At 43.7% G+C, this 144179-nt stretch overlaps 1 protein-coding gene across 2 annotated transcripts; it reads left to right on the top strand.

The window, feature by feature from the left end:
- Positions 1 to 32619: 32619 nt before the first annotated feature.
- MTX3 (metaxin 3) lies at positions 32620 to 104583 on the top strand. 2 transcript variants are annotated; one of them, XM_077462605.1, is made up of 9 exons: positions 32620 to 32865; positions 52228 to 52297; positions 60023 to 60099; positions 78158 to 78250; positions 80595 to 80777; positions 85917 to 85993; positions 91135 to 91292; positions 94277 to 94365; positions 103979 to 104583. In XM_077462605.1, exons 1-9 carry the CDS (start codon positions 32797 to 32799, stop codon positions 104078 to 104080), a joined length of 918 nt encoding a protein of 305 aa, XP_077318731.1. In that variant the 5' UTR covers positions 32620 to 32796; the 3' UTR covers positions 104081 to 104583. The 2 variants fall into 2 exon arrangements, with proteins under 2 accessions (XP_077318731.1, XP_077318732.1); XM_077462606.1 differs by lacking the exon at positions 94277 to 94365 and having other exon boundaries at positions 32623 to 32865.
- The last annotated feature ends 39596 nt before the right edge of the window (positions 104584 to 144179 follow it).

Raw genomic sequence — 144179 nt, 5'->3', positions numbered from 1 at the left:
CACGTCACGTGTCACACGTTGCGGATTGTCACTTGCCACATGTTGCAAATTGTCTTTTGCCACATCACCTGCCACGTGTTGTGGATTGTCCACTTGCCACGTCACCTGCCAAACATTGCGGATTGTCCCTTGCCACGTCACCTGCCACACGTTGCGGATTGTCCACCTGCCACGTCACCTGCCACACGTTGCGGATTGTCCACCTGCCACGTCACCTGCTACATGTTGCGGATTGTCCACCTGCCACATGTTGTGAATTGTCACTTCCAACGTCACCTGCCACGCGTTGCGGATTGTCCCTTGCCACATCACCTGCCACACGTTGCGGATTGTCCACCTGCCACGTCATCTGCCACATGTTGTGAATTGTCACTTGCCACGTCACCTGCCACACTTTGCAGATTGTCACTTGCCACAAGCTGGGGGCGGAGAAGGAAGAATACTGGCGCTCAGCCACTTACAGTGGACGCTGGACATTTTAACAGTCTGTCTAAACTGTAAACTGCAGCAACAACTGTTCCCATATTTGAGGCTTCAGCTCCTGTCACATCGGCTCTGAGACTTGAGTCCGACGTGACTCACTGACGTCACTCGTCTGAGACTCAAGTCTCAGTGTAACTGCGAGTGCGACTGTTCTCTCCCTGGCCGCTGTTACAGTGAGTCGCGTCGGCTCAGAGTGAGACTGGAGTCCGACGTGACTCACTGACGTCACTCGTTGCTAGACGCCAGGCGGCCTAGGCGTTAGCAACGAGTGCAGGGAAGAGGCTCCACCCACCTGTTCCTCCTGCTCCTGGTATTAGTCGAGTCTCTCTCTCTGCACCGCTGATCGTCTGATGTGAGAGAGACTCGGCAGAGGCAGCGACAGAGAATGGGAGACATGTAATATCAGTGCAGACAGTGCTACTATCTCGGGGGGGGCAATTGTCCCGTTGCCCCCCCCCTGGATCCGCCCCTGGGACGCACACAGATGCACTCTGGCACACTGGCGCATGGCCATGCAAACTCCCGGCCTGGACTGGCTCCAAAAGGCTTTTATAAGTGAGCCAGTCACTCTCTGTGATTGCTGGTTGATCTTTGGCTCTCCAGTGCGTTTGTTCCTGTGAAAACTCTTGCATCTGTGCCCCTGAACCTGTCTTCTGCCTGCCTCCTGATCTGACCTTGGCTTGTTTAACGGACTGTCTTACTCTGGTCTCCTGTGCATGACCCTGGCTATTCTACTGACTACGCTTGCTCTTGTCCACACCTGGTACCTGACATCAGCTTTGAGCTGGCTCTTCCCCTGACTTCTTCTCAGCCTGAGTCCTGCTACTTTCCATGGGCATCACCTGTCTGCAGACACTATCCTGGTGTCTCATCTGAATACCTGGATGTTACATCTAACAACACTCCAGTCAGAACATCTCTGCAAATAGTTCCAGCAGGTGACCCATGCTTCTTTGAGCCTGACTTCTCCTGTTCTGCCTTCAGGGGAGTCTGGAGCCTAGCCTCAAGGAAAACCCTCTCACCACTGGCCTCCAGCACCCTGTGACATCTTCCCTAAAAGCACAGAGGCTGCCCGTCCACGCAAGCACCACTCCATTCACGCTGGCTCCAATAACACAGTCTAGGTGATGTGCCCTGTTGTGCCACCCAATACTGACTGGGATTGCAGACAATAAAATTGAGATATTTAAGTGTATGAAGGGGCAAAAAAAGAAAAACACATGCAGTATATCTTTGCATTGCATGCACATTTCCACATATTTCAACCCTGCAAGTAAAGAAAATTACCTTTTTTTTTTGCCAGAAACGTCTTATTTTGAGCTGAACACATGTTTCTGGAGCATTGCTAGCTCTGCCCGGTTTTCATTTCTTAACCACTTCAGCCCCGAAAGATTTTCCCCTTTAATGACCAGGCCATTTTTAGTGATACAGCAATGCTTCGATTTAACTGACAATTGCGCGATCGTGCGACACTGTACTCAAGCAAAATTGGCATCCTTTTTTTCCCACAAATAGAGCTTTCTTTTTGTGGTATTTGATCACCTCTGCGGTTTTTATTTTTTGCGCTATAAGCAAAAATAAAAGACAGACAATTAAAATAAACACAATATGTTTTACTTTTTTCTATAATAAATATCCCCAAAAAAATGTATTCATCAGTTCAGGCTAATATGTATTCTTCTATATATTTTTGGTAAAAAAAAATCGCAATAAGCGTATATTGATTGGTTTGAGCAAAAGGTATAGCGTCTACAAAATAGGGGATAGATTTATGGCATTTTTATTATTTTTCTTTTTACTAGTAATGGCAGTGGTTTTAAGCGGGATTGCGGCGGACAGATTGGACACTTTGACACTTTTTTTTACTGTATAAATGGCACTGGCAGGTAAGGGGTTAAATGTGTTCCCTGGGAGGTGTTTCTAATTGGGGGGGGGGGGGGACTGACTGGGAGTACAGAGAGATCCCTGTTTCTAATCACTAGCATGGCGATACCTCCGCAGGAGCAGCTTAAGTTAGTTCAGTTCGTTACTCTGCCTCTCAACCCTAATACAGGCAGTCCCCGAGTTACGAACAGGTTATGGACTGCCTGTTTGTTCTGAAGTTGGATTTGTTCGTAATCCAGACGCGTATGCGCAGAATGGCGTTTCCGATGTTTTCCAGCGTAATTTTCAGATGTTTTCCGATGTTGTTTTCCAATGTATCTACGCCACTTCTGGTGCCTTCTCTGTCCCCCCTCGCTGTCTTCTGGGAGACACACAGGTCCCAGAAGACAGCAGGGACCAGTGAGATTGCGCAGCTTAAGTCAGGCATGCGCAATAGGGAACCAGGAAGTGAAACCACAAGGCTTCACTTCCTTATTACCTTACCGAAGATGACGGCGCCTCCACCCGAGAGCCAAGGGACGGGTTGGCTTCGGGTGCCGACATCGCAGGTGCCCTGGACAGGTAAGTGTCCTTATTTTAAAAGTCAGCAGCTGCAGTATTTGTTAGGCGGAACTCCGCTTTAAGAGCAATATAGTGCTCAATCCTATATTCAAGCTGCTTTCAGGGGATTCTAAACCTGAGAATGTCCCCAAGAGCAGAGACACGCTTTAATGGTAAATAAAGCACAATGTGGCACTTCAAATTCAATTGGTTACCTTTACTCAGATTGGCTCTATGAGTCCAGACAGGAGAAGAGCAAAGGAATGACTCCCTTTGTGTCATGGCCTCTCTCTACTGTCCCCTGACACCACAGGCCCAACTTTACACACCTATTCAAGTCAGCAAGGCTTAACTTGATAGATAAACTGTGCCACACACCCAATACATATGCAGAGCCCTTAATATGTGTGTGCGGATCCGTATGGCCCTAAGCTTCAGTCCTTATTTGAAGCAAAGATAAGCTTTGGTGTCTTCATCTAGCCACTTTCGTTGGTGCAATTTAACTCCTGGGTAGCAGGGCAAACAATATAACTGGCCCAAATTATCAAGTGAAACAGACAGGATTTTCTTCTATTCTATTTTTTTGCCCTGACAAAAACTTTTACACACAAAGGAACTAAATATTTTTGTCACAGGTGAGTGGCAGGCATGGGTTTTAGCAGGTATGGGGGCACTGGTGAGATCTTCCACCCCATAGGGGCTGACAGAGGAATTGCAAGGCACTTTTATTTACATTAACCACTTCAGCTCCAGAAGGTTTTACTCCCTTCAAGGCCAGGCCATTTTTTGCGATACGGTACTGCATTACTTTAACTGACAATTTTGCGGTCGTGCGAAGCTATACCCAAATAAAAATGTATTTCCTTTTTCCCCACAAATAGAGCTTTCTATTGGTGGTAATTGATTGGTTTTAATTTTTTGTGCTATAAACAAAAAAAGAGCGACAATTTTGAAAAAAATATATATATTTTTTTACTTTCTGCTATAAAACACATCCAATAAAAAAAAAATGTAAAAATCAAATTCTTTCATCAGTTTAGGCCAATATGTATTCTGCTACATATTTTTGGTAAAAAAATCCCAATAAGAGTATATTGATTGGTTTTTAGCAAACGTTATCACGTCTACAAACTATGGAACATTTTTCTGCCATTTTTATTTAATTATTTTTACTACTAATGGTGGCGATCAGCAATTTTTAGGGGGACTGCGACATTGCGACTGACAAATCAGACACTAATGCCGCGACCCACATGACCGGACTTTCCGGCAGACTAGGTCAGACGGACTTTTCAACCGAGTTCCGACGGACTTCTGAATGAATGGACTTGGCCACACAGGAATGGACTAAGTCCGTTTGAAAGTCCGTTTGTTTTGAACGTGATGGTGTACGGCGGGACTAAAAAAGGAAGTTCAATAGCCAGTAGACAATAGTTTCCCTTATGTCGTATTCCCGAAAGGAATTGAGTCCGTCAGACAGATTTGAAACACGTTCTAGTTCTAGGTCCGTCGGATTTTTAAAATGAAAAAAAAATTGGATTAGCCCACACACGATCGGATTGTCCGACGGACTGATTCCATCGGACCTAGTCTGCTGGAAAGTGACACTTTTGACACTTTTTTGGGAACCAGTGACCAGTGCTAAAAATAGGCACTGTTACTGTACTGTAGAGGTGATCAAAGGGTTAAATGTGTCCCTAGGGGGTGCTTACTAACTGTGTGGGGGATGGTCCGACTGGATGAAGACAGAGATCTGTGTTCCTGTTTAGTAGGAACACAAGACCTCCATCTTCTTTCCTGTCAGAACGCCGATCTGCCTTGCCCCGACAGACAATGGGTTCGCCGGACCCTCTGATTGGCTGCCTCCCCCTCTGGTCAATCATCATGTGCATGCCCTCAGTGTCTATTGCACGAAACAACATACAGGTACATAATTTCACGTAATAGAGCCGACCGGCTGCAGTATATCTGTGGTAGGTGGCCGGCAAGTGGTTAAGGCAGCACTCTCCTTCAGTAAATTCAGACCAGTCAAAGACTCTTCTTCAACCTAATACTTTTACTGGAGAATTCCATACATAGTCCTTCCATCACAGAAACATAATTTTAGCAACGTAGAATTATTAATGATATAGGTTGGTGGTAAAGTCCCTGGTGTCCTGACCTATGGCCCGGTCCATACTTTAATATTAAATGTCTATCGAAAGATCAATTGTTCATATCACAGAATCTGTTTACATCTCAAGACAGGTCCTTCTGACGCTTTCCATCTCAGGACCACGAACAGCCACAAAGCCTGTCTGACATAAGCAAATAACCCATTCCCAACCACAGTGCACCAACCACCACACATTAATGTAGAACACTAAACAAAATATATTACAAGAAATAAAGAACAGTGCACATATGAGGTGATACCTAGTAAGGCCGCTGTTAGCCCTTGTACACACGGTCGGACATTCTGCCAACCAAATCCGTTGGATTTTGTCTGACGGATTGTGTCCGAAACTGTTGCATACACACGGTCCGACCAAGTTGTCGGATTTTGCAGTTGCCAAGAATGCGGTGACGTAAGCCGTGTATGGCGGGACTAGAAAAGGGAAGTTCAGCACCACGTCCGGCACCCTTTGGTGCTCCTTCTGCTGATCTCGTGTTAGTAGAAGTTTGGGGAGAGACGATTCGCGGTTTTCACATTAGTGATTCAGATCGCTACTGCTCTTCGGTTTCTGCTTGTCTTTGCATATCTGATAATCAGTGCGTGCAGTCATTAAGTATTTGTTTCTCATTGTGGACTATATCTTGGTATAGTACGCTTTGAAAGGCATTTTTTATTGTCTGCTTGCTTCTGCTATTCAGGTCGTTCTTTCAGGCCTTGCTGTTTATCGGTGCTTTCTGGTGTCCGTTCTGACGAGCCGACCGTTTTCAAACCATGTTTCATCTACGTACTCGTCGTAAAGTTTGTGCTGTGCAGGGGCTTCGTGTTGGGGTTGTTACTTTGACACAAGCCCGGTCCATGAACAGGGAGGGGAGGCGTTTGTGGACCAAGAATTGGTTGCGCCAGCGTGACCAGTTCTCGCACATGCCTTTGCTCCATGAGATCCGCGAGAATAATCCTGATCATTTCAGGAATTATCTCCGGATGACGGACCCCGTTTTTCACCATCTGCTGGCTTTGCTGACCCCTGGCTTTGCTGGCTTTGCTGACCCCTTATATCACCAGGCAGAATACCTGCATGCGGCAAGCCATCACTCCGGAGCAGAGGCTCATCACCACGTTGCGCTACTTGGCGACAGGGAGAAGCCTTCAGGACCTCAAGTTCTCTATAGGCATCTCCCCCCAGGCTCTGGGGATCATTATTCCAGAGACCTGTTCTGCCATCATTCAGGTCCTGCAGAAGGCATATATGAAGCTAAGTTTTATCCTTAAACATCACATTCTATGTATTTCATGATTGCTAACGTCTTGCATTTCTTTCCTCATTCCCTAGTTACCATCATTGTAATATGCTCTAATTCATATACTCTGCCCCTTTGTCCTCATGCATATTTGCCTCACTAACTTCCCCACCATGCTCTTCTTGGCCCCTAAAATTATAGTCTAGTCACTTAACAATGTCTTTTGGCAGCTCCATAGTATTTCTTTCCCCTAAACACCCCCTAAAATGTCTACAAATGTGATGTGTGTGCTTCAATTCATGCAAAGTGACCTTTTTTAATTTTTGGGGTTGTGCCAAACTCATTAGTAACCCCCCTCCCCCCAACTGCTAGCTCAGCTGATAGCAATCCTCTATCTGATGACTTGACCAAACCCAATACACACTATACCTACCTTTTTGATGCTCACATTTATGGACAAGTTCACCTAAGCATGTAGTGCAAAGGACTGCCTCAATACTTTCAAATTCTATTTTTTTTTTTAACAGATTTATTTTCTTGATATGTAATAGCAGAATGTCAAAATGTGCTTCCATTTTGTTTTCTTTTTGTTATTATGACACTTCTTACCTGTCCAGTGGGCTGCCAATAGTGTAAGTAAGGAGGGGCTTCCCAAAGTATCACACATTATTTAGGCATTCAGCTCTCAATCAAGTGGAGAGGGTTACCTGTCCAAAACATCCCCCCTCATTTTTTAGCAAGGGCCCATCATATGGAGGGGGGATGGGGGGGGGGGGGGGTGACTCGCATAAGGGGACCTTATACTTTAGGCTTTAAATACTCAGTTCCCAAAATGTTATACTAATTTTGACCAAAAATGTGGGTGTCTAATCTGCTTGCAATGTTGATTTGTCAAATTACTAATTTTTGTTCTTGTTTCACTACACAGTGTCCTTCAACGCCACAGGAATGGCAGACTGTGGCCTCACACTTTGCCATTTTTTTTGAAGTTGTGCCTTTTTCACCAACAGTGCAAACCCAAGTTCAGAGCGAGATGAGGGGACAGTCTCTTCTTCAGATAATCTTATTATGTTGTGGGTCTGCTACACACTCACCTTCTTTTTGTAACTAATGTATGTAGTGCATTACTGACCAAAATCGTGCTCATTTTCAGCACCATGGCAGGAAAATGGCATGATTGTCCAAATTTACACCTCACTGTGGGTGCTTTTTACATCCACTATGCACTACAAGTGCACTGCAAAAGTACACCTGAAACTGCACTTGGAGTGAAAAGTGGAGTTTCCTTTAGTAAATCACACTCCTTCTCAGCACAAACTAAAATTTGACTACAAATACATTTTATGCGCAATGAAAAAGGAAGCCACACATTGTTGATAATTAAACTTTTTAATACAAGCACATTCACATGTGCGTTTCGAAAAGGTTTTTACAACAAACCAAGAAATTGTGTGTATCCAAAACAGAGTTTAATCAGAATTTTGTTTACTTGTTGTTTTTGTGTAAACAGGCATGTATCAAACCGTAAAATACAGAACACAGGAACTTACAAAGTTCAACTTTGAAAAGTGAAGACAATATCAGACATGAGTATGTACAAACTGGGCTGATATTGCCTTCATCACATGGGGTGTCACCCCTGAAAAAAACAAATTTGGAAGATGCACATAGTGTGTCAACATGTGCTAACTCCCATCATGGGGGATCAATGTACATGCTTTGGGGCTGCAACCCCTTCATCTAAGACACTTTACACAAAACACGTACATTGATCCCCCATGATGGGAGATAGCGCATGTTTACACACTCTGTGCATCTTCCAAATTTGTAATTTCAATAAATACAACATTTTGTTTTTAAAATAGCAAAAATAAAACCCTATCTAGTTTTTGGTGTTTCACACTCTCCCCAAAACATCAATGATGTTCTTCTTTTTATTTTTAACATCATTGATGTTTTGCTGGATATTTTCCAAATCCCGATTGCACCCCATTATCTCCCCGATCAAGATCTGGACACTTTCACTGGTAAAACGGGAATCTTCTTCCACATCACCTACAAAACAAAGCAAAAAAACACACCATGTAATAAAAATATGGTGACATACATTGATGAGCTTACCGGAAGCTGTGTTCTCCAACACTCACCTGTTGTGGTGACAATTTGTCCAACCTCCACGATCTCTCCTTCCTCCTCCTGCTCCTGCTCCTCTGTTTGTGCTTTTTGAATTTGGCCTTCTTTGGGAGGGGTGTGGTCCCTGGTGTCCTCATACTTGCCGAGTCTTCTCTCCCCTATGAGAATTTAAACAAAGAATAATTAGCACGCAGAGGGCAGAAATAGGAATCTGAAACATTGCTTGGAAGTGTTGTCCAATTGTGTTTTTTGGCCGAGTTCCAAGGTGAGAACATTATTGGGGACACTTTGTTAAGCTGGAATACTTACCTGCAGAACGATGTTTCTTACAAACGAATGAAACCATGAACTTCAAAGTGGCCATTTTAAAATGCACAACATGAAATCAAAGCACATGGAGCAGTATGCAAGCAAGAATAATCATATGAACACACGACAACTACTTACTTTTTTTAAGAACACGATTGATCCTTAGGTACTGCTCGTGCTCCCTCAGTTTCAGGTCTGACCAGCGTTTTCTCAGTTGATCCTTGGATCGGCGTACCCCAAAATTCTTATGAAGACTCTTCACAACTTTAGACATGATCTTGGCCTTTCTGATATTTGGGTTTGGGTAAGGTCCATACTTCCCATCATAGTCGGTCCTGTTCAATATGTCGACCATCTCCAACATCTCTCCAAAAGACATATTTGAGGCCTTAAATCTTGGCTTCCTGGATCGGGACGTTTCAGGCTTCGGGCTTTCCTCACCCTCCTCCTCGTTAGTGGAACTATTATTAGTGCGCACCTGCATTCTCTCCGCCATGTGCTCTCCCCACTGCGCCAGAAGCGAAGGGGCAGGGAATAGTCTAGAAAGAACGTCAGGGGCGGGCGTAGTTTCACGCATGCGCACTGTATATAAAACGCAACACGCGTGTATCGTCCGTATGATCTGAGAAGAGAGTGAGGCGCGGACGTGACGAACGTGCAAACGAAGGTAACATTTTTAACTTGGTGCTTCACTAGACTAGACTGCTTCTATATAGGCCGATGTTGGGACAAGATTAGGAGGGTTTTTAATGGCATTATTAGTATTTGAGGGTTTGTCTTGTGTTGTGTCTTGCAGACAACATGGATCCATTCCAAAATCAAAATTTTATGGGCCTATTCCTAGAACTCTACAAGGAGATGCCCTGCCTGTGGCAGTTCCACGAGTTTTATGCCGACATAACAAAGATGAAAGCAGTGCTGGAGAAACTGCTTTCTTTGGTGCGGATCATGGTCCCCATGGCAGACATGGCCTATCTGAATAGGAAAATTGGGGCCATGAGGATTACATATTTCAGGGAGAGAAAGAAGCACCTGGAGTCCTTGAGAGCAGGAGATCCAGATGCCGTTTATTACCCCAGGATGGTTCACTTTGACAGGCTGCATTTTCTGGTAGACCAGGGGGTACCCAGGCCACCACTCAGGCCACCACTCTCCAGTCTTCATTCAAGGCATCCTTCACCCCCAGCAGAGGCTTCCAACGTCCAACCTGGGCCTTCCAGGCAGCAACATGTGGTGGGGCCCAGCTTGAGACAGGTATTGCATTGTTGGACATATTTCTTGTGTTACATTTAATGATGTTAATTAGATGTTCTTATTGATCAGTAAGTTGTGATTTATAAAAGTGGTTTACATCTCAAGAGACAGTAGTGACCAGAAATGATTGGGGCGGGAAAGAAAAATGCTGGGCTCAGAATGATAGTCTGTTCTATTTGGTAACATTCAATTAACAAAAGCCAGGAGCACAAAATGGTGTGATTGATGATCAAAAAACTAAAACTATGTCCCCTTTTCATACACAGGAAGACCTCAGTCGGGGGGAGGCTGTGGCAAGTGGCAGCCAGGAGGTCGACCAATGCCCTCCTCCTCCTGCCCCTACTACAGGAGCCCAGCCACAGCCTCGAAGGATGCCTGGTGGGAAGTGCCCAAGGAAGACGGGGGAGAGTGATGGCCTGGGTTCAGTCTGGTCTGCCAGAAGATGCAGCCTCTTGAAGAACCACATCCTGGGGAAATAAATGGCATCTGAATTTCCTGTTCTCTAGGACTTCGGGACCAGACTTCTCTCCATGAGATATGTACTCCTCAGGCCACCAATTTTTTATATTCTAATTTGTTCATGTCTGCCCTGGGGGCCAAAGGCTGCACCAAAGTAACAAGTTTCTCCAGCACTGCGTTCCTCTTTTTAGTTTATTGCGACCAAAATAAAGTTTTTTTTGATTGATGAAATACTTGCGTATGTGTTTTCCTTCCAAAAGGCTAGTTTATTTGTGAGCATGCAGGTACATTTCACAAAAAATAACTGAAATGAATAACAAGGGGTACCAACACTAAACAACCTCCTGTAGATTAAAAAATAAAAACAAAATCTCAAAAATACAATAATGTTGTGGTAAGTTTACACACACAAAACACCCCAAAAAAAGGAGAAATTAGCAAACTGTCTTTAAAGGAGATTTTTAGGGAATCCAAAAAAAAAAGCATCCAAAAAAGAATAAACAAAATCTAAAATTGTGTAGATGTGACGCAAACTAAAATTGTATTGCTGAAATGGTTAAAAAAAGAGTAATGAAATACGTTCAGGAGAAGTGTGTGTGACTATGAGCATCAAAAGAAGTTCGTTCTTGCAGCATTGTTAAGAACAAGAGAATGCTCTTGATGAAAGAATTTTTAACATTGCAGCATGACGAATGTGCTATATCGCTTACGAGCAGTAGTTTTACCTGAACGAGCGCTTCCGTGTCGGAATTTGAGCATGCGTGGCACCTTGTCCGTCGGAGTAGGCTACACATGATCGGAGTATGTCCGATCGGACCAGTTTGTCGTAAAATATTTCCAGCAAGTTGTAAAACTTGGTCCGACGGATATTCAGTCCGATGCATGCCACACACAGTCGGATTATCCAACAACACGGTCCGATAGGACACATTCCGACGGATTCTCCGACCGTGTGTACAAGAGATTAGAAATCATGGGTCCCCATACAGCTTTATCCACCTACTCCCAGAAAATGAACAAAAAAAATCACTCCTCTGCCCCCACCTTCTGGGCCCCTCCGTTGACCCGATGAGGTCCAGGTAAAGGTAATTTAAGCCCTGGTAAGAAAGTAGGTGTGATCTAGTAAAATACATTTATTTATCGAGGCAGAAATTAACAATAATGCTGCCCTGGGCCCCCCTGTTTAGCTGATGGGGCCTGGGCCCAGTAACCCAGGAGCGGTTGTACTGCCTTATCAGCAGCCCTGGTACGTGGTATGCACCCGCCTACTTGGGGTTTCCTGCAACATTGATGTTAAAGGACGTTTGGCTTTTTTCAGGACTTCTTTTAAATAGATATTTCTTCTACTGAGTGATGCATCTCTTCATTTATGAAAACTGACATTCTGTTCACTTATTTTCTTTTCTATTCTATGCACTTTGCCCAATCAGAACTGCTCAACATTTCGGTAGTGTAGGAGCACTGGAGCCTGTTTTTTGTTGAAGGGACAGAGGAACCTTTACCTTCTTTCATTCCTTATTGTCTTGCTTACTTGTTTCTAAACAGTGACCCACTTAAGCTGGTTATACATGGCAAGACTTTCTGTAAGCTGAATGAGATTTTAGCACTTGATTCCACTTTATATCCACGCTAAACAGCTTGGGTGGATGGATCTGCAGTGCCAGCTATTGTATTCTGACAGCCAACACCCACAGCTAGCGGTGTATTTTGCTTTGTGGTACCCTAGGCAAGACTAAAATTGGGCATCCCCCATCTAAATTTGTCTCATCCCAGCTCCTTTAACATTGTGCACGCCCGTGCAACAGCGACAAACAACGTAAATTTGACTATCCATAGGCAACGCTTTAAAAGCCTTTACAGGTTACCACTACAGATTTATACAGGAGGTCTGGTGCTAGAATTACTGCCCACAATCTCACGTTCGCTGTGATACCTCAAATGTGTGAGACGATCACTGTTTGCATTGGTGCGGGACCGACAGGCGCTTTCAACTTTGCGTGCGAGCACAGAACGGGGGCACTTTGATTTTTTTTTATTATTATTACTAATTCATTTTTTATTTTTACACTGTTGCTTTATTTATTTTTATCACTATTATTGCTGTCACAACTGGAATGTAAACATCCTTGTGACCGCAATAGGCACGTGAAAGGTACTCTTTATGGAGAGATCTGGGGTCTAAAAGACCCCAAATCCCTGCTCTGCACTAAAAGCATTCAAAACACCAACATCTAGGTTTTGAATGCTTTAAATTTTTAAAAACTGGTGCCAATGGTTTCTGAGTAAACTGAAAGTAAGGTCATGTCATTACTTCCGGTTTACTGTTATGAACAGCCGATCAAAATGATCAAAACCGATCCCGATTTGCTTGGCCAGCTGGTCGCTCGGGTCTCCTGGTGGGATGGGAGAGCCTGAGAGAGCCGCTGAAGGCGGCGGGAGGGGGGGACGTCCCCTCCTGCTGCTTGTAATAGCAATCGAGCGGCTAGTAAGCTGCTCCGGTTGCTATTACAAGAGAACCGACCACCAGCTCTTAAAAACGATACTGGGGTGAGCTGCAGGCATCGCCCCCTTGAAAAATGCCATCCAAGGCAGATACCTTGTTTGCCTTGCGGTAGATATACGCCCCTGCCCACAGCTGTCAGAATACCTGAACAGTGTTTTCATCTGATTGCAGGCAAACTGTCATGAAAGGGTCCACCCGTTGGTGGCGCTGTTGATCTTTTGGATTGCAGTACCAGTGTCCACCAGCGGGTGTCTTCTAACACCCAGGGCCTGTAACAAGAGGACCTACCTCTTGGTGGCACTATTGGATCCCTGGACTGTAGTATCGGCGCTCACCAGCGGGTGTACTCCGGCAGTGTGGAGCAGACAGCATCTGCTCCGATCAGCTGTTACGTGAGGGTAATCATCAGTAGTCTTATATATACCCGGCAAGCTCTAACATGCTTTGCCTTGGTATCGCTCTCTGTATGTGCCCTGACTGCTGAACCTGAACCTGAACCTGAACCTGAATCTTGAACCCTGTATCTACCTGACCTGTCCCTTTCCTATCCTGTGCCCATCTATCCATTCCTTACCCATCTACTGATTCCCCGGTGTATGACCTCGGCCTGGCTTTCATTGACGTCTCCGGTAGTTCCCATTTATTGTATATATATATATATATATATATATTTCCTGCTGTTGTGGTTGGTAGTGTACTGTATGTTTTCACTTTCCTTTTATTTATAATAAACACTTGTTATTTCACTCACACGCATTCTGGGTTTCCTCTGTGCAGTCCACACAGTCTGTTCTAATAATTCCCTGACAGTATACCAAGGCCATCCCTGACCAGACGTGGCTGCATTGAGGAACCATCCTCACCTGTTAGTCGGCCAATATGGATTTCAATGAAATCTCGTATTATTCTCTGCTGGCAGAAGAGGATGGTGAATATTGTCGCCAGCTTCTAAAAGGGTGGACTAGTGACCAGCTGATGGAAACCATCCGATCAGCTCATTCCCTGGTGGATCAGGGCTACATGTCATTTGAGGATGTTCAGCCCTTAATCAAATTATGTGCAAATCCAGCCCTCTCATGTTATCCCGAAGGAAGTGATGATTTTTCTCCCCCCTTCAATTTGGGCCAAGTTGAATCTCTGGTATGGTTGTTAGAGGATGATCCAGCCTATTTCATGGAATGTTATTCCTCTTGTCCACAGCAGGTGTTGTCTGATTGCATCCATTCAGTGCAATCTCTGGTTAGTCAGGCTGTGTGTGAATCAGTGTTTGTTCAACCTGTACTACAAGCATGGTCAGATCTCCTGCGTTTAGCCAAGCCACAACCTTCCAGCCCTGTCATTAATCACCTGCCTTCCCAAGTATCTATCTCCCCATTGCCTATGGCAACCTCAGCTATAGCCCAGTCTACTCCACTTCCTACCAAATACTATTATCCTGTCACCAAGTGTTGCACCCATCCTGCCTTCAATCCACCTGCCTCTTTTCCACCTGCAACAGTCCCACAAAACCCTCCTCTTGCCACTGTTCCTTGGTCTTCCTTTTGCCCAGATACTTTCTTTTCTTACAGCCCTGCACCTACCTACAAAGCTGCAGTGGCTAAGTCAAAAAATAAACGAAAGTTCTTTCCGACCCGCACAATCCTGCCAGTAACCCAACCAGCTACCCAGCCTGACGTCCCAGTTTCTGCTACCCAGCCTGACGTCCCAGTTTCTGCTACCCAGCCTGACGTCCCAGTTTCTGCTACCCAGCCTGACGTCCCAGTTTCTGCTACCCAGCCTGACGTCCCAGTTTCTGCTTCCCAGCCTGACGTCCCAGTTTCTGCTACCCAGCCTGACTTCCCAGTTTCTGCTACCCAGCCTGACGTCCCAGCTACCCAGCCTGATGTCCTGCTGCCTACCTTCCAGTCCAACGCGACAGCCTTCCAGTCTGATGTCGTGCCGCCAGCCTTCCAGTCTGATGTCGTGCCGCCAGCCTTCCAGTCTGATGTCGTGCCGCCAGCCTTCCAGTCTGATGTCGTGCCGCCAGCCTTCCAGTCTGATGTCGTGCCGCCAGCCGTCCAGCCTGATGTCCTACTGTCTGCCTTCCAGTCCGACGTGCCAGCCCTCCAGTCTGATGTCCTGCTGCCAGCTTCCCAGTCTGAAGTGCCAGCTTCCCAGTCTGAAGTGCCAGCTTCCCAGTCTGATGTTCCAGCTTCCCAGTCTGATGTTCCAGCTTCCCAGTCTGATGTTCCAGCTTCCCAGTCTGATGTGCCGGCTTCCCAGTCTGATGTGCCGGCTTCCCAGTCTGATGTGCCGGCTTCCCAGTCTGATGCCCCTGCTTTCCAGTCTGATGCCCCTGCTTTCCAGTCTGATGCCCCTGCTTTCCAGTCTGATGCCCCTGCTTTCCAGCCTGATGTTACAGCTTTCCAGCCTGATGTTCCAGCTTTCCAGCCTGATGTTCCAGCTTTCCAGCCTGATGTTCCAGCTCTCCGGCCTGATGTTCCAGCTCTCCGGTCTGATGTTCCAGCTCTCCAGTCTGATGTTCCAGCTCTCCAGTCTGATGTTCCAGCTCTCCAGTCTGATGTTCCAGCTTTCCAGTCTGATGTTCCAGCTTCCCAGACTGATGTCTCTGCCTGCCAGCTTGATGCCCCTGCTTGTCAGCCTGGTGCCCCTGCTTGTCAGCCTGATGTTCCAGCTTTCCAGCCTGATGTCTTTGCTTGCCAGCCTGATGTTCCAGCGTGCCAGCCTGATGTTCCAGCATGCCAGCCTGATGTTCCAGCATGCCAGCCTGATGCTCCAGCTTGCCAGCCTGACGCTCCTGCTTGCCAGCCTGACGCTCCTGCTTGCCAGCCTGACGCTCCTGCTTGCCAGCCTGATGTCTCTGCCTGCCAGCCTGATGTTCCGGCTTGCCAGTCTGATGTGCCGTATTTCCAGCCTGATGTTCCAGCTTCCCAGCCTGATGCTTGGATACTGGTGTTCCAGTCTGAAGTGCTCATGTCTCAGCCAGAAGTTTTGGTGTCCGCTACCCAGTCTGCAGAGTCGGTGCCCGCTGTCTGCCCGGATGTGCCCGCTGTCTGCCCGGATGTGCCCGCTGTCCGATTTGAAGTGCCCGGTACCCAGCTTGACGTGCCCTCATCCATGGTGCGGTTTGAGACCTTTAACCTGGGACAATTACACCTAGTTGGAGCATCCGGAGGCCGCTCCTTTGAGGGGGGGTACTGTCATGAAAGGGTCCACCTGTTGGTGGCGCTGTTGATCTTTTGGATTGCAGTACCAGTGTCCACCAGCGGGTGTCTTCTAACACCCAGGGCCTGTAACAAGAGGACCTACCTCTTGGTGGCACTATTGGATCCCTGGACTGTAGTATCGGCGCTCACCAGCGGGTGTACTCCGGCAGTGTGGAGCAGACAGCATCTGCTCCGATCAGCTGTTACGTGAGGGTAATCATCAGTAGTCTTATATATACCCGGCAAGCTCTAACATGCTTTGCCTTGGTATCGCTCTCTGTATGTGCCCTGACTGCTGAACCTGAACCCTGAACTCTGAACCCTGTATCTACCTGACCTGTCCCTTTCCTATCCTGTGCCCATCCATCCGTCCTTACCCATCTACTGATTCCCCGGTGTATGACCTCGGCCTGGCTTTCATTGACGTCTCCGGTAGTTCCCATTTATTGTATATATATATATATATATAATTTCCTGCTGTTGTGGTTGGTAGTGTACTGTATGTTTTCACTTTCCTTTTATTTATAATAAACACTTGTTATTTCACTCACACGCATTCTGGGTTTCCTCTGTGCAGTCCACACAGTCTGGTCTAATAATTCCCTGACACAAACACAGCTGAGAATGTTCCTGGTTCTTTTGACAAAGGTCAATTGAAAAATCATTTTAAAAGCCAGGTGGGGATGACAGGGCCACCCATGGAACAAATTTGTTCTGTGTATGGCCATCTTAAATATGATCCCTTGCAGCTGGGGCTGTGCCAGCACTGCAAGGGTTAATTGCTCATTTAAGTCTAGGGGACACAGAAAATAATATTTAGTTACTTGACCCTCCATTTCAGTCCCTACAGCCTCTTTTCCCTTGCATTCCAGTGGTCTAAAGTTCTGGCGTCATCAAGACCAATGTAGGGTCCTTGGCCATGCATTGGACATGGGGAAGCACCATCTGTCGGGGGAGTGGAGAATCGGGTAAGTAAAAGCGCTTCTACACTCCCCTAGACAAAACAAACAGATAACCCTCACAATGTAGGCAGAGAAATAATGCAAGGGAGAACTGTAACATTTCCTGGAATTGGGCTTTAAAGCATGTTCCACCTGGGGAAAAATATTGTAGCTACTGACTTTTAATATATGGACACTTACCTGTCCAGAGAGCCTGCAATGTCGGCACCCCAGCCGATTTTCAGATCGATTGTCGCGTGGTGCCGCTGCCATTCATCGTAAGGTAAAGCAGCAGTGAAACCCTTTGGCTTCACAGCCAGTTACCTACTGCGCATGCGCAAAGAGCACTGCACTTTCTAATTGGCCCAGCGGCGGGGGAAGGGGGGGCAAACATCCAAGAAGTGGGGAAGGATACCTGTCAAAAATTGACAGGTACCCATTCCCCCCTCTCCCCTGAAAGGTGGCAAATGTGTGACCGGAGGGGAGGAGGAAGAAGATAAGCAGAAGTTCTTTTGGGTGGAACTCAGCTTTAAGCTGTGCAGAGAGGACCAACCCAAAGCTTGCTCCTTTGGAAATCAGCATAGGCAGCTCCACATTTCTATTCTGATAGCCTAATATAACTCTACATTTGAAATCATTGTAAAATTGTATGGGTTGTGGGATGCATGACACTCGTGATGTTTTTTCTAGACGCTATGTGACACCACCAAATGTCTCCATAAAGAAATGAAACAACATTGATGTAAGTGGTTGCAGACTTTAGGAAACGCACTTGAAAAGAAAACACTCCACTAAGTATACAAATTATAAATTGATGGTTCAATGAAGAGCATTCCCAGATGAGAAGCACATAACAAAGGCTTTAGAAATAGTGACATGATTTGAGTTATTTTTTATAAACAAATCATTAGAAACTTGGAGAACTTCCTTAAAGTGATTGTAAATGATCACCTTGTAAAACAACTCATTCAGTTTAAAATATAAATGAAAGGTAAAACATTTTTCTATAGATATTAAAAAAATATATAAATAACTTTTTCCCCTAATGATCACATTCCCTCTGTTCTCATCTGCATAAGAGATTGGGGAGGAGAAACAGCAGCACACTGGTTTTCCCAGTGCCAGGACAAATCTGATCATTGGAAAAGAGCACACTGAGCTCCCAGCATAGCTAGAGAACGGACCACTGTGTGCTCTCCTGCTAATTGCCCGTACACACAATCCGAAAAATACCGGATGAAAAATACCGCTTTCAACGCGATCGTACGATAATCGGATCGTTAGTACAGAGCTTTCGAGAGCCGATCACAAAAGTTCATCCAATATTATTTGATCGGACAAGCACGAAAATCTTCCTTGTACGATACCAGATCGTATGATTTTCGTTTAGTCAGTATAGTTGTCATCCCAAAGTACAATACAAATAAAAACAGTGAAAAATAGAAAAAATACTGCGCTATTACAGTGAACCCTAACAGCAGCAGCTCAAAAATGTGAGATATGCACAAAAAAACAGACGTAAACAAAGAAAAAAGCTGCGCAAAAAATGATATATATGTGTATATAAATATATATCACCAAATACCAACACATAAAAAACGTGTAACATATGTGACAAAAAACAGTGAAAATTAGATGGTCCAATAAAGTCTAAGAAAATGAATGGAATGAATGGAAATCCTGAATGCACAGACACCACCAACACGTGATCCACCACTACACAAATACCACGCTTACCAGAAGGCAAGCTTCATAAAGCCTGTATGATGAATGAACATCCAGGTCTCAACCCAGCAGCGTCATCTCTCCATAGCCAAATGCCAATGGTAAGCCAGGAAACACGACAGGTATAAGGAGCACACATCAATAACAGGGTCATAAAGATGGAACAAAGCCAACCATAGTGTGAATCCATATAAGTAAATTTATTAGATAATTAAAATTGCACTTAAATGCAATAGGTAGAAACAAGCATCCATAAAAAAAAAATTGGCGGCCGGCTAGCATACACCCATTCACAAAAGAGTCACGATGACGTCAGCGAATCAACCTCTCGACTCACGCTTCGTCTATAATTGACGACGCCACAAGTAGAAATTCAATTTCTACTTGTGACTAGTAAGCAAAAATATACGGAAGATCTGTCGTCCGATTTTCGGATATTGTGCACGGGGCATTTATGTGGTCAGTTTTTGATAGGAAACCATAGGGAATGGCAGGAACATCAGGGATTTCACACAAAAGAAGCAATACAAAGAGAACAGGATACTTTCTCAAACAAGTATATGGTACAGCAGGCACATATCAGGAATATGAAAATTTGAGGTAACAAACACCGTAAGAAAAAAACAAGATGAGAATATGACAAAGGTTACATTAATAAGTTACAGTGACTTGAAGTATTCATACCACATGAGATTTTCCACATTTTGTTATTTTACAACCAAAAACATATTTTATTGGGATTTTATGTGATAGACCAACACAAAGTGGCACATAATTGTGAAGTGGAACTAAAATGTAATGGAACCAACTGCCTTCAGAAGTCATCTAATTAGTAAATAGAGTTCACCTATGTGTAATTGAATCTCAGTATAAATACAGCTGTTCTGTGAAGCCCTCTAAGGTTTGTTAGAGAACCTTCGTGAACAAACAGGCTAAGGAACACACCCGAAAGGTCAGAGATAGTTGTGGGGCAAGTTTAAAGCAGGGTTAGGTTATAACAAAATATCCCAAGCTTTAAACATCTCACGGAGCACTGATCAATCCATCATCCAAAAATTAAAAAATTGAGTATGGCACAACTTAAAACCTACCAAGCAGGGGCGGACTGACCCATTGGGCACTCGGCCACGGACCAAGGGCCCGTGCCGTTAGGGGGCCAGTGAGAGCCTCTGCATCCGCAAGGAGAAGGGATTCAGCCAGGACACATCTGTGATACCTCTCACAGCATGCCGCTCGTTGCTGGCTCCTCCTTCCCTCCCGTCCACCTAAGGTGCTTGTATATGACATCACCTGGGACGGACTAGAAGAGAGGAGGGGCCGGCAACGAGCGGCGCGCTGTGAGAGGTATTCAGGCTGCAGGCATCGGGTGACCGTGAGGCAGACAGTACAGGTCAGGTGTAGAGGGTACGAGCCCCAACAGGACCACAGGAGGCCCCAGGATATTCTCCCTGTCCTCCTGTGTCTCCCCCCCCCCCACAGTGTCCTCCTGTCCACCCACCCCCCATAGGGTCCCCCTGTGTCCTTCGGGCCATCCACTCCCACAGTGTCCCCCTGTGTCTTCCAGTCCACCCACCCTCCACAGTGTCCCCCTGTGTCCTCTGGTCCACCCACCCCCCACAGTGTCTGCCTGTGTCCATCCGGTCCACCCACCCCCCACAGTGTCCCCCTGTGTCCTCCATCCCCCCTCCCACAGTGTCCCCCCTGTGTCCTCCACTCAGTGTCCCCCTGTGATCTCCACCCCCCACAGTGTCCCCCTGTGTCCTCCACCCCCCTCACAGTGTCCCTGTGTCCTCCACTCACCCACAGTGTTCCCCTGTGTCCTCCACTCACCCACAGTGTTCCCCTGTGTCCTCCACTCACCCACAGTGTCCCCCTGTGTCCTCCACCCTCCCCCACAGTGTCCCCCTGTGTCCTCCACCCTCCCCCACAGTGTCCCCCTGTGTCCTCCACCCCCACCCACAGTGTACCCCTGTGTCCTCCACTCAGTGTCCCCCTGTGTCCTCCACCCCCCCCCCCCACAGTGTCCCCCTGTGTCCTCCACTCACCCACAGTGTCCCCCTGTGATCTCCACCCCCACAGTGTCCCCTTGTGTCCTCCACTCACCCACAGTGTCCCCCTGTGTCCTCCACCCCCCCCCCCACTTTTCCTCCACTCACCCACAGGGAGGCAAATCGGCGCGCTGTGAGAGGTATCACAGATGTGTCCTGGCTGAATCCCCTCTCCTTGCAGATGCAGAGGCTCTCACCGGCCCCCTAGTGACACGGGCCCTCGGTCAGTGGCCGAGTGCCCGATGGGTCAGTCCACCCCTGCTCACTACTTTACATTGTAGCAAAGTGTAATTTCCCCAGTGTTACATGAAAAGGTATAATAAATTATTTACAAAAATGTGAGGGGTGTACTCCCTTTTGTGAAATACTATATATATATATATATATATATATATATATATATATATATATATATATATATATATATATATACAGTGCCTTGCGAAAGTATTCGGCCCCCTTGAACTTTTCAACCTTTTGCCACCTTTCAGGCTACAAACATAAAGATATAAAATTTTTATTTTTTGTGAAGAATCACCAAGTGGGACACAATTGTGAAGTGGAACAAAATCTATTGGATTTTTTTAACTTTTTTAACTAATAAAAAAATGAAAAGTGGGGCGTGCAAAATTATTTGGCCCCCTTGCGTTAATACTTTGTAGAGCCACCTTTTGCTGCGATTACAGCTGCAAGTCACTTGGGGTATGTCTTTATCAGTTTTGCACATCGAGAGACTGAAATTCTTGCCCATTCTTCCTTGCAAAACAGCTCGAGCTCAGTGAGGTTGGATGGAGAGCATTTGTGAACAGCAGTTTTCAGCTCTTTCCACAGATTCTCGATTGGATTCAGGTCTGGACTTTGACTTGGCCATTCTAACACCTGGATACGTTTATTTGTGAACCATTCCTTTGTAGATTTTGCTGTATGTTTGGGATCATTGTCTTGTTGGAAGATAAATCTCCGTCCCAGTTTCAGGTCTTTTGCAGACTCCAACAGGTTTTCATCCAGAATGGTCCTGTATTTGGCTGCATCCATCTTCCCCTCAATTTTAACCATCTTCCCTGTCCCTGCTGAAGAAAAGCAGGCCCAAACCATGATGCTGCCACCACCATGTTTGACAGTGGAGATGGTGTGTTGAGGGTGATGAGCTGTGTTGCTTTTACGCCAAACATATCGTTTTGCATTGTGGGCAAAAAGTTCGATTTTGGTTTCATCTGACCAGAGCACCTTCTTCCACATGTTTGGTGTGTCTCCCAGGTGGTTTGTGGCAAACTTTAGACAAGACATTTTATGGATATCTTTGAGAAATGTCTTTCTCCTTGCCACTCTTCCATAAAGACCAGATTTGTACAGTGTACGACTGATTGGTGTCCTATGGACAGACTCTCCCACCTCAGCTGTAGTTCTCTGCAGTTCATCCAGAGTGATCATGGGCCTCTTGGCTGCATCTCTGATCAGTCTTCTCTTTGTCTGAGCTGAAAGTTTAGAGGGACGGCCAGGTCTTGGTAGGTTTGCAGTGGTCTGATACTCCTTCCATTTCAAAATGATCGCTTGCACAGTGCTCCTTGGGATGTTTAAAGCTTGGAAAATCTTTTTGTATCCAAATCCGGCTTTAAACTTCTCCACAACAGTATTACGAACCTGCCTGGTGTGTTCCTTGGTCTTCATGATGCTCTCTGCGCTTTCAACAGAACCCTGAGACTATCACAGAGCAGGTGCATTTATACAGAGACTTGATTACACACAGGTGGATTCTATTTATCACCATCAGTCATTTAGGACAACATTGGATCATTCAGAGATCCTCGCTGAACTTCTGGAGTGAGTTTGCTGCACTGAAAGTAAAGGGGCCGAATAATTTTGCACGCACCACTTTTCAGTTTTTTATTTGCTAAAAAAGTTTAAAATATCCAATAGATTTCGTTCCACTTCACAATTGTGTTCCACTTGTTGGGGATTCTTCACAAAAAATTAAAATTTTATATCTTTATGTTTCAAGCCTGAAATGTGGCAAAAGGTTGAAAAGTTCAAGGGGGCCGAATACTTTCGCAAGGCACTGTATATATATATATATATATATATATATATATATATATATATATATATATATATTTTTTTTTTTTTTGCACAAACATATGCACAGGGCTCAAAATTCCAAGTTCTGTGCTACTAGCCAGGCCTTAAGGGTTACTTGCCACCAATTGCCCCACCCAACCCCTACCCACCCCTAATTCCCCCCCTAAACACGTCCTCATGAATTATCTCATGAAATTACACTTAAATGTTTTATGCAGAATTAAGTTACAAAAATAAACATTAACAACTTTATCAGTGCCTATCGGTACAGCCTCATCTGTGCCCCTCAATGCAGCCTCACCTGTGCCCATCAATGCAGCCTCAACTGTGCCCATCATTAAAGCGTAACCAGTGCCCACCAATGCCGCCTCACCTGTGCCCATCATTGCAATGTGACCTGTGCCCCCCCCGCTTCCAGGCAGCCCACGCTCACCAGCCATCATTTTCCACTCGCAAAATGCGAGTAGGAGAGTGGAAAATTTGAGGGCTGACACTCACTGCACTATATACTCTCCACTGTATTATATATACTTCAGGAACTGCACTATATGCTCTGAACTGTATTATATATACTACACAGACTTCACTATATACTCTGCACTGTATTATATATACTACACGGACTGCACTATATACTCTTAACTTCATAATATATACTACACTGACTGCACTAAACACTAACTACCTGCCTAAAATCCATACATGCCTTTGGCCAGTCATGGCTCTCACAGAATATCGTGCTGCGACTGGCAGTGGGTGTCCCATATGTTCGTTTGTACAATAAACAGCTGATGTTCGAGTTGAACTTACGTTCATCGAACATCGAGCCCATCCCTAGTGCTGAGCTTCCTCATCCAGTATATGCCTGTGTTAGCATATGTTTGTGTTGGTGTGTGCTCACTCAGCACTGCCAGTGCAGTGATGGGGCTTTCACTGACAGTTCCTGGTCATTCTTTACACTCAGGGGAAGACTCCCGATCATGTGATCACTGTGACAGTCAATCACAATGAAGGCATAACAGGAAAGCCCAAGTGACATCTCCAACTGACTCCTGCCAGCTGAAAAGGGTTATAGATTCATTCAAGGTATTGGCTTGTTATACATAGTTATTGGTACCCCTAACCTAATATTTTGTAGCACATAATTTGGACAGGAATCAGATCGCATTGGGTGTGAATAGCTATGCGTTACGTTTCCAGTGCGGACCAAAAAAAGTGTCCTGCACCATTTTGGTCCAAATGTGATGCAAATTCAGCCATACAAACTGTATGACTGAATTTGCATCACACAGACATCGCATGAGATCTGCACAGCAGTGCAGTGCCAATCACATGCAATGTCTGACATCGCTATAGTGTGAACCGAGCCTGACTTTTATACTGGAAATTTGTCCCTCTCTTCTGCACAAAATGCTCTGAATGTTCTAGGTTTGATGGGTTCCATGCCCCAGCTTATGTCCTAATTTCATAATGCCTGGCACGGATTCAAACTGCCTGGTGCCAGAGACAGGAAAGCAGCTCCATAACACTGTGAAGCCTACACCATGTTTCACAGTAGAGATAATCTTTTTTTTAAGAAGATCTCCAGTATTATTGTAAATTTTGTTAAATTGTTGTCCCTATGGCACAAAGTACATGTAATACAGTAAAACCTTGGATTGAGAGTAACTTGGTCTGAGAGAGTTTTTCAAAACAAGCAATTTATTTTTATTTTTATAAATTTTGACTTGATAAACAAGCGCTGTCTTGATATAAAAGTAGTGTCATGTCACAACTGAGTATAAAAGAGAAGAGAGGTGCCGGTTCACGCAGGGACAGCTTCAAAGTCGCCCGACTCTGAAGCCGCCCCGTACAGCGTGACTTCAGCGTGGCTTGCAAAACGACTTCTGTATAGAAGTCAATGCAAGCCGACCCAAAGTCGCCCCTAAGTAGTATAGGGACTTTTTTCTAAGTCAGAGCGACTTGAATCGCTTCCATTAGAACGGTTGACAGGCTGACAAGTCGCCTGATAGGTTGCCCCTGTGTGAACCGGCACTAAGTGTAGCAATATTGTGACATTTAATGTAGGTACAACATTTAGCAACTCACATGATTTGATGATTAAAACAGGCACATCTAAGTATGCAGGCATCCGGGGTAAAGCTGTTCACATAGACCTTCCTCTGCACCGCCATCAACGTCATCCCTTCCAGGCTGCACTCCACGAGTTCTTCAAGCCTCGCTTTTAGATTGCCCTACTGCAGGGTAGTCTTCCCGGTCATGGTTGCAGACTGACAGCAGTGAAAGCCGGTGTCACGTAATATTTGGCTACCCATCACATTTTGCTACCCGATGGAGTGCACATGCGCGCCGCCACCATATGCGTTCCAACACAGGGCCCCGTGCGAGCTCGCTTCACTCGCCACGCTTCGGGCACGGCCTTGCATCACTCAGCATTATTATAATCTAACCCTATGTCCACTTGGATGGTGGGGCTTGAACCTGGAGTCAGAGGTGGAAAGAATATGGTGGTGTCGTGCATGCGCAGTCCAGTGGGTATCCAAATGTGATGGTTCACCATATGTGACGAAAGAGCGGCTGTAGGGAGGAAGGTCTATGTGGACAGCTTTACCCGATGCCTGCATACTTAGATGTGCCTTTTTTAATCATCAACCATGTGAGTTGCTAAATGTTGTACCTTCATTAAATGTAACCAATTTGCTAAACTTAGAGGCCCCTCTCTTCTCTTTTATACTCTGTAGCTCACGATGGGTTTTGCCTCTAATCCCCTTGTGGAGGCCACCATTTGTGGATGGACATTTTATGGTTACACAACCTATCATATTGCTATAATTTTTTTTTAGATGGACTATAATCTGAAGGAGTTAAGAATAAACGGTTGTGGAATGAATCGTCCTAGTTTCCATTATTACTTATGGGGAAATTTGCTTTGATGTACGAGTGCTTTGGATTACAAGCATTTTTTTAATTTTATTTTTTCAAGCAATTATGCTCCCAATCCATGGTCCCAGATAGCAAGCAACGGGGCTGCAAGTTTGAAAATGACTTGCTAAGCTATTGCTAGACTTGTCATGCTTCACAAGTTTTTTGCACAATTGCAGCAAGTCCACATTGTATGACACCAGAGCAACTTTCTTTGCAAACATTTTGCAAGTCTGCTGCAAGTTCTGCTTCAGTTATGTTGTACAGTAATCCTCCCACCACAAGGGGCACTGTGGCTGAATTTTAATGCTGTAGACTTTCAGAGCTCTTGCTGAAGACTCACCACTGTAACTTTGCTCTTGCTAGAGACTTGCCACACACATTTTCTACAAATCGGAAAAGTGGCAAACAAAACTGTTGCTTCAAATGCTCTGCAAGGGTACAACTTGTCAGTGAAAATGTGCAGCAAGTTAACAGACTTACAATTCAACACTGCACAAATTTGTGGCACTTTATCCTTGCTATCTGGGGTTTTACTATACTTCGTGCCATGCTGCTAAGTGCTTTCTAACCCTAGTTATGAGTGTAGCAAAGCCCCGGGGCACCTGAGGCCTAATGGTGACCTCCAGAGTCAGGGACAGCTGATATCCTTCTGTGTAGAATGGGTTGCAAGGCATGGTGGGTGTAATGCAAGATGAAATGGTGGGCACCAGACACTTTTAGAATGCAAAGAGATTTATTGTCTCTTGAACAGAACTGGGGAGAGAGGGTTAGGGCCAGGACAAGTAGATGCAATGACAATTAGCAGATGCCGAGATTTCTATAGAAAGACAGCCATACAGGTGAAGGCCTCAAGCTGGATACCACTTCTATATAGGTAGGACCACTGTCTCCTATGGCAACAATCTTGTAGTAGTTACGGCAATTGTATTCAACTATCTGCAACACGAAGAGTTTTTGGCTTTTCCACAATCACTCACTGTGGGTCTTCACTCAATGAACTCCCAGTCTTTCACTAGACTTTGGATCCAATAGCCACTGGACCCCCTGAGCTCTTTCGCTGTTAGTTCTCAGTATCTTCCTCAAGCGTCATCCCCACTTCCCTGCTGCGTCCCTGGCTTGGCACTGAGATACTCTTTAAGCATCACCCATGCCGACATGCTAAGTCCCTGGCTTGACACTCTCTGAAGCTCCACAAGTGTCACCTCTGGTGCCCCGCTGGGTCCCTGACTTGGCACATGCTGAGATTTTACCACTTCTTCACCGTCCCTGATGAGAAGTCTGCTGAGTGGATGGTCCCTTAGCATGCTCGGGTGTGAATGGGGCAGAAATGTAACCAAAATGACAATGAAAGATCTTTGGGAGCTAGAGCTGATACCTTCTTAACCCCCCCCCCCTCCCCAAATAAAAGTTACCAAAAAGTGAGGGGGTCATAAAGCAGAAGTTCACTTTTTAGGTGAAGTCCTTAAAGTGGAGTTCCACTCAAAAGTGAAACTTCCGCTTATCCGTCTCCTCCCCACCTCCATTGCCACATTTGGCACCTTTCAGGGGGGGGGGGGGGGAGCTGATACCTTTTTGAAGGCTACCATTTCCCACTTCTGGGACACAGGCTTCACTTCCGGTTTCCCTTATGACAAATGGCGAAAGGCAGCACTCAACAGCCAATCTAAAGTGTAAGTCTCCATATATTAAAAGGCAGCAGCTACAGCAGGGCTGGTAAGGGGGGGGGGGGGGGGGGGGGTTGCGGGAGGGGCACTTTCCCTGGGTGGAGTCTTTTGTGGTTTGGGGGGGCACCAGATTTCCAACTGCACTTACATGCACTCTCTACCGTATCAGTTCGCTGTCACAGTATTCAGTGCCCTGCTTCTGCTAATGGAGGAAATAATGGCTTTTGGGTGGGTGTTCCCCGGATCCTGCACAGTGGGTGTGCTCCCACCCAAGATACTAAATAGTGTCCCTGCTGCTGTGACTATACTGAGCGCAGCGATCAGAGGTGACAGGGAGCATCCACTCTCCGCCAACTTCCGCCACTCATTGCCTGTCAGTACTAGTGGTTGGTTGCTTAGACCACAGTCATCCAAGCAACCAATCACGTGCTCACCCCGCCCCCAGGCTCTGACATTTAAAGGAGGAGAAGAGAGTTTCCTACTGCAGACCTGCCGGCTCCCATCGCCCCGGCTTTCATCTGTCTGTCCTGTAGCTGCCTGCTGCAGTGATGGAAGTGAGATCTCTGGGGTCCATGATATAAAGGGAGGGGGAGTTTTGGGACTCTGATGTGAGGTGGGGAATCTGGGAACCCTGGTGAAAGGAGGGGGACAATGAGGATTCTGACGTAAGGGGGGACTTTGGGGACCCTGATGTAAGGAAGGGGGATGCTGGGGAAACCTGATTTAGAGGGACTCTGGAGGCCCTGATGTAAGAAGGGAAGGGGAACTTTGGGGACTCTGATGTAAAGAGAGAACTCTGGGCACCCTAAAAAAAGGGAGGACCCTGATGTGATGACACCGATGTTAGGGGGCGAAGCCCTTATGTAAGACAGAAGGGGGCTCTGGTGTAAGGGGAGGAGACTCTGTGGACCCTGATGTAGGCGGTGAAACTGGTTACCCTGATGTAAGGGGAGACTTTGGGGACCCTTATTCAAGAAGGGGACTCTGAGGTAAGGGGGGGACTCTGGGGACCCTGATGTAAGGGAGAGGGAACTTTAGGGATCCTAATGAAAGAGGGGACCCTGATGTAAGGTGGTGAATCTGGGAACAATTTAAGGGGGGGGCTCCTGGGACCCTGATTTAAGGAGGGGGGGCTCTTGGAGCCCTAATGTAAGGGATGGGGACACTAGGGACCCTTATGTAAGAAGGGGGTCTCTGGGGTTCCTGATTTAAGGGGGGAGGGCTCTAGGGACCCTGATGTAAGGGGGGGATTTAGGGACCCTATTGAAAAGGGGGGGCTCTGCTGTAACTGGGGAACTCTGGTGACCCTGATGTAAAGGAGGGGGGGCTCTGAAGGTCCTAATGAAAGGGGACACTGATGCAAGGGAGAGGGAACTTTAGGGATCCTAATGAAAGAGGGGACCCTGATGTAAGGGGGTGAATCTGGGAACAATTTAAGGGGGGGCTCCTGGGACCCTGATTTAAGGAGGGGGGGCTCTGGGAGCCCTAATGTAAGGGATGGGGACACTAGGGACCCTTATGTAAGAAGGGGGGCTCTGGGGTTCCTGATTTAAGGGGGGAGGGCTCTAGGGACCCTGATGTAAGGGGGGGATTTAGGGACACTATTGAAAAGGGGGGGGCTCTGCTGTAACTGGGGAACTCTGGTGACCCTGATTTAAAGGAGGGGGGGCTCTGAAGGTCCTAATGAAAGGGGACACTGATGCAAGGGGGAGGAACTCTAAGAACCCTGATGCAAGTGGAGGGGGGGCACTTGAGACCCTTATCTAAGAATGAAGGGGGGCTATAGACTCACACCATTGATGCTGGAACATTTTTCCTACTAATGTCATAACAGACACATTTTTCCTTCCAGTGACACCACCTATAGGAGCTTCTTTTTCTTACATTGATAGATACAGGGTCATTTCATGTGTGGTAGAATGTGTACAGCTGTTAAATTTATATGTTACATGTTGTATGCCCAGAGCATTTTAGAGGTTGATGTTTGTATGACATATCATGGACTATATAAAATAAATATTTATTATAGTCACTTGACTTATCCTCTTAGGGCCGGTTCACACTGCAGGCGAGGCGAGGCGACTCCGACTTGCCTCGCCGCGACCTGCCGCGACCTCAGCGGCAACTTGCAGATGACTTCTGTATAGAAGTCAATGCAAGTCGCCCCGAGGTCGCCCAAAAGTAGTACAGGAACCTTTTTTCTGAGTCGGAGCGACTCGAGTCGCTCCTCTCAGAACGGTTCCATTGTTCAGAACGGGGGCGACTTGCGAGAGCGAGGCGAGGCGAGTCGTGTCGCCTCGCATCGCCCGCTGTGTGAACCGGCTCTAACTGATGTGTGCTTCATTTAAAGTCCCAATTCTGTTCTCTCCTCTCATATAATATTGATAGGGATGGAGGCAGGCATTCCTTTAGTGCTAGCCTCATTCAAAGTCCCGAAAATCCATTTTTTTTTTTTTCCTTCGATGATTATCAAACACCCGGGATGGAAGCACACATCAGTAGTCCGCATTTTATTTTTATTAGCATGTATGGGCTGTTGTTATAAATGGTCCTATAGTTACTACTTATTCAATTGTATCTGGGTTAATGCGTCCCGCTTGGACTGCATCTGCGGGCCCTAGACGGTGATTCGGGTCTCGCTGATCTGTCCGCCACTGCCGGCCTCCATGTGCGGAGGTATGGTGTGTGGGTTTCCTCCCTTCTCCCTGCCTGTTATGTGGAGGGGGCGGATACTTGGTCTCTTTTCACGGACGTCATGCTATATGTGCCGGGCACTAGGCGTCCTCGTGGCGCACTGGTGCTGTCGGATTGCCACTCTTCTGCGAACACACTGGGGAGATGGACCGGCGCTAATCGCCAGAAGCTGTCCTACTCTCCGGTAATGTGTTCGCCTGCTTGACGCCCGTGTTTGGAACCAGGATGGTTCTCCATTGTGGGCACTTCACAGGTTGGGCTATACACATCTCCCTCTCCCTCCCTGCACAATCACATACAATTTTGACATTATATTCACTCACTTAAAGTGGAGTTGCCCCCCAAAAAATAAAACTACTTAAAATTCTTAAAAAAAATCAAAAAAAAATAATTGGCAAAAAAAAATTTTTTTACTCACCTCTAAATACCGGTTGCTAGGGGGTCCCTCGTAGTCTGCCTTCTTCATTGCCCGGGCTGGTGACATCACTTCCCCTCGCGCCGCACATTCACCTGGGACCTGTCACGTGTCCCAGGTGACTGTACGGCGTATCACGGCGCCCTGCGCCGCTCGCGCATGCGCAGTGGGTGCCCGGCTGTAAAGCCACAGCCGGGTGCCCACAGTATGCATGACGGCGCCGCGAGCGGAGCGGGGAGCGAGGGGGGGGCTTCGTTCCCCCGCATCGCTGGAACCCGGGACAGGTAAGTGTCCGATTATTAAAAGCCAGCAGCTGCAGTATTTGTAGCTGCTGACTTTTAATTTTTTTTTTTTAGGGGGTACCCCACTTTAATCACTTTAGGTTTCTTCATTGTTCATACCCCCCTTTCCCTTTTCCTATTTTTTTCTTGTTTTGGCGGTCATTGTCCTTTGCTAGTTTGATAGTTTAATCATGTTTTTCTTTTTGTCCCCGTCACCTCACCATATTAATTTCCAATACATATATTTTATACACAACACATACACAGATCCATATGTGGTCTGTTTCACATACATCCCTCACATAGATATTTCCATTTATTTCACAGGCCTTGCATCTACCCACCCTGGGAGTGCCTATGTTGGTGGCTACCTTCCCCGCAGGCTGCCCCGTTGCTTGGTGGCTATGCACTGCGGCTCTTTCTGCAAACCCTGATGCTCTTTCTGCAAACCCTGATGCTGTTTTATTGGCCCGCTGATGCAGACGTGAGTTGGACGCCTAGCCTTCAAATCAATTATAACAATCAAATTATTTTGTCAATTTTTACTTAATTTATATATAAAAAAAAAAATATCTTTTTATACAATTTGTAGAATTATCTCATGATGTATGCTCCTGATGAGCGGTTGGAATACCGCGAAACGCGTAGAGCCTTTAGCCATTATCTTCTATCTCAATCATGGAAAATCAAGATTCATATGATCCTCTCTGATTCATAATTCAGTATTTAGGCATTTTTAATCGATTTTTTATTTATTATTTAGTTACCATGGTTATCTTGGCCATTTTGGGTTCAATCACAGCAAGAAACGTATATACATGCATATTGTTCTTTGTGTCTTATGTGAATGTTTTTTGAAATGTAAATTATTATGAAACATTAGTCCATGATTTATTGTGTGGAGGATGTATGCCCAGAGCATTTTAGAGGTTGATGCCCAAAATGTTTGTATGACATATCATGGACTATATAAAATAAATATTTATTATAGTCACTTGACTTATCCTCTTACTGATGTATGTTTCATTTAAAGTCCCAATTCTGTTCTCTCCTCTCATATACTATTGATAGGGATGGAGGCAGGCATTCCTTTAGTGTTAGCCTCATTCAAAGTCCCGAAAATCCTTATTCTTTTTTCCTTCAATGATTATATGTTACATGTTTTGGTGAGGCGCGCTGTGTTATTGACCCCACCCCTACAGCCGCTCCACCTTGGGGGGAGGGGGGGGGCTGTTTGGCATCTTCACCCTGGGCACTGGATGGGCTTGTCCCGGAACTATATTTGTAGCTGCTGATTTTTAATATTTCGTGGTGGGGAGTCCTATTTAAGGTAGGCTCAGATCAGATAGAATATTAGTAGTATTGGGGGACAGTTGTCACCTCATGACAGGAAGTAGAAGAACACAAGATCACCATGTATTTTTAATGCAAACTAAAACTTTATAAAGATTGAAAAGTAACATTGATTTGTTACAGAGATGATTCCAGTGATTGGCATTAGATGTAGTTTATTGGTGGTCTAGGAGGGGGTGGCAATGACAGGTCTCCTATGTATCCCATCCACTGTGCAGGCACACGGCTTCCTCACGTATGACAACGTGATATCATTATATGGAGCCTATAGTTGAGCACTGGGCGGTCCCGGTGTGCTGGCTGTCACTCCTCGGGGCGTGGCTTCTATCTGTGTGACGTTCATCCCGACGGCTTCCCCGTAGTGGGCGGGACTAACCTGTCACTCACGGCTCCGTGTTGGACTCATTGGGTTCCGCCCACCAGGGATGGCCGTGTTGTGAGTCTCCGTAGGAAATTCCGGGCTGACGCTCCGCTGCTGCAGCCGGTTTGCCGGGAGGGGAGATTCGTGACATGGAGCTGAGGTTCTGGGGCGGAGACTGGGGCCTGCCCTCCGTGCACCCGGAGAGCCTGGTGGTCCTGGTAAGAGATGTGCACGGATGTGTGATCGGGGTCCCGGTTCATGGTGTGCACACTACCAGCCGACACCCGGGACACCCCGAGAGCACAAAGTGATCCCACCAAGGGCATAGATAGTGAGAGCGGTGCAGGGCAACACCATCATCCCGGGACTGATCTGTGTGATAGGTTTTATATAGTCTCCCTTTACCTATATATAGTATTCCTGTGTGTGTGTGTGTGTGTGTGTGTGTGTGTGTGTGTGTGTGTGTGTGTGTGTGTGTATATATATATATGTGTGTGTGTATCTCTAACCCCCAAGGAGCTGCTGATTTTATTTGTGGTTACCATTACCTCACCTGCTCGCCTCTCCGTCTCAGGGGTCCCATTGGAAAGTAGCCCAAATGATGATGAATCCGACACTTAGTCCTTCTTTTTTTTTAACATTTTATGCAGGATAAACACAACAGTCCTTCAATAGAGGGTGAAGGGGAGTCCAGGCACCCGGTAATTGCAGGTTAGAGGTATCAGTCAGATCCAGAGAACAAACCGCTCCACAGACTGGATCCGGCAATTACCGGATCGGCCTCTCTCACTTGACCTAGCAGCAGATGAGATGCTCAACAAAGTCTCTGCCACAGACTTGTCAATTAAACTAAGAAATCTTGAGAGTTTTGATGAACTACCATACGGTGCCAGATTCTTTCAGCCGACCCGGCGATACTGTATGGGTATTGATCCAGGTTGCGTCCTCCAGCTGGGTTTCCAGGCTCCTCCAGAGACACCAGCCTTGCACTCAGTCCTCTCCTAGAAAAGTCCCCCCCCCTGGATCCTCCAGTCGCTTGGCTTCTCCCCTCAGGCAAGACAGCACAGGACCACCCCTGGATCAGTAGGCCCCAAGACAGTTGGGCCTGCTCTCTGTTACAAAGCCATGGGCCAGCCGACCCCGAGGCACAGGATCATGCAACGCCCACCGCAGGCCATGAGGTCAGGATAGAGAACCCTGGAAAAGAGACCCCACAAAATGGCGTTGGTACCTTTTTTAAATAACCTCTCCCAGAATGCACAGCAAGGAAACCACACCCACTGGGCTATTTCCAAGCGAAAGGTGGTATTCAATGCATCCAGCTTGTTGCATTTGTACACCTACCGATGGTGACAGTAACACCTACAGTCAAGTGGAAATTAGTACAACCCAGCTGGACAGGTACAGAAACCAGAACTTTTTGCCTGAGCCCAACTGCAGCTTCAGGCAGCTTTAAATTTGAAAAACAATAGCGTCTGCTCATTAGGTAGGGTGTGTGTGTGTGTTTGTGTGTGTGTGTGTGTGTGTGTGTGTGTGCGCGTGCGTGCGTGCGCGCGCACACACTAAAATAAGTATTGAACACGTCACAATTTTCTAGCTTAATATTTCCAAAAAGGTGCTAGTGACATGAAAATTTTCGCCCCATGTCGGTAACAGTCCATGTAATCCATACATACAAAGAAACCAAAAGAAATACTGTATTTATTGGCGTATACCACACACTTTTTCACCATGAAAATCAGTTGCAAATAGCGTGTGCGTGTTATACGCCATTACTTCAATTTTAGCTGCCTCGGAGGGGACAGGGAGGGGGGTGGGACGAACAGATTACATACAGTGAGAATCTCTTGTTTACTTGGCGGTCTCTGTAATAGGAAGTCCCGTCTCCTGGGCTGCCATTGGACCACTGTTCTGTCTATCATAGGAGATTCTCACTGTATGTAATTTGTCGGAGCTCGTCCCGCCCCCCTCCCTGTCCCCTCTAGGCTGCAGATGGATATCGATCAGGCTTCACTGATTGCAATGGTGAGGCTGCATTGATGGCATTGGTAAGGCTGAAGATGGGCACTGACCCAAATTTCCTTAGTTCAAATTTAAGTTTTTTTCCTGAAACTTGCCTCTTAAAATTAATATGCGTGTTATACGCCGATTAAATACGGGTAAGTTCAGAAATTACGTTATGTGTAATAAAATTAAATGACACAGGGAAAAAGTATTAAACACACTAACTTAAAGCGTAGTTCCACTGAAAAAAAAAAAAGTTTAAAGTCAGCAGCTACAAATACTGCAGCTGCTGACTTTTACTTTATGGACACTTACCTGTGCAGGGCGCTCGCGATGTCCTCACCCGAAGCCGATCTATCCCTCGGCTCCCGGGTGGAGGCACCGACTTCTTCAGTAAGGGAATCGGGAAGTGAAGCCTTGGGGCTTCTCAGCTTGGTTCCCTACTTCAACGCGCGCGAGTCCTCGCTGGTCCCTGCTGTCTTCTCGGAACGGGGGGTCTCCCAGAAGACACCAGAGGGGGGGGGGGGCAGAGGAGGGGCCGAACATATCTTAGATCGCTGCGCAATCTGCGGTGAATTATTGCTGGAAGTGGGAGCAAATACCTGTATTAGACGGTCAAATGTGACAAATGTGGGGGGGGGGGGGGAACCGGAAAAGCAGAAGTTCCATTTTTGGGTGGAACTTCGCTTCACTTTTTTATTTTTTTATTTTTTTTATGGTACAAAATCCTTTGTTGGTAATGACAGCTTCAAGATGCCTTCTGTATGGAGGAATTAGTCGCATGCATTGCTCTGGTGTGATTTTGGCCCATTCTTCCACACAGTCTTCAAATCTTGAAGGCTCTATGGACCTCTTCTATGAACTCTGATCTTTCGTTCTTTCCATTTTTCTATTGGATTCAATTGTCTGGGCCATTCTAGCAGCTTTATTTTATTTCTTTGAAACCAGTTGAGAGTTTCCTTGGCTTTGTGTTTAGGATCATTGCCTTGATGAAATATCCACCCTTGTTTCATCTTCATCTTCTTGGTAGATGGCGGCAGATTATGATCACAGATGTCTGTACATTTTTCCATTCATATTCATCCTTCCTTCAATGACATGAAGTTTGCCAGTACCGAATGCTGAAAAACAGCCCCATATAATGATGTTCCCACCTCCAAACTTCACTGTTGGTATGGAGGTGTTTTTGGGGTGATGTGCCATGCCATTTGAGCTCCAAGCATGGTATGCATTATGGCATCCAGAGAATTCAATTTTGATCTCATCTGACCAGACTATATTCTCCCAGTATTTCACAGGCTTGTCTAAATGTTGTGCAGCAAACTTTAACCAAGCTTCAACAATAGAGTCTTGTGTGGTGAGCCTGCATACAGGACATGGTGGTTGAATGCATTACTTATTGTTCCCCAATTCGGAGCTCCCCTTGCTACCAGGGACATCCAGGGGTTTAGGCACTGCACTCCTGACCCCAGTCCATCCTGCACCTTGTGACAAGTTACACTGGCCCATTCATTTTCAAAGCAAATCGCAGATCTGCAATAATTTCAATCTGGGTTCATGCAATTAAAGCCCGTGCCGTCTTTTACATATCTGTACCAGTTGTTTCAGGGCTCACCTCAAGTCGGCCTGTACACTAAGACAGAACAAATCCATGTGATTAAGCCGCATCAATGTGCCTTTTTTACAGGCTTTTAGCTTCCCATCCATCACCATGGTTGAGCAAATTTTTGGTGGAAGGTTTCACAGAGGGATTCCACACTGGGTTTGTTTCCTTGCCAACAGCGACTTTTGAGTGTTGGAATCTGAGGTCATCTCCCGCAGATGTAGAGGCGGTGGATGGATGTGTTACTATAGTCTGAACTCGGTTTTTTCATTGGTCCTTTTCAAACATCCCCTTTCCAGGTTTGGGGGGTCAACCTCCCGGGCCTTGTCAAAGGGAAATTTTCTAATAAATTAAGGTCAATTTACGATTTGTCAGCCCCTCATTGTGCCTAGCCTTGACTCTTTAATACCATCAGAGGAGTTTTCACTTAAAGTGGTGTTGCCACCAAAAAATTAAAACTACTTAAAATTCGTTAAAAAAATCAAAAAAAAATAATTGGCAAAAAAAAAATTTTTTACTCACCTCTAAATAACGGTTGCTAGGGGGTCCCTCGTAATCTGCCTTCTTCATTGCCCGGGCTGGTGACATCACTTCCCCTCGCGCCGCACATTCATCTGGGACCTGTCATGTGTCCCAGGTGACTGTACGGCGTATCACGGCGCCCTGCGCCGCTCGCGCATGCGCAGTGGGTGCCCGGCTGTGAAGCCACAGCCGGGTGCCCACAGTATGCATGACGGCGCCGCGAGCGGAGCGGGGAGCGAGGGGGGGGGCTTCGTTCCCCCGCATCGCTGGACCCTGGGGCAGGTAAGTGTCCGATTATTAAAAGCCAGCAGCTGCAGTATTTGTAGCTGCTGACTTTTAATTTTTTTTTTTTTAGGGGGTACCCCACTTTAAATGTGAATCAATCCATTCAATGTATAATTGGGGTAGGTGAGGGCGCTTGGCTGTCCAAAGCTGACATCGCAGATGCCTTTATACTTCTTCCAATTCTGCTGTCGCTCTGGCAGTGGCATGGCATTAAGTGGAGGGGGTTGTATTATTTTTCCACCAAGCTTACCTTTGGCTCCAAGAGTAGTCCCAGGCTGTTTGCGTCGCACAAGCACTCAGTTGAATCCTCACACACAGAGAGAGTTGTCAGGACGTTATCCACTGTTTGGACGATTTTCTCCTCATTGAGAATGGTGAACAGGCCCCCGCCGACCTTCAAAAACTGACATCAGTTTTTGCGGCTTTAGACATCCCACTGGCAGTTAAGAAAATAGAAGGCCCAGTTACTAAACTCACTTTGCTATGGATCGTGCTTGATGCTCAGTCTATGCAGCCCAGTCTTCCCACAGACAAACTGGTAAGGATCAGAGAATGCACACATGCATTCACGATCTCCCATGTTTGTACCAGGATTGAATTACAGTCTCTGCTAGGTATGCTGAATTTCGCGATGAGGATTATTCCCCAGGGGAGGTCTTTCATTTCTAGGTTATTGACTTTGTTACCGTCAGCTCCTGACTCTGATTCTCGTGTCAAATTTAGATCCTTCCACTCTGTCGAATTTACACATGTGGGATGAGTTCCTGCAACATTGGAATGGTGTTACTATGTTTTATCCCTGCAGTGTCAGCCCTTGTACACACGGTCGGAGATTCCGACGGAATGTTTCCTTTCGGACCATTTTGTCGGATATTCCGACTGTGTGTGGTCTCCATCGGACTGTTTCCGTCGGACCAACTTTTCCAACTTGCCGGTAAAATTTTCCGATAAAATGCTCCGATCGGACATACTCCGATCATGTGTAGCTACTCCGACGGACATGGTGCCACGCATGCTCACAATCAAATTCCTAGACTAAAGCTATTGGCTACTAGCCTGAACGTAGTCCTGTCCTAACGAAATAACGTCATCACGTTATGTACAATCAGATTTTCCGACAACTTTGTCCGACCGTGTGTATGCAATAGTTTCGAACAAAATCCAACGGATTTGGTTGTCAGAATGTCCGACTGTGTGTACGAGGGCTCAGGGTTTTCCTATCAGGTTTCTACAGATGCAGCGGCCACAAAGGGCTATGCGGCTATTTGTGGCTCACACTGGCTGTCGGGGCCTTGGCCAGATGAGGCTTTCTCTATTCCGGGGCTCACAGAGGCATCAGCCTTGTTCAAAATCGACCCCATTGTTGCCGCAGCACAGGTGTGGGGTCATTTGTGGATAGGTCAGACTGTTTTTTTTTTTTTTTCCCACGGATAATCAAGCCACGTCAGAAATTGTCAACAAGGGCAGATCTAGGTCTTATGTCTTTTGTGCGTTGGCTCATTTGGCTCTCCCTCCGATTTAACTTCCACATACACCACAGATTCATCAATGGTGTAGTGAATGTAGTGGCAGATGCTCTGTCCCTGTTTAATCACCCACTGTTTTTCCAGCAGGTTCCAGACGCCGATGCTGGCACCATTCCTGCCCCATATTTTCTTCAACTAATGATGGACTAGATACCCACTGGGCCGTTGTGGCAGCTTTAATCGGCAAATGATTGTCGGTGAACACCAGGAAGTCATATGTCACAGCATGGAATGTTTTCCAGGCCTTCCAGTCACGGTATCCTGGGGTTGATGGCTACAGCATTCAGTGTTTACTAGCTTTCACCCCCTTTTGCCACTCTCAGCTTAAACTGGCCCATGGCACCATTAGGACATATCTAGCGGGCATTCAGCACTTTTTGTCTTTATGGGATCCCAACGGGCCATCCATTTTTTTTTTTTCATCACTCCCCATTAAAGCTATCCTCAAAGGGATTCAGAAGAGTAGCCCCCCTGCTGTAGTTAGCAGGCTGCCCATCACGGGGCAGATATTCTGGGGCATGTCCGATTTATTTGCACAGTTTTTTTTAACTAGATTAAGGAAAGATGGTCAATGTAAAGCTCTTATGAGCAAAGTAAAATCGGTTGCATATTTGGTATTCTGAATAAAAAATTTCCATTACCACATGGGTAAAATAGAAATGTAATTACATTGGACCCTAGCCATGTAAAGTGTTATAGACCTGTTTAGTAATGTCATGCATAGGATACATGCAGGGTTTTTATGTGCTGATGTAATTGGTAGTATGGTTTGGGGAAATGACCTGGCAAACATGTTTACCTTTTGCTGTGGTTACTAGCATTTGCCTATGTAAGTGAAGGGTGACACACGTTTTTTACTGCCCATACGTAGAGAGCTGAGTGGGTGCATGATGTACATCAGAACATCAGTGACTTCTCAGGAAAGCTTACATCCTTTTTAAAGTGTACCTGTCACCATGCAAAGTAGAAGTAGCAACACTTTGCATCAAATTAATAGCTGTGAACGACTGCGGCATAAAATTCCTTATGATAAAATCAGATGCTAATATTTCCTTCTAAATACAGGTCCAACCAGCAACTGCAGTACATGCATGACAGATATTCATTTAACCACATGCCGACCAGCCGCTGCCATTTGTACTGCGGCAGAATGTCTTGGCTGGGCAAAACGACATTATGTAACATATTACATATGTTATGTAATCGCTTTGCCCTGTGACCACCCACGCCTATGCGAGTGCCTGGCGGTCTCTATCACTGCCAGGCTCCTGTGATCGCTCGGGGCACACAGAGAACCCAGAACTGTGTGTGTAAACGCAGTTTCCGGTTCTCTGAGGGAAGAACTGACAAATCGTCTGTTCATACAGAGTATGAACAGCGATCTGTTATCTTCCCTGCACAGTCCCCTCCCCCCTTCAGTTAGAACACAAACTAGGACACACCTAACTCCTTCACTATTCCCTAGTGTTAACCCCTTCACTGCCAGTGACATTGATCTCTGTATTGATGCCAGTGGTCCCACAAATGTGTCAAAATTGTCCGATGTGTCCCCCATATTGTCACAGTCACGATAAAAATCGCTGATCACCGCCATTACTAGTGGAAAAAAAAATGTATTAATAAAAATGCCATAAAACTATCCCCTATTTTGTAGACACTGGTTTGTGCAAAAGTTATAATCTACGCTTGTGCCACTGATTTATTCCCTCCCCCAATCACCATTGATCTCATCACTATCGGTAAGCAGTGGTGGTTGGGAGGATGGGATCAGTGGCACTAGTAATTGCTCGCTCAGTGTTAGTTGATTCCTTCCTTCACGTGCCCCAAAGGTGCCTCTGCTAACTTGGGGTCTCCTCGAAGAGTGAAAAGCTCCTCCCCCTGCACTATATTGGATGTTGGCTAATTAGCTAATTTTCTCCTTTTAGTTTCCTCCTCCCGACATGGCTTCTCCCTCTGAAGATAGGCGGGTGGTCCCGAGTGACAGTGCTCAGCTGAAGCCTCCCCTTTAGCTGCAGTGAGTGTACTTCAATCTCTTTCTGGCTCTAAGTAGAATAGGTGGAGAGCGGGCCACATCCTTCAGTTGCGGAACTCCAGGGCCTGGTCGCAAGTACCACTCCTGCGACCCTGGTAGATGAGATGAGATGCCACTGATGAGATGAATATGTAGGCCTAGTACTCCATAATCCCATCACACATGTTCCTGGAGAAAACTCTATAGTTTTGGTTGCTGCAGCAACCACCAGCTGGAGACTGGATCAGAAAGCCACAATATTTGCCAGCTTACACCACAGATGATCGGGTAGAGTCCAAATGTTTTTTTTTATTGAAGCATGATCACATCACAAAAAGCTAGTGCAATGTAAAGATCAGATGACTGAAAAAGGGGTCTTGTGTGACCCCGAAACGTTGCACTAACTTTTGGTGACGTGAGCATGCTTCAATAAAATATGTAGGCCTGCTTCTCCTGAAAATAGTAGTTGCTCAGCTTTCATGTTGTGTTAATGGCTTCTATTAGGGCTGAAACAACTAATCAGCACAATCGATTATGAAAATAGTCAATTATTTTCATAATCGATTAGTTGGTCAGCCGATAATTTGGCCTGCATACAGAATGCATGTTTTATTTACAGCACAGTACACTGTTCATACATGTCAGTAAGTGCCTAAGAACTTATGAATATGAATGTGTAAGGAGCAATGCATCATGGGACATGTAGTCCTAGGAAGGGGAAGGAAATTAGTGGTTCTAAAGGCTGAAGATTTTTTACCTTGCTATAGGAGCACTCTATACTATACTATTCAGCTTGCTATACGGGCACTCTGAAAGCAGAAGAAGCCAGAAGCACAGACTGGGGGTCTTTAGAAGAGAAGAATCAGGGCTGCTCTGTGCAAAATCATTACACAGAGCAGGTATGACAAAGTTGTTGTATAAAAGAAAAAAAATCCAACATTTACAATAAATTTAAGGGCTCTGCGCAGGGAAGATCAGCATCTGAACTAGGGCTGAAACAACTAATCGATTATGAAATGAATCGATTACTATTTTCATAATCGACTAATCGGCCAGTGTTAGGTTGCTCGTCTTCTGTAAGTAACCCCTGGTAGCCTAGGCTAGGATTGAAGGGCGGAGGTCCCTTTCACCGGTGGACAAAACATTACACATACACACGATTGTACGTGAATAATGAATGTGCATATTGAAGCACACACAACAGTTTTATTTAGTTTGAGCTAAAGGACAGCCCTGTGGTTTAGCCAATCAGGGACTGCCACATAAAATATGCAAGATAGTATATTTTACTACGTCATCATGGTTTTTTTTGTACAAGCAATTTCTGCCTAGTAACAAAAAGCTAAATATATACATTTTTATACAGTTTAAAATGTTTCTTAGGTCTGGTGCAAGACAGGCCTGTGGTTTTAACGCCATGGAGTTACTTCTGCTCTCAAAAAGGGAAGTAGCTTAACCGCATCCATCTGTTCTGAACAGATATCTAACCTTGTGACAATTCTAAATGCCTTGTACAAGCAAAAACACATATGACCTTAAGCAATAGATTTCTATGTCATGCTAACAGTAATTTTCCAATACCCAAAATGGATGTCTTCTAACAAGATGGTTCCCTCATTACCTTTATAATCCTCCCTTTGATCATTCTGTGATTTACATAATGATCATTCCTTTTCTAATTTAATAGCACAGGCTTCATACTCCGAACCCTTGTGCTCTTGGTTTCTATACCATACCGTTGGATCCTTAACAATGGAAGTGAGTTTCAGATCCTTCGGAGCGACCGTGTTTCCCTTTTTACATAAACATTTGATTATCTTATAACAGGCATATAAAAATAGAATGAAGAGAATCACAGTGACAATTGTCATGGCAGCATTTCGGAGCCAAGATATTAATCCCCCAAAACTAAAACTGCTCGAGAAGGGATCCCAGTTTTTTCCTATGTTCCTTGCCTCTTTCTGTAGTTTATTTACCTCTTCCCTGTGTTGGGCAATAACGTCATAGTAGTCTGGGACTTCGATGCTGGTATTATGAATCCAGGTACAGCACTCATAATCCTCAGTAGTCTCACAGAGGCCAGTAAGGGCTGCACTCATACTTTCTATAGCCAACTCATGTAGTTCTAGTTGCTTCCTAATTGCCCTAGTTTCTAGATTTAGTTTGGTTATGTCATCAGAATTTTCCTCCAGAATCTCATCAATTATGCCAGTGTAATTATTTAATCTTTTCATTAGGTCAATTCCCCACCCTGTCCAGGAAGGGAACCATGCCCAGGCCATATCTTTTTCTAAAAACAATTCTCGTTTATTACGGTGTCTAAGGGGATATCTAGGATGCATGCTGGCTTCAAGGAGGTGACTTCCCTTGTTATCCCCTAATACCCCCATGATAGGAACCAGGGCTGCAAGGTAACACCACCCCTGGGGTTTGGTTGGGATCCAGGGGTGACAGAGTTTGCCGCAGCATATATATATGGTATTTCCTAGAGCTAGGGGTCGTTTATGGAACACGTTCCTAAGAGTATCAGAAAGGCCAGAGAGCACCAGAATTGACATTAATTGGTGTATTGTAGTCTTGGTACTGGAGCTAAGAAAGTCTAAAAAGGTGGCATTTAGGGTGGGATCTTCCAGGGAAATTTGTTCTATGCCTCTCTGAACTTCTTGTAGATCTTGTTCTTGGGAGTTGCTGCTCTCTGTCACTGCCAGGGGCTCTGGAGTCGAGGGAAGCTGGGGACACTTTTTAAGACGGCTGGCGTGGATCCAGGTGTTTCCTAGGTCTGTTAACACTGCGGTCCTGGATACCTTTTCCACCTTCCATGGTCCTGAGAAAGCCGGTCCGATACTCTTTCTTTGTGCTAATTGTTTGATCAGCACTTTATCCCCAGGGATGAAGGGATGCGTTGATTCTGTGGGAAGAGGGAAAAAAGGTGACAGAAACTTGTTCGTTCATTTCATGGAGCATACTTACCAGATTTTTCACGTACATTTCCTGTTGGGAATAAATGTCAATATCAGTGTCTTGGTCTAATGGGGGTAATTCTATGTTTGCGGGGATTCCCATGAGGACCTCAAAGGGTGATAGTTTTGTTCTTGCATGTGGATCTTCCCCTCTTTTGACCAAAGACCTTCAGGGTCTTTGGTCAATCCTTCCTTTGTCCAAAAATGGACATCATCTTCTGTGGCCATTGATTGCATCTGTGCTATGACAGTTTTAAAGTTAGGTGCTGCGAAGTGTTCCTTGAAAAACATTGTTGTGGGGGCAGGGGGGTTAGGGGAAAAGGCAGCAGCTCTTTTAGCTTCTCTGTCAGCAAGAGCATTCCCTTTTGAAACACGACTGCTGTCAGAGGAGTGTGCCTTTACTTTAATTATGGCTACCTTTTTTGGAAGAAGAATGGCTTGGAGGAGAGCACTAATCTGTGTGGAGTTGGCAATTATTTTGTTGTCTGCTGTTTTAAAACCTCTATTGGCCCATATCACACCAAAATCATGCACCACACCAAAAGCATATCTACTGTCTGTGTAGACGTTCACCTCTTTACCGGTGAATAGAATGCAGGCCCTAGTGAGGGCTTCTAACTCTGCTACTTGGGCTGAAGAGGGAGGTAATGATTTTGCCTCCAGTACGATGTCTGGTAGTTGAACAACTGCATATGGTTTGGCTTCTAATACCTTGTTTGGCAACTGGACTATTGCATATCCTGTTTGGAAGGTGGAATCAGAGGGACGGGAGCAACTACCGTCCACAAAAACATCCTCTGCACCTGAGATAGGGGTGTCAGTGAGATCCGGTCTGGGACTGGTAATAGCAGCAACCTTTTCCGAACAGTCATGTATAATGTCTGGGTCATGTGGTAAACGCAACATGGAATGCAAAAGGCGCACAGCGGGGTTGCTGGCAGGCACATATTTGAGTGTGAGGTTATCAGTGTTCATCAGTGTTATCTCATAACCACTAAGTCTTTGCGAGGTCATATGTTGGGTATTCATGTTCTGAATAAGATGCGTGACTGAATGAGTGGTATAGAGAGTCAATGGGTGACCTAGCACTAATTTGTTTGCATCTTGTACAGCCATTGCACAGGCAGCAAGATTTTGGAGACAGGATGGCATTCCCTGTACTTGGATGGGGAGTTTTTTTTAGATAGGTAGGAGACAGGGCGGTAGCCTGTTCCATGCTGTTGTGTCAAAACCGCGGCAAAAGAGGTCCCCGAGACTACACAGTATAGTTGAAAAGCTTTACCATAGTCTACCAACCCTAGGGCGGGAGCATTTGACAGACTGTTTAATAGAGCTTGAAAAGCTTGTAGTCTGTCTTCAGTCCAATCTATTAATTTAGGGGCTGTCGAGCCAGTAGCCTCTCTTAGGATACTATCATAATGAGAACAGTCAGGGATCCATTGGCGGCAATATACAATTGCACCCAAAAATGAGAGTAGGGCGGCCTTGTCTTTTGGGGGACTGAGAGCTCGAAGGGCTGCGGCACGTTTGGGGGACACTAGCCTTGTCCCTTCCTTTAGAATGCACCCTAGGTATTCTACCTGTGGCTGGCACCATTGTATTTTCTTCCTTGAGGCTAGATGCCCGGCGTGAGCTAGGTGTTGTAACAGTGATGTTGAATCGACCGCACAATCTTCAGCAGTTCGACTGCACAGGAGCAGGTCATCCACATACTGTATTAGTACCGACCCACGCTCAGAAGTCCAAGACTTGACAGTCTCGTTGAGTACCATAGAGAAGGCGGCTGGACTGTCTACATACCCTTGCCAGGTTAGTTGGCCCCCGGCCCAGGAGAAAGCAAACATAGGTTGGGCTTCCTCTGCAATGGGAATGCTAAAGAAAGCATTCGCTAAATCAATTACTGTGTAGCATAGAGAGTCTGCCGGTATGCATGAGAAAATAAAAGTGATGTCTGAGACTAGGGGTGGGAGGGGAATCACTTGTTTGTTTACTGCTCTGAGGTCTTGGACGAGTCTCCACTCGCCACTGGCCTTCTTTACAGGGTAAATGGGTGTGTTCCAGGGACTGATGATTGGTCTCAGGATACCTTTTGATATGTAGTCATCGATCTGGGGGGCAATGCCTTGGGTCTTTTCGGGGGGCAGGGGGTATTGTTTGTGATATTGTGCTTCTGCGTCAGGGCGCATCTGAGGCGAGTAAGGCGTACAGTTAATGAAACCTACGCTACCTTTGTTTTCCGCCCAGATAGCATGTGTTTCGAGAGAGGCGGGGAGTAGCATAAAGAAGCCTCTGTGTGCATGTCGCTTAGGGCCATGTAAGTCACATAATGGTGAACTAGCGGTAAGGGAACCTTCTCTATTAAACTTAATGGTAATACACAGTTGTGCCAAGAGGTCCCGTCCCATAAGGGGCACAGGGCATGAGGACAAGACGGCAAAAGTTTGGGTACATAATTTCTGTCCTTCTGGAGTGGCTACAGTCAGTGGTGGAGTGATGGGATGGGTGACAGGTGTCCCATTAATACCAACAGAGTTTCCCTCGGTGCATTATTTGTGGCTGTGTAGGATATTGGGGTAGTGGTTGACGAGGGTTCTGGTATGGCAGATAACGGGGATACTGTGGGCGGGTCTGGGGGTTAAATCCCCTGCCTCTGCCTCTTGCTCTAATCTGTCCAGTCCTATAAGGGCACTGGGATTTCCAATGTCCTTGCTGTCCACAATTGCCTATATTTTCCAAGGCATTTGTTCCATGCACAGAAACAATCCTTCATGTATTGTGGGTCAGCCCCTTTGCAGGGAGGATAAGAATGCTTATGTACCTGACAAATTTTACTGACTTCTTGCCAGTCTTCCTCTGAACAAGGACCTTGGGGTCCTGGGTCATGGATTCCCAATTGGTGACACCTTTCTCGGACTTGTGTCCAAAATGGTTCTACCTGGGGGCCAGGGATCATATTACTGACAAATTCATAGGGTGATGGGGTGGCCATGGCTTGGGTTGCTGCAGAATTCCCCATCTAGTAGTCTGGGCAGTGTGTGTCTAGTGGCAGGACACAGGTGATAACACCCGGTTTGTCCAACAATCCGGTCTCTGGTCTGGGAGTAGGATCCCTGATCTTTTTTGGGGCAGATGGACTTATATAAAACTATGAAGATTTACCCTTAATATACGATGAAGGGTAAATCTTTCCTGGTGGCGGGATATACCCCTCTTACACCAAGTCTGCAAGAGAACCCCCCTGGTCTGGTGGTCAGTAAAATCCACTTGTCATCTATTCTTAGGAAGAGTAGACCTAACGTGCAATGGGGGCAGGTGGATGCTATGTCACTACAAGAGGGCTCCTCATATTCTGCACTTATTTAAACAACAACAATTATTTTCCTTATACTCTATATTAAAACTTATACTCTATATACTTACACGTGTACCTAGAGAGAAACAGACATATTCTTAATATACTTTAAGACATGAAATAACCGTATTGCAATACATTTATCAATTTATAGTGCACTTTTTTTTAAAAAATTTCAAATGGGCGTCCACTCCACCAATCCCTTTGTCACGGGCGTAATCTACTACTTCCCGTGTTAAAAATACTATCACCAATAGTTTTAAGTCAGACCAACCTAGTCGGACTCCCCTAAACCTATAAATTCCTTGCGAGCCCTTTTAACCTCCCGAGGGACCAGCCTAGTCCACCGCGAAGGCACAGTTACTTCTTTTAATTTTAAACTAAGTTCGTAGCGGCCGCCCGGACAGAGTAAGTGTTTACACCATTCACCAATCAGGTAAAAAAGAGTAAAGTGACTTACCTGTCGCAAGACGAGACGAACCCCACTTTGCTGGTACCAAAACTGTTAGGTTGCTCGTCTTCTGTAAGTAACCCCTGGTAGCCTAGGCTAGGATTGAAGGGCGGAGGTCCCTTTCACCGGTGGACAAAACATTACACATACACACGATTGTACGTGAATAATGAATGTGCATATTGAAGCACACACAACAGTTTTATTTAGTTTGAGCTAAAGGACAGCCCTGTGGTTTAGCCAATCAGGGACTGCCACATAAAATATGCAAGATAGTATATTTTACTACGTCATCATGGTTTTTTTTGTACAAGCAATTTCTGCCTAGTAACAAAAAGCTAAATATATACATTTTTATACAGTTTAAAATGTTTCTTAGGTCTGGTGCAAGACAGGCCTGTGGTTTTAACGCCATGGAGTTACTTCTGCTCTCAAAAAGGGAAGTAGCTTAACCGCATCCATCTGTTCTGAACAGATATCTAACCTTGTGACAATTCTAAATGCCTTGTACAAGCAAAAACACATATGACCTTAAGCAATAGATTTCTATGTCATGCTAACAGTAATTTTCCAATACCCAAAATGGATGTCTTCTAACAAGATGGTTCCCTCATTACCTTATAGCCAGTAACATAATGGGGTTAAAAAAAAACTAAAATGAGCCCTTTATAGTACAAAAAGAGCAAATAATTGCTACTGTAAATATTACTTTCACTGTTCTACAATAAAAAAAAAAGAACCCCTTACAGTAGTGATTATCTGCTTTTTATTTCTACTATAAAGGGCTAATTTTAGGTTTTTTAACCCCATTATGTTACTAAACGTCTTAGATCTGGTTCACATCTATGTGTTTATTGGTGCTTTTTGCAGAAATGCACTACAGTTCATTTACATGCTTTCTTATGGGACACGTTCACTTTTAAAAGGGTCAGGGACTTTTAACGCAAAATGGTGCTTTATTGGCTCAATATATTTCAGTGGAGAAGCAGCAGAAAAGCATGTAATGCATCTTTTGCAGCAATTTGTGTTTTTTAATCTGCCCAAATTTTTTTTAAAATTGCAGTAAAATCACGTGCGCAGAAATCAAAACGCACTGCAGAAACAGATCAAAAGCAAACTGCATAGGTGTGCACCGAGCCTTATGCTGACCACACAGATCAATTTTCAGATGAGAATATTCAGACAAAATATCTTTGTACATTCGCTTAATGAAATAATTTCGTTTGAAATTTTCACTTTTTTTAACATTAGGTTTTTAAAATGAATGTTATTTCTGAACGAAAACCACATACTGTCTGAAAATTCCTTTGACTAAGACATTTCTATTTCCAAATTTTCCCGTCATGGTGGTTGAAAATGAACGTCAATTTGACCCACTTTTTTTTTTTTTTTTTTTAAGGTTATTAACCGATTAATCGAAACAATAATCAGCCAACTAATCGATTATGAAAATAAACGTTAGTTGCAGCCCTAATCTGAACCCAGAGAAGCTGAAGGCTGATAGACTGGAGGTAACATAAGGCACTACAATTAAATTTCAAGTAAAAGTTTACCAGTATTGTGCATTATGTTTAACCACTTGACCACTGGGCACTTAAACACCCTTAATAACCAGACCAATTTTCAGCTTTCGGTGCGTTCACGTTTTGAATGACAATTACTCAGTCATGCAACACTGTACCCATATAAAATGTTTGTCCTTTTTTTCACACAAATAGAGCTTTCTTTTGGTGGTATTTAATCACCGCTGGTTTTTTTATTTTTTGTGCTATAAAAGAAAAAAGACAGAAAATTCTGTTAAAAAAAAAATGAATTTTTCTTTGTTTCTGTTATAAAGTTTAGCAGATTAGTAATTTTTCTTCATAAATTTTGGCCAAAATTTACACCACTACATATCTTTGGTAAAAATAAGTACAAATTGGTGGATATTATTTGGTCTTTGTGAAAGTTATAGAGTCCACAAGCTGTGGTGCCAATATCTGAAAATTGATCACGCCTGAAGTACTGACGGTCTATTTCAATTCTTGAGACCCTAACACAAGTACAAATACCCCCCAAATGACCCCTTTTTGGAAAGAAGACATTCCAAGGTATTTAGTAAGAGGCATGATGAGTTTTTTGAAGTTGTCATTTTTTTTCCCCACAATTCTTTGCAAAATCAAGATTTTTTTTTTTTTACTTTATTTTTTCACAAAATTGTCATATCAGTTTATTTCTCACACACAGCATATGCATACCACAAATTACACCCAAAACACATTCTGCTATTACTCCCGAGTATGGCAATACCACATGTGCGAGACTTTTAAACAGTGTGGCCACATACAGAGGCATAACATGCAGGGAGCGCCATCAGGCGTTCTGGAGCACCCAGGACAATTCTGACATTTCTCTCCTACATGTAAAAATCATAATTTATTTGCTAGAAACTTACATAGAACCCCAAAACAATATATATATTTTTTAGCAAGCACCCTGGAGAATACAATGGTGGTCGTTGCAACTTTTTATCTTGCACGGTATTTGCGCAGCAATTTTTCGAATGCGTTTTTTTGGGGGAAAAAAAAATGTTTTGTCGTAAAAAAAAAAAAAAAAGTAAAGTTAGCCCAATTTTTGCATAATGTGAAAGATGAAGTTACGCCGAGTAAATGGATACCTAACATGTCACTCTTCAAAATTGCACACGCTCACGGAATGGCGCCAAACGTCGCTACTTAAAAATCTCCATAGGCGACGCTTTACATTTTTTTACTGGTTACATGTTTTGAGTTACAGAGGAGGTCTAGGGCTAGAATTATTGCTCTCGCTCTAACGTTCGCAGCGATACCTCACATGTGTAGTTTGAACACCGTTTTCATATGTGGGCGGGACTTACGTATGCATTCGCTTCTGCATGCGAGCACATGGGGACAGGGGCGCTTTAAATTTATTTTATTTTTTTTATTGTTCATTTTACTGTTATTTTAGTTTGACATTTTTTTTTTTCCCCAAAAATAAATGTTTTGATCACTTTTATTCCTATTACAAGGAATGTAAACATCCCTTCTAATAGGAATATGGGATGACAGGTCCTCTTTACAGTGAGATATGGGGTCAATAAGACCCCGCATCTCACCTCTAGGCTGGGAAGCCTGAAATAATAAAAAAAAATATTGGCGAGTCGGTAGAAGCACCGGAGGGCAGCGGGGGGAACATGTCTATGGCAGAGTATCTCCGGGTATGGCAATTTATGGCAGAGTATTGGCAGGGTATTGTACTGCAGAGTATTGGCGGGGAATTGAGGGGTTAAATTCTGTGTGCAGCGATGAGGGCACTGCAGATGCAGCCCACAGCGCTGCTGTCACCGATCTCTTCCCCCTCCGCTGTACCGATTGGTACAGAGAGGGGAGGGAGGAACCGGTGTCATTTGACAGAGCGGTCACGTGGTAAACGGCCGCGATGAGCGCCCGTTTTTTTTTATTTAAGGGGAAAAAAGAAAATCTCCTGTGTCTGATGATATGTACCATATCTCTTCAGTTATTCTCAGTGAATTAAATATTTTGTTTATTAACCATATAACTGGTTATTTATATTTCCCACTGTATATAGATATCGGGAATTATTATTTTTTTAAACTTTACATTAAAGTGGTTGTGAAAGTAAAAAAAATAAATAAATAACAAACATCATACTTGCCTCCTCTGTGCAGCTCGTTTTGCACAGAGTGGCCCCGAACCAGCTCTTCTGGGGTCCCTCAACAGCTTTCGCAGCTCCTCCCCACATCTAATAACCCCCTTGGAGAAGCGCTTCCCTGAGGGGGGTTGCCTTGTGGGCGTGCTCCCTAGTCCAGCATTCGGCGTCTATAGAGGTTGAATGCAGGACTCGGCATAGGATAGCATAGGATGCATTAAGGTGAAAAAACGCAAACCTTTACAACCCCCTTTAAGTTATACAGTAAACTTTTTTTTTTTTTTTTTTTTTGAGGTTTTTATCCAATTAATTGAAACAATCGGCCAATTAAATTGTTTTATGAAAATAATAGTTACAGCCCTAGCTTCAATGCCCTCTGAATCCCTGACCTGGAACCGGTTTAGAGCACATAAGCCATAGACAACAAGGTAACTAGCATTCTCAGAGGTCAGTAACAGCAATGGAAAAAAACTTTGTTGCATCTGCCTTCAATGTCTAGCTAGGTAATTACAAATATGCTTCCCTCAATCCATCGAAAACAAGTTATTTTGGCGCTTTCCCAAATTTTCGTTTTTTTTTTTTGTGCTGTTCCATGTCATATGCAACTGCTCTCTGTCTGAATTTGTTTACTTAAATAGGAGGTTAAAGATTTCTAGAAGATATCAGTGGTTCCTTGGGGGTGGAGGTCCATGATAGGTGTCTTGCCATTGGAAGGAAAGAAAATTAAAGATGGGGAGCAAGAGCAAAGCAGAGGGTTTGTTTTGGGCAGAGCTAGCTGTTGGCAGTCACAGCTGGTCGTTAGGGGTTTGAGCCAAAAAGCACCCCCCACCCCATGCTAATAGATTGACTGACTACGTTGGAAAAACCTCTATGAAGTGGTTAATCACAGATATCCCTGTTCTGTATATTCAAAAAGTGTGAGACGGCTCCCAATGGCCAGGGGTATGTTATTTAGCTGAGAAATGCAATAATCTAATTTTCAGAGCAGCATATTCGTTCTTTAAAAGTACAAAGTGTGCCCATGTTCTTTGTCTCTTTACCTGATTAATGAAACCATTTGGTTCCAGCCTACAGTAATGGTAATAACGTGTGTGTTGCTGCCCCCAGTTCTTGATGGTTGTTGTTGGCTTGTGAGCACAGAATTTGTTTTTGTACTCTTAGATTTCTATTACATTATTATCTCTCTGTACTTTCCAGGCTTATGCAAGATTTGTTGGTGCTCCCCTGAAGCTAAACCCTATGGATTACACCTGGGCAAGTCTTCAAGGTAATCTGTTCACTTGTAATTGTACATATCGTTCGTTTGAAGTCACACACCGATTAAGAGTGTTTTGTTGGCATCCCTTTGTGGTCCTGCTTTGGCAAGTGCTTGATTCAAACAACTCTTACAATAGCCAGGCATGGTTAAAGAATAATGCTAGGCACACGGACATAGATTTCATGCTGGCTATTGTATTCAGATAACCACAGTGCCCATCACTGTCTTAATACCCAAGCAGTGATTGCATCTGATAGTAGGTAGTCACTTTTCAGCTAATCGTTTTCCACCCGGCTTCTTTGTTTTTTTGTTTTTTTTATCGAAGTTTGTCCATCTAGGTGATGCCAACAAGGCCTCTCACAGCTCAAAGTTTTTCTGTTTCAACATGGATTAGCCAACATGCAAGAAGTGTATGGCCAGCTTAAGCAGATGTGCAGGAGTTCCTAAAAAAAAAAAAATAAAAAAAAAAAATAAAGTGTCCAATGAGTGCCAATTTGAATCACAAAGCCAGAAATTCAATGTATGTATGGCCCCAAAACCCAATATAAACTGAACAACCCTACTAGCCTTAAGTAGACTCTAGAGCCTTTAAAGTGATTGTAAAGGTTTTTTTTAAATAACAAACCTGGTATACTTGCGTGCTGTGTGCAGTGGCTTTTCGCAGAGCTGCCCTGGTCGTCCTCGCAGAGCTGCCCTGGTCCTCCTCTTCTGGAATCCCTTGCCAGCACGTCAGGCTCCTCCACTGGGACAAGTTTATGTAGATCTAGGATGAAAATGCTTTAGTTCAGTGGTTCTCAACCCTGTCCTCGAGGCCATGCTTGCAGATTTTCCTTTTATCGTGACATGAGTCAATGGCTTGGTATTTTGGACAGCTATTTTATCTAAGAGAAATTCACAAAACATGGCCTGTTGGGGGTACTTGAGGACAGGGTTGAGAACCACTGCTTTAGATCATAAGCATTGAGATAGGAAGAGATGTTAAAAAAATAAAATAAAAAATAAAATAAAAGTGTGTGGGGTTTTTTTTTTTTTTTTTTTTTAACCAGTTGCCGACCGCCGCACGCCGATGTACGTCGGTAGAATGGCACGGGCAGGCATAAGGACATACATGTACGTCCCTTGCCTCCCGCGGGTCGGGGGCCCGATCGGGCCCCCGCCCGGTGCCTGTGGCGGTCGGTTTTCGTCCGGGAGCGATCCAGGATGAGGGGGCGGCCATTCATTCATGGCCACCCCCTCGCGATCGCTCCCGACGAATAGAAATCCCCGGTGACATCACTTCCTCTCCTGTAATGTAAACACAGGAGAGGAAGTGATGTATTCTCTCCTCCGTGTCGGTATTTTTCGTTCCGACACGGAGGAGAGCGGATTGGTGAGTTGCACCAACACTCTACACACACAGTAGAACATGCCAGGCACACTCACACCCCCCCTTTACCCCCCGATCACCCCCCCAATTACCCCTGCCCCCCAGTCACAGTGACACCAATGTCATTTTTTTTTTTTTTTTGCATTGGTGTCATTTGTGACTGTAATAACTGTTAGGGCAGTTAGTTAGCCCCCTTTAGTTCTAATGTACCCCCCTAACCCCCCCAATAAAGGTTTAACCCCGTGATCACCCCCCGTCGCCAGTGTCACTAAGGCTGGGTTCACATTGCAGCGGTTTATGAGAACGAATGTGATTCGCACCGCACTGCAGTGCAAATCACATCCGATCTCTGTGCGATTCGAGTTCAGCCATTCGCCGCACCCGCCGCAAATTCGCACGGGACCCTTTTTTTGGCCCGCAGCAGAATCGGATCGCATGGGTGTTCACACCATGCGATCCGAGTTTGCAGATCGCACTGCGATATGCGAACTGATCTGGGGGTGTCAGTAACATTTCACTGACACTCCCAGCAGTTCGCATAGGGCAGTGTGAACTGCCGCCGGGAGGCATGCGATGCGGGAACCCGCCGCGGATTTGCGGCGTTTCCGCATCGCTCCAGTGTGAACCCAGCCTAATAAGCAATCATTTTTCTGATCGCCGTATTAGTGTCACAGGTGACGCTAGTTAGGCAGGTAGGTATTTAGGTTCGCCGCAGCTTTTTATAGCGCCAGGGACCCCCATATACTACCGCATAAAGCCCCCTGATTGCCCCCTAGTTAACCCTTTCACCAGTGATCACCATATAACTGTTACAGGTGACGCTGGTTGGTTAGTTATTTTTTTATAGTTTCAGGGCACCCGCCATTTATTACCTAGTCTCACTAGTGTACCCCTAAATTTAGGGGTGTCTACTTTCCAAAATGGGGTCATTTGGGGGGGGTTTGTGCCATCTTGGCATTTTATGGCCTTCAAAACTGTAACGCCCTTAGAAAGCCTGAAGGCGGTGCTTGGTTTTCGGGGCCCCGTACGCGGCTAGGCTCCCAAAAAGTCCCACATATGTGGTATCCCCGTACTCAGGGGAAGCAGCAGAATTTATTTTGGGGTGTCATTTCACATATGCCCATGGCATGCGTGAGCAATATATCATTTAGTGACAACTTTGTGAAAAAAAAAAAAAAAAGTTTGTAATTTTCCCGCAACTTGTGGCAAAATATAAAATATTCCATGAACTCAACATGCCTCTCAGCAAATAGCTTGGGGTGTCTACTTTCTAAAATGGGGTCATTTGTGGGGGTTTTGTGCCATCTTGGCATTTTATGGCCTTCAAAACTGTAATAGGTAGTGAGAAGTGAACTCAAAAATTTACGCCCTTAGAAAGCCTGAAGGCGGTGCTTGGTTTTCGGGGCCCCGTACGCGACTAGGCTCCCAAAAAGTCCCACATATGTGGTATCCCCATACTCAGGAGAAGCAGCAGAATTTATTTTGGGGTGTCATTTCACATACGCCCATAGCATGTGTGAGCAATATATCATTTAGTGACAACTTTGTGTAAAAAAAAAAAAAAAAAATTTTTTTTTTTGTCATTATTCAATCGCTTGAGGCAAAAAAATAAAATATTCAATGGGCTCAACATGCCTCTTATCAATTTCCTTAGGGGGTCTACTTTCCAAAATGGGGTCATTTGGGGGGGTTTTGTACTGCCCTGCCATTTTAGCACCTCAAGAAATGAGATAGGCAGTCGTAAACTAAAATTCCAGAAAACGTACCTTAGTTTGTAGATGTGACAACTTTTGCGCAAACCAATAAATATACAATTATTGACTTTTTTTTTTACCAAAGACATGTGGCTGAATACATTTTGGCCTAAGTGTATGACTAAAATTGAGTTTATTGGATTTTTCTAATAACAAAAAGTAGAAAATATCATTTTTTTTCAAAATTTGCGGTCTTTTTACATTTATATCGCAAAAAATAAAAATCGCAGAGGCAATCAAATACCATCAAAAGAAAGCTCTATTTGTGGGAAGAAAAGGACGCAAATTTTGTTTGGGTACAACATTGCATGACCGCGCAATTACCAGTTAAAGCAGCGCAGTGCCAAAGTGTAAAAAGACCTCTGGTCATTTACCAGCAAAATGGTCCGGTCTGAAAGTGGTTAAGGAAAAAACATTGCACTTGTGTATGATACATAATGCTTTAACAAACTACATGTCATCCAGTTGGGGGTTTACATTCATATTAAGATATATTGGAAGTGGTGATGTCTTAGCCCTTCAGCTCAGCTCCAACCTACAGCATTGGTTTTGGGTGGACTGTCATTCCAAACCAGGGGTCTTCAAACTTTATAAACAACGGGCCAGATTACTGTCCTTCAGACTGCAGGGGGCCAGAATGTGGCCATTGACAGTAGGAAATACTCTGGTGTACAGGCTTGGTTGTCAATGGGAGTACAAATATTACATAGTACCCTGTGGTCAGTGGGAGGAGGAATAGTGCCTCATCATTGGTATTGGTGGATGGAATATTTTTTTCACAAATTCTTTATCAAGAAGGTGGCATCCAATACTTCTAGATAACAATATAGAAATACATTACTGGACAGAGAGCAACCATAGACAACCAATAAATAGGCTTACAGTACAACATAGCAGTATGAAATCCATGAGATGTTCGGAGGGAGAGAATGGACAGCACCTTCAACTGGTGAAGTCCACTGGTGGGAGGAATATTGCCCCATCATGGGGTCAGTGGGAGGAATAGTGCCTCATTGTGGGTGTCAGTGGCAGGAATGGTGCCCCAAGGGCTGGGTAAGGGCAAGCAAGGGGCTGTATCTGGCTCGCTGGCTTCAATTTGGAGGCCACTGTTTTAAATCAACTGGCTGCTTTTTACCATGCATGAGAGCTTGGGTTGCTGTAAGCTCTGATTGCTGGAGCAGATTTTTGACCACAATAGCTAATGAGCCTTCATGTTTCCTGGGACATATGTTGAAGATTTATGTCCTGAAGTCCATCAGCACTGAGCAATCCCTAAGCAGTGTTTCCTGACTGGCTACTTCTGATAATGTGACAAAGAAACAGTTTATATACAGTAATGAAAAACACATGGAACAGTGTGAACCCTGGTATTTTGTTCTGGGGAAGTGACTTATTGGAGAAACATGTCCCATGCTTATTGATGTTCTGGTTAACATTAGAGTGATTATACAGTGAGATAATACCAAATCCCTATGCATAGTCCCATAGACATTACTTGTTCAGGAAAGAACGCTCAGCAGTGGTTTTCTTAGGTGATAGGGGCTTTGGGAGGATTGTGTAAACTCTTTGAGATACGAGGGGGTCTGGTGCTCAAACAAAGAACATCCAGTTTTGGATTTTGAAGCAAATGACATTTACATTATCTAGACTGTGTACCATATGCACTGATTAAACCACTTGAGTATTTTAGTGCACTTTCACTTAACTATCTTTTCTTTGTTTGCATTTCTCTGATATCTCTTGCATAAAGAGTTATTTTATTCGGCCAGTTGTATGAGTATGTACCAGTAAAGTGGTTTTCTGATCTCGAATGGGGCCTACAAGGTTGGGCTACTCTTGGGAGTCAAGTAGAAATTACCAAAACAAAGTACAGTTGGCTCCTATTTTGTTGTGGTCTATTTTACTCCAGATGCTTACCCTGCTAATAAAATACACAGACGGCATTAATTGGGATTCAGATTTGTGTGGGAAAAAGTCAGAGAATGAAAGCTTTGACTCTGATTTGTTTCTGAAATATTCGCTAAATTAGGCCCAGGAGTTGATTTACTAAAACTGGAGCACTTGGAATATGGTGAAGCTGTGCATGAGAGCCAATCGGCTTCAAACTGCAGCTTCTTCAATTAAACTTTGGCAATAAAACCTAGAAGCTGATTGGCTGTCATGAACAGCTACACCAGATTTTACGCTCTCCAGGTTTAGTAAATCTCCCTCCAGTGTTATAAAGTGTGTAGGCTTTTAAACCTAGGTAACTTTAAAAAATAAAAAATATATGCCATTTATCTCTGCAATACATCCCCTTAGAGACCATGCAAGTTCAGAGAAATGCCCATTGATTTGGCAGAAATCCAATCCGCTATAAATTTTCTCCTGTAAAATGACACTGCATAATTTGCAAGACTTTGTGTCATCCCTGCCAAGTTGTCTGTTATGAAACTACTAAATCCTGGCCGTTCTAATCATCTCCATAGGAAAGTAGGAAATGTTCTGTAGTGCAAAATAAGAGCTGGGAGAATGCCTTGAGATAAAACAGTAAAGTTTGCATAGGACAGCTTTAAATTTGTGACACGATGAATAGGAGTTTAGACAGATATACCAATATACAGTGCATCTGGCTTCACTTTTTCCACGTTTTTATATTACAGCCTTATTCAAAAATGGATTCAATTCAATATTTTCTTAAAAATTCTAACAAACAATACCCCATAATGACAACATGAAAGAAGTTTATTTAAAAATCTTTGCAAATTTTTTTAAAATAAAAAATCACACGTACATAAGTATTCACAGCACCGTTGGCACCAATTACAGCCTCAAGTCTTTTTGAGTATGATGCTACAAACTTGACACACCTATTTTTGGGCAGTTTCTCCCATTCTTCCTTGCAGGGCCTCTCAAGCTCCATCATACTAGAAGGGTAGCATCAGTGCACAGCCATTTTTAGATCTTTTCAGAGCTGTTCTATCAGGCTTAAGTCTGGTCTCTGGCTGGGCCACTCAGGGGCATTCACAGAGTTGTCCCATAGCCACTCTTTTGTTATCTTGGCTCTGTGCTTAGGGTCGTTGTCCTGTTAGAAGATGAACCTTCGCCTCAGTCTGAGGTTTACAGTGCTCTGTAGCAGGTTTTCATTAAGGATGTCTCTGTACATTGCTGTATTTCTTTCCCTCGATCTTGGCTAGTCTCCCAGTTCTTGCCACTGAAAAACTTCCCCACAGCATAATGCTGCCACCACCATGCTTCACTGTAAGAATGGCATTGGCCAGGTGATGAGCGGTGCCTGGTTTCCTCCAAGAGTTCAATCTTTGTTTGATCGGACCAGAGAATTTTGTTTCTCCATGGTCTGAGAGTCTTTCAGGTGCCTTTTGGCAAACTCAAGGCAGGCTGTCATGTGCTTTTTTACTGAGGAGTGGCTTCCTTGTGACCACTGTACCATAGAGGCCTGATTGGTGGAGTGCTGCAGTGATGGTGGTTCTTCTGGAAGGTTCTCCTCTCTCCACAGAGAAAACCTGGTGCTCTGTCAGAGTTACCATCTGGTTCTTGGTCACTTGCCTGACTAAGGCTCTTCTTCCCCGATTGCTCAGTTTGACCCACTCCAGGAAGAGTCCTAGTGGTTCCAAACCTCTTCCATTTATGGATGATGGAGGATTTTTTTTTAGTGAAGTGTTCCAGAAAAAAAGATCCCACTGATAACCAGTGCTAAGCTCAAGAAGATAGCTACCATTTTTTTTATTTAAAAGTTTTCCTCAATCTCTAGTCCAGTGTTTCTCAACCTTTTTCCAGTCAAGGAACCCTTTTAAAAATTATGGACAATCTCGAAGCACCTTTAAAAAAAATTATGAACAGTCTCGAGGCGCCCCATTCTAAAATGTAAAAGCTATTCTAATAGTTTTACTTAATGCAGCAGCCACAAGTCCAAGTAGGACACCCAAAGTTAGGGGTGATTTGTTTTTCCAAAGCAAATATACTTTTGTAAACGGGTACTGTATTTCAGTGGTTCTCTTTTTCCCTCAATTTTTCTCCATCCCTGTGCTAATGTGACCCCCAACGCTGAAGGAGAGTGGCAGGGGAAGGTCAAAAAAGGATGCTATGCAGGGGCCTGACATCCTCCTTATCAACTGATGATGCCATTGGTCATTAGGATGCCGACAGCTAGAAGGTTGTAATGGTGCACAATGAAAACCTGTGACTTAGTGTAACTAAAAAGTCAACCTTCATCCACATGCGGGGTTGTATACAATTTTTGGGCAATTTTTAGGCATTTTGCCAAGGCACCCCCTGAAAACCTCAAGGCACCCTGGTTTAAAAAGGATGCCCTCTAGGGCATCATATCTTGTGGACACCAGCTTCTTTATATAACTTCTAGACTGTCTCACTTCACTATTTTTCTGTAGTTACTATCGGGGTTAAGGTGGGTAGAATTGATCAGAACAGTCTACAGCACACCATGTTCTCTGCATTGGAAAAGGAACGCCTTCCAAACGTCTGCTGGGTCAGTCTAGGCTCCTGGGGATGCACAGAATGTATCTTTCTTTTTGAACATCATTGTTATCTGTCTGCAAACATCTGTCAGAAGCCAAAAGCTGATGTGGACTCACTTGTGCTATTTCCATTTCACAGGTTTTGGGCCAATCTTGATATCCAAAGATGAAGTTACTGCACAACCAGCCAACATTTTAAATTTTCTTAGGAAACAGGTGAGATTCCTTGCACCTTGCTCATCATATTGTCTTGTGGTGTACATGAATGACTTGTAGGAGTCAGGAAATCTATCCAACGTCTTCTCTTTAGAATCATTTCAGTGCTTTTTTCCATTCTTTTAGATTCATACATTTATCGGTATTTGCGTATAACAGTCTAATTTTCAGGCTCATTGGCAGAAGTGATGTTATCTTAAGGAAGCAATTGTATAATTTAATTCTGCCTAAGCTTGCAGAGTTGCGGAAGATTAACGTGCCCTAATCTTTCTCTTGGCTGACATATTTGAGCAGCTGGAACAGTTATTGAAACATATGCAGGAAACCTTCTCAGGAATGCCAGTCAGGCTACTGACTTAACTGGAAAATTAAAGTGGTATTAAAGGTTCTACTTTATAAAAAATAAATAACAAACCTGTTATACGTATCTGCTCTGTGCAATGGTTTTGCACAGAGCAGACCTGATCCTCCACTTCTCAGGTACCCTGCTGGCACTCCTGGCTCCTCCCCCTTGATCAGTGCCCCCAAAAGCAAGCTGTTTGCTATGGAGGCACTGGTGCATGCTCAATCCCGAGCCCTGCTTTATGCATCCATAAGACACAGTCGCCCCCCCTCGCTCACCTCATTGGCTGTGATTGACAGCAGTGGGAGCCAGTGGCTCCTGCTGCTCTCTCAGCCAACGAGGAAGGGGAGTCCGGGACAACTGAGGCTCTTGTGCACATCGCTGGATTGAGAGGGGACTTGGGTAAGTATTAGATGGGGTTGCAGGGGAATCGGCATACAGACAGTTTTTTACCTTCATGCATGACCCGCATGAAGGTAAAAACCTCCAGCCTTTACAACCACCTTAAAGCGGTTGTAAACCCGCTGTTGTGTTGTTTTTTTGGCCACCTGCAAAGGAAAAGGCATAATGAGCTAGTATGCACCGCATACTAGCTCATTATGAAATACCTTAGAATGAGGCCCCGACATCTGTCCCAATCCACGCCGAGGGAGGTGACATGTTCCCTCAGCGTGTCTTCCGGGTATCGCGGCTCCAGAGCTGTGAGTGGCCGGAGCCGCGATATCGTCACTCCCGCGCATGCAGGGTCCGGCCTCTGCCGGGCTTCCAGTCGGGAATCCCCTGTGCGCATGCGCCGCTGCAGTCAGCGGCGCATTGCGAGGGGAATATCTCCTAAACCGTACAGGTTTAGGAGATATTATTATTATTATTATTATTATATATATATATATTTTTTTTTTTTTCCTACAGGTAAGCCTTAATATAGGCTTTCCTGTAGGTAAAAGTCCCCAAAATGACTATACAACCGCTTTAAGTAATTCATTAGGACATTAACCTACCTAGGGTGTTCATGTACACCGTTAAAGTTGGTAAATTAAATTTTAGCTGCTAAAAGATTTGTAAATCTGTTCAACTAGTCTTGTGATCCAGATATCTCTCCTAGAATACACACAAAATCTTTGACCTCCCTGCCCTATGTATCAGTGGTTTTCCAGGAGCTTGCTGATAGGAGAGAGCAGAGTGACAGAGGGTTGAGCTCATGGAGGCAAGGCCTGTAAGTGCTATTGAACTGCAGCAGAGAAAAATCAGGTCTCCTGCCATAAAAGGCTGTGTTGTGTGACAAAGCTGTGAAAATACACATCTCATGTCAATTAAAATTGCTTTTATATGCCTATTTCATCTGTGTTTAGTGGTTTGCCTGGAGTTCAGCTTTAACAGCCACACAGTGTCGCTTCTTTGGTGATTCCATTTGTACATAGTGTTGTCTTTATAGAAAAAGGAAAGGGTTTTTTTTTTTTTTTGTTATATTTCATGTATTCCTTCCTTTTTGGAATGCTTTTTTTTTAACTAGATTTTGCAGACGTGAAATACAATGAAATCAATCTGCTCCTTAAGCTGGATCTGCACTATTAGACTGATGGTTTCTTGGAGCAGATCCCTCCAGCATTGGTGGTCTGTTGATTCTAATCCTGCTGGATAGAAGCGGCAGGTATTTTTTCAAAGTAGATGGTGGTGAAACAGAAACGGATGTTCAGTTTTCTTTAGTATATTCAAGAAAAGTTATTTTCTCCAGTCATCTTCCAGGATGGCACACCTGAGAGAAACAGGAAACGCAATCAATCGACAGCTGTTTTAAGTCCCTACCCTTCCCCTTGATCCTCAGTTTTTGATTGTGTTTCTCCCTACACAGCAAAATGTGTGTGGGGGTTTTTTTCTTTATTTTTTTTTCTTCTAACCAGATGACCGAGGGTTGGATGGTAACCCTGTGAGGTAGTTATAGGCAGGCCTGGGTGATGAGGGAGAAAGGAGGCGTGTGACCTAACGCATGAATCAAGTTGATAAATAACGTTTATTCTAGACAAATTAATACAACGGAAAGGACTATGTGTTCATAAAAACAGGTTACAATATTCTCATTTGATAAAATGGTGGAAATGATTAGAAAACCCATGCCAGTGTATAGGCTGAATCAATGCAATGACTAACGCATTTCGAGGGGATTCCTCTTCATCAGAGCCTTGGAAGACAGAAAATGGTCTGTATCATTTGGTGGATTTATATAGAGGGATGACTGTGTGGGAGATGTCACATGACTGATGGTGGATTCCACATCCACATCACAACGCTCTATGTAAAACAATATCAGACACACACGCACACACTTTATATATCAGACATAGACAGCAGTTGAGGGGCACTTTGGTGGCTATCCTCCTTGCGTGTGGACCATAAGGTAGATGCAAAGAGTTTTTTACAGGCCAGGTATACCACTGAACAAGTTATTAAAGGAGGGTTGGTTGTGCAGTGCTTGGCAGGAACCTGGAGGGTTCAGGAGTAAGCTCCCCTGGTCGGCAGGTGCACTAGGTAATCCAGCCCTATAAGTCCAGCTGCTAGGAATTTGAAGTTTCTCCAAGATGCTTAAAAGCTGACCTTCTAACTTTCAACAATATGGCGCTTTTACCCCCACTAGCAGCCGAGAAAGGGTTAAAACCACTGCAAAGTGCTGCTATAGCAGCGCTATGCCGGCGGTATAGCCATGCTGCTCCATTGATTTCAAAGGGCAGGAGCAAAGATGCTGCTAGCAGGACTTTTTTTTACCGTCCTGCCAGCGCAACGCTCCAGTGTGAAAGCCCTCGGGGCTTTCACACTGGAGACTCAGCAGGGTGCTTTGCAGGCGCTATTTTTAGCGCTGTAGCACCTGCAAAGCGCCCACAGTGTGAAAGGGGTCTTATTATGGGAAACATTTCATAAGCTCTAAACCTCCCACTCCACTTTTACGCTGTGGTCATATTTACAGTGCAGGAGGTAAGAAAAACCTTTTTGTTGGTTTTGACTGCAGTTCACCTAGTGGCAGAACTAGAAGGGATTTACGATAAATCGGTAGTTAATTGCTTGTTTAGCCGCTTGTCGACCAGCGCACTATGTACTTTGGCACAATGGCATGGCTTCACAAATGGGCGTACCTGTACGTGCTTCGTGAGAGTGCCCGCGGGTTCCACGGACTCAATGTCTGCCGGGGGCCTGCAATCGTGACATGGAGCAGCAGAACATGGAGATGTCTATGAAAACAAGGCATTTCCCTGTTCTGCCTAGCAACGTGACAGGGATCTACTGCTCCCTGTCATTGGGAGCAGTCAGCTCTGTCATGTTGTAGTGAGCCCACCCCCCCCACAGTTAGAATTACTCCCTAGGACACACTTAACTCCTTAATCGCCCCCTAGTGTTTAACCCCTTTCCCACCAGTGTCATTTACACAGTAATCGGTGCATTTTTATAGCACTGATCTCTGTATAAATGACCAAAATAGTGTCAAAAGTGTCCGATGTGTCCGCCATAATTTTGCAGTCACGATAAAATTCACAGCTCGCTGCCATTACTAATAAAAAAAATTAAAAATGCACTAAATCTAGCCCCAATTTTGTAGAAGCTATAACTTTTGTGCAAACCAACCTAATATACGCTTATTTTTTACCGACAGTATGTAGAAGAAGGCCTCTTTCACACGGGGCGGATCAGTAATGATCCGCCCCGTGAAGATCCGCTCGCTCAGCGGGGATCGCTCCGTTGTCCCCGCTGAGCCGGCTGCGGACAGGGCGGTCTCCGCACACTGTGCAGGGACCGCCCTGTCAGCTCTCCGCTCTCCTCTATGGGGATCGGACGAGCACGGACCGTCTGTCCGCGTTCGTCCGATCCGCTCTGCAGACGGATAGAAAAATAGGATTTTCTCTAGTCGTCTGTCCAGGACAGCACTAGAGAGATAGGCTCCACCTCCAGAGGCAGGAAACACAATCCAGATCTTTTAAGGGCGGTCTCCGTCCCTTCCCCTTCAGTCTTTGTGTTTCCTCCACCGGAGGAGGAGGCTGGATCAGGAGCTCTCCTTCCCCTGACGGTGGGATAGCCCATAAGAGACGGGGAAGGAGTTCGGATTACCTGTTGGTAAACGGACGTTTTGAAGTCCTCCGGTCGGGTTGACTGCAGCTTCGAACCGGCGTTCTCCTTCTGAAGCCCGGGGAGGGCGTTCGTTTCCCCACCTGACAATAGGTTCAAATTGGGCGCGAAGTCAGGTGGGGGACGGGCACAGGCTTCGAGTTCCGGCCTGTGCATCACAGGAGGAGGATAGAGGACTTCCGGCAATCCACTACCGGTTCCGGGTCGCGCGGCGAGCGTGGACGTTCGGGACCTTGGCGGCTATTTTAAAAAGCCGCAGCCACGAGGCGTTCGCGCTGCATCCAGGCGGTTAGGCGTGTGCTTCAAGCGTTCGTGCTGCATCGCTTTATCGCCATTACGAAAGGAAGCCTCCAGGCGTGTTCCGATCAAAATGGATGCAGTGGAGAGTGGCAGTGGAGCCGAACCAGCTCAGGTAGGCAAACACAGAGGTGTCTTGTACCTACAGGGTTGGGAGTGAGGGGGGGAGTGATGGACTAATCAATGCAAAGGCATTCTGAAATGGTCCAGGTGTGTTTTTCCTCCCTCCCTCTCTCAAACAGGATCCGGACTAAAGAGTCTTGTGAATCCTGTTAGCGGTTGGTGGGGTGCACATAGGTGTTTGGTGAAGGCATCCTATTTTTTGCTAAGGTTTCGCTGATGTTAGCTTGTCTGGTTTTTCCCTTCCTTCTCTCCTTCTCTTGTCTTGGGCTCTGCCCAAAGAACCAGAGAGGTCAGGGGGGAAGAAGAGATGTCCTTCATGTATGAATAAATTAAAAGAAGGATGGTCTAAGCCCCTCTGCAAACCATGCATAGACAAATTGGTCTATAAGGAAGCTACGGGGCCTGTTTAGGATTTGATTTCTGGAGTACAGAAAGAAATGCAATCCATCAAGACAATGCTAGCGAACCTTGAGACCCCAAAACCAGCCGCAGTCCCCCCTGCTTCCACCCCAGAGGAAGGTGACGAATCAGGGGAAGAGGAATTTGATTCACTGGATGGCCTAAGTGAGACGGCATCATCCAGAGATATTCCTGTGCAAGGGACAAGCTTCCCCAGATACAGGCTCTCACTCAAGCAGGTAGATGCCTTACTGGGGGTGATTTATGAGACGCTCGAAATTAAAGAAGAGCCAGTCTCCCTGTCCTTGCATGACCAGATGTATCAGACCCTAAAGGCAGATCATAGCACACTGGTAGATTCGATAAAGAGAGTGGGAGGAGCCAGAGAAAAAGCTCTTTTTTTCCTAAAAGTATGAAGCGGAGATTCCCCTTCAGCGAGGACCCCACTTGCGTCTGGAACAAAGTGCCAAGGTAGACGCAGCTTTTTCCCAGTGTGTAAAATCAACCTCGCCTTTGAGAACATGGGTGATCTTAAGGAACCCATAGATAAAAGGATGGAGGTGCTGCTGAAGAGGTCATGGGAAGTAACCATGACTAATTCAAAACCTGCAATGGCCACGACAATAGTGGCTCGCAACTTGGAGGTCTGGCTGGAACAAATTGCAAAGCCATTTGGAAGGGGGGGCCTCCAGAAAGGAAATACTGGATTCCCTTCCTATGCTGCATAAAGCAGCAGGTTATATGGTAGATGCCTCTGCAGAGTCTGTTAAATTGTCAGCCAGGACCGCTGCCCTCGTAAACGCATCTCGCAGGGCACTTTGGTTGAAGTCTTGGTCAGGAGACTCGGCCTCAAAAGTGAGGTTATGTGGCATCCCCTCTGAGGGAGACCTCTTGTTCGGACAGGATCTTGAAAAGTCCTGGACCGTACTGCAGAGAAGGCCTTTCCTGTTAAACCCAAAAAGCTACAGGTAAATGCTTTTTTTCATCCCCAAAGGCAGGGACAGTCACAGGGACAGACCTCTAAGGAGTCAACAACTAAGAAACAGTGGATGGGAGGAAAACAGAAAGGCAATCTTTTTTCCTCTTCTAAAAAAAACCACTAAATCCCAGTGACCTGTTCCCTGTGGGGGAAAGACTGGGGCAGTTCCTCCCACAGTGGGAAAAGACTACCCCAAATACTTTTATTCTGAGGACCATCAGGGAGGGTTACAAAATACAGTCAAGCACACTTCACTTACAAGGATGTGTCTGACCAAGCCTCCCAAGGATCCCCAGAAAGCGACAGCTTTGCTGTCGCAAATTGGCGATTTAATAGACCAGAGGGTTCTAGTGCCAGTTCCGTCACAAGAAATAAACCACGGTTTCTACTCGCATGTGTTTGTGGTGAAGAAACCGTTAGGCAAATTCCGGTGAATTTTGAATCTAAAGTTGCTGAACAAGTGGGTAACTTATAAGAAATTCCGGATGGAAACAATCTTTACAGTGAGGTCAGTACTCCCTCCAAATTGTTTCATGGCCTCTCTCGATCTGAGGGACGCATATTTACACATCCCCATTCGAGAAGACTCAAAAGTATTTGAGGATAGTGATTCTTGGGGGAAGACAGATCCGATACAGGGCTCTGCCATTCGGTCTATCTTCTTCCCCCAGGATATTTACTAAGGTCCTGGCAGAAGCATTGGTTCCCCTGAGGCTGAAAGGGGTCGCTGTCATACCATACTTGGACGACCTTTTATTTTTCGCCCCCTCAAAGCTCCAACTGCAGGGAGGTCTGAGGGTAGCCATTTCTTGCCTAAAAAGGCTGGGGTGGTTAATAAACGAAGAAAAGTCGCACTTGACACCAACTCGGGCCATACAGTATCCAGGTTTCCTGGTAGATTCTGTGTCACAGAAAGTCTTCCTCACAGGGGGAAAAGGTGAAAAAGATGGTAACCTTTTTGCAGTCCAATCGGACAATTTCCATCCGCTCAGCTATGGCAGGGTTGGGCCTATTAGTGGCAACAATCCCTGCGGTTCCTTGGGCAAGAGCTTATTTCAGGGGCCTTCACGCCAATATTCTGAGCAGCTGAGACGGGACACAAGAATCCCTGGACGGGATTATCCATCTATCCTCAAAGACCAGAAGGTCTCTTTGGTGGTGTAAGAGAGGAGAACCTAGTACGAGGTCTATGGTGGTCTCCTCCAGTGTCTGTCTGCATCACTATGGATGCCAGTGCTTTGTGCTAAGTAGCCCAAGGATACTGGGGGAGGCAATCTGGGAAGCCTTAAGGGCGTTTGCCAGGGATCTGAAGGACCACCATGTACAGGTCCTCTCGGACAGTATAGTGGCGATTTCCTACCTAAACAGGGAGGAACGAGATGCCCTTCCTTGATCAAGCTAACAAGTACGATCATGCATTGGGCAGAAGAAAACCTAGAATCAGTTTCAGCGGTCCATCTAAAGGGGGTAGACAACCACCTGGCAGACTTTGAGTCGACACCGGGTGTACGAATCAGAATGGTCCCTGAAAAGGGAGAGTTTCCAGCTGATGTGCAATGCGCAAATGGGGTCTTCCGGAGGTGGACTTGTTCGCCAAGAAAGCTAACACCCAGGTCCCAGTATACGACTCCCTAGCGAGGGACGCAGGGGCAAAAGGGATAGACGCTTTGGCACAAAACTGGGCGTTTCGCACTCTCTACGCCTCCCCCCCCCCCCCCCATTCAAGCTAATTCCTCTATTCCTGAGGAAATTTTTGCAGGAACGGGCCACATTAATACTGGTGGTTCCATATTGGCCGAAGAGACCGTGGTTCTCAATGATGCTGGGTCTGACAGACGAGCCTCCCATCCTACTGCCGGAGAGAAAGGATCTGCTGTCCCAGGGTCCAGCTCTGTTGCCAGAAATACAGACCCTAAAGTTATCGGCCTGGCGTCTGAAGAGAGCCTCTTGAAGTCTAAGGGGCTCTCGGATAGGGTGATTAGAACACTCCTTTCTAGTAGAAAGAGAGTAACCCAAGCAATTTATGTTAAGTATTGGAAGGTTTTTTGTTCATGGTTGGACACTAAAAAGGTGTCTATAAGTATCCCGACAGTCTTGGCGTTTTTACAAGACGGTGCGGATAAGGGACTGGCCATTGGTACCTTTTAAAGGTACAAATTGTGGCCCTATCGGTTTTGTTGGATCAACCTCTGGAGGCAGACCCGCTGGTCAGCAGGTTCTTTAAGGGATTGACCAGGATTAAACCTGTTCCTTTCAAAAATTTACCCAAATGGGACCTGTCAATTGTGTTACAGGGATGGGTAAAAAAGTCTCGGGAAGAAGAACTTTCCTTGAAATGGATCACGCTTGAAACTGTGTTCCTAGTGGCTATTTCCACAGCCAGACGCATTAACGAGCTTCAGGCACTTTCGGTGAAAGAGCCGTTTTTACAAATTTTTGAAGAGGGGCTGGTGTTGCGTACGGACCCTGGGTTTTTACCCAATGTAGTGACAAATTTCCATAGAACACAGGAAATTGTTTTTCCTTCGTTCTGTGGGTCCCCCACTAATCCTAAGAAGGTAGAGTTTAACCAACTGGATGTGAGAGCCTGTGTCTTACAGTATCTGGAGATGTCGAAAAGCATTAGAAAATCAACTGCATTATTTGTTTTACATGCGGGTTAAAAATGGGGGTCACAAGCTTCAAAGAATACAATTGCAAGGTGGATCAAACAAGCTATTGTAGAAGCCTACAAAAGGGATGAAAATGGAATGTCCTTTTTTTTCCCCCCATGGCTCACTCTACACGGGCACTATCGACCTCTTGGACAGAGCGAGCTGGAGCGACACCAGAACAAATTTGTCGAGCAGCAACTTGGTCAAGCTACTCGACGTTTATGAAGCATTACAAATTGGACCTTATCTCAGCGCAAGACCAGGCGTTTGGGAGAAAGGTCCTTCAAGCGGTAGTCCCCCCCCTAATCTGGTAAGTTCTCGTTGATCCTCTCTAGTGCTGTCCTGGACAGACGACTAGAGAAAACGAGAGTTAGACTTACCGGTAACTCTGTTTCTAGGAGTCGTCCAGGACAGCATGGATTCCCTCCCTATATGCTGTTATAATGCTGGACAAGTGTTTTTGTCGTTACAGAAGCCGTTTCCGGGGAAGTTCTCGTTTACAAGACTGAAGGGGAAGGGACGGAGACCGCCCTTAAAAGATCTGGATTGTTTCCTGCCTCTGGAGGTGGAGCCTATCTCTCTAGTGCTGTCCTGGACGACTCCTAGAAACAGAGTTACCGGTAAGTCTAACTCTCGTTTTCCTCCGTCTGCAGAATCGGACTGTTGCGGAGGCGGACGAAATCGGGTGTCTGCTGATGCTCATGTGCAGACACCCGCTATCCCATAGGGATGAATGTATGTCCGTATTTCATCCGCAAACGGATGGATGAAATACGGACATACTGTCTGCATGTGTGAAAGGGGCCGAATACATATCGGCCTAAACTGAGAATTTTTTTGTTTTTTTTTATATATATTATTTTGGCAATATTTATTATAACAAAATAAAAAAATATTCCTTTTTTTTCCAAAATTGTCACACTTTTTATTTTTTGTTTTATAGCGCAAAAAATAAAAACCGCAGAGGTGATCAAATACCACCAAAAACAAGCTCTATTTGTGGGGAAAAAAATGACATCAATTTTTTGCTGTATTGCAAAAAGTGCTCTGGTCAGGAAAGGGGTAAATTCTTCCGGAACTGAAGTGGTTAAGGCCTGCAGGTGGCCATTTACTTCCAGGCTAATTTGATGGCCAGGCTTAATTGGTCTCTAGGGCTGGGCTCATTAAGACTTTAGATGCTGGAATTATTTAGCCCCACCTGTGTATGAGCTGGCTATGTTTGCTCAGATTTAGGGGCGGAGGTAAAGTAGGACAAAAGCTACTATAGTAGAGGGGTGTTCAACCACTTTAGACTTTCAGGTTAGTATCTACAGCCCAGGGAATACCTATGATATAATTTCATATATCAAGGGATACACCATTACTCCTTGGCTGCACACCAGTAGAGCTCAGTAGTGAAGGTTTGTCTTTGCTTGGACGTGTTATAGTACAGCAGAAATACACATTGAGACTTGTGATATCTCTGCTCATAAGGGGTATATTTCTGTACATCAGAAATGCACTACACTGGTTGTTTTTGTCCTTTTTTATTATAAATGTACTGCTTTATTTGGCTACAGATCTTAGTTTTTGTGGCACATGGCAGACATGCACGTCATCGAGTCCTGTGGCATCTTTGCTCACAATTGTTATATTGCTGCACATCAGACATACACAAGATTGAGGTCTGTCTGTGTGTTTTTTTTTTTTTTTTGTGTCCTGTGTTTACTGCCTTATTGGCTGCATATCAGAAAAGCAGCAGTGAAGATGGTTCTGGCTTGTTGGGCTATACAGCAGAAATACACATTGAACCTGGGCCAGGGGCAGTACATATACTGCCTTTGGTAATCGATGCGGCACCGGAATGTGGCGTTGTGCTAATAACGGCAGCGGCTGATGATTTCAGACATGTGATTTGACATGTTGAGTCGCATGCCAAATCGCTTCATATCTTCATCAAGCATATGGAGTGGAGGTAAAGCTAACTGTAGAACCAAGGTTCGCCAAGGGTCTTGCAGGCAGTGGTTCCACCTTTTAAGGTAGGCCTGAGGTACGTGCTTATCCTCTCGGGTGTGCCGTCCTGGAAGATGACTAGACAAAAGTACCAGTTATACTTGCTGGTAACTAGCTTTCTAGACAATCTTCCAGGACAGCAGGCCTACTTCCCGCCCGTTTGAAGGAGGAAAAAAATTCTAGAACACTAGAAGGTGCGTCCCTGTGAGGAATGATTTCCCTTGTGAACCGGGTTCAGGAGTTACTTCTCTACAAACTGAGGATCAAGGGGATGGGTGGGGACTTAACACCTGTCAATTGATTGCATTTCCTGTAGGGAGGAGCATCTCCTCTCTCGGGTGTGCCGTCTTGGAAGATTTCTTATAAAGCTAGTTACCGGTAAGTGTAACTGGTACTTTTTTTTGTGACCATTTTATTAAATAAGGCATGTATGAAATATTTTATATTTGCAATTTACAGGCTGAACAATGTGTGTCTATTGCATTAAGGTGTGCACACCAAAGCTCAAGTGTGTGTGTGTGTGTGTGTGTGTGTGTGTGTGTGTGTGTGTATACACATATATAAAATATATATATATATATATATATATATAAAATTGCGTGTGTGTGTGTATATATGTATGTGTGTGTGTGTGTGTGTATATATATATATATGTACACACACACACACATATATTATATTATATATTCCTGTGTGTGGCTAAATGGTTGTGGCTTCTTCATTAGACTCTGAGACCTGATTCGTCCAAATGCCTTATATAGAATTACAGCCCATCATCTGACCTTTGCGGTGATACCTCAGATGTGTGGGACGATCGCTGTTTGCATGTGTGCGGGACCAACACATGCGTTTGCCTTTGTGAGGACGGGAACACTTTAACTGTTTTTTACATTTTATTTTTTTACACTGTTGCTTTTATTTTTTAGCACTTTTATTGCTGTCGCAGGGAATTTAAACATCCTGACAGGAGTAGGCATGTGACAGGTCCTGTTTATGGAGAGATGTGGTCGTCCTATAAGACCCCCAAATCCCTCCTCCTATATTTAAAAGCATTCAAAACACCAAGATCAGTGTTTTTGAATGCTTTTGATTTTTAAAACCTGGTGCCGATGGTTTCCGAAAGGCGTGTCATGTCATCGCTTCCGGTTTACTGTTATAAACAGCCGATCAAAGCCATTTCTGACTTTGCTTACCTGTCCAGGCAGCCGTTGGACACGCTCTGGTCTATCGTGGGATGGGAGACAGAAGGGGGAGGAGAGAGTTGGGAAAGTAGGAGATGGAGGAAGGGACGGGCAAACAGGTGGGGGAGGGGTAAGAGGGTTGGTGAGAGAGAAAGGGGGGTGTTCAGTATGACTGCTACTCAATCATGGCCCCAGGATGCTCTTCCCTAGTCTCAAGCATTAGAGTGCATTCGCTCACAGGCACACTCTCCATCGCCACCCCCTCTCCCCCTTCCCAGCCAGCAAGGGAGGTGATGCAGAGGATTTAGCACTGCTGTTAAAACATATTGGACTTCCTGAGGTTAGGCAGGCACATCCAGCACACCCCGTGCGTAAGCCGATGAGGCGGAAGGTGATATGCTAAAGCTTGTTCTCTGGTCATGCTGTGTTGTGCTTTTTAAGGACATTTTCCCGCACAATATTTATTAAGTAATTTTTAACGAAGATATTTTTAAGATACAAAATCAATCTATATGACACAGTTTATACATGTGAAACGTATTCACGGAGACAAGTGATCATAAAAAATAGTTACATTTATTGGTTGACAAAAGACAAATATTTACATGAAATTAAAATATCGATTGCGTCACATAAACACCTTGACAATTAATGGAAACGCCCACAAAATGGGAGTGTCGTACTTTGGACTTAAAGTGGTTTGGTACCTAAAAATGAAAGTTCATGTTATTAAAATCAACAGACAGCATACTTACCTAAACGAACCCTGAAAAAAAAAATATATATATATGTATATATAAAGAGAGAGAGAAAGAGAAAGATAAAAAAACAAACAAACACATGGCTCTATCTATCTATCTATCTATCAATAAGTAAAGACACTATACCTTTTAGATAGAAAATCAAATTGGGTGAGCAGATGTTAGATTTTCCTCCGAGTTCAAGAGTCGACGTTGCTATTTTGAATTGTGATTGCTTCTGTGGGTTCGTTTTCATTCATTCTTTGTTCTCTGTGCTGTGTGGTTTTCGTTGCCTTGACAACGGGGCGGGAACTTCCTGGAGTTTTTCTTTCCTTGTCACTGCTCTCACTGAGCATGTGCAAGATGGAGCGGAGCATGCTGGGAGCCAGACGTCATCATATACCAGGAAGTAAATGCCTGTGGGCTTCAGACGCCCACAGTTAAAATGGAAAACGCCAGAGTAGGTTTTTATAAGTCATCCTGAAGAAAAGATTCGTCGCGCCGGGGGTCAAATAAACGCCGGACGTGGATGCCAATCGAAGCTAGCACTCACCCACCAGTGAGACAGGTAAGAAAAAAATAAAAAAAAGAGCGGAATCCCACTTTAATTATCACCATTATCACTTCTCGTTAGAATCAATAACCTTTTGATAATTGACAATTAAACAGAACGACTGTATTTCACACGTCCAACCGTTACTATACTGCAGGTAAGTAAGTGGTTAACAATGTGAAATAAATTAGACGTTTGTCAATAAAATTGGTAACTATGCAAAAAGAGACATTTATAATGAAAAATAGAATTTAGAGAAAAATCTAAAAGGCGGTTATTGATTCGGGAGAAAGATTTTCAATAATGGAATATTCAAAACATACATTTTTTAAGAGAACATAGAAGAGATGATAAACATATATTTACCCATTTCCAATATGGCTATTAGTGTGGATTGTTGGTTACCAGGAATTTTAAGATGGCTGCCGTGGCTTTCAACCTAGATTTTCTTACAGAGGAATTACTTTGTGTGACCTCCAAGTTCCAAGGAGCAGGGATCTTCATGAATGTAAAAATATGTATTCATGCATGGTGCATGAGGGTCAGTTTGTCTGGGAGTCTTCCCCCCCCCCCCCCCCCCCCAGGGATATCCCTCAGGCTCTCCTCCTTCTTTTTACCATCTTTTTAGTTTCTTAAATATCCTCTTAAACAAAAAGATCATAAAATTATACTAAGTTCTGCCCAGAGGGTATGTGTTCCCTCCTCATTGGCAGGCAACATGTAATGGTTAGCTTTCACAGGAGCCTTGTGATTTTAAGGTAATAACACCTTCAACCACCAGGTTTCTCACATGTGTTTTGTGGTTTATCTCTATAAGTGATATATTTTAACCACTTGCCGCCCGACCTATAGGCAATTGACGGCGGCAAAGTGGTTTCATAATCCTGACCGGACGTCATATGACGTGATCAGGATTATGAGCCGCTGCGCGCCCCCGGGGGCGCGCATCGCGGCGATCGTTGTTGCGGGGTGTCAGTCTGACACCCGGCAACTACGATCTCGGTAAAGATTCTTTGACGGAGACTCTTTACCATGTGATCAGCCGTGTCCAATCACGGCTGATCACAGTGTAAATGGGAAGAGCCGGTGATCGGCTTTCCCTCACTCGCGTCTGTCAGACGCGAGTAGAGGAGAGCCGATCGGCTGCTCCTCTGACAGGGGGGGTCTGCGCTGATCGATTATCAGCACAGCCCCCCCCGAGGATGCCCACACTGGACCACCAGGGACGCCACCAGACCACCAGGGAAAAGGTAATAAAGGTCATAATCCTCCCTAGACCACCAGGGATGCCAGTCAGCACAATGGGTGCCAATCAGTGCCCATAATGGATGCCAATCAGTGCCCACAATGGGCATCACTGATTGGCATGCATTATTGTTTGGCACTGATTGGCATCCATTACTATAGTATAACACTGATGCCGCCTATGAGTGCCCACCTGTGCCGCCTATGAGTGCCCACCTGTGCCGCCTATGAGTGCCCACCTGTGCCGCCTATGAGTGCCCACCTGTGCCGCCTATGAGTGCCCACCTGTGCCGCCTATGAGTGCCCACCTGTGCCGCCTATCCGTGCCGTCCATCCGTGCCAGCTATCAGTGCCAATTTGTGCCACCTATCAGTGTCCATCCGTGTCGCCCATCCGTGCCACTTCATTGGTGCCTTATCAGTGCCCATCAGTGTAGCCCCATCAGTGCCCATCAGTGAAGGAGAAAACGTACTTATTTACAAAGTTTTGAAACTGAAACAAAAAAAAACATTTTTTTTTTTTTCAAAATTTTCGGTATTTTTTTATTTGTAGCGCAAAAAATAAAAACCGTAGAGGTGATCAAATACCACCAAAATAAAGCTCTATTTGTGGCAAAAAAATGATAAAAATTTCATTTGGGTACAGTGTAGCATGACCGCGCAATTGTCATTCAAAGTGCGACAGCGCTGAAAGCTCAAAATTGGTCTGGGCAGGAAGGTGTTTAAGTGCCCTGTATTGAAGTGGTTAATTTTATATTGTGTATTTTTTTTTTTTTTTTTTACCTTAGTGAAAAAAAAATCTCTCAAACTGGGAATTCTAGTAACCATATACTATCAAATACGCTTATCATAATTATTGATCACTTGCATAAAATGGTGATATATATGCATATCATTGTATATCTGTAAACATTTAGTCCATTTGAAAAGGACACAGGATATAAGAGAGGGAGAGAGGGAGAGAGGGAGAGAGGGAGGGGGAGATCAACATCACATACACTTTTTATCTATCTGGATACCTGTATAATTTGGGTATCCAATCAATATTTGTTTATCCAAGCATAGGTTCAATTCTTATACATTCATATCACGATCATATGTTTGTCTTAGTAGAATTGTTTTAGGAACAAATTAGTATTAATAACCTTATACTTTCATATATATTTTCTTTATAACCGATTTCATCAACTCATCGGATACTAAATTTATAATGTCTCTGTTGTGACCTACAAATATCACATATAGTTTGAATTACTTGAAGTACTTTTGAAATATGTCTGACTTGCATATCCCTCTTACACCATGTTTTGAGATGAACTTTGAGCAGTCCAATTAATGTTTAGATCTTAGCTGTGCCCTTCAAGTCTCTACAATTCACACAATAGGTTTTGTTGATCTCTCACTTTCTGAGACAATGGGATATTTGTTCTGGTCATTCAGGTTTAATGACTGTTAGTCACAGGTACATCCTAAGTATGGCCCAAACCTTGCCATATATATTTGCACGGCCTTCCTTGTCCATTCAAGGAGATAGATGAGTTTTTCTGGTGTCTGTGACAAAACATCCTTTTGTTCAGGCAATATATTGTCTCAATACAGGCTTGTAAAATTTACAAAAATAACTAATCCCCTGAACATTTGGAAAAACATGTGAGATCCTGTATTTTGCTTTAAAGTTCTCCAAGAGGGTCACAGTTGAATAATATCAACATTATAGTTCATTCATTTTTTTAGGCCTACTGAAATCTCTCATCTCTGCCAGTGAATATTAAATGTATTTGTTCATGAATTCACAACAGCTGTATACTGCTATGTTGTGAATGGCCTGTGAAATTTAATCTGTTGCTATTCAGGTCTCTGCAAGTGTGAAGGCGTCGGAAGAGGACCCAACTCTCTCCCTCTTACTACATTCATTGTCATAAGATTTCTAACTTAAAGCGGTTGTAACCCAAAAAAAAAAAGATCCTGTTCCTTTAAAGCACGATAAACGACATAGTGCTTCTGTAGTGTCATTTGTCCAATTCTATGCTGTAAAATACCTGGTTGATCCTGCCTGTTCCTGTGCCCCTGTGTATGCTGACTACAGTAATCATGGCTGTTGATCCATGATACTGTGGTCAGTTTATGCCCCTCTGTCATCCCGCTGTGTTCAGAGTCTCTTCCCCCCCCCCCCTCCCTGCCTATCAGTTCCTAGTGTGTGTCTCCTTCCCGTCCCTCCCCTCCTGCCGCTATTCCGTGTGACTGTGAAGTCACTGAACACAATAACATGTATCCCCTCTGTTATAGCAAGCTATGCAGTGTGTGTAATTTTTCTTATTTTATTTTTTTTAAATAATGAAGCTAAATACTTTTTCACAGCACTGCTGTGTAGTCACGTGACCTCCCGGCTGATGTCAGAGGGGAATCTCAGCCCCTCCCGCTGTAGTCCTTAGATCAGGGAAGGAGAGCGGCGGGAAGTCACGTGACTGCACAGCAGCACTGGGAAATAAGTTATTTAGCTTCATAATGTTAAAAAAAAAACACACACTGTATAGTTTGCTATAGCAGAGGGGATTCCAGTAATTGTCCTCAGTGATTTTAACCACTTTCAGACCGGACCATTTTGCTGGCTTAAGACCAGACCACTTTTTGCGATTCGGCACTGTGACGCTTTAACTGACAATTGCACGGTCATGCGACGTGGCTCCCAAACAAAATTGATGTACTTCTTTTTTTTTTCCCCCCACAAATAGATCTTTTTTTGGTGATATTTGATCACCCCTGTGTTTTAATTTTTACGCTATAAACAAAAAAAAAAGCGACAGTTTTTTTTTTTTACTTTTTGCTATAATAAATATCCGCAAAAATATATAAAAAAATTTTTTCCTCAGTTTAGGCCCATACGTATTATTCTTCTACATATTTTTGGTAAAAAAAATAAGCGATTGGTTTGCACGACCGCGCAATTGTCAGTTAAAGCGGCGCAGTGCCGAATCCCAAAAAGTGCTCTGGTCAGGAAGGGGGTAAATTCTTCCGGGGCTGAAGTGGTTAAGAAGCGCATTTGTGAGGTCAGGCACTGATGTGGACGAGAAGCCCTGGCTCGCAACCTCCACTTGAATTCATCCCAAAGGTGTTCCTCCACCCCAAACTCGCTCATCTATTTCTTGATGGACATTGCTTTGTGCGCTGGTCCAAATCGCTTGGTGGAGGGGGGATTATGGTGTGGGGTTGTTTTTCAGAGGTTGGGCTTGGCCCCTTGGTTCCAGTGAAGGGAATTCTTAAGGCATCAGCATACTGAGACCTTTTGGACAATTTCATGTTCCCAGCCTTGTGGGAACAGTTTGGGGATGGCCCCTTCTTCTTCCAACATGACTGTGCACAAAGCAAGGTCCATAAAGACATGAAATATTTTAAGCTGAAGTCTGCACTTTATTGTGACTTAAATGCTATGTTCTTGCTTTTGACAGAAATATAATGCTGATTATGTGTTATCAGCGAAAGAGGGTTCGGATACGCTGGCATACATCGCTCTGATTGAGGAGAAACTACTCCCTGCAATGGTGAGCATACTTGGTACTCTGCAAGTACATTTTTTAAAATTCTTTGTCAGATAGGTCATGTCCATCCATGTGAAAATGACGGACGTTAAGGCTTCAACAGATGATGTAATAAAAATGTAGGCTTAAATACAATCAGAGATATAAAGAAACACCATTTTATTTATAGCAAGGCAAGCCTAGGATAAACAATGCCTATTTAAATTAACAGGACTTGAGATGTCTTAAAGTGGAGGGCCACTCTGAAAAAAAAAAATATTAAAAATTACAAAAAAATCTAAAAAAAAAAATGAAGAAAAATTATTTTTTTTTACTTACCAGAAGTGCCTGTTGCTAGGCACATAATCCTAATCTTCCTCTTCCTCCTCTGCGGAGATCTTCTTTCTTCTCTCCTCCGTGCGGCGTCTTCTGGGTAATGGGTCGCGCTGTGTTCTGGGAACTGTGTGTTCCAGAACACAGCGCGTCCCATTCACAAAGCGCTGCGTGACTCGCACATGCGCAGTAGGAAACGGGCAGTAAAGCCGTAAGGCTCCACTGCCTGTTTCCCTTACAAGGAATGGCGGCGCCGGGACCCGAGAGCCGAGGGATGAATCGGCCTCGGGCCGCCGACGTCGCGGGCGCTCTGGACAGGTAAGTGGGCTGATTAAGTCAGCAGCTGCAGTGTTTGCAGCTGCTGACTTTTTTTTTTTTTTTTTTTTTTTTAAACGGCCCTCCGCTTTAAGTTTTGCAGATAACAATAAAATAGAATTAAAAGCCAAAAAATCGGCATGTATACCAACACTTGTTTAGGAGGTTGAAAGATAGATTACAGAAAATTGGGAACAAACTGGAAAATAAGGGGTAAGAAATAGGTTCAAGAGGGGAAATGGTAGAGGCTCGATGCCTGGGCTTAGATTAACCTTTTAATTGTGGCGGCGGGGGGGGGGGGGGTGTTGTAAATATGACAAGTCTCCTGTCAGATGGAAGTGATCCAGCAGCTCTGCAGCCCCCAGATCGCTTCCTCCCACCCTGGTAAAAGCTGTTCTCATTGTGTATCCTGGGCTTCAAGCGCCTACTGGCTGGCCTGAACATGGCAAGTGCCACCAGGTAGAGAGGAAGGAGGCTAGCGAGTAGATGTTTATATCATGGTTTTTACAAACTGTCCAATGAATTTAGGCTAGGTTCACACTGCTGCAGGTGGTTGCGGGAATCCCAGCTGTTGCACCCGCAGCCAAAAACGCACTGCTTTTTCAGGTGGGGGACTGCCGGGAAATCGCATGGTGAAAAAAGCATCATACAATTTCTTGGGCTGCTGCGGTCAAAAATGGTGCAGGAACCTTTTTCCTCCATGAAACTCAGGCACAGTAGCCCTTTCAAATGAATGGGCTTACCTACACTTCAAGTCTAACCTTTTGCTTGCCCTCCATAGACAAAACACAAGTTCACTTTTTAATTATAGCCCTCTTTTAAAATGAAACCTACACTTAAAAGTATAGGGGCTGCAATACTGACTTTTCCTAAAAATGCTATCTGCCTGGCTGTAATGATCCACATGCTTCTGTACTTTTTAAATTACTGATGCAGAAAAAGTATGTATTCAGATTTTTTTATTTATTTATTTTTTTTCATCTGCATGCCGGTAAGAGGTCCGGGATTAATACAGTATTAGGCTTCTAAAAGCTGTTGTTGGCATTTTTGCTATTTGCTCCTGGAAGCTAAATAGTGTTATCCTTTGGGTCCATGCACACTACTTTAGGCTATTAGCATTTTTTGAGCTTCAGCGTCTAGGAGAAGAAAATATTTGTTTTTGGAAGCCTTTTCCAGCAGAAAAAAACGCTTAATGCTACTAAAATGCTCCTAACAGATTTTTTTTATTTTTGTTTTTAGTGTACTGTAAAACCACTAATAATAAAGCTAATGCTCCTAAAAGCTACTAAAACACCACTACAAGCCAGTACATAAAAAGCTATCTGTATTTTTCATCCAGCGTTTTTTTTTTGTTTTGTTTTTTCTACCGCAGCATTTTTTGAGCGTATTAAAAATGCTGTTGTAGACGAAGCCTTAAAGTCATCGAAAGCCAGGCAACTAATGAGAAGGTGGTCAGAATGACAGCATCAGTTTGATGATGGAGCTTTCTCATAAAGGAAAGCACCTATAGACCTTTGTATATGGCCAGGATATAGTTAAATCGTGGGGGGGGGGATTTTCTGACGGAACACAAATACCTGGCACTTAAGCTGTCAGCAAATATGGATGGGGATTACTTTATGAATCATGTAATCTTGCCTACACTGATTTATAGCTGAATTAAGATTCCGTACTGGTTATTTAATTTTTTCTTTCCGATTCTTCATCTGTATTTTCACAGCTGCACACGTTTTGGGTTGATGCTGAGAATTATTCCAGTTTAACAAGGCCCTGGTACTCATCACATACTCCTTTCCCTCTGAGATATTACCTGCCTGGGAAGATGTCCAGAGAGGCTTCAAATAGGATCCTGGCGACCAAAGGGCAGCCGCCGCTGTACAGTCTGAATGAAGTGGAAGCTCAGGTAGCAATGGAACCGACGTATATAAAAGATGAGCTTAAGGCAATAAATAACTGTAAATTCTGCCCAGGAGACATTGCTGAGTTGCTAAAGTCAGAGCATGCACTCAAAATTTCAAATGCAAAACTTCACAAGACTAGTTCTACCTCTTTGTCAGTAGAACAAGAGAATGCCCTCCAATAGGAAGGGACTATTGTGGGCACATCAGACAAAAGATCTCAAAAGAACCAAATATAAAAACTATGAATTTTATTATACATCAAGATAAAAAAAAAATCATATAAATGGTTAAAGGAATGGCTTATATACATATATGAGGGCAGCACAAGATAACCCTACCAAAGACCTTAGACATAGGCTAAATGATGAGGCATCCAAAGATGTGTATAAGCCATTCCTTTAACCATTTATACTATATATATTTATCTGGATGTATAATATAATGTATAGTTTTTACATTTATTTTTGTGACTTTAGAGATCTTTTGTCTGATGCCCACAATATTCCCTTCCCATCGGAGGGTATTCTCTAGTTCTGCTTATACTGGGATGATGGCACTTTCACAACTCTTTACCATATACATTGCTACCTCTACGTAAGTATTCATTCCAGGGGTTCAAAACACACAAATATGTCTCCTGCGCTGTGCGGGGGCCAATGAAACATGTTTGGTAGGCTTTGAGGAAGAGGAATGATTTGAAAAGCGTCAGCCTATGCCATTGCGTGATAGCCTCAGGGGATGGGGACAGCTTCACATAGACTCTTTTGGAGTAATGATATGATATGCTTCTATTCAAGTTTTCACTTGTGAATACGATACCCATTTTTGTTAATCGATAAAACTTTTACTGAGGATAATGCACTAGGCCCATGCGCCTTCAGTTTTCTTTGTTTCATTCCAGGGATGTCGGGCTTAAACAGCCCAGGTTCCTGCACATCTATCTCCAAAACATGAAATTGGATAAGAGAGCTGAAGTCTGTCCACGATCTTAAAGTGGAGTTCCATCCGAAAGTGGAACCATCACTTATTTGCTTCCTCCCCTTCCGATGTCACATTTGGCACCTTTGGGGGGGGGGGGGGGTTTATCTGTTTTTTGACAGGTACCCTTCATCACTTCTGGGATCACTCAAAAGTTTGGCTTTTTCCTCTACCGCCGGGCCAGTTAGTTCATTTCCCTTATGACGAATGGCAGCAGCCGCACCCGACATCTGAAAATCGGCTGTGGTACTGACATTGTGGGCTTCCTGGACAGGTAAGTGGGTGGGTGGGAGGGGCACTTGGCCTGGGCGGAGTCCATATATTAAAAGTCAGCAGCTATAGTATTTGTTCATTTTTTATTCAAAAATGCTTTATTCACCAAAAATTCATAGTTACATAATAGGCAAGGTTGAAAAAAGACACAAGTCCATAAACTCCAACCTATGTGTGTGATTATATGTCAGTATTACATTGTATATCCTTGTATTTTGCTTCATTCAGGTGCTTATCTAAAAGTTTCTTGAAACTTTCAATGCCCCCCTGCTGAGACCACCGCCTGTGGAAGGGAATTCCACTTCCTTGCTGGCTGCTTGTACAGTAAAGAACCCTCTATGTAGTTTAAGGTTAAACCTCTTTTCTTCTAATTTTAATAAGTGGCCACAAGTCTTGTTAAACTCCCTTCTGTGAAAAAGTTTTATCCCTATTGTGGGGTCACCAGTATGGTATTTGTATATTGAAATCATATTCCCTTTCAAGCGTCTCTTCTCCAGAGAGAATAAGTTCAGTGCTCTAGACATGTGGTCTCCAGCATCCCATAAAACACAGTAAGGCTCTAGTGCATTCCAGCTGAAGCCTAATCATAGCTCCTTCAGCTTTGGCTGAAACGTGTCAGGACTTTGCTGTGTTTGTTGGGATGAGCTAGACTGCATGTATTTTTGATGAATAAAGCATTGTTAACATATTAACCACAAAACCAAAAATGTGGTACATTGCAGCTTACCAATCATTAGATGTGGTGGCTGCAGTCATTTTCTTAGGCCCCTTTCACACTGATGTCCCGTTCAGATCCGCCTGTCAGTTTTTTAGGCGGACCTGAACGGGTGCTCCATAGAGCTCTATGGAGCGTCGGATGTCAGCGGTGACATGTCCGCTGACATCCGACCCGCTCCGATCCGAAAAAGTGTGACGGAGGAAAAAGCTATTTTTCCTTCCGTCTGCGGATCGGATCGGGTGACGACGGGCACTGCGGTCCGTCGTCATCCGATCTCCCATAGGGGAGAGCGGCGCTGTGACAGGTCCGTCCCTGCGCAGTGTGCAGAGACAGACCTGTCATCTTCCTGCTCAGCGGGGATCGGCGGAGTGATCCCCGCTGAGCAAACGGATATCCACGGGGCGGATCAGAACTGATCCGCCCCGTGTGAAAGGACCCTTAGGCATTTTTCCCTCTGATTTCACCTGATGATCTAGCCAGTAACACACATCTAGAATCTAGAGTGCCTCCACTCTAGATGAAGGAGCACAGGGGTCACCTTTTGGACAGCAGCATTGGCATTCAGGGGAGTGTTAAATGTATAAATCAGATTTAAATACACTAACAAATTGAAGCCAAACTCCAGCTCACACTGCTGTTTAAAAAAAAAACTGTTACTATAACTTATGGGATAAAGGTTTTGCATAATTAAAAGCTCATTGCAAAAACCCCTGTCAGTGGAAAATGTTGTTTCTCATCCCTGTAACTGACAAATCTGCAAGAGAGCTTTGTTCTTTTGAAAAACCGAATCACCAGATTAAAATAAGAGTCTAAAAAAGAAAACTACTGCAGCCATCACAACTAAGAATTTTTATGCTGCAATAAAACTAATGTGCTTTTTGGTTTAATACCTCTAACGATCGTGGGTGGAAATAAGCTCTCTTTTCAGGTTGAAAGTTTAAAACAATCTATTGAATGCAGTTTCAGCTGACTTTTCAATCTGTTTTCAGCCAGGACTGGCTTTTGTCCACATAATTTTCTAGTTTCAACCTTTCTATCTGGTGGCTTTGCTTAGAATGAAGAAATGTACTAGCACACTCGCTCATGGACTACCAACTACCTGTAGGGGGTGGACCATGACAGCCTGTATGCTGACTTCTAGGTGGAGTAAAGGCAGCAGACAGATGTCGGGACAAAAATTTTCCTTTCCTCCTTCTTCTTTTTTTTTTTTTTTTTCTTTTTCTTTCTTTCTTGCTTGCTTGCTTGCTACCATTCGTATGTACACTTCCTATATCACGTTCATCCATTTTGTTTATTTGTGTAGCACCACATTTAAAAAAAATATCCAAACTTTCCTAAAAAGTGAACAGTAGCTGTCATTACATTGCACCGTACACAGTTTTGACCACTGTTATGTTGAGTCAATCTTTCATCATAGGTGTAAGGGGGATACTTTTGTGCTCTTTGCCTTCTGTAGATAATGGACCCACTGAGGCAGTAATGTTAAAAAAAATCCATACAGTCCTAGCCTTGGTACTCTTGTCCCATTTTAGGCAGATGATAGCATCATCTAATTAGACTCTCCTTGTGTTAAGGGAGTCTATTCCTGTATCTCATTTTAGGGCCCCTATTTCCTAACTGTGTGGCTAAACCTATAATGGAAGCGGATTCTAGGCATTCGGGCATTCAAAAGGCCCTGTATAGGTAATATTCCTAATATATTCATAATCTTTCAAAGTGGGTTGGATAAAATCTAAATTGTAATTATTTCCATATTGTTTTACACTGACATTTTATTAAATCTTTTGTCCATGTCAGTTATGTTGCTCTGTATAGCAGCACACCCATTCATCTTCAGTCTTTCCCTGTGCAGATTAATGGCACACTTAGTTACTCCTACTAACTTAGACCTTAACCAGGCTTGCACTCTTGCCCATCCATGTCTCTCAGAGGTTGAAAGACCTTCATGAAATGGAAGGTGACTGCAAGCCTGGAGAACCTCAAATATTTGTAAACTTAGATTGCCAACCCAGTATACTTTTGATTTTGGAAAAATGAACAATTGTGTATCTATCACAGGGTGGTATCTTTAGGTATAGTATAAGTATACTTTTGACTATGACAGACATATTCCTGAGGTCATGCAGGTTAGCAGGCACCTCTCCTCTGTTCATGATCTTAGGAGAGGAGAGCTTAAAGCTGTGGGAAGGTGGAGCTGTATTGGTATCCAATCTGGTGGGAAAGCCAAAACGGCTAGCAGGGCCAAGAAATTCAGTTTTGGTCTCTGCTTATGTGATTTTCTGCACCTCCTTGGAGGTAACTTTTATTTGCCTTTTTGGTTACTTTCCAATACCCTTCCTTAATTATCACTGACTGCCTTCTCTAGGTCTCAAACTCTTACTTTCAGCGGCTTCTCTCCATTCTTAAACTGAAACATTGTAAACACCGTTTGTGAATGGACTGACTCTGTCCATTCAGAAAAGTAAGGAGCCGGATTTACCAGCTCCTACCTACGCTCTTCATCCTGACAGATCTAGTGGGTGAAGGAGGGGCATGGAGGGGGACACGGAGGAGTAAAGAGGGGGCAGCAGCATGGAGGAGGAAACAGGAGAACCGAGGGTGACAGCAGCATGGAGGGGGACACTGAGGGCGACAGCAGCAGAACGGAGGGGGACTGGAGGAGGATATGGGGACAGTCAATGGTGATCGTGTAGGAGAATTACAAGCACTGATTTAACTTTCACGTGAAATCCGTGGGGGGGGGCGACGACGACTCCCCCTCCGCACTGATCACCCTGACTGCCCAGGTATCGGGTGAAGTATCGGAGCATTTGCCCGAGTACAAGTACTCAGGCAAATGCTCGGTATCGGGACAACCCTATTGATTAGGGTTATAAAAATCATTATTAAAATCATATCAAAATTAACATCATTTTTTTTAATTCTTGGTGGTAATATTACAAAATATGGAAACATCCAAGAGAGGTTATTACTTGCATAAAGAGCTGTATATCCGGTTAATGTCATAATGTGACCAATTGATGCCGTTTTTTAAATTTTTTTTTTTTTTTTTTTTTAACGTGACTGGGCTTCCTGGAAGAACAGGCAACAACAAAATGTCCTAAAAAAAGATACCAATTTTGCAATAGTCAGATCTAGGGATTTTCTGCTCATAACATTTTCTGTTTTATAGGTTTATAAAGATGCCAAGGAATGTCTAAATCTCCTCTCCAACAGACTGGGAGCATCACACTACTTTTTTGGAGAAATGTGAGTTATAGAAAGAACATAGAGAACCCTCAAGTTGCAACTGTTGGCATCAGAGTAAAACATTGTTCAATATTGCTTAGATGTCAGATTTATTTGCATAAAAATACTGATCACAAATTGAGTAACTTGTGTATCAAAACTGGAACGCGGCTTACGCTTGTCAAAACTGGAACGCGGCTTGCGCTTGTCAAAACTGGAACGTGGCTTTGTTCATTATGTGTTTGCAAATAGAGTACTAGTTGCATTATATAGGCGACCTACATATGCATATAAGGCAAAATAAAGATAAATCATACGCAGTAAACCTCTTGCAATACAGTCACATTTCTTACGTTTTATTGCTTGAAAAGCCCTACAAGCACGGAAAAATATCTTTGAATCATCCAGAAATAAACTCTGTTTACTATTTGTAAAGCCAGCATTAGATGATTTGATTTTCTTTCCTGCAACCTGTGGAAATTTCTCGATTTCCCCCATCAACACAGTCAGAGGAATCTGTAATTGGTAGTGGCTATTGCCGCTGGCACTAATCGCATGAAAAATCTGACAGGCTGGTTGCACCTAAGTTGATATTGGTGAATATAAATGGTCCGCTTGGCTGGTAACTGTCCTACATAATCATTGTTTTTGGTTTGAAGGTGACTTGAGCCACTGTACTAACTATACAATGTTAGTACAGCGATCTCCCTTGCTGTTCTACTGTGTTCTGACAGGAGGATGGCCCCCCCGCCCGAACACTCTGGTCAGCACTCTTGGGAGCTCATCACTATACCTTTTTCGATCATGCCCCTTCAACAGCAGCTGACTGGTTTCTGTTGTATGGACTCCAGAATATATGGGCTGTATGTCAGCTGGTTTCAATTGAACTGGTCAATGCCGCCCGACATTCGTCCCTTGTGTACTAGGCTTTAAGTTTTATTTTGGGATCTTTTAGGCCCAGGCTAAACATAAATCTTTTATATAAAACCACTCAAAAGAGGGGTAAAGCCCCGTACACGCGAGCAGACTTATGTCTGCCGGAGTTCTGCCGGAGTTCTGCCGGACTTTTCGAATGAGCGGACTTGGCCACACACAATCACACCAAACTCCGACTGATTCGAACGTGATGACGTACGACTGGACTCGAATAAGGAAGTTCATAGCCAGTAGCCAATAGCTGCCCTAGCGTCGGTTTTAGTCCATCGGAATAGCATACACACAAGCAAATTTTTCGGTAGGAACTGGGTCCGGCGGAGTTCCGTCGGAAAAATTTGAAGCATGTTCCATTTTCTAAAGTCTGTCAGACTTTTGCGAATCAAAAGTCCGTTGCAGCCCACACACGATCGAAAAATCTGACGGAATCATTCCGTCAGACTTTGGATGTTGAAAAGTCCGCTCGTGTGTACGGGGCTTTAGTGTGCCCAATATCTCTTACCATTGTATAGTCCCTCAGATTTACCCCTATATTCAGATAGCACAGCGCCCTTGTGGTTTTTGATAAATCTGCATAGTTACATATAGTTACATAGTACGTGAGGTTAAAAAAAAAAAGACAAGTCTATCAAGTCCAACCTATGTGTGTGATTTTATGTCAGTAATGCATTGTAGATACCTGTGTGTTGTGGTCGTTCAGGTGCTTATCTAATAGTTTCTTGAAACTACCAATGCTCCCCGCTGAAACCACCGCCTGTGGAAGGAAGTTCCACATCCTTGCCGCTCTTACAGTAAAGAACCCTCTACGCAGTTTAAGGTTAAACCTCTTTTCTTCTAATTTTAATGAGTGGCCACATTTCTTCTTAAACTCCCTTTTGTGTAAAAGTTTTTCTTTATCTCTATTGTGGGGTCACCAGTACGGCATTTGTCACTTGAAATCATTTCCCCTCTCAAGCGTCTCTTCTCCAGAGAGAATAAGTTCAATGTTCGTAACCTTTTTTCGTAACTAATATCCTCCAGTCCCTTTGATCAGTTTTGTTGCCCTTCTCTGTACTCGCTCCATTTCTAGCACATCCTTCCTGAGGACTGTTGCCTAGAACTGGACAGCATAGTCTAGGTGCGACCGGACCAGAGTCTTGTAGAGTGGGAGAATTACCGCTTTATCTTATGAGTTAATCCCATTTTTTTTTAATGCATACCAATATTCTGTTTGCTTTGTTAGCAGCATGTTGGCATTGCTGAGCCTCTACTAGGACCCACAGGTCCTTTTTCCATCCTTGATTCCCCCACTGGTCCTCCCACCTGTGAGTAGATTGCATTCATATTTTTGCCACACTAATGCATTATTTAAACCTCATTTGCCATATAGTTGCCCACCCTATTAATTTGTTCAGATCTACTTGCAAGGTTTCCACATCCTGCGGTGATGTTGTTGCCCTGCTTAGCTTTAGTATCATCTGCAAATACAGAGATTGAACTGTTCACCCCATCCTCCCAGGTTTTTTATGAATAAATTAAATGGGATTGGTCCCAGGCCAGAACCCTGGGGGCACTTTCCCCTCTGACCATTCTGAGTATACCCCATTTATCACCACCCTCTGAACTCGCCCCTTGTAGCCAGTTTTCAATCCATGTACTTGCCCTGTGGTCCATGCAAACTGACCTTACTTTGTACAGTAAACGTTTATGGGGAAAGGTCAAATGCTTTTGCAAAATCCAGATACACCACATCTACAGGCCTTCCTTTATCTAGATGGCAGCTCACCACCTCCATAGAAGGTTAATAGATTGGTTTGGCAAGAACGATTCTTCATGAATCTATGCGTTTTCATTACGAAAATCCTGTATATAGTCCCTTATTATCCCCTCCAAGAGCTTGCATACTATTGAAGTTGGGCTAACTAGTCTGTAATTCCCAGGGATGTATTTTAGCCCTTTTTAAAATATTGGTGCTACATTGGCTTTTCTCCAATCAGCTAGTACCATTCCAGTCAGACTGTCAGTAAAAATTAGGAACAATGATCTGGCAATTACGTCACTGAGTTCCCTAAGGACCCTCGGGTGCAAGCCTTCTGGTCCCATTGACTCATTAATGTTAAGTTTTACAAGTCTATCTCTAATTCTGTTCTCTTGTTAGCCATGAGGGTGCTTCCTGTGATGTGTCATGAGGATAAACACTGCAGTTTTGGTTACTGAAGCCCCCCGATTCCCTGACCTGAGTGAGAAGAATAATAAATTCAATACTTTCCCCATCTCATCATCCTTTTTATAACCAGATTCCCCTCCTCATTCTTTATGGGGCCAATATGGTCTGTCCTCCCTCTTTTACTGTTTTTATACTTGAAGAATTTCTTGGGTTTTTTTTTTTTTTTTTGCTCTCCTCCTCTGTGTCTTTCGTGTTTTATCTTAGCCACTGTAATTGCACCCTTAAATTTTCTTGTTGCAAAGTCTGAATGATGCTGACTCCACAACCCCCTGCCCTCAGCCCTCAGCTTTTTGCATTTTTGCATTGGAGTTAGTCCATCCAGGACTTCTGTTCGCTCTTATTTTAAAAATTTTTCCCAATGGGTTGCACTGGCTAATGCCCTTATTTAATATTCTCTTAAAGTTAAACCCATCTCTCCTCCGTGTTCTTTGGTCCTAAGATTTTATCCCAATTTATATCTTCTAGCAAGTTCCACAGTTTAGGGAAGTTTGGCTCTTTTTGAAATTCAGTGTCTTTGTATTCTCCTTATGTTTCCTATTTGTGTGACTTATACTGAAGCTAATTGACCTGTGATTGCTATTTTCTAAATTGCCCCTTATTTCCACATCCGTGATCAGGTCTCCATTGTTGGTAATCGGTAGGTCTAGTTACGTTTTGTTTCTAGTTGGTGCGTCTACCATCCGACCCATGAAATTGTCTTGCAAGACATTAAGGAACTGGCAAGCTTTAGACGAATGCGTGGTTCTTTCCACGCAGTCTGTCTGGATAATTAAAATGCCCCATTATGATGGCACCTCCCATCCTTGCCACTAATCCAGTTTGTGATAGGAGGTATGTCTCCCCCTCCTCCCTCAGGGTAGGGGGCCTATAGCATACTCCCAGCATTACTTTCCCCCTTAGTTTCATCCCTTTGGAGCTCTACCCATAAGGATTCCACCTCCTCCCTAGTTCTCCTAGTGATGTCATCTCTCACATTCACTTGTACATTATACTTGATATACAGGCATACCCCTCCCCCCCCCCCCCTTTTTTTTTTTTTTTTTTTTTTTTTACCATCCCTATCCCTGCAATAAAGGGAATACCCTTGACTGGTTGCGTGTGAGAGCTGTTGAACCAAGTCTCTGAAATTCCCACAAAATGTGAAATCCTCCTCGTACAACAGTTATCTCTTGTTCTCCCATCTTGTCCGCCAGGCTCCTGGCATTGGTGAACATACCACATAGTTTAGACCGGTCTCGTACTGTAGTCTTCTTGGGTGTTCCGAGGTTGCAAATAGGACTTAATATACTTACCTCGGGTTTATGTGCTTTAATCAACCTGATATCTCCTCACTTCCCACTTTTTATAGATTTTCAATTGCCTCTCTTCCCCCTGCTGTTGGAGAGCTAACAGAGCATCCGATGGTGGTATGTGCAAGTCTTCACTACAATACTTTGACTATAAGATCACCAAGCTACTGCCTCTATGACTGTTCCCAGCCTTTGACATCATTGATTTCAATATTGAAAGCCAGGGACACTGATCCTATGAGTCCTTTTGTAATAATACTCTGTTTTCCTAATCCCTTTTAACAAGCTCTGCACCACCAGTACCCATAACTGCCAGATGGTCCTGCCTATCGACTGTTACAGCCTGTTTTTATATTTCACGCCTTGCTCTTTTCTGCCTTCATGCTGAAACAAAATGTGTTCCCTTGTTGTTTACTATCGCCTTGATAAAAACTCAGGAGAAAAAAAGGTATAAAAAATTTAGGCAAACAAAATAAAACTTAACCTGTAATTGCACACTATACCAGATACCCATTTGAGCGTTGGAAAAACTGGGTGCTCAGCTATGCAGATGACAATCTTCTTTTGCTGCTGGCACTGGGCCACCCTCTGCTCCTTACTACCTGGAGGTGCCCATTTATAGAATGCATGGTTACAGATTTTTTTTTTTTTTTTTTGTGAAAGTCAAAACTGAATTTAAAGCAAGCATTACAGTGATTTAAGATGTGTAAGCTGGCAGTTTTGTCTAATTGCAGGCCTACGTCTCTGGATGCTTTTGTCTTTGGTTTCCTGGCTCCTCTTTATAAAGCTCACCTTTCCAAAATCCAGCTGCAAGAACATTTAAAGCAACTTCCCAACTTGTGTGAATTGTGTGACCGTATTCTTGGTGCCTATTTCACAGAGCCTGCTGAAGGTATGTACTTATGATTTGTAGCATGGCTGGTAAAGCTTTACAGGGGATTTGGTTCCTGGTAGCCACACCAGTAACAATTGATTTATTTAAGCAAAGAGCAGTGCCAAGTCAGCCAGCCAGCAGTCCACAAAAGTACTCAAATATTCATGTGTATCTAAGCCCCCCCCAAAAATGTAATGTATTGTAATTTACCGAGCCTTAGATAAGGTAGATGCATTAGATTTCATTATTCTTTCATTTTCACCTGGCATTTCTGCAAATAACACGCTTCCTGGCCCTTCTTATCTGTGCAGTAGCCATGGTTGTCACACAGGCTGGATTTCAAACATGTCTGCCTTTGTTCTCTATTACATGGTAGGTTGATGGGACGTGTAGTTTACACAAGAAAGAGAGGTGTTTGTACTTTATTTAATTCTTTTTTAAGCTCACATGATATGACGGGTCAACTTTGTAGACAGCGGAAGTTTATTCCCAAGGACAGTCCAGTTCTCCATTATATAGGCATATGTCTCCACCTTGCTTTATGGATGTCTCTACCGCATTTAAACATTGTTCCCTGGGATGACTAGATTTCAGAAGACAACAGCACACATTGCTTCTTCCCCCCCCCCCCCCTTTTTTTTTTTTCCTTGCTTTTTGCTTCTTGTTTTTTGTATTTTATTTTTTATTTTTTGGATGTTCTTTAGTCCCCTTTCACACATGCTGATGGTATGTCCGTATTTCATCCATCCGTTTGCGGATGAAATACGGACATCCATTCATCCCTATGGGATAGCGGGTGTCTGCGGATGAACATCCGCAGACACCCGATTTCGTCCGCCTCCGCAACAGTCCGATTCTGCAGACGGAGGAAAATCCTATTTTTCTATCCGTCTGCAGAGAGCGGATCAGACGAACACGGACACACGGTCCGTGCTCGTCCGATCCCCATAGAGGAGAGCGGAGAGCTGACAGAGCGGTCCCCGCACAGTGTGCGGAGACCGCCCTGTCCGCAGCCAGCTCAGCGGGGACAACGGAGCGATCCCCGCTGAGCGAGCGGATCTTCACGGGGCGGATCATTACTGATTCGCCCCGTGTGAAAGAGGCCTTAGTCCTTTTTAATTTTAAATGTAAAACTTTTCAACAAAGCTTACCTTAACTTTGTATTAACAGCTGAAAGTCTACACTTTTAATCGGATCTGGTTTCTTCTGTTTCAACTCCATTGCGACGGAGTAAGAATTATTAAAATTATGTAATTTTGCAATTTGTAAACCTTACTGTATTCTCTTAAAGTGGACCTTCAGTCATTTTTTTTCAACTTTTCCTCTATTAAATCTTCTGCCCTTTGTTGTTTTTAACCACTTAAGGACCAAGCCTCTTTCTGAGGTTTGGGGTTTACAAGTTAGAAACAGTTTTTTTGCTAGAAAATTACTTAGAAACCCCAAACATTATATATACATTTTTCAACACCCTAGAGAATAAAATGGCGGTTGTTGCAATACTTTCTGTCACACCCAATTTGCTCAGCGGTCTTGCAAGCACACTTTTTTTGGAAAAAAAAATAAGACAACAGTAAAGTTAATCCAGTGTTTTGTTTTTTTTTTTGTTTTTTTTATATTGTGAAAGATAATGTTACGCCGAGTAAATTGATACCCAACATGTCCCGCTCGTGGAGTGGCGACAAACTTTTACCCTTAAAAATCTCAATAGGTGACGTTTAAAAAATTCTACAGGTTTCATGTTTTGAGTTAGAGGAGGTCTAGGGCTAGAATTATTGCTTTCACTCTACCGATCGCGGCAATACCTCACATGTGTGGTTTGAACACTGTTTTCATATGCGGGCGCTCCTCGCGTATGTGTTCGCTTCTGCACGTGAGCTCAGCTTTTTTTTTTCTTTTTACTTTTTATTTTTACACTGTTCTTTTTTTAAAAAAAAAATAAGAAAATGGTGTCACTTATTCCTATTATCAGGAATGTAAGCATCCCTTGTAATATAAAAAAAAAGCATGACGGGACCTTTTAAATAACTTGGATCTCATATTTACACTAAAATAAAAATATGTCCCATTAAGAGCTACGCCCTGCTATGGTATGGAGACGGGCCATCTTGTCTCCATACCTAACACCGAGAAGGATCCAATCGCCTCCATCGCTGCTGGCGGCTCCAGTAAGCGGCGGAGGGCACCAGAGAGGGGGCGGCCCTCTCTCGTCACTGATAAAGGGGATCTTGTGGCGATTTTGCCACAGAAACCACTTTTATTGGAACTGCTTACTGGAGAAGAGGATACCAAGGATACCGGGGTTACGGTAGCTAGCTGCTGCCATATCCACGATATCCCTCTTCAAAGTGCTGACGTATATTGGCGTGAGCTGGTCCGGAAGTGGTTAACTTTGGATAGTAAAACCATTTTTCTTTCTAGCAGTAAATACCTTTTTATATAGCCCACTTCCTGTTTCTTGTCTGGGGAAAAAAGCCTAGGCTTATGACATAATGCACAGCTCTCTCTCTTGGGGGAGTTGAATCAAAAGTGTGCCAATGAGAGCTGCAGAGCTGGTGGTGTGCCTTTTTGTGTCTGTGTAAATCCAGGAAGTGAACAGGCAGCAGCTTCAGCTGCCCACAGTTAAAATGGCTGCAGCCAGACTCGGTGCAGCATATTTGGCAAGTACAGATACACAGTATATATAAAATAATATGCAAAGCGGTTGGAGGGAAACTTCAGAATGGCAAAGATGTTTTTATTACAAATTATGTAAGCAGACTGCAAGTCCTCTTTAACTGTGTATTCATCTGTTCATCTGGAGTTCAGCTTTCAGATCCCTATTCTGTGTGTGTACCCTGGGGGGTGCTCCAAGCATATACATTGTATGCGACTATATGATTTATCAAAGTATCAAACTCTTACAGATGCACTTCAAATAAGCATTAACTCTGTCTCTCTCTCTCTGACTTTTCTGTACTAATCCTGTTATTTCTGCTCTTACCTTCTCTTCTTTGGCTCTATAGGCTCATCTCCTGCTGGCCAGGAAGCAATAGATGCAAATTTACAGAAACTTACACAGCTTGTAAATCAGGAATCCAACCTCATAGAAAAGGTTTCTACTCTTCCTCTTTTCCTTTCTACTAAGCAGAACTGTGTTTATAAGAAACATTTCTCTTCTTGGTTCATCTTTCTCCAGATCTCTAATTGTGTTTTTAGTAATGCTAAAACAGCGCAAGAGCTGGCAAAATAGGTATATTGTTTTTGGAAGGCTGGAATAAATGAATGCTACTGAGAAGGATAAATGCATTCCGATGGGCTTGAAGATGTTCTATCTTAAAGCGGTATTATAAAATAAATCTTTTTTTTTTTTTAAATGTGGGCTCCTAAGTGGGTTATGCCATGGTGTGCTAGCATGCACCACATATTCACACTTTGACAGATTTCCCTGTCGTGCTGCATTGCAACCAATCCTATGGGTCCCGGCAGGTCCATCTTCACTTGGCTTTTATTCCGGGTTCCATCTCTTTGGCTGCTTGAATGGCCGGTCCACAATGATGTCACTTCCATGCATGCACACGGGTGCCACTTCACCATAGCACAGATCAGGCCCTGTAAATTTACGTTGAGCTGAAAATGCACGGCTCAGTGTACATGACAGGCAGGGGTAAACATTTCTAAGAGATTTTTTATGACCTCTGTTCTGTCAAAAAAAAACTACCTGGCAACAATTTTTTTTTTTATTACATTTTTTTTGTTTAAAGGACATTGTGCTGTATTATACCATGGATATGTATGAGGTGTGTGTTTCTTCTAAAGAAGGAAGTATAGATTCCTACACTATGCATTGCTGGTTCTGTAATGTCCACTTGAAGGATCTGTATAGCAAACCCATTTTTGGGTAGACTAGGGAAGGGTTAAAACATCAGTTTATTTTATTTATTTTTTGTTGTCTGGAAAGCTTGCTTTCCTAGACGCAACAGGAAGTGAGAGGAAATCTCTGCAAACTGAGGGGAATTTCCCCTTGGACAGCTGTCACAGTTCCAGTTGCATTAGAAAATTGACACCTCGCTGTAAACCCGTGGTTTTGGGGACAATTGTATGCTTTTTGTGTTTTTTCATCATTTTTCAGAGGGTGAATGTACCAAACAAGAACATAGACCGCAATAAAACTTGACAGATGTTTTAACCTTTCTCTACTCTAACAAAAAAAAAAAAACATTTTGGCGTACAAAACTTTTATACAATCACATGTCCACAATCTTTATGCAAAATGTATGCATTTCCCTCCTGTTGCAAAAGCATTCTATTACCTTACATTTTAACTAATGATTTGCAACATTTTGTTTTATATTATTGCAAACCCTAGAACTTCAGTTCTAGGTGTCCTACTAACAGTTTTGCAAACTCTGTGATAGATGGGATAGACCTGCTGCAAAAAGGCATACAAAAAACACCGCCTTCAGAGGGGCCTGGCATTGTTTGTTTTTTATATATTTATTTATTTTAACACCGCTGCATGTTGGCTTATCTGCCCATGCACATACAAGCTAATAAAATCCATATTGTGTGCCAGGTTCAAAGGCAAAAAGCCCCAAATTCCACATTCCCTGTGTTTTTTACGCTTAAGTGTTCATATGTGCCCTTTCACACCAGAACGTGGTGTACAAAACCCACATTCCATGCATGTGCGTTTCCTACACTGCATTTGTTACATTGCACCCGAGAGTACTTGGGGAACTCGGTCAAGTAATTGCCAGACCGTTCCTAATTTTTACTGACAGTCTACTGACTGGAATGGTACCAGCTGATTGAAGAACAACCAATGTAGCACCAATATTTAAAAAGGGCCCAAAATACATCCCTGGGAATTACAGACCAGTTAGCCTAACATCAATAGTATGTAAACTCTTGGAGAGGATAAGGGACTATATACAAGATTTTAGTCATGAGAACAGTATCATTAGCAGTAATCAACATAGATTCATGAAGAATCGTTCTTGCCAAACCAATCCATTAACCTTCTATGAGGAGGTGAGTTGCCATCTAGATAAAGGAAGGCCTGTAGACGTGGTGTATCTGGATCTTGCAAAAGCATTTTGAAACAGTTCCCCATAAATATTTACTGTACAAAATAAGGTCCGTTGGCATGTACCATAGAGTCAGAAAACTGGCTAAAAGGGCAAGTTCAGAGGGTGGTGATAAATAGGCAGTACTCGGAATGGTCAGGGGTGGGTAGTGGAGTCCCCCAGGGTTCTATGGTGGGACCAATCCTGTTTAATGTGTTCATAAATGACCTGGAGGATGGGGTAAACAGTTCAATCTCTGTATTTGAGGATAATACTAAGCTAAGCAGGGCAATAACTTCTCAGCAGGATGTGGAAACCTTGCAAAATGATCTGAACAAATTAAATTAATGGGGTGGGCAACTACATGGCAAATGAGGTTCAATGGGTGGGAAAAAATATGAATGCAATCTGTACATTGGGGAGAGAACTTCTATGGGAATCTGGGATGGAAAATGATCTGGGGGTCCTAGTAGAGGCTAGGCTCAGCGATGACATGCAATGCCCAGCAGCTGCTAACAAAGAAAACAGAATATTGGCATGCATTAAAAAGGGGATTAATTCCAGAGATAAAACGTTAATTCTCCTGCTCTACGAGACTCTGGTCTGGCCGCACCTAGGGTATACTGTCCAGTTCTGGGCACCGGTCCTCAGGAAGGATGTACTGGAATTGGAGTGAGTACAAAGAAGGGCAGCAAAGCTAATAAAGCGTCTGGAGGATATTAGTTATGAGGAAAGGCTGTGAGCACTGAACTTATTCTCTCTGGAGAAGAGACGCCTGAGAGGGGAAATGATTTCAATTTACAAATACCATACTGGTGACCCCACAATAGGGATAAAACTTTTTTGCAGAAGGGAGTTTAACAAGATACATAGCCACTCATTACAATTCGAAGAAAAGAGGTTTAACCTTAAACTTCATAGAAGATCCTTTACTGTAAGAGCGACAAGGATGTGGTATTCCCTTCCACAGGCGGCGCTCTCAGCAGGGGGCTTCAGTAGTTTCAATAAACTATTAGATAAGCACCTGAACGACCACAACATACAGGGATATACAATGTAATATTGACATATAATCTCACACATAGGTTGGACTTGATTAAATTTTTGACCTCACCTACTGTGTACCTAGATAACACCCCAAATGCAGGTCTCAAATGCAGTGCATTTGCCTGTAGCAGATTGCATGGTACAGAAGTACCATGCGTTCTGGTTGCAGTGTGTTTTTAAAATGATTCATGCACTGGTTTTGGTGCGGTCCAGTGCAATTCAGCCCATTCAAAATGAATTGGCTGAATTTGCACCACTTGTGAATTGCACAGAAACCAGCCACAAAAGTGTATAAATGCATTCTGGTGTTTGAATAACAGCCAATAAAATGTTTGCATGTATATGCCTTTAAACACTTTGCATGAAAACACTCAACGTGCATAATTACAGTGGGGAAAATTAATTATTTGATCCCCTGCAGATTTTGCCCACTTAAAAAGAGATGAAGGGTCTATAATTTTTATCATAGGTGTATTTTAAATGCTAGAGACAGAATATTAACCAAAAATCCAGAAAAAACACATGATACAAATGTTGCAGTTCAGTGGGTAAAATTAATATTTGATCCCCTACCAACCAACAATAATTCTGTCTCCCACAGCCTGGTCATATTAGGTGCTCATGTGGCACACAGATTAGTCAATTTTAAGAAGGGGCTCCTAATGACAACTTATGTGTATAGAAGACACCTGTCCACAGAATCTTTCTTCCATTCAAACCTCACCATCATGGGCAAGACCAAAGAGCTGTCAAGACGTCGGGGACAAGATTGTAGACCTGCACAAGGCTGGAATGAGCTACAAGACCATCAGTAAGAAGCTTGGTGAGAAGGAGAAAACTGTTGGAGCGATTATTCCCGAATGGAAGATACAAAATAACCATCAATCGCCCTCGTTCTGGAGCTCCATGCTAGATTTTGCCTTATGTGGTAAGGAAGATCATGAGAAAAGTAAGAGATCAGCCTAGAACTACACGGGAGGAGCTTGTGAATGATTTCAAAGCAGTTGGGACAACAGTCACCAAACAAACCATTGGTAACACAATACGCCGCCATTAATTGAAATCCTGCAGTGCCCGCAAAGGTCCCCCTCCTCAGCAAGACACATGTACAGACCCGTCTAAAGTTTTGCCAATGAACATCTAAATGATTCATAGAAGGACTGAAAGAGCTGTGGTCAGATGAGCCGGAACTTGAGCTTTTTGGCATTAACTCGAATCGCATTGTTTGGAGGAAGAAAAATGCTGGCTGACCCTAAGAATACCATCCTTCCAGTCAAGCGCAGAGGTGAAAACATGCTTTGGGGCTGTTGCTAAATGTACAGGCTGACTATTCCACATTGAGGAATGGACTGGGCCATGTATTGTAAAATCTTGGATGAGAACCTTCTACCCTCGTACCGCCAAGGCACAAAGTAGTGGCTCAGGAAGAAGCACATTGAGGTCATGGAGTGGCCTAGCCAGTCTCCAGACCTTATTCCTATAGAAATTTATGGAGAGAGCTGAAACTTCGAGCAGCTAAGAAACCTTAAGCATTTAGAAAAGATCTGTAAAGAAGAGTGGACCAAAATCCCTCCTGAGATGTGTGCAAACCTGGTAACCAACTACAAGAAATGTCTCACCTCTGTCCATGCCAACAAGGGGTTCCTCCAGCAAGTACCAAGTCATGTTTTGCTTGGGGATCAAATACTTATTTTACTCACTGAACTGCAACATTTGTATTATGTTTTATGGATTTTTGGTTGGTATTCTGTCTATATCATTTAAAATACACCTACGAGAAAAATGATAGGCCCTTTATTTCTTTGTAAATGGGCAAACTTACAAAATCTGCAGGGGATTGAATAATTTTCCCCACTGTTAGCATTTTTTTTTTAAGTTGCCTTTTTTTTGCCAACTCCTGGCAGAAAGACCCAGCATACATCAGAGTATTTCAGTACATCCGTGTGCATGAGGACTTTCATCTATAGTTAAGACACCCTGGACCAACATGCAATTAAAGTGTATCTAGAGCCAACACATCTTTCTAGCTTTGAATAGAGTAGGAAATTGTTAAAATCCACTGGGGAGAACTACCTTCGCTTTCTCCTTTTTAGATACCCAACAGGAAGTGAGAAATGGGGACATGGCCTCAGTTGTCACTGGAACACGTGTTCCCAGTTAACATTTTTTATTTACCTCTTACTGCAGTGACAACCGTCAAATTTCAGATTTCCTGTTCCTATTTATCCCTGTGACAATGGTCATCGGAATCGATAGAGAACATAGATCACCCCAGCAGGGGATACAAACAGCAATTAAAAGCTATAGGAACCCTTTTAAGGCACAAGGTGCTCAACTTTTTCAATAGCAAGGGTCACGTAACTGGTTGTAGTCCACAATGAACTATTGGGTTTTACTGCCTCCCAAACAGTAAATGTAAGTGAGACCTTGCTGTCCTGATCACCCTGTAAGGCTGCTTTCACACTGATGTGCTGCGATTTACCTGCACTGCAGGTGTAGCACTGTGTACTTGCGGCTTTCCTGTGGGTTAGCTGTTAGATTACTTCTTTGCAAGTGTGGTGCACCTTCTGAAAGCGCACCAAACCCGCAGGATATGATAGTCTATGACTTGGTGCACCTGTGGATCAGTGTAAAAGCAGCCTCATAACCATTTTTTATAAGTGCTAATATGACCATTGCAAAAGGGCATTGTATGCAATATTTAATACACTAACCTTTTCCTCGTTCAGCTTCTGCTGGTATTGCTCTCCAGGCTGCTAAAAAGGTCACATGAGAAGTGCATTTGGTATCATTCTGCCTGGGACAGGAGCCAGGCTCTACAGAGGAAGCATTGGCTTATCCGGCTTCTGCTCCCTCCATGGCCACCTGCCGGCTCCATGCACTCTGATGCTTTTGGATGGCGGATTGGCTACCTGCCATGTGGTCTTGGCGACCTGTCATCCCAGAGCATAGGCATGTGCTTCCCTGGTTTGAGGTTGCTGGCCACATCAGAGGCCCGTGGCTCACCCCTGCTTTAAGATATGCTCTGGGTACGATATCAAAAATGAATCTCCCAGTTACTGTGGACAGCGTTGTCCTGTTTTTTTTTTTGTCTTGGGTTTCATAGATCACATCTACCTTGTCCCAGTGTTGGTGACATTTGCCCTCCATTGTGTATTGCATAGGATATAAAAGACAACATTTTCTAGAGAACTGAACAATACACATCTGGTAATGCCATTGCTGCTGAGCCACAATTCCCTATAGGTGTCATCTGGAAAATAGTTTCATATTTCTGGGAATTAAGTAGGTGTGAATGGATAGTACAATCTATTGGCACAGCAAATGGCCCATTACAGCCCAGATTACACTCCTGTGTCTAACCCAGGGAGCAATGACTACTCATCTAGAAAAGCACACCAATTGTTCGTGTACATAGCTAGCAATATGAATAATTTGCTCTTGAATTGCTTAAACAAAGCTTTCTTTATACCCGGCTGGCAGGCCACATTGATTATATTTTGCTTTGAGCCCAGTCATATTTTCCAGTAGTTCATAAGAAAACCGTATTTTCTCAATTATCCTGATTTTAGAAATTCTGTGTCCTTTACGTGGATGTGTGCTGATGTCATTGCAGGGGAAGTATCTATAAACAGAATACCTTTGTGTCTACACACTCATTACTGAACTAAATGGGTTGTGTTGTCGTTAGGAAGCCATTTGGACTTTTTCCCAACAGTAATTTAACACAACTTCACTTTTCCATAAAATAAATCTTTAAAGAAATACTCTGGTCCCATTGAAAAAGATTTCAAATAAGTAGTGTTGAAATCGCATAATAGCATCCGATTACTGTCCGAATTCACAGTTTGCATTGCAATCTGCGAACCGATCTGGAGGCCATTCGGGAACCCGCACTGGGTTCGCAGGGTTCTCGCATCGCACCAGTGTAAACAGAGCCTTAAAGGGGTTGCAAACCCTCCTTTTTTTTCATCTTAACCACTTAAGGACCGCCTTACGCTGATGTACAACGGCAGAATGGCGCGGCTGAGCACAGGAACGTTGCCAGCGGTTTTGACGTTAATGGCTGTGTATTAAAGTGGTTGTATAGTCTTTTTTACAACTTTTACCTACAGGAAAGCCTGTAGGTAAAAAAAAAAATCTCCTAAACCTGTGCGGTTTAGAAGATATTCCCCTCGCAATGCGCCAGCCACTGACTGCAGCGGCGCGTGCGCACAGGGGATTCTTGGCTGAAAGTCCAGCAGACGCCGGACCCTACCGGAAAGAAATCTCCCTTGCATGCGTGGGAATGACAATATCGCGGCTCTGGCCACTCACAGCGCCGGAGCCGCGATACTCGGAAGACACGCCGAAGGAACATGTCAGCATACATCGGGCCAGATGTCGGGGCCTCGTTCTAAGGTAAGTATTTCATAATGAGCTACTTTTTTGTATTTATTTATTTTTTTTCCTTAAGGTTATTATTCGAAACAATAATCAGCCAACTAATTGATTATGAAAATAATCGTTAGTTGCTGCCCTTTTATATAAATATAATATAATTTTTATTTTATTTTTTTATAGTCTATGACCTGGCAACAGATATGAAACCTGTGCCCATGGACTTCTGCTTACTTGTGATTCAGGAGCTTGGCAACCCTGGGCATGCAGTCCGCAAAGGCCATACTGCACTTGGGAATCTGTAGCTTTGGCCTATCCCCTAATGTCTCTTGCCCTTTGAATTGGTGTTAAACCCAAAATTGAACTTAATATATAGCAGCTTACCAATCATTAGATATGGCGGCTGCATTAATTTTCTTTTGTTGGGCTTCTTTCATCTGATGATCTGGCCAGTAACACTCTTCGTGTATTAGAGTGCCTCCACTCTGGATGGATGAGTGCAGGGGCATTTTTTGGGGGGGGGGGGGGGGGGGGAAAGAGTGTTAGTACATCTAACAGATTGAAGCCAAACTCCAGCTAACGCTTTAAAAGCAGTTACACTAACTGATTTATTTTTCTTTTGGGAAAGGTGTTACAGAAATAAAAGCTGATCATTGTACACACCCCTGTCAGCAGTAAATGGTTTGTCTCAACCCTCTAACTGCTACATCTATAGGACAGCATGTTCTTTTGAAAAACAGACTTACTGGCTGGATCACCAGGGGGAATTAAAAGAGACTAAAAAAGAAAACGCAGCCATTACATCTAAGAATTGGTAAGCTGCAATATATATATATATATATATATATATACATGTTTGCTTTTGGGTTTAATGATGCTTTTATTATTGGTCCCTCAATATGATACTCAGTGACCAATAGGTTGTAACAGGTGAGATGAGATGGGCCAAAGCTTCAGAGGCAAGAGTTGTAGACAGATTTCTCTGAGCTAAAGGTTGAGGATAACATGTCAAGGTGCCTACATTTTACTGCTGTTTTCAGTTTAGGAACTATTACTTTATGGTTACACTTAAAAAAAATAAATAAAAAAAAAGTCAAATCTCTTGTGTCTACTTTTTGATGACAGTAGAGGTTCTGACATTTGACGGTTCAATGAATGGTCCAAGGCTTAGCCCCAATAGGGTGGGGCTTAATCTTCCCTGGACGTAGGTTCTGTAGAGTTCCACAGGGGTTAAAGTGTTAATAAACTATATCTAGTCTCCCACAGTACACAGAACATGGAAATGCAATTATTTGCTTATTAATACCTTTTCTCATCAGCAGTATATGGCAGTCTTGTGACTTCTGTCAGTATCTGGTTAAAGCTTTGAGGAGGAGTTTTCATTCTCTTCTGATTGTCCTATGAGACTGCATGCCTCCTGACCCTCTGTCTGGACAGTGCTGATTGGCCCTGTGCTGATTACATGCACCCTCTCCCAAAAAAAATAAACCCTAAAAATTCTAGCAATACACACCAAACCAAGCATGTGGAGAGTACCCCCAAGGCTCTGTACTATCAGGAGGTGGGAGGGGGGGAGGATCAGAGAAGACAGAATCAAACAGCCGTTTTACACAATACAGAGAATTAACCCCTTAGGTTCCACAGTGTACAACAAGCATGTTCTACTGCAGGGATATGCAGTTATCAGACCTCCATTACCTACAATAATGTGTTCTTTGTTCAAACTTTAGAATATGCATCAGTGGGCTGTGACTTTTACTAGAGTTTGTGGTTTTTCACAAACCAAACATGTATTCCTTAAATGCAAATCTAGAGGATAGAATGGATTGATTGTAACAAGAAAGTATGCGCAAGGTATAACGTTCTGTAGAAGTGAAGTAGCCATCCTCTTTGGCTACTGGGATCTAAGAAAAGATCATTTCTGATTGGTCCCCATGGCTACAATCACATTGGTGGAATTCATAAGCTTTACAAAATGCCAGATCTTCCAGTAACTAGACTCAGTTATTTTCCTGTGTGATCTGTCAGGCGGGCTCAGTTAAAGGCAGTAAAATTGTGCCCAGTGCTTACCCCTGGGAACCAATCTATTGTAGTCCTATCAGATAAAACTACATTCTGATTTACATGCTATGGATTGCTGAACTTGGTGAATCTCTCTAGGAATAAGTCCATGTGAGTAGCATTTGTCTGTCTATGAATCCGTTTGCTAACGTTTTCTTTTGCTTTCTGCAGATGGATGATAATCTCCGGAGGAGCCCTCAGAATCGTCCTCGGGCACTAAATCCCACTGCTTCCAGTGCAGACAGAGATTCATCCCAGTTCCTTAAACCATGACCATGCTGGTGCCCCAAGTTACCGCTATCCAGGTCCAGCCAGGAATTATGTTTAACCTGATCTGCCTTATGGCTGCCTGTTGTCAGAGATCATCCTTAAGGGGAAACTATCCTCAACTTTCACGTTAGATGTTCAAGTATATTTATGTTTGTTTTTATGTTTTTTTTTTACTTTTTATTTATTTCCTCCCCTCGTGTGTTGTTGTTTCTGTCTTTTAATTGTTTCCTTGAAGCCCCCAGATTGTACTCTGTGAAGCCTAATCCATTGAGGCCAGTTGGCCTTTCTCTACAGCCTATCGTCGGCTGTAGTAATTTTCACCAACTATTTTTGTACCAACTTATTTGCTAAGAAAAGGTTATCCTGTCGTAGTTTTACCCCTGCTGTGTAATACGAGTCTGCAGAAGGGAGCAGTCAAATGAAAGTGTAGGGAGATTAGTAAAGAATTATATTTAGTTGTACTATTTTGAATTGTCAGTCCGCTCAAAGCTGATATATATATATATATATATATATATATATATATATATATATATATATATATATATATATATATATATATATATATATATATATATATATATATATATATATTACTTTCACTCAGAGTAGATCATCTTTTTAAACACCCCTACTCTGTGTCAAAACTATTTTCAGTAATATACATGGCAGTAAATTAATAAGAACAATTGGCAGAAAAGAAACAGACACTAAAAAATTGTAGTGTCCTGATCTGTTGAAAAGTACCCTCTTTCAATGTTGGTCAGTGGGGAAAGGGTACCTTAAATTTGTTATCCAACCACTGCCCTGTTGGTCAGTGGGAGAAGGACCACTTTACATTGATGATCAGTGGAAGGAAGAGCCCTCACAGACCGCTAAAAAATAATCATTGGTGTCTGTGGTTTCCGAACTGAGTGATGCAAACAAAAGCACTATGCAGGAACTATTAGAAGGAAGATCAAGCCCCCACTGCTCAATGGGCCCCTAGCAACCTCTAGAGGAACCTTAAAGCTGAAGTTTTGTGATAAATTTTTATTTTATTTTTTTATCAGGAGCACCAGGAACAATGCACATCCCTTGTACTGATGGCTGCTGTTTGTTTAAATCTTCAGTCTTTTGTTCCCAGGATACCCCCACAGCTGTCCTCTTCAAGTGCTATGGAGACTAATGTGAGCCACTGGACTTGTGACAGGTATTTGTCAGAAGTGCTTACTATGCCCACCCTTTCCACCCGTTACTCCCATTCATAAGAACTGTACTATCGCTTCCTGCAATTAAAACACTCTAGAAATGGAGAAGAGACTTTTTTTTCTTGTTCAATCATTTTTATTATAGGTTTAACAAAAATGTACAATAATACAAACGCACCTAGTCCGCCCATGCAGGGGTTAAGACTGGCACCTAGAGAAAATAAATGTATATATGCAGCATAAGCAAAAGAGGAAGGGTCTCCTTCTCAAACAGGCATATCCAAGTTAAACAAAACATATATGCATTTTGGGGGAAAACCCCATAATTGCCAAGGTGGTCAGTAACACCGCCTTTGTAGACAGTCCTGACACCAATAGGCAGACAAAGAGGGCTGAAATATCCATCAAAAGAGGAAAACCAGAGAAGAGAGCAAGACAGAGGAGAGAGGGGAAAGCAAAGTAGAAAGGAGAAGGGGTAGGGACCCAAGGTCGCCCAAGACATCAATTAGAGCCGACCCACACTTGTCAGGGGGAGATCAGGGAAGGCATACCCCAACCATGGTTTCCAGACCTTGAGAAATGTGGCTGGGGTGTCATGGAGAATACTAGACATTTGTTCATTTGGAGACAGACTTTTTCCATTAATATTCCCTTCCTACATTTATAGAAGGCTTTTCATTGCAGGAAGTGATATTGGCCATTATGAATGACCGAGGGTGTGGAACAGGCAGACATAGTTGGTACTTTTGACAAGTGGCTGTGACAGGTCCAGCCACTTGTATTAACCCCCACAGCCCTGGAAGATCACAGTTTCAGGGGTCTACAGGAGGGGGGAGGGTCAGAGCTGAGCTCTGCTCTTGGTGTATCCTGACACAGCTTCCAGAATGCCCACCGCTGCTTCTTTCATACACCAACAAACGCCTGACCCTCCTGGACCCCTCTCAACATGTCTCCGCCGAAGAGGAACAATACAGCCACTTCATCGCTGGACAAATACCGTCAGCAGGAAGGGTACCACGAGAGGCAAGATGGCGACCCTCCTGTCCTGACAGTGGAACGTGCCCCTGTCAACACCGCTAAGGTACTAGACGCCATATCCACAAGCCAATCCACTTTGACGTTCAAAATTGAGGAGGTCAATGTGGACATATCCTTAATCAGACAGGACATGACTAAACTGAGGGAACAGGTCACAGAGACCTAAATCAGCCGTGCTGAGGACACACTAGCCATTACAACACACCTCAGAAGCCATGTAACGCCAGATTCAACAATTAGCCCAAAAGCATAATGCCCTGGAGAACCATGCTCGCAGATCCAACCTCCACTTTATTGGGGTCCCTGATGGATCTGAGGGCCCTGACCCTGATGCTTTTATGGAACAGCTCCTGATCACTACATTTGGCAGGGAGGCCTTTTCCACTACATTTGTGGTCGAGTGTGCTCATCGCATGCCAAGTTCCAGAGGGGTTCACCGCCCCATACCTTCATAGCAAAGTTACTGAATTATCGAGATGCAATCCTCTGTTTGACACCCATCAAGGGCAATATCCCCTTCCAAAATGGCCAAAGCAAAGATACCGCTTTGTAGATGTGAAATGGCACTTCAGAATCCACCGTTTAAAATATGCCATGTTGTTCCCGGCCCAGCTACACTTTGTGGGCGATGACCGGGCACACTTTTTGTTTCAACCCGGAGCTTGCCTCTGCTTGGCTGGATCAATGTGATGCAGATAGAAATTGTCCTGCCTGATGGAAACCATCCATTTTTTTTTTTTTACATATTGTGACTAGGCTCTACCTCATGTGGGCACATCGCAGCTGACTGTTTTGCCTGGTGGCCTTGATTTCTCCCTGCACAGCATACTGTTGCCAGTTTCCTCCCTGTTGGAATGTTTCTCACCTGTTTTCGGCAATACTAGACCTGACAAACATGTGTTCCAAGGCCCACTTCTGTTTGCTATGGCACGTGCCGTCGGATACACTCCTCCTAATGGGCACCACGTTGCGAGACTTCACCAGTTGGTGAAATGCTTTTCCCCTGTCCTTTTTATTACCGGGTACTATTATTCATCTCCGCGATCTTACTTGCAGTCCTTGCCTAATATCCTGTGGAACACTGGATGACTGACCACACTGTGACTCGCAAGCGAAAGTTTGCCCCCATAGACCTTTTTACTGTCCGTACTATCCCAGAGATACCTCTGTCCCAGTATAGATCCAGCAGATCTGATCGCCCTTATTGTTTTTGGTTCACAAACATTCTGCACAAGTTACGGGTACTATGCCCCCACTGTGTTTGGGATGGAGAGTGCTGGGTGGGGGGAGTTAACACGTTCTGGTTATGGTTTTTTATGTACTGCTCTGCACATGCTATGGTTGTTCATGGTGCCTTGTGGTGTGGAAGTGCTTAGTGTTTTGTTTAATGCCTTCCTATCTGTACGGACCTGCTCTGGGGGGTGAAACGTCACCATTCCTGAATATATATATATCTATCATAAAATTCCTTACATGGAACGTCTATGGGATCCATGACAAGCTAAAGCGTACTGCAGTATTTGGCTGTCATAAATCCTACAGGGCAGATATTGTGGGCTTGGAGGAGACGCATGTTACAGGCCAACTCCAACTTGCCCTTAAACGTCCATAGGGTGGGCTTATCATGCTACCCATATACATTACTCCCAAGGCATCCCAATTTAAATTGCCGAAATGGTTCAATTTGGGATCATTTCGGTGCATGTGGACCCTAAGGGCAGGTTTGTCTTGGTACATGATATGGCAAACCATATATGATTCTAGCCTGCTATATTCCTCCCCCCATAACGCTGCCGTGATCAATGAGGGATTTCTGTATATGGTTCACTATCCTACGATCCCAGCCTTATGGCTTGGGGACTTTAATATGGTCCTTGACCCGACCATGGACAGATTGCATACACTACCACCTCCCCCGCTACCCACCAACACTCGGTTTAAGCTGCTTACTCACAGATTTTTCATTAACAAACACGAGGCGCTATAAACATCTGGACACCCAGGCCTTCTCATGTTTTACGGCGACACATTCTATGATGTCCCTAATTGACTTCATTTTGCTCTCTGATGTCCTGCTCCCTCTGCTTGAGAACACAGGCTTTCACGCTAGGTCTCTGTCGGATCATGCCCCATAATGGGGCAGTCCTATGCCTAGCTCCCCAGAATATGCTTCGTGCCTGGCGTCTCCACCCCTTCTGGCTAACTGCCCTGGCTGCAGTGGACGATATACAACATGAATGGCAATACTACTTTAACACCAACTTTGACACAGCACCCATTGGTCTAGTCTGGGAGCTTTTTAAAATGCATGTTCGCTCGATCCTAGCCAGACGTATAAACCGACTGAAAACGTCCTCTAAAATTTTGCTCCAACAAGCTTCAGAGAAAGTTGCCTCAGCCACAGAAGCCTTTGTCAGACTCCGCACCGGCCAATGTTTCTGCGCTTAAATTCCAAACTTGAACCGTTGACCAATTACATAGATCCCCCCGCTGGTTGCTTCAGAGTTTCGATCTTGCTATGCTAACCTATACCCTTCCCAAACAAATACTTCTGGACCAGAAACTCTAGCCTTCCTGCAGAATATAATATTTCCCCAACTGTCTGAGGCTCAGGTGATGGCTCTTGAGGCCCCTCTTTCCACAAATGAATGTGCTACAGCCATAGCATCCCTTGCCCCTGCCAAAGCCCCCAGTCAGGACTGCCTGACTGCCTGACATTAGACTTTTACGTGACATACTCTGAGGTTTTAATTCCTGAACTCCTGAAGTGATATAATCCTATATTTGAATTCAAAACCCTGCCTGAATCCCTCTGACAAGCTGTGATTATAGTAATGCCCAAACTGGGCAAAAAATCTGCAGTGCCTACCATCCAATATCGCTACTACAGGTGCACACTAAAATTTTGGCGAAAGTTTTAGCCACTTGCCTCCAAGCAAGTAATTCTCTCCCTTATCCATCCTTACCAAATGGGATTCCTGCCTGCAAAAAAAACACAGCTATGAACATTCGTCGTCTATACATGAATATTCAAGCTTGCTATGATGTAGTTGGTACTGAAATGGTGATAGCAATTAGACTCCGCTAAGGCATTCGATTTGGTAGAATGGGGATACTTATAGGAGTGCATGAGAGACTTTGGGTTTTGTCACAATTTTATCAAGTGGGTGCAACTATACTATTCCCCAGAGGCACGGGTAGCAGTGAATGGTTGGTTCTCAGACTTTTTCCCCCTTGGGCGCAGTACCAGACAGGGGTGCCCACTGTTCCCACTGCTATATGCAATTGCTGTAGAACCATTAGCCATCTCATTGAGAATGCACCCAGACGTTCATGGCCTCGGCTCTGGCTCGCTTGTGAAAACGGTGAGCCTGTACACGAATGACATGCTCTTATACCTAGCAGACACTGGCCTATCTTTAAAAGCTGCCCTTTGGACTATTGAGGAATTTGGAACCCGCTCAGGACTGCATATAAATTTGGAGCAAATCTCAAGCCCTTCCCACCAACAAGTTACTCAGCCTCCCTCCCATTAAATAGGATATCTTCTATCCAATATGTAGGAGTACAGGTTACGAGAGTCCCCAATAGTATATTGCCAATAACCTAGAACCATTATTCACTATTTTTTAAAAGCCTGCACACAATCCTGGGCAAGACTCCCATTGGGGGTGATGTAAACCTCACTAAGAGCCTTCTGCCCAAATTCTTATACATGTTCTGGCACTCTCCAGTTTTAATTCCTTTAAAAGTCTTTAAAAAGCTTGATGGTATTCTTAACACTTTTACTCTTAAAAACCCTACCACCTCAGGAGGTGTAGCTCTCCCAGACTTCCGCTCATATTAAATAGCGGCCCAACTTTCTCATTTTTATCACCTCCACAAATCCATACAATTAGATGCCAAATGTTAATCTGCCAGAGACCTAACCACAGTACACATTCTCCCATACCCACCTCCACCCCTCCCCCCCCCCACCTTTCAAGCCTGGGTCACTGAAATCCACTTAAACCTACCCTATAAGAAAGTTTTATATACTGTCATCGGGGGTGCCCCACCAAATATAATAAGGTCTGGGACAGGTGCCTGAACCTTTCTTGATACATGCAATGAATTGGGCCTTGATCCAGGCCCAAATAGGCAATAGGAGAATAGTTTGTGTCTTCCCCCATGCAATAATGCGACGATATGTACCCTAATAAATACTTATAGGAATGCCTAACACAGAGCTATATGATATATTTTGGAATGTGTTACTAGGCAAAACAGCTGAATGTTTCGTGATCTGTAATTGTCACCTGGATACTCACATGTAGAAAAATTAGTAATTTGTCATATGTACTTCCTAACATGAACTGTGCATATACATACAAATAAACTTTTTTTTTCCAAAAAAAACAAACCCTTTTGGCATTTAAAAAAAAAGTTCACCAAACTTCAGCCTCAAAGTGTTAAATCCATGACCATAAAATATGTCTGTATAATAAAGCATGCTTCACTGTGGAACCTAAGGGGTTAATCTTCTGCATTGTGTAAAAAGGCTGTTTGATCCTGCGTTCTCTGATCCCCTTATTTCAGTTCCCAATCCACCTTCTGATAGAACAGAGCTTTGGGGGCACTCTGCTCATGCTCAGTTTGGTGTGTATTGCTAGAGAGGTTTTTTCTTTGGAGAGTGCATGTGATCAGCACAAAGGCCAATCGGCACTGTCCAGACAGAGGGTCAGGGGTGATGCAGCCTCATAGGACAGTCAGAAGAGAATGAAAACGCCTCCTACAAGCTTTAACCCGTGCTCAATTGGACACTGATAGAAGTCACAAGACTGATTTAACTGCTGATGAGAAAAGGTATTTAGTAGGTTTATATTTACTAAAATAATTGCTTTCCCATGTTCTGTGGGAGACCAGGTTTAATGAATGCAGGGCCTTGGGTTTAGTTACACTTTAAGGTTTCATTGAACCCTCATTAAGAAAGTTAAGATGGAGAGTCCAATCAACTACTGGTTTCTTAAGTCAAGGGCTCTTGCTTGCATTACAGGATATGTATGCTTCCTGTTGGATACTGAATATAATATTCTGCAGATTACAACATTAAAAGTAAGACAGGTTCTTTGCAATGTAGCCAAAACTATAAAGGGAAAATCCCAAGAATTACCAGTGACTGCCTTTTACTTTTTTAACTGAAATACAACTTTGGGTTGACTGACACTTTGCAGTCTCTCTGATTAATCACCGATCATAAGATTAATCATTGAGCACTGAAGATTCAAACCAAGATACCATCTGTAAGTCAGGATCTCTAAGGATGGTGGATGCAGAGGCTTCAAAACATCAGAACATTCTCCTGATGAGGGTGAGCTCCAGGACCTAATGGGTCGTGAACTTTGTACTAAACATTCAGGTCAGCAAAAAGGGGAGGACTTGGCTTAGGTCCGAAGCACCTATTTTTGCCTAAGACTATCTAAATAAATATTGCATGGTGTTTTTCTTTTGTGATGGAGCCCCCTTAACATTTTATTGATGAATACATAGATCAGTAAACCCTGAATGTGCTGCAAGAATATAAAATGTTAAGGAGCCAGTGAACAATGACCACCATTGATCAGATAGGCCATTCTCACTGTTCTGAGAATTTTGAAATGTAGAGGGCTTTTTAAAAAGTTTTATATTTTCAGTTTGTGCACTTTTTATTTTATGTGTTTGTATCTGAGTTTTTGTATAGATGTCAGACATATTATTTCATTTAATATGGGGAGTCTGTAAAGTTTGGAAAGGTGTAGGTGTTTCCGCTAAAAGGAAATGATATGCTTGCGTTCATTTTTAAACCATTCCAAATTCCCTAATCTGGTTATGGCCTGCAACACCTTTTGTTGACATAAAGAGAAACGCCAATCACAACTATTCTATTTGTAAATCATAGTCTGTTTAGTCAAATTGGTTGTCTCTGACATTCCACTGCAAATCTAAGCACTAGCGGTGTCCATGAAAACAATTAATCTGAATTTGCAGTTCAGTTTTATTGGCTTGCAGCATTAATATATGGGAAAGGCTATCTTTGATTTTTACTTTTTTGCACCATGGGGTCATTAACTGATCTTTTACGTGCTCTAAATTGAGTACCGGGTGAAGCCACTTTTCCGAGATTAAGAGAATCGGTAGCCAGTTGGGGTTAAATATATATTAATTTAAATACTTTCCTGGTTTCATTGTAATTGTAAAAGGCTACTTTTGATCAGAGTTCTTATTTGACTATACTGAAATACTCCTCCTGTTAGCATATCTTGTAGACTTTAAAGTAATGTACATCAGTTTATCTCATTTGCCAGTTAGGTATTTTATGTCGCTTTATTTTATATGTTGCTCATAATAAGTGGAAGCAGATTTGCAGTTTGCCTCGATATTTGTGGAAATAACACTAATCTGCTTATGTGATGAAAAGAATATTCTTTTATGCACTGATGGACATCCTTAACTACATGAAGCACATGTAATGGCAGAAATCTAATGGTCTGCTTGGGGTGACACTTACTGGACCATAAATAATTCAGAAGTAGCAAAGCACAGAAGTTACCGTATTCATTACTTTTGTATGCTTAAAGGGTTTTTTCATCCTAAGCAGGAAAGGCTTTTTTTTTTTTTTTTTTTTTTTTTTTTTTTGTGGGAAAGTCGTGTCAGTATACACTCCTCTTAGACAATTTGTTGACCTCACATGCTGAAATTGGAAGAGCATTTATAGGGAATTCACTTCTAGTCTACTTTTAGTACTACTGATCCTGAACACTAAATTTATTGCAGCATTTTAAAACTTTTAATAAAGATGTATTCCACCGCACTAAATTTCGTGATCTAGTATTACTAATAATAACAAATGTGCTGCTACTTAATAATTAAATGTGCAACTTTTGCCAGTCATACAGGTCGTTTTTCACTTGGTTCAGATTCAGATATATTTACTTAAAGAATAATAAACTCAAGAACAAAACTTTAAAATAATGCAACTTATTAATCCTTTGATGTGGTGGTTGCATTCATTTTATTTTTCCTTTTTTATTTTCACCTGATGATCCTGCTAGTAACACATTTCCTGTCCTAGGGTAACAGTGCTCACTGACCGTATTGTATCTATTAAAAAGTGTTGTCAACCTGGCTGCTTTCTTGATTTGCACTGAAAAAACGCTCTCCCTCTCCTCCATACCATAGATGGGAGGGCTCCTGTAGTCATCCGGAATGGCATACCTTTTAAATAAAGAATAATAAAAAAAAATGGCGGGTAAATAGTAAGAATGCAGCGCAGAGAGGCTGCACAGGAAGTTATTAACTGACCATTATGGCTGAATTTATTTTTGTGCACTACGCGAACATGCATAACACAACTTGCTTCCAGTGGTATAATTAAAAGACCAAAAGGGCGAATAGGAAAAGTTCATAGTTTTGGCTTTACAATACCCATTAAAGCAGAAATATACTCGCTTTCATTCCATTGATGCAATGTCCATGAGCTCCCTTGCCGGTGCCGACATCTTTTCAAAAGCTTCTTCTGGATTCAAAATCTTCGGGCATCTTTATAGCCCGAGCATAGTAGATGTAATGCAGTCAAGAACTCTATACAGCACAGTATTGGTGACCTAGACTGGAAATCCCAGAACTGTCAGCATTTATTGGTAACTGAAAATTGAGAGTGTGGTGTAGAATTCAGAGTTTCCCAAGCTTCAGGGTCCATAAAACCAGAGTGAGGTCCACATGTACAGGACAGTTTGCAGCTAGAGTCTCACTATTATTGAGGCCTTTAGTTTCCTCTTCAAGTTTTGGTAGCTGCAGCCCAAACTACACTAAGCACTGTGTTAAGTTTTATGCTTCCCAAGGTATTTCTCTCTGGGGTTGAGAGGGTCCATCTGTCACCTTTTTGTATCTATCACCTTGTATCAGTATAATACAAATATGGATGACCAAGAGCTGGAATGAAAATGTTATAATTCAGACCAGACACTGATGAGCTCAACCTGTACTGTAGTTTTTCATAGGGTATTTCCCACAAAGTGATCAAATTATTTTCTATAAGAGTTTTATATACATTTTTGGTATGGGATTACTGAGTAGTAATTAGAATGACTTAAAATGCTTGAATGTTTTCAGTTCTATTCTCTACTTATATACAGTTATCTTTGTGCAGTATTTTGTTCCCAGTTGTGTATATACTGTATGGTAAATGCTTAATATTTTCTTAAACTACTGAGATCAAATGGCTGTTATAACAATCAATATTCTAATATATATATTTTTCGTATTACCTATGGTACAGTATGTACTTGCCAACAAAGTATATGAAGTTCCTTGGCTTTGTCTGCCTGCATGTAGAAATCCTGTTTTTCTCTACTGCCACAGCTTTGCTGCTTTACTGTGCCAATGATGAGGTTAACGCATACATGTTATATCCATAGAGTTGCCTTTTTTATTTCATGTAAAGCCAAGTTTGTAGAATTTTAAACCTTGTTGAGGTTAAAATGTTTAAGTATATTTAAAGCCAGTAGGGTTAGGGTACACAGCTGCTATAATTGTGCCCCTGCACTATTAGCATTGTGTTCCGTTTATTTTAAAGTAAATGGAACTGAACGTTCCATCTCCTTCACTAGTACAGGGAACTAAATTTTTGGGGTAATCTCCAAAGATAAGGTAATAAAGTGGGTTCTGTTACAGTTCTTCCAGTTGTGATTTTATATATACATTGACATGCTCTCTCTGTAGACATCAATGTCTCCTAGATTTAATGCCAGCCTAATTATTTCCATACTGTAGTGTATAAGTTTGAACATGTCACTATGTCCACTGCTGCCTAAGATGTCTTCATGTGAGCAGCCAGTAAGAACGGGCAGTTCATTGGCGGTTTTACCAATCACTCAAAATATACCTTGCAGCCACTCTGGGTTGTACACCTGCGGCGGTCACAGCAAATATTATATCCCTTGTTGTGTTCAGCCAGTAGTACCGCCAACAAACACAACCCATTCAAGTGCATGGGACTGCGCTGTGAGCCAAATGCTGGGCTCCCAGTTGTGCCATCGTATTATCGTATTTACTTACAAAATCCCCTCCAAAAAAAAAAAGAAAAATGGGTACTCTGCCATCTCTTGAATGCTTGGCAGATGCTGCAAGGGGCTAAGCCCTAAATCTCTTTTCTGACCTGCAAATAATGCTTTCATTTTTACCTAACTGACATTCAGAGGCCTTAGCTTTCTATGAATGTTCCTGGGAGCTGCCATACATTTGATGTGGCTGCTTTAGTTTTCCTTGTTTGGGCATTTCTTCTTATTCAATCAGTAACCATTTCCTGTCCAAAGGTGACAATGTTCACTTTTACCATATTGTATCAGGACAACAAACCAGATTGAACTACTCCGTTCCATTTTATTGTCCATAAAATAGGACATGGTTCTGTAGTTCTCAGAGATGCCTGAGAACAACGTAACTGATATCAATCTGCACAGGCAGAGCACAACAGTTCACAGGATTTGTGTACAAGATCAACAGTTTAAAAAAAAAAAATTTGTTTCAGAATTAATTAGTATATTTGACCAAAAGGGACTGAATAAGAGAGACTCATTGTTAGTGGGTTACATACACTACACTACTACCCATCAGACCTCCAAGTACCTTTTTATCGCCTCTTGTACGTGTGTATATATAAACTATATACACACACTATTATAGACCATCTCCATAAAGCCTTATGAGCTCAGCCACCCGAGAGACATTTAAAGTGTATGTCAGTGTAAAATTAAACATATTTAGTACATCTGTTTATTTCCTGCAGTCCCTTTAAAAACTCTGCAAGTACAGAGTATTGCTTGTTTGACCAGAAATCCAGTGTGCCCCTGACCTTGGTTTGGGCCGACAACACAGTGCCTTTTCTATGCTTAAATCCTAAGCAGCATTGTCGGCACCGCCTGCTGGGTTACAGAACTCTGCCTATCCTGACTTCTGTGTCCCTCTTCCTAAAGAGGAAGTAAACCCTTATGGGTTTACTTCCTCTGTTTCCCTGCAAAGGTAAAGCATAATGGGCTACTATACATTGCATAGTAGTCCATTATGTGTCACTTACCTGACACAGCAGCCAGTGATGTCACCGCTGTCCCCTCTTCCACGGAGCGTCCATCTTTCAGTTATTGTGGCTCCAGCACTGTGATTTGCCAGAGCCGCGATGACGTCGCTCCCGCGCATGTGCACGGGAGCTGGCACTAACGGCATATTGCCGTTAGCGGCATGCTCGGTGCGCCTGTGCGCTGTTCAGTGGTGCCTGTCTTTTTGCAAATATCTCCTAAACCGTGTAGGTTTGGGAGATATTTCTTGGACCTACAGGTAAGCCTTAATCTAGGCTTACCTGTAGGTCAAAGTGGTCTATAAGGGTTTACAACCACTTTAAGCATACTTTGATTTCTTTATAATAGTAAAAGCTGTTTCTTGCTACAGTAACACAGTAAAATAATGCTGGGACATGCTCTAGAACTATAGTGTGAGGTTTAGAGTTAAATTTGAGTAATGCCTAGACATGTACTTTAATACATTTAGGCATTCATAAGTAATGAGCAGCTGCATATAGGCTTTTCTTAGCCACACCAAAGTTAGGTAAGTGACACCTTTCTATGGGGTTTTTCATATGGCTACAAACTCAGGCTTTGTAGTGGTATACGTTTCTTATTGATGACAGTCCAGTATTATCCGATTCCTTCCGTCCTAAGGTGCTCAACTCCTGTATCTTATAGACATGACTGCTGATCCAGAACAAACGCGAAGTTCAGTACAGGTTCTACAATAAAGCACTTCTGTAAATGACTTTTGCCGTGTTCTTACTGTCAGCCTGTATTAGACAGTAATGACCGCTAAACCTTCACAACAGCTTGCAAGATGCAAAGATAGGTGTACATTTTCCTGCCAGTCTCTGTATAAGAAAGCTGACCAAATATAGTGACATGCGTTTGTTTTGTTTTTATTATTTATGGAAAACATATTTATATGCGTGCATTGTATACCTCAATTATTGTAGTGCAGAACTATAAAATTGTATATTAACTGTATTCAGAATTCTGGAATGTATTTTGAAAACAAAGACTGCTTATATTCCAAGCTTTTTACTGAAATGCAATGTATTTGTGATCTTAGAAGTTTGTTATTTTTTAAATAAAAAAGCTACAGTTTTTGTGCGTTGACTTTTTCTGTATTGCAGGCATGGATAGTGAAGATTGAGTTTAAAGGCTATGTTCACCTTAGGTAAAAAAAAAAAATTGACATGATTTTGCAGGTAAAACAAATGTGCATTTATTATTTTCTTTCTACACAGGAGCCTGAAAAGCATTGCGCCTATGATTAGTGGATCACCGGTACAATGTCGGGGTCATGCAGACACTGCCTACAGCTCTCTTATACCTTTTGTACAGGGTGTCTGTTACTGAGCTGCAGAAAGTGTCAGTGGACTACAAGGGCAATAACCAGCACACTTGTCCATTGAGCAGTGGCGGCCGGTGGGTGAGGTTTTCTTGTGGGGGGGCAGCAATCGCCCACCCCCGGGGAGACCGGTGGCACTACCCGATCTAAGGGGTGGGCTGTGGTGTCCTCCAGCACGGTCCACCCACCGTGCAGGCAGAGGCTTCGGTGTCCGCTCCTCCAGCAGCCTATGTCTACCCTCTCCTCCGCCTAAGCGTCAGGCATCCAATAGGATCGCCTAATGCTTAGGAAAATCGGGAAACAAGTCTCACAACCTGCCTCCGTATTGGGGAGGAACTTTAGGCCCCTTTCACGCGGGAGCGGTGTCGGCGGTAAAGCGGCGCTAAAAATAGCGCCGCTATTCGTTTTAGCGGCGGTATGCGGCTGCTAGCGGGGCGGTTTTAACCCCCGCTAGTGGCCGAAAAAAGGGTTAAAACCGCCCGCAAAGTGCCGCTGCAGCTTTATATTGGCGCACTGCCCCATTGATTTCAATGGGTAGGAGCGGTGAATACACCGCTCCAAAGATGCGGCTAGCAGGACTTTTTTCACCACCCTGCTAGCGCACCTCTCCAGTGTGAAAGCCGGAGGGGCCAGATTTTTTCAGACGCTATACAGGCACTATTTTTAGTGCAGTGCTCCCCAAGCCCACCCTTTTTTTAAGCCCATTAAAGCCTCTGGCTCTAATCACATGCTTAAAAAAAAACAAAAAAACACCCACCCCGCATTGGAGTCCATAGGCCGGCACCCCTGACATGTAGATCAGGGGGCTCGGACGCATGGATGGGGGGCGTCGCCCACCACTGCCATTGAGAGCTTTATAAGTCCGTTTGCCACGGTGGAAAATGGGACTTGCAGTTTATTAATTTACAGATCACTAGACATTAATTATGCAGCTGCACCGATTTTTATTTGTGACAGCGATTGCAGGAGAGAACATCGACCCGCTGTCACAGAGGAAGGTGCTTATCCCATGTAAGGAGGAGGGTCTAGTGCACTCCCAGGGGGTTGTTGTATGCCTGCTTTTTTAAAATGTTTTTTCTGTCTTTTTTTTTGGTCCATGTTTTGCAGAAAGCTACAGAAAAGACTAAATCAACTCATGGCTCTAAGAGGAAGTGTGCCTCCTGTAGAGATGTTTTAGGGGAGTCCTGGACAAAAGTTTTGTGTAAAGGGTGCATAGACTCCCTGGTCAAAGAGAAGCTGAGCAGGAGTCTGGGTTGGCAGCCTCTGTAAAGGAGCTCTCATCCACCTTTTCTTCATTTAAAATGCTTTTTGAAAAACTCCAGCTCCCCCCTAATCCCATTCCACAGGATACAACCCCGCCACAGGCTCAGGGCTCTGTACCTGCCCGACCTGCGACTTCAGCTAAGGCAGAGGAAATTGCAGGCCCTTCTGAGGTGGAGCAAAGGCAGCCAGATAGTGGCACCTCGGACTCCCAGGAGGAGTCAGAGGGTGAGGACAAGGATGGGGAGTCCAGAAAGCCCTCTAGGTATAAGTTGTCCTTAGACAAGGTAGAGGACCTCCTGGGGGCAATTTACACAACCCTCGGTATCCAGGAGGACAAGAAGCCCCTGACCCTCCACGACCTAATGTACAAAGACTTGGGGGAGCAAAAGAAAGGTCTTTCCAGTACACGATGTACTGATAGAAACAATTAGAAAAGAGTGGCAGGATCCTGAAAGGAAGCCCTTCTTTTCTCGTTCTCTAAAGAGAAGGTTTCCATTTTTAGAAGACCCAACAGCCATTTGTAATGAAAGCCCCAAATTGGATGCCGCCTTTTCTCAGGTTTCTAGGCACACGGACTTGGTCTTCGAGAATATGGGGGCCCTGTCCGACATCATGGATAAGAGGATAGACTTGCTGCTTAAGAAAACTTGGGACTCAACAGTAGGCAACCTTAAGCCAGAAATGGCTGTTGCTGTGGTAGCCCACAATTTGGAGCATTGGCTCTCTCAGATCCAGGTGCACATTGAAGCTGGTACAGCTAAGGAGTCTATTCTATCCTCTTTCCCCACGATTCTACGTGGTGTCGCATACATAGCAGACGCCTCAGCAGAGTCAGTCCGCATGTTGGCCCGGCGACAGCGCCTTTAAGGTCAAGTTGTGTGGGATACCCCTGACAAGGGATCTCCTCTTTGGTCCCAGTTTAGATAATGTCCTAGACCGTACGGCGGACAAAAAGAAGTCCTTCCCTCTCAAACGGAAAGTCCCGGCTCAGACTAAGAATGGGTTTCATCTGCAAAAGGGTAGGGAAACTTTAAAGCCAGAAGGTCAAAAGAAATCTTGGGCCAAAAAGGTAGGTGCCGAGGAGGGGCATTTATGCGCCCTCCTGAAAAGGCCCGTAAGGAACAATGACTCCTTTGGTGCAGTAGGAGGAAGACTGGGGGCCTTCCTTCCGCAGTGGTAATTAAACTCCCCCAACCAATTCATCCTGGAGGTCATAAGAAGGGGGTACCTCCTGGAGTTCACAAGACCTCCCCCACAGAAATTCCTTGTCATGCACCTTTACAGTTGCACGACAAAGGCCGAGGCTCTGTTAGAGGCTCTAAGGGATCTAGAACAACAGAGGGTAGTTCGCAGAGTTCCAAGAGGGGAAGAAGGAGAGGGATTCTGTTCCCACGTTTTTGTGGTGAAAAAACCCTCGGGGAGATTCGGACTAATTCTGAATTTAAAACCCCTAAACAGGTCAGTCACTTACAAGAGATTCCGCATGGAATCTATCTTTGCGGTCAGAGCCCTGCTTCCGCACAATTGCTTTGTGGTCTTGCTGGATCTGAAGAACGCGTATTTACACGTTCCTATCGCAGAAACATCTCAGAGGTTTCTCCAGTTAGCTATAGACCTGAATGGAGTAATGGTGCATCTGCAGTTTCAGGCACTGCCTTTAGGCTATCCTCCTCGCCCCGCATTTTTACCAAAGTCTTGGCAGAGGCCATAGCTTTCCTGTGACTCCAGGGAGTCTCAGTCATAGCGTACCTGGACGACCTGCTCCTATGTGCCGTATCCCCAGAGAAGCTACTCCCGGACCTGGACCTAGCAAAAAGGGTCCTAATATGCTTGGGGTGGCTGCTGAACTTAGAAAAGTCCAGTCTGATCCCTTCACAGCGGATTATGTACCTTGGATACCTGTTGGACTCAACACAGTTGAGGGTGTTCCTTCCAAGGGAGAAATTCCTAAAACTGGACAGAGCGGTTGCCTCTCTACAGTGCGACCAGTGGGTCTCCAAGAGGTGTCTGATGTCGACTCTGGGCCTTCTAACTTCTACTCTCCCAGCAGTGCAGTGAGCAGGACTGCACTTTCGTCCCCTGCAGACGTTTGTCCTAAGGGTATGAGATCACAGTCAGGGAGACCTAGACGCTCTAGTACATGTTCCTCACCATGTAAAAAGATCTCTCTGGTGGTGGAGAAGGGAAGAGAACCTGTCGCAGGGACGTCTGTGGTTCCTGCCAGTCTCTCAGATAGTAACCACGGACGCAAGCGGCAGGGGCTGGGGGGCGCATCTGGGTTCCCTTCTGGCTCAGGGCTCCTGAGAAGGTGACGAAATAAAAAGGTCGTCCAATTGGAAGGAGCTGAAGGCAGTGGGACTAGCCCTCAGGTTATTCAGGGAAGAACTCAGGGAAGAACTCCAGGACCACCACGTCCAGGTATGGCCTATATAAACAAGCAGGGCGGCACAAGAAGTGGAGCCCTGATGGCTCTGGCAACAGACATTCTGAGCTGGGCCGAGTTCAACACTCTCTCTGCAATCTTCCTGAGAGGGGAAAGCAATGTTGTAGCGGACTTTCTCAGCTGAAGGAGGTTGAGGGAGGGGGATTGGGTCCTCAAACAAGAGGTCTTCAATCTCATATCCAAGAAATGGGGACCCCCAGAAGTAGACTTATTCGCATCAAGAGACAACGCAAAACCCCCTGTTTTTTCACCCTAAACGGAGGGGGAGCACTGGGAGTGGATGCGTTGTCCCAGAGTTGGCGGTTCAGGATATGTTATGCCTTCCACCCCTCTGACTCTGTTGCTGGCAGTGCTGAGGAAGTTTCAACTAGAAGACACATCACTGATTCTAGTGGCTCCACATTGGCCGAAAAAAGGGCATGGTTTTTGGTGCTCAGGCAATTAGCAGCAGAACCTCCCCTTTTCCTTCCTCCGCTGGAGGATCTCCTCTCGCAGGGCCCAGTCCTCTGTCCACAGGTTCATCAGTGGAAATTAGCGGCCTGGCTACTGAGGAGGGTATATTAAAGTCAAAGGGGTTTTCAGAGAGATTAATCTCTACTCTCCTCAATAGCAGGAAAACGGAGACGCCAGATATATAAAAAGGTCTGGCTTTGTTTCAACGAATGTTTGCTAAAGGATCTCGCCCTAAAGACGTTATTTTTAGTTGCAGTAACAACTGCCAGGAGAGTCAGCGAGATTTAAGCTTTATCTATTAGACCTCCTTTTGTGTTATTTTTCCATACCGGATAGTTCTCAGGGCTGATCCGGCTTTTTTTCCCAAGGTGGCTTTGGGGTTTCACAGAAGCCAGGAGGTAGTTCTACCTTCATTTTGTCCCAACCCCTCAGGTGAAGGGGAATGGAAATTTCATTTTCTGGATGTAAGGAGAAGTGTCCTACAATACCTGGAGCTGATTAGGTCAGTGAGGAAGTCAGACTCCTTTTTATTTGTTTTATTTTTCGATGCCAGAAAAGGTTGCAGAGCATCTTGTCGCACTATTGCCAGATGACTTAGGTCAACCATTGCGCAGGCTTATACATTAGCAGGGAAAGAGATCCCTACGGGTATCAAGGCACACTCCACCAGAGCCATGGTAACGTCTGGGCTGGAGCAATGCCGGAACAAATCTGCAAGGCAGCAACATGGTCCAGCTACTCCACCTTTGTAAAGCATTACAGAGTGGACCTGGTGTCGGCAAGTGAGCAGACCTTTGGTTGGAAGGTTCTGCAAGCTGTAGTCCCACCCTAGTTGGTAAGTGCTCGCTTATCCTCTCATAGTGGCTGTCCTGAATGACGAAGGGAAAATTAAAGTTACGCTTACCGGTAACGTCTTTTCCTGTAGTCTTTCAGGACAGCCCTAGTTACCCACCCGAAGATTTGGGGGGGGGGTCTTGTTTAAAGAACAGAACTCGGCATGACAATGATATTTGAATGTATGTTATTAACGTGTTCTTGTGTCTCCCCAGCTGGCCAGAGGTGATCTTGAAAGAACTGAGGTCAGGCAGGGCAAGTAAGAATTTATGGGCTGGTGCAGTGTTTCCTAGAGGAAGAGGAGGAGACTATCTCCCATAGTGGCTGTCCTGAAAAACTACAGGAAAAGACGTTAACGGTAAGCGTAACTTTTTAAATTTTTTCTTCTTTTTTTTTTTTTTTTTCTTTTTCTTTTAATACCGAGTAGAGCCTGATTCACACCTATGCAAAAAGCACTAAAAATGTATATTTTCACTACAGAATGTGTTCCATGGGAAACCATGGTAAATGCACTCCAGTGCAAACGTGCAAAAAGCGATAAAAATGCATAGGTGTGAAATAAGCCTGAGTACAGAAACTTTTTTCCCCAAGTATTCGCCAGAAAACCAATTTCTGGTACCCGTCGTCTAGGAAGAGTAGATTGGAGAGGTTGGGGGAGTGGCAAACTTATGAGAGGGCAGGGTAGTTGAGGGTGGGATTAGATGGGCATTGTGGGATGGGAGAGCTGGGATGGAACAGGCTGTGATCGCGGGGGGGGGGGGGGGGATGGGAGATATGGGGGCAGAGGTAACAGCTGCAGGAGGCAGCAGGCAGAAGTGACAGTTGGCCAGAGGGGAGGAGGATGCAGGGATGGCACCCGCCAGAGATGACAGCTGGTTGGAGGAGGGATGGAACCTGCCAGAAAAGACAGCCCACCGGAGAGGAGGAGGAGGCGGCAGAGATGGCAACCGCCAGAGATCGCAACTGGCTAGAGGAGAGGAGGAGGAGGTGGGGATGGCACCTGCAAGAGAAGTCAGCTGACCAGAGGGGAGGAGGAGGCATTCTTCTCCCAAGCTGATGTTACTTCCTGTATGGTAGGAGCGTCCAAACTTTTTTCAAAGAGGGCCAGATTTGATGAAGTTAACATGTGTGAGGGCCGACCATTTTGCCTGACATTCGTTGAACCATTAAAATTCGGTCTAAATGTGTCCGTTCGAGCACTAATACACTGCCCAACAAGAATTCTCTTGCCTTTGCCGCACTGGACGAACTTCCGACGGGACGTTTCGTGAACGCAGACCCCATTGACTTTAATGGCAGGCGAACCTTAACCTGCAGGTCATATTTTCAGCTACAAAATACTTACTAGCTGTGCACATAGTCCCACAACATGGACACTGACATAACAAAAGTATTAAGTGAATCTGGGATCGACAACGATGAGCATTCTTTTTTTTTATCTGTGAAATTTTGACAATTCAGGAGTGCATGAAGGCCATGAAGGAGAGGCAAGGTCAGGGCAGGCTATGAAGGGGGTGCAGGAGATGATCAGTGCCACAGTCAAGGCAGCGCAGTCCTGTCCCAGTGTGCCAACCTGTGCTTGAGCCCCTCCCTCTGCCCGGCCCTTACCCCCACCTATGCAGGGCTCCACTGCGGTGAGACGGAGGTGCCAGACCAGTGCTGATCCTCAGCCATGGTGCTGGCACTGCCTGCTGATTGGCTTCTCTGCTGCTATCTCCCTCACTGTCTGACACCAGCACCGTGATAGAGAGCACTGAGACCACACCAGCACCGAGATAGAGAGCACACCAAATAGTACACCTATACCAGTCCTTAAAAGGACCTTTGTGGATCTAATAGTAGCTAGGGAATTGCAGACTGTCCCTGCTCCAAACACAAAACTGTCCCTCCCTACACTGAGAAACGACAGCTGCAGAATCGGTCAGCAGCACAGCAGTGCAGTGCACTATAATATGCTTTCTATATTTGAAAGAAAGTATATTATATGTGTACAACCCTATATAATGTACACCTATACCAGTCCTTTAAAAGGACCTTTGTGGACCTAGTAGCTAGTGATTTGCAGACTGCCCCTGCTCCAAAACAACAAACTGTCCCTCAGTCCCCACATTGATAAAAGACAGCTGCAGAATCGGTCAGCACTCAGCAGCACAGCAGTCAGCAGTGCACCATAATATACTTTCTATATTTGAAAGAAAGTAGTATATTATACGTGTACAACACTATATACTGTGACAACGTCCTGTTAGTGACGAAACGTGTAGGGAGGAGGAGCGACGCAATGACGTCACTGCTCACGCAGATGTCCCGGAACTATCGGGTGTTTATCGAGTTCGGCCCGCTCGATTGATATTAGCTGTTTCAAATTGGTTTGATGTAAGTGCGCAATCTGTTTTTATTTTTCCATTAAACTTTATGGTTTTACACTATGGCGAGTTCTATTTTTTATATACGCTGACGCTTGGGATCTATGCTTGGTCTGAACTGGGGGAGGCTGAACGCATTATTTCGCTGTTCCAAGAACCCAGGCTGGGGGAGATAGCCATCCATGCTTTTTGGTTCTCTGTAACGGGGAACCATTGGCTTCTGGTAAGTGGCAGTGTGTACTATGGTGGAGTCGTTCACAACCCACATTTTTTTTTTGGATTCATTTCACAACTTTCTTCACTGTGGGAGTTATTATCATTTATTATTTTTTCTTTGGGACTTTTTTCTATTGGACTTTTTAAACAGTTGTATGGACTAATTATGATTTAAAGCTGATGGATTTATTCACTTATTTTTTTTTTACTTATGTACAGTGCCTTGCGAAAGTATTTGGGCCCCTTGAACTTTTCAACCTTTTGCCACATTTCAGGCTTCAAACATAAAGATATAAAATTAAATTTTTTTGTGAAGAATCACCAACAAGTGGGACACAATTGTGAAGTGGAACGAAATCTATTGGATAATTTAAACTTTTTTAGCAAATAAAAAACTGAAAAGTGGTGCGTGCAAAATTATTCGGCCCCTTTACTTTCAGTGCAGCAAACCCACTCCAGAAGTTCAGCGAGGATCTCTGAATGATCCAATGTTGTCCTAAATGACTGATGGTGATAAATAGAATCCACCTGTGTGTAATCAAGTCTCTGTATAAATGCACCTGCTCTGTGATAGTCTCAGGGTTCTGTTGAAAGCGCAGAGAGCATCATGAAGACCAAGGAACACACCAGGCAGGTCCGTAATACTGTTGTGGAGAAGTTTAAAGCCGGATTTGGATACAAAAAGATTTCCCAAGTTTTAAACATCCCAAGGAGCACTGTGCAAGCAATCATTTTGAAATGGAAGGAGTATCAGACCACTGCAAATCTACCAAGACCTGGCCGTCCCTCTAAACTTTCAGCTCAGACAAGGAGAAGACTGATCAGAGATGCAGCCAAGAGGCCCATGATCACTCTGGATTAACTGCAGAGAACTACAGCTGAGGTGGGAGAGTCTGTCCATAGGACAACAATCAGTCGTACACTGCACAAATCTGGCCTTTATGGAAGAGTGGCAAGAAAGCCATTTCTCAAAGATATCCATAAAAAGTCTCGTCTAAAGTTTGCCACAAGCCACCTGGGAGACACACCAAACATGTGGAAGAAGGTGCTCTGGTCAGATGAAACCAAAATCGAACTTTTTGCCCAAAATGCAAAACGATATGTTTGGCGTAAAAGCAACACAGCTCATCACCCTCAACACACCATCCCCACTGTCAACCATGGTGGTGGCAGCATCATGGTTTGGGCCTGCTTTTCTTCAGCAGGGACAGGGAAGATGGTTAAAATTGAGGGGAAGATGGATGCAGCCAAATACAGGACCATTCTGGATGAAAACCTGTTGGAGTCTGCAAAAGACCTGAAACTGGGACGGAGATTTATCTTCCAACAAGACAATGATCCCAAACATACAGCAAAATCTACAAAGGAATGGTTCACAAATAAACGTATCCAGGTGTTAGAATGGCCAAGTCAAAGTCCAGAACTGAATCCAATCGAGAATCTGTGGAAAGAGCTGAAAACTGCTGTTCACAAACGCTCTCCATCCAACCTCACTGAGCTCGAGCTGTTTTACAAGGAAGAAAGTGCAAGAATTTCAGTCTCTCGATGTGCAAAACTGATAGAGACCTACCCCAAGCGACTTGCAGCTGTAATCGCAGCAAAAGGTGGCTCTACAAAGTATTAACGCAAGGGGGCCGAATAATTTTGCACGCCCCACTTTTCATTTTTTTATTAGTTAAAAAAGTTTCAAAAATCCAATAGATTTCGTTCCACTTCACAATTGTGTCCCACTTGTGGGTGATTCTTCACAAAAAATAAAATTTTTATATCTTTATGTTTGAAGCCTGAAATGTGGCAAAAGGTTGAAAAGTTCAAGGGGGCCGAATACTTTCGCAAGGCACTATATTTATTGTTCACACATATTTGGGTATATGTGTTCAGATTAGATATTTGGGTTTAAGTTGATATGTGTATGAAAGAAATTTTTTGCATATTTTTATATGTATATTTGTATAATTTTCCTTTGCAATATTGGGGAATTATTTATTGATTTATTTTTTGCATATTTTTTCCTTCATTAGTTTGGGGAAAGTATTTATATATGAATTGTTTTTTGTACCTTTTTCAGGATTGGGAGATTATCAACAACCTTTTTTTTTTTTTTTGTCACACCTTTTTATGCTTAAGGTATCACTTTATAGATTGAATTCTTTATCACAATTTTTAGCGCAGCCCACTTTCTTTTTTTCTTTACTATATACTGTACACCTATACCAGTCCTTAAAAGGATCTTTGTGGACCTAGTAGCTAGTGATTTGCAGACTGTCCCTGCTCCAAAACACCAAACTGTCCCTCAGTCCCTACACTGATAAAAGACAGCTGCAGAATCGGTCAGCACTCAGTAGCACAGCAGTCAGCAGTGCAATATAATATACTTTCTATATTTGAAAGAAAGTAGTATATTGTATGTGTACAACCCTATATTCTGTACGCCTATACCAGTCCTTAAAAGGACCTTTGTGGACCTAATAGTAATAGCTAGTGATTAAACTGACTGTCCCTGCTCCACACAGCATCCTTTCCCTACACTGACAAAAGACAGCTGCAGAATCGGTCAGCAGTGCACCAGAATATACTTTGTATATTTGAAATAAAGTATATTCTAAGTGTATTACAACCCTATATACTGTACACCTATACCAGTCCTTAAAAGGACTTTTGTGGACCTAATAGTAATAGCTAGTGATTAAACTGACTGTCCCTGCTCCACACAGCGTCCTGTCCCTACACTGACAAAAGACAGAATGTAAAATGGCCGCCAGATCAGGTCTATTTATAAGGTAGGGGGTATGTCCAATTGTCCATGTGCTGAAATGTCTCAATTGGCTGTCCTGTACCCCATGATGGATGCGTCATCATGGGTCAAAGTTCTTTCACAATGTAAGCGCATATGTCCGCCGCTCGAACAGCGCCAGAAGTCCGCCGGTTTGGCGAATCGCAAACAAGCAAAATTCGCCGCAAACCGCAAGGCCATCTCTAATGATAGAGTGCCTGCTGTCTGTAAGTTATCATAATGCTGATGATCTTAACCAGTTGCCGATCGCCTGATAGCAGATTTACATATATACGTTAAACTGCATTTCTGGGTATCAGAGCCAATCAGCGGATCCGGCGGACTCGCCTAGTGGCAGTTCGCCATTCTGTCAGTGTGGAAGGCATTGATCCTGTGTTCCTGCAAAGCAGTTACAGGGATCTATGTCTTCCTTTAGTAAAAGCACCTCCCCCACAGTGAGAAAACACTTGTTAGGCACACATTTAACCCAGTGATTGCCCTAGATGTTATCCCCTTCCCAGCCAGTGTAATTGGTACAGTGACAGTACATATTTTAGCACTGATCACTGTATTAGTGTCACTGGTTCCCACAAAGTGTCACTAATGCTCCATACACACAAGCGGAATGTCCGACAGAAAAAGTCAGACTGACTCTTTTCATCAGATATTCTGATCGTGTGTGGGCCTCATCTGACTTTTTTTTTTTTTTTTTTTTTTTTTTTTTTTCAAAAATTCTGATGGACCTAGAAATAGAACATGTTCTAAATATTTCCGACTGAACCATTTCCTAGCGGGAAAACCGCTCATCTGTATGCTGTTCCAATGGACCAAAAACAGCGCATTCTCTGGAGCAAGTACGAGACGGAAGCTATTGGCCATTGAACTTCCATTTTCTAGTCCCGTCTTACGTGTTGTAAGTCACCACGTTCTAGACGGTAGGACTTTGGTGTGTTTGGAGTTTATTCCGACGGGTAAAACGGTCGTGTGTACGCAGCATTAGTGTCCGATTTTTCCACCGCAATATCGCAGTTCTGGTATGAGTCGCTGATTGCTGCCATTACTAGTAATAAAAAAAAAAAAGTATGTCCCTGTATTTCATTTAAAAATATCTGGTCACCTTAACATACATACACATGCACACACATACATGCACACACACATACATGCATACAGATACATACATACACATAGACACACGTACAGACACACATGCACATACACATACGGAGACACGTGCACAGACACATGAATAAAGCCCTTTTAACACTAATCTAGCATTTAGCACAGTAGTGTACCTTTCCAGCTTCCTCATTCGGCCGGGTACTGCACTGTAGGGGGAAGAAGAGAGCACAGCACATCCTCTGCACTTTACCTTCACTTTTGAAGCTGACGGAGCTTCTCACAGTGCAGAGGATTGGGCTCATCTGACAGCCCTGATCCGGTACACTGCTTGAGATAGTCAGGCGGGCCTCTCAAAACCGGACCATGGGCCACGATTGGCCGTGGGCCGGACTTTGGACATGCCTGGTTTAAATAGACAGCCTAATGCACCAGAATGCACCAAAAAAAAGTACATATTCCCATGCATTGCAACATACGTATGTCCATTGGCAACATGCACTGAGGTGCCATTCAGAATGAATTGTGCTGTATCACAATAATGCATGCAATGTGCAGTGCAATTAATGGAACACCATTGTTTGAATTGCCATAAATAATTCCCTAATAAGAACTTGGACTCCTGGATGAAGTAAACAAATTACATAGACAACATAATAAATGCCATAGATGATACTACTCTGTCACAATATGGGGATCTTATGCAGCCAGATACTGTATTTATCTCTAAGAAGCACAATGCAACATAATGAAAAAACAAAAATCTTTTTAACTGTTCATCTCACATCCTTGTTGCTCCATATACAGTATATGGAAGCCACGAACATAGACATCTACCTTTCATCTGCTCTCATTCCGGGACATTGTGACTTACCTCATATACAGTGCCTTGCACAAAAATTCACCCCCTTGGCATTTTTTGTGTTTTGTTGCTTCACAACCTGGAATTAACATGGAAAAGCAAACCGTGGCAAACAGGGATGTTATGGCAGTAAAAGGGGGATCTACTCAACATTAGAGGGGTCATCATCATGTCATGACTGTTCGGTGTATATGTCAATTTTTGAATGTCCATAGTCTGGCCATAGCTCGACTTTAAGTTACTCTGGGACAATATTTGAGCTGATCAAAATTTTCCATCAGTGCATGGGCTCCCCCATGCAACAGAAGTAGCACCCCTAGGCAGTGGTGGAGACCCCCCCCCCCCCGGTGATTCAGTGGGCTAGCATCTCAGAGCCTGGTTTTAAGTGTATGGTGGGGCATAAATATATAGGGGCCTGTCCCTTTAGTCTTTTTACCTTTTTATTACTTGATATCCACAATAGAAGAGAGGATTTACAGGTGCAGGATACCCGAAAAAAAATAGCCCAAAAATGGAGGACAGATATACTGAATTAGTCTGCTGAGTCTATGGACAACAAATCCTTCTCACATTGTTCACATGGCAGCTTCTACCGTGCTGCTCTGTGACACTCTTCAACAAGAGGAAATCCTTTCCAGCACAGGAAATGGATATAGCTTTGGAACAGTTTCTTGGGCTTTCAGTATATGCCTCAGCCCAAGGCAAGGACCAATTCTTTACACAGACATCCTCAGTGAGAGGCCCCTGGGGACGGAGATCTCTGAAAAGGTGCTTCCAAACATTTCTCATCAAGTCAAGCTCAGCAACAGGGAAGTCACTCAACCCACTGAGCTTAGGTAAGACCTGCACAAATAGACATGTGCAGAACGAAAAAATGTGTTTTGTTTAGTTTCGATTCGTTATTGACATAAATTCTTTCAGTTAAATTCGTTTAACCTGGTTAATTCTTTTTCAGGATTTTGTTTCATTTATATGATTCAAATTGATTTGAATTTTTGAAATTCCAATTCAAATCAATTTGAATTGTTTTTGAATTAATTTTGTATAGTGTTAGAATTTGAAACGTTTTCAAATTCAAATAGTTTTTGGATTTGAATAGTTTTCTAATTCAAATAGTTTTCAAATTTGAATGTCATTTTTATTATTTATTTCTTTTTTACTAGTAATGGCGGCAATCTAAATTTTTTGCGGGACTGCGACATTGCAGAGGACAGATCGGACACTTTTTACACTTTTTTTTGGGACCAGTGACATTTATACAGCGATTAGAGCTAAAAAATAGCCACTAATTACTGTATAAATGTCACTGGCAGGGAAGGGGTTAACACTAGGGGCGATAAAGGGGTTAAGTGTTCCCTAGGGAGGTGTTTCTAACTGAGGGGGGAGTGTACTGATCAGAGCAGGAGAGAGATTGCAGTTCCTGATTACTAGGAACAGAAGATCTCTCTCTACTTCCCTGACAGATCCCCATTCTGGCTCTCTGAGGAGCGATCGAGGTTGGCCAGTGGACATGCTGGCCACACGCATCAGCTCCGGCGGCACACACGCCCCCCCCACCGCTTTTAAAGCTGCCGACGTACACCTACGGTGATTTGTGCAGCCGTGCCAACCTGCCGCAGTATAATGACTAAAGAAAAGGGAGTAAGCAGCCTCCAAAGGTGTAGTATTTTGTTAAAACACTTTATTACCATAAAACTGCACTCACATTGTTGCAAGCTTTCCTTCCTTCCTCTCCATCCTATGAGTACATCATCCATCAACTGGTGATCTTTTACGATGAATAATTGTTTATAGTTATTATGTGGTGCTACCTAGCTAAAAACTATTAAAAAATATGAAAAATTGTATCAAACTACATCAAACTATATCAATATTAATTATATGCAAATATAAGCAAATTCACAATGTGCAATAACCAACCTTACAGTAAAAGTGCAACATTCATCAATAGTGCAAAAAAGGAGAATAACATCTCATATGTGCAATGAACCACTTGGTTAAACAACCAGCTGTGCAATAATAAGTGAAAAACACTCAAATTAAATAAAAAATTCATGTGTCCCAATGAATATCTGAATAAGTAATTGTGCAATCCAAAAAAATAAATATGCATAAAGGTTCAAGTGATGAAAATTCAATCGATCTCCGTGTAGTGTGATTCAGGAGGTACAAAAAGCACCCAGAGCTGTCACAGTCCACCAATATTCCACACTTCAGTGCTCAGTGCACCCACTATTTTCCCCAGCCTCTCACCTCTGAAACAGACCACTAAGGACCATACAGCGCTGAAGATATACTAGTCCTCCTTATTTTCTCCTGTAATCAGCTCGCCATAGTGGTCAGTAATCAGCATATATAAGATGAGAAAAGAGGAAAGGGGGCTCCGATAGTGTAGTATTCAATAAAAACACTTTAATAAAAATATTATACACACTTAGAGTAGATTAAAATCGAGGGTATGTAAACAAGTAGAACTTCTGGTCTCGGCCGCGACTGGATGTGACGATCGTAACACCTGGCTCCTCTCTGACGCGCTGCATTACATCCACGTGACTTTATCTAAGGACCCTGTGCCCATCGAAAGTAACTGTGAGGACTTATAGTGTTGTGGCACCAGCACCACCACCACAACCACCAAAGGCCCAATTTTTCTACCACTGTTCAACAATGGCATGTAATTACAAATCTTGATATAATCGTTCACAGCAGGGCGCTCCAGCGCCCACCAAGAGTCACTTTGAGGGCTTACAGTGTTGTGGCAACACCAACACCTTAGGTCCCCATTTCTGCAGAGCATATAGGGCAGGCCCCTACTTTCAAACATCCAACTTACAAATGTCTCCTACTTGCAAATAGGAGACAACAGGAAGTGAGATGAAAAAAGACAGATGGCAAAAAAAAATTATACAGGGGTGATAACCCTTCCCTATGTTTTCCAAAAATCTTAAAAATTGATTTTTTGACTGGAGCTACATTTTAAAAATGTACCAGTTCAATATTACAAACAGATTCTACTTAACACAACAAACCTACACAGTCCCTGTCTTGTTTTCTCCGCCTGTATACTGCTGTTCTGAGTATATAGGGCCTGGGGGCCCCACGACTTTCCTTTTTTTAATATGCGTACAAGACTCAAAGGGGTTGGTAATGGGCAGGGGGGGCTACCCATGCCATTTTTCTCAATGATTTTCATCCATATTGCCGGAACCAGATATTACATTAAAACCGCAAGCAGTTTTAAATGACTTTTTTTTCATTAAATGTCATTTTGTGCAGGGACTGTTCTAAACACGGGAAACACGTGGCACTTCACAGGCATACTATAGACACCCCCCAGGCACGATATTTAAAGGAATATTTCACTTTTTTCACTTTAATCGTCATTAAAATCAGTGCTCCCAAAAAAACTGCAGTTTAAAAAAAAAAAAAAAAAACTTGGCATTGACCCATGTCCGCTGGGGCAGGAGCCAGGTCCCCAAACCCTTTTTAGGACAATATCTTGCATATTAGCCATTAAAATTAGCACTTTTTATTTCAAACGTTGGAGTCCCATAGACTTCAATGGGGTTCTAAAGTTCGCACAAATTTTCGGTCTGTTCGAAAGTTCTGGTGCGAACCGAACCGGGGGGTGTTCGGCTCATCCCTACTGCTGACACTGAAGCCCTGGATAACAGAGGAAGGGTATGCAGGGCTGCGTCACAAACGTACTTAAGGCCTTGCACTAACTGGTCTGCTAGTTCCATGCAGACAGGGGAAGCCTGTTGCTCCCCCAATTCATGGTGCAAAAGTTTTGCCCACTCAGTAAGTGTCTGTGACACAAGTGTGGATGCCAGTACTGGTCGCATTGCTGACCCCACAACCGTAAACAAGGAACGAGCCCCTGCCTCTGCCTTCCTGTCCGTGGGGTCCTTTAAAAGCAGGAGTCCCCTCTACGGGGATCGTGGTTACTTTGTTTAACCTAGATACTGGGAGGTCCATGACTGGAGGAGCCAACCACTTTGAGAAGGCTTTCCTCAAAGGGGTAAGGCACCGCCATGTACTTGGGGACCGAAAAGGTCCGTTGCTGTCGACCCCATTCCTTGTATATGAACTTATCAAAATAAGTCAGATACGGGAACACCTTAGGTGTACGGGCTGGCTTACGGGACCCAAAAGGGACCACCACATCAGCAGAGGGATTTGCTGGCCCCTGAATGTTTGAGGTATCACGCACAGCTGTGATAAGTGCTCCAACAAGGGCTTTGTTGCGCACGGACCCAGATGGGGACTCATCGTCACTGTCAGATCGGTCCTGGTCAGCGTCATCTGAAACGATAGAGAAGGGGTCACCAGCCTCAGCAGGGCTCGAGTCTGCGTCAGAGCTCTCCCCGGAGGACAGGGGGGCAGGGACCGTTTTTTACCACCTTTGCGCCCACGCACCACCTCCATTTTGGCAACGAACGAATTAAGGACCGCCAATAAAGCGTCCAGAGTAAGGTGACCAGATTTTTAAAATCAAATCCAGGGACATACTTTTTTTTTTTTTTTAACTAATAATGGCAGCAATCAGTGACTCATACCGGGACTGCGATATTGCAGTGGACAAATCGGACACTAATGCCGAGTACACACGGCCGGTTTTCCCGTTGGAATAAACTCTGAAGGCCGATGTAATGCCCACTAGAAAGACCACTTTCTGAGAAAGAGTCAACAGAGGGATCTCTCTGATATTTTCAAATGGTGGTTTCTGAAGCGCCGTTAACACCAGGTTCAGATCCCATGGGGGTAACGGTGGACGCAATGGAGGAACTACATGTCGGACCCCTGAATAAAAGTGCTCACTAGAGAGTGAGACGCCAGGGGTCGCTGAAAAAAGACAGCCAAAGCTTAATGTTGCTTAAAGCCAATTTCTGGTCTACTCCTTGCTGTCTAAACGGCAGGATCCTGGATATAGAAAAGGAACTCCTCACACATGGAGATGTAGGCCTTCCAGGTACGATGATATATCTTCTGAGAAGATTTCCATGCTCTCAGCATAGTTGGAATCACCGAGTTCGAAAGACCTCGGTTCCTCAGCACCTAGCTCTCAATAGCCATGCCGTTAAAACCAGCAATGGTAAAGCAGAATGGAGAATTGGACCTTGAGACAGCAGGCGCACTAGGTCTGCCTACCAGGGACTCTGGGGCAATCAGAATTACTGGAAACCCCTTGACCTCCACTCTGAGGAGCAGACGTGGTAACAGTTTCAGAGGAGGAAAGTCATAGATCAGCTGGTACTGATCCCACGGAGCCATCAGTACGTCTGACGCGTCTGCCCAAGGATCTCTTGTCCTGGACACGAATCTCGGCACCTTGCGATTGAGATGGGAGGCCAGAAGATCTACGCCTGGTGTGCCTCATCGCAGGCTCAGTAGCCTGAACACCTCCGGATACAACGCCCATTCTCCATGTCCAGCATCTGGCGACTTAGATAGTCCGCCTGCCAGTTCTCCACTCCCGGGATGTAAATGGCCGATAGGGCCGGTACATGTCCCTCTGCCCACTGAAGGATGTGAGCGATCTCCCGTGTGGTGGCCGGGCTTCTTGTTCCTCCTTGGAGATTGACGTATGCCACGCCGTGACGTTGTCTGATTGGATCCTGATCGGACTCCCTCGAAGTCTTATCGACCATAGCCTGATCGCTCTCAGCTCGAGCACATTAATCGGCAACTTGGATTGTGGAACGATGGTGGACTGAAAGACTAGAGAAAGATGGCAGTCTGGCTAAAGGATAACAGAAAGATGTTATCCTCCAGATGTCCGCCATCTTTCTGTAGTCATTCATTCAGTCTGCCATATTTCTGTAGTCTTTCATTCAGTCTGTCATCTTTCTGTAGTTTTTCTGTCAATCTGCCATCTTTCTCTAGTCTTTCATTCAGTCCACCATCTTTTTGTAGTCATTCATTCAGTCTGCTATCCTTCTGTAGTCTTTCAGTCAGTCCGCCATCTTTCTTTAGTCATTGTCAGTCCGGCATCTTTATGTAGTCAAATTAAGTCCGCCATCTTTCTGTATTCAAATTAAGTCTGCCATCTTTCTGTAGACTTTAAGTCAGTCCGCCGTGATTCTGTAGTCAAATTAAGTGCGCCATCTTTCTGTAGTTTTTCAGTCAGTCCGCCATCATTCTGTAGTCAAATTAAGTGTGCCATCTTTCTGTAGTCTTTCAGTCAGTCCGCCATCTCTCTGTAGTCTTTTAGTCAGTCCGCCATCTCTCTGTAGTCAATCAATCAATCAATCCGCCTTCTTACTGTAGCTATTGTCAGTCCATAATCTTTCTGTACTCTTTCAGTCAGTCTGCCATCTTTCAGTAGTCATTCAATCAATCTGCTAACTTTCTGTAGTCTTTCAGTCAGTCCGCCATCTTTCTGTAGTCTTTCAGTCAGTCCATCTTTCTGTAATCATTGTCAGTCCGACATCTTTCTGTAGTCTTTCAGTAATCCACCATCTTTCTATAGTCTTTCAGTCAGTCTGCCATATTTCTGTATTCAAATTGAGTCCTTCTTCTTTCTGTAGTCATTCAATCAATTCGCCATCTTTCTCTAGTCTTTAAGTCAGTCTGCCATCTTTCTGTAGTCATTCATTCAGTCCGCCATCCTTCTGTAGTCTTTGAGTAAGTCAGCCATCTTTCTATAGTCTTTCATTCAGTCCGCCATCTTTCTGTAGTCAAATTAAGTCTGCCATCTTTCTGCAGACTTTCAGTCAGTCTACCGTCTTTCTGTAGTCAAATTAAGTCTGCCGTCTTTCTGTAGTCTTTCAGCTAGTCCCCCATCTTTATGTAGTCATCTTAAGTCCACATTCTTTCTGTAGTCTTTCAGTCAGTCCACCATCTTTCTGTAGTCTTTCAGTCAGTCCGCCATCCTGCTGTAGTCTTCAGTAATTTTGCCATCTTTCTATAGTCATTCAGTCAGTCTGCCATCTTTCTGCAGACTTTCAGTCAGTCTACCGTCTTTCTGTAGTCAAATTAAGTCTGCCGTCTTTCTGTAGTCTTTCAGCTAGTCCCCCATCTTTATGTAGTCATCTTAAGTCCACATTCTTTCTGTAGTCTTTCAGTCAGTCCACCATCTTTCTGTAGTCTTTCAGTCAGTCCGCCATCCTGCTGTAGTCTTCAGTAATTTTGCCATCTTTTTATAGTCATTCAGTCAGTCTGCCATCTTTCTGTAGTCATTCAGTCAGTCTGCCATCTTTCTATAGTCAATAAGTCAGTCTGCCATCTTTCTGTAGTCTTTCAGTCAGTCCACCATCTTTCTGTAGTCATATTAAGTCCATCATCTTTCTGTTATCTTTCTTTCAGTCAGCCATCATTCTGTAGAAATTTAATCAATCCACCATCTTTCTGTTGTCTTTCAGTCATTCCGCCATGTTTCTGTAGATACTTCATTTAGTCTGCCATCTTTCTGTAGTCTTCAGTCAGTCCGCCATCTTGCTGTAGTCTTTCAGTAAGTCCACCATCTTTCTGTAGTCAAATTACATACCCCATCTTTCTGTGGTTATTCAATCAATCTGCCATCTTGCTGTAGTCATTGTCTGTCCACCATCTTTCTGTACTCTTTCAGTCAATCTGCCATCTTTCTGTAGTCATTCACTCAATCCGCCATCCTTCTGTAGTCTTTCAGTCAGTCTACCATCTTTCTTTAGTTAATCAATCCGCCTTCTTGCTGTAGTTATTGTCAGTCCACCATCTTTCTGTACTGTCTCAGTCAGTCTGACACCTTTCAGTAGACATTCAATCAATCCGCCATCTTTCTGTCGTTTTTCAATCAGTCCGACATCTTTCTGTAGTCATTCAGTCAGTCCGCCATATTTCTGTAGTCAAATTACGTACGCCATCTTTCTGTAGTCATTCAATCAATCCGCCATCTTGCTATAGTCATTGTCAGTCCACCATCTTCCTCTACTCTTTCAGTCAGTCCGCCATCTTACTGTAATCTTCAATAAGTCCGCCATCTTTCTGTTGTCAAATTACGTACGCCATCTTTCTGTAGTCATTCAATCAATCCGCCATCTTGCTGTAGTCATTGTCAGTCCACCATCTTCCTGTACTCTTTCAGTCAGTCCGCCATCTTTCTGTAGTCTCTCATTCAGTCCTCATCTTTCTGTAGTCATTCATTCAGTCTGCCATATTTCTGTCATCTTTCATTCTGTCCGCCATATTTCTGTAGTTTTTCAGTCAGGCCGCCATCTTTCTGTAGTCTTTTAATCATTCCGCCATCTTTCTGTAGTCATTTAATCATTCCGCCATCTTTCTGTAGTCTTTCATTCAGTTTGACATCTTGCTGTAGTCATTCAATCAGTCTGACATCTTTCTTTAGTCTTGCATTCAGTCTGCCATCTTTCTGTAGTCATTCATTCAGTCTGCCATCTTTCTGTAGTCATTCATTCAGTCTGCCATTTTTCTCTAGTCTTTCAGTCATTCCTCCATCTTTCTTTTGTCATTCATTCAGTCCGCCATCCTTCTGTAGTCTTTGTCTGTCCGCCATCTTTTTTTAGTCATTGTAAGTCCGCCATCTTTCTGTAGTCATTCATTCAGTCCGCCATCTTTCTGTAGTCATTCATTCAGTCCGCCATCTTTCTGTAGTCATTCATTCAGTCCGCCATCTTTCTGTAGTCATTCATTCAGTCTGCCATCTTTCTGTAGTTTTTCAGTCAGTCCTCCATCCTTCTCTAGTCTTTCAGTCAGTCCACCATCTTTTTGTAGTCATTCATTCAGTCTGCCATCCTTCTATAGTCTTTCAGTCAGTCCGTCATCTTTCTGTAGTCATTGTCAGTCCGTCATCTTTCTGTAGTCTTTCAGTCAGTCCGCCATCTTTCTGTAGTCAAATTAAGACCGCCATCTTTCTGTAGTCATTCAGTCAGTCCACTATCTTTCTGTAGTCAATCAATCAATCCGCTTTCTTGCTGTAGTTATTGTCAGTCCACCATCGATCTGTACTCCTAAAGTCAGTCTGCCATCTTTCAGTAGTCATTCAATCAATTTGCTATCTTTCTGTAGTCTTTCAGTCAGTCCGCCATACTTTCTGTATTCTTTCAGTAAGTCCACTATCTTTCTATAGTCTTTCAGTCAGTCCGCTATGTTTCTGTAGTCTTTCAGTCAGTCTGCCATCTTTCTGTAGTCAAATTAAGTCTGCATTCTTTCTGTAGTCTTTCAGTCTGTCCGCCATTTTTCTGTAGTCTTTTAGTCAGTCTGCCATCCTGCTGTAGTCTTCAGTAATTTTGCCACCTTTCTATAGTCATTCAGTCAGTCTGCCATCTTTCTGTAGTCTTTTAGTCAGTCCACCATCTTTCTGTAGTCTTTCAGTCAGTCTGCCATCTTTCTGTAGTCAAATGAAGTTCGTCATCTTTCTGTTATCTTTCTTTCAGTCAGCCATCATTCTGTAGAAATTCAATCAATTCACCATCTTTCTGTTGTCTTTCAGTCAGTCCATCAGCTTTCTGTAGATACTTCATTTAGTCCTCCATCTTGCTGTAGTCATTGTCTGTCTGGCATCTTTCTGTAGACTTTCAGTCAGTTCGCCATCTTTCTGTAGTCTTCAGTAAGTCCGCCATCTTTCTGTAGTCATTCAATCAATCTGCCATCTTGATGTAGTCATTGTCAGTCCACCATCTTTCTGTACTCTTTCAGTCAGTCCACCATCTTTTTGTAGTCATTCAATCAATCCGTCCTCCTTCTATAGTCTTTCAGTCAGTCCGCCATATTTCTGTAGTTAATCAATCAATCCGCCTTCTTGCTGTAGTTATTGTCAGTCCAGCATCTTTCTGTACTCTTTCAGTCAGTCTGCCCTCTTTCAGTAGTCATTCAATCAATCCGCTATCTTGCTTTTGTTTTTTAATCAGTCCGAGAGCTTTCTGTAATCATTCAGTCAGTTCGCCATTTATCTGTAATCTTTCAGTCCGCCATCTTTCTGTAGTCTTTCAGTTAGCCCACCATCTTTATGTAGTTATTCAGTCAGTCTGCCATATTTCTGTAGTCAAATTACGTATGCCATCTTTCTGTAGTCATTCAAACAATCCGCCATCTTGCTGTAGTCATTATCAGTTCATCTTCCTGTGCTCTTTCAGGTAGTCCGCCATCTCTCTGTAGTCTTTCAGTCTGTCCGGTATCTTTCTGTAGTATTTCATTCAGTTTGCCATCTTTCTGTAGTCATTCATTCAGTCAGCCATATTTCTGTAGTCTTTCATTCTGCCTGCCATATTTCTGTAGTTTTTCAGTCAGTCTGCCATCTTTCTGTAGTCTTTCAGTCAGTCCACCATCTTTATGTAGTGTTTCAGTCTGTCCGCCATCTTTCTCTAATCATTCAGTCAGTCCACCATCTTTCTGTAATCTTTCAGTCAGTATGTCATCTTACTGTATTCATTCAATTTGTCTGACATCTCTCTGTAATCTTTCATTCAGTCTGCTATCCTTCTGTAGTCATTCATTCATTCCGCCATATTTCTTTAGTCTTTCAGTCAGTCCGCCATCTTTCTGTACTCATTCAGTCAGTCCGCCATTTCACTGTAATCTTTCAGTCAGTACTCTATCTTTTTGTAGTCATTCTCTCAGTCCACCACCTTTTTCTAGTCTTTCAGTCAGTCCGCCATCATTCTGTAGTAATTTTTTCAGTCTGCCATCCTTCTGTAGTCTTTCAGTCAGTCCGCCATCTTTCTGTAGTCATTGTCAGTCCGTCATCTTTCTGTAGTCTTTCAGTCAGTCTGCCATCTTTCTATAGTCAAATTAAATCCGCCATCTTTCTGTAGTCAAATTAAGTCCATCATCTTTCTTTTATTTTTTAGTCAGTTAGCCATCTTTATGTAGAAATTCAATCAATCCACCATCTTTCTGTAATCTTTCAGTCAGTCCGCCATCTTTCTGTAGTCAAAATAAGTCCACCAACTTTCTTCAGTCAAATTAAGTCTGCCATCTTTCTGTTATCTTTCAGTATGTCAACCATCTTTCTGTAGACATGCAATCAATCCACCATTTTTCTGTAGTCTTTCAGTCAGTCCTCCATTGTTCTGTGGTCTTTCAGTCAGTCCTCCATTGTTCTGTGGTCTTTCAGTTAGTCTGCCATCTTTCTGAAGTCATTCAATCAATCTGCAATCTTTCTGTACTCTTTCAGTCAGTCCTCCATCTTTCTATAGATACTTATTTCATGGCAAGTCCGCCATCTTGCTGTAGTCATTGTCAGTCCGCCATCTTGCTGTAGTCATTGTCAGTCCGCCATCTTGCTGTAGTCATTGTCAGTCCGCCATCTTGCTGTAGTCATTGTCAGTCCGCCATCTTGCTGTAGTCTTTCAGTCAGTCCGCCATCTTGCTGTAGTCTTTCAGTCAGTCCGCCATCTTGCTGTAGTCTTTCAGTCAGTCCGCCATCTTTCTGTAGTCTTTCAGTCAGTCCGCCATCTTGCTGTAGTCTTCAGTAAGTCCACAATCTTTCTGTAGTCAAATTACTCACGCCATCTTTCTGTAGTCATTCAATCAATCCGCCATCTTACTCTAGTCTTTGGCAGTCCACCATCTTTCTGTACTCTTTCAGTCAGCCATCTTGCTGTAGTCCAGTAAGCCCGCCATCTTGCTGTAGTCCAGTAAGTCCGCCATCTTTCTGTAGTCCAGTAAGTCCGCCATCTTTCTGTAGTCAAATTATGTACGCCATCTTTCTGTAGTCATTCAATCAATCTGCCATCTTTCTATAACCTTTCAGTCAGTCCGCCAGCTTTCTGTAGTCATTCAGTCAGTCCACCATCTTTCTATAACCTTTCAGTCAGTCCGCCAGCTTGCTGTAGTCATTTATTCATTCCGCCATATTTCTGTAGTCCTTCAGTCAGTCCGCCATCTTTCTATAGTCTTTCAGTTAGTCAGCCATCTGTCTATAGTCAATCAATCAATCCGCCTTCTTGCTGTAGACATTGTCAGTCCACCATCTTTCTGTACTCTTTCAGTCAGTCTGACACCTTTCAGTAGTCATTCAATCAATCTGCTATCTTTCTGTAGTCTTTCAGTAAGTCCACCATCTTTCTGTGATCATTGTCAGTCCGCCATCTTTCTATAGTCTTTCAGTCAGTCTGCCATCTTTCTGTATTCAAATTGAGTCTGCCATATTTCTGTAGTCTTTCAGGCAGTCTGCCATCTTTCTGCAGTCATTCACTCAGTCCGCCATCTTTCTCTAGTTTTTCAATCAGTCTGCCATCATTCTGTAGTCTTTCAGTCAGTCTGTGATCTTTCTGTAGTCAAATTAAAGTGGAAGTAAACCCATCGATCTAACAGTTTGAAAAAACGGTTACATTCCCGGCATGCCGGAAATGTTAAATGTCACATTTGTTGTGCTCTCAACCAAACTGTCAAACCATCCAATGGCTGGTGTCATAACTGATCACATGTGCAGCTCCATGGCAGTTAAAGATTAAAGGGAGGCCAAGATGGCAGCTTCCTTGGCTGAAAATGATAGGAGGGTTTACTTCCACTTTAAGTCCGCCATCTTTCTGTAGTCAAATTAAATCTGCCATCTTTCTGTAGATTTTCAGTCAGTCCACCATCTTTCTGTAGACATTCAATCAATCCACCATCTTTCTGTAGTCTTTCAATCAGTCCGCCATCTTTCTGAAATGATTCAGTCAATCTGCAAGCTTTCTGGTCTTTTAATCATTCCATCTTCTTTCTGTAGATACTTCTTTCAGTCTGCCATCTTGCTGTAGTCTTTCTGTCAGTCCGCCATCTTTCTGTAGTCTTTCTGTCAGTCCGCCATCTTTCTGTAGTCTTTCAGTCAGTCCGAAATCTTTCTGTAGTCTTTCAGTCAGTCTGCCACCTTTCTGTAGTCTTCTGTAAGTCACCCATCTTTCTGTAGTTATTCAGGCAGTCCACCATCTTTCTGTAGTTTTTCAGTCAGTCCACCATCTTTCTGTAGACATTTAATCAATCCACCATCTTTCTGTACTCTTTCAATCACTCCATCTTCTTTCTGTAGATACTTCTTTCAGTCTGCCATCTTGCTATATTAATTGTCAGTCCGTCATCTTTCTGTATTCGTTCAATCAGTCCGATATCTTTCTCTAATCTTTCAGTCAGTCCGCCATCTTTCTGCAGTCAAATTAAGACCGCCATCTTTCTGTAGTCTTTCAGTCTGTCCGCCATCTTTCTGTAGTCTTTCAGTCTGTCCACCATCTTTCTGTAGTCAATCAATCAATCCGACTTCTTACTGTAGCTATTGTCAGTCCATAATCTTTCTGTACTCTTTCAGTCAGTCTGCCATCTTTCAGTAGTCATTCAATCAATCTGCTAACTTTCTGTAGTCTTTAAGTCAGTCCGACATCTTTCTGTAGTCTTTCAGTCAGTACACCATCTTTCTGTAGTCAAATTAAGTCCGTCATCTTTCTGTTATCTTTCTGTTATCTTTCTTTCAGTCAATCCTTATTCTGCAGAAATTCAATAAATCTACCATCTTTCTGTTGTCTTTCAGTCAGTTCGCCAGCTTTCTGTGGATACTTCATTTAGTCCGCAATCTTGCTGTAGTCATTGTCAGTCTTGCATCTTTCTGTAGACTTTCAATCAATCCGCCATCCTTTTGTAGTCTTTCAGTCAGTCCGCTATCTTTCTTTAATCAATCAATCCGCCTTCTTGCTGTAGTTATTGTCAGTCAACCATCTTTTTGTATTGTATCAGTCAGTCTGCCATCTTTCAGTAGTCATTCATTCAGTCTGCCATCTTTCTGTAGTCTTTCAGTCAGTTGGCTATCTTTCTGTAGTCAAATTACACCTGCCATCTTTCTGTAGTCTTTCAGTCAGTGTGCCAACTTTCTGTAGTCATTCGCTCATTCCGCCATCTTTTTGTGGTCATTCAGTCTTCCATCTTTCTGTAGTCTTTCAGTCAGTCCGCCATTTTTCTGTAGTCATTCAATCAGTCCACCATCTATCTCTAGTCTTTCAGTGAGTCCACCATCTATCTCTAGTCTTTCAGTCAGTCCAACATCATTCTGTAGTCATTCATTCAGTCTGCCATTCTTCTGTAGTCTTTCAGTCAGTCCGCCATCTTTCTGTAGTCATTGTCGGTCTGCCATCTTTCTGTAGTCAAATTAAGACCACCATCTTTCTGTAGTCTTTCAGTCAGTCTGCCATCTCTCCGTAGTCA

This window comes from Lithobates pipiens, unplaced genomic scaffold (genome assembly GCF_037356315.1).
Source record: "Lithobates pipiens isolate NorthernLeopardFrog02 unplaced genomic scaffold, aLitPip1_a1.2 Scaffold_3, whole genome shotgun sequence".
NCBI classification, from domain to species: Eukaryota; Metazoa; Chordata; class Amphibia; order Anura; family Ranidae; genus Lithobates; species Lithobates pipiens.
Note: the sequence above shows the minus strand (reverse complement) of the source record. Positions and strands in the feature narration are given on the sequence as shown.

Coding starts and splice junctions, on each gene's coding strand:
- MTX3 (XM_077462605.1), top strand. CDS start 32,797: ATGGAGCTGAGGTTCTGGGGCGGAGACTGGGGCCTGCCCTCCGTGCAC. Junction 78,251..80,594: donor AGAAACTACTCCCTGCAATG/GTGAGCATACTT, acceptor GTATTTTCACAG/CTGCACACGTTTTGGGTTGA. Junction 91,293..94,276: donor TTTCACAGAGCCTGCTGAAG/GTATGTACTTAT, acceptor TTGGCTCTATAG/GCTCATCTCCTGCTGGCCAG.